The 144,179-nt window shown below is 46.1% G+C and overlaps 3 protein-coding genes across 6 annotated transcripts; 1 reads left to right on the top strand and 2 right to left on the bottom strand.

The window, feature by feature from the left end:
• The first annotated feature begins 68 nt into the window (after positions 1 to 68).
• MRPS16 (mitochondrial ribosomal protein S16) lies at positions 69 to 9,846 on the top strand. Its single transcript, XM_038740027.1, has 3 exons — positions 69 to 271; positions 5,496 to 5,756; positions 9,600 to 9,846. Exons 1-3 carry the CDS (start codon positions 259 to 261, stop codon positions 9,737 to 9,739), a joined length of 414 nt encoding a protein of 137 aa, XP_038595955.1. The 5' UTR covers positions 69 to 258; the 3' UTR covers positions 9,740 to 9,846.
• Positions 9,847 to 28,085: 18,239 nt separating this feature from the next.
• KLF11 (Kruppel like factor 11) lies at positions 28,086 to 48,653 on the bottom strand. Of its 3 annotated transcripts, none has more exons than XM_038772480.1 (4): positions 48,615 to 48,653; positions 40,602 to 40,865; positions 38,025 to 38,940; positions 28,086 to 31,094 (listed from the first exon to the last, which is right to left on the bottom strand). In XM_038772480.1, the coding sequence occupies exons 1-4, from the start codon at positions 48,648 to 48,650 to the stop codon at positions 30,793 to 30,795; spliced, it is 1,518 nt and encodes a 505-aa protein (XP_038628408.1). In that variant the 5' UTR covers positions 48,651 to 48,653; the 3' UTR covers positions 28,086 to 30,792. The 3 variants fall into 3 exon arrangements, with proteins under 3 accessions (XP_038628408.1, XP_038628409.1, XP_038628410.1); XM_038772481.1 differs by lacking the exon at positions 48,615 to 48,653 and adding an exon at positions 46,783 to 46,810; XM_038772482.1 differs by lacking the exons at positions 40,602 to 40,865; positions 48,615 to 48,653 and adding an exon at positions 39,018 to 39,227.
• A 27,228-nt stretch (positions 48,654 to 75,881) lies between these two features.
• Positions 75,882 to 142,666, bottom strand: GRHL1 (grainyhead like transcription factor 1). Of its 2 annotated transcripts, none has more exons than XM_038740520.1 (16): positions 142,603 to 142,666; positions 133,649 to 133,835; positions 131,382 to 131,452; positions 128,946 to 129,336; positions 127,303 to 127,379; positions 126,043 to 126,199; positions 125,715 to 125,826; positions 123,048 to 123,142; positions 96,051 to 96,209; positions 88,233 to 88,320; positions 86,265 to 86,404; positions 84,293 to 84,330; positions 82,985 to 83,076; positions 80,484 to 80,569; positions 77,442 to 77,506; positions 75,882 to 76,580 (listed from the first exon to the last, which is right to left on the bottom strand). In XM_038740520.1, exons 1-16 carry the CDS (start codon positions 142,620 to 142,622, stop codon positions 76,466 to 76,468), a joined length of 1,893 nt encoding a protein of 630 aa, XP_038596448.1. In that variant the 5' UTR covers positions 142,623 to 142,666; the 3' UTR covers positions 75,882 to 76,465. The 2 variants fall into 2 exon arrangements, with proteins under 2 accessions (XP_038596448.1, XP_038596449.1); XM_038740521.1 differs by having other exon boundaries at positions 88,269 to 88,320.
• Positions 142,667 to 144,179: the final 1,513 nt, after the last annotated feature.

Here is a 144,179-nt window from a genome sequence, read left to right as displayed (position 1 = left end):
GGGCGGCCGGGGGGGATTGCTACGTATTTCCGGTTCCGGCGGGGGCGGTGGCGGCTCCCCGTTTTCTCGGGGCGGACGTTGTGCGGTGGCCTGTGAGGAGCGAGGCCCGACCCCCCCATCGCCGTCCTCCGGGGGGCGCCATCCTCGTGTCCGTCCTTCGCCCCCCCCCCCCGGGACCAGCCCCTCTTGGTTCGGTCCGGTTCGGTTCTTCCCAGCGCCCCCTGCAGGCCGCGGGGCGCGCTGACCTCTGACCCCAACATGGTCCGGCCCGGTGAGTGCGCCCGCCCCCCCCTTCATTCATTCATTCAATCGTATTTATTCATTCATTCAATCAATCAATCAATCAATCAATCGATCGTATTTATTGAGCGCTTACTATGTGCAGAGCACTGTACTAAGCGCTTGGGAAGTACAAATTGGCAACACATAGAGGCAGTCCCTACCCAACAGTGGGCTCACAGTCTAAAAGGGGGAGACAGAGAACAGAACCAAACATACCAACAAAATAAAATAAATAGGATAGAAATGTACAAGCAAAATAAATAAATAAATAAAGAGTAATAAATATGTACAACCATATATACATATATACAGGGGCCGTATTTAGTGAGCGCTTACTATGTGCAGAGCACTGGACTAAGCGCTTGGGAAGGACAATTAGAGAAGCAGCGTGGCTCAGTGGGAAAAAGCCCGGGCTTTGGAGTCAGAGGTCATGGGTTCAAATCCCGGCTCCGCCAACTGCCAGCTGTGTGACTTTGGGCAAGTCACTTCTCTGGGCCTCAGTTCCCTCATCTGTAAAATGGGGTTGAAGACTGTGAGCCTCCCGTGGGACAACCTGATCACCTTGTAACCTCCCCAGCGCTTAGAACAGTGCTTTGCACGTAGTAAGCGCTTAATAAATGCCATCATCATTATTATTAGTATTATTACAATTCAGCGACAGATAGAGACAATCCCTACCCAACAAGGGGCTCAATCAATCAATCGTATTTATTGAGCGCTTACTGTGTGCAGAGCACTGGACTAAGCGCTTGGGGAGTACAATTCAGCAACAGATAGAGACAATCCCTACCCGACAACGGGCTCAATCAATCAATCAGTCGTATTTATTGAGCGCTTACTGTGTGCAGAGCACTGGACTAAGCGCTTGGGAAGGACAAGTTGGCAACATATCATCATCATCATTAGTCGTATTTATTGAGCGCTTACTGTGTGCAGAGCACTGGACTAAGCGCTTGGGAAGGACAAGTTGGCAACATAGAGAGACGGTCCCTACCCAACAGTGGGCTCTCAGTCTAGAAGGGGGAGACAGACGACAAAACCAAACATACTAACAAAATAAAATAAATAGAATAGATATGTACAAGTAAAATGAATCAATCAATAAATAGAGTAATAAATATGTACAACCATATATACATATATACAGGTGCTTTGGGGAAGGGAAGGAGGTAAGATGGGGGGGATGGAGAGGGGGAGAGGAAGGAAGGGGCTCAGTCCGGGAAGGCCTCCTGGAGGAGGTGAGCTCTCAGTAGGGCCTTGAAGGGATCACGTTGGGATTTGTTAAGCAGCAGCGTGGCTCAGCACCAAGAGCCCGGGCCCGGGAGGTCATGGCTTCTAATCCCGGCTCCCGCACATAATATTAATAATAATAATAATACTTGTAATAATGATGGCATCTGCTAAGCGCTTACTATGTGCCAAGCACCGTTCTAAGCGCTGGGATATTCATTCACTCATTCAATCGTATCACATAATAATAGTAATAATACTTATAATAATGATGGCACCTGCTAAGCGCTTACTATGCGCCAAGCAGTGTTCTAATTGGTGGGGTATTCATTCATTCATTCAGTCGTATCACATAATAATAGTAATAATACTTATAATAATGATGGCACCTGTTAAGCGCTTACTCTGCGCCAAGCAGTGTTCTAAGTGCTGGGGTATTCATTCATTCAATCGTATCACATAATGTTAATAACAATTATAATAGTTATAGTAATGATGGCATCTGCTAAGTGCTTACTATGCGCCAAGCACCGTTCTAAGCGCTGGGGTATTCATTCATTCAATCGTATCACATAATAATAGTAATAATACTTATAGTAATGATGGCACCTGCTAAGCGCTTACTCTGCGCCAAGCACCGTTCTAAGCGATGGGGTATTCTTTCATTCAATCGTAGCACATAATGTTAATAACAATTATAATAAAACTTATAGTAATGATGGCATCTGCTAAGCGCTTACTATGCGCCAAACACCGTTCTAAGCGCTGGGGTATTCATTCATTCAATCGTATCACATAGTAATAGTAATAATACTTATAATAATGATGACACCTGCTAAGCGCTTACTATGCACCAAGCAGTGTTCTAAGCGCTGGGGTATTCATTCATTCAATTGTAGCACATAATGACAATTATAATAATACGTATAGTAATGATGGCATCTGCTAAGCGCTTACTATGCGCCAAGCACCGTTCTAAGTGCTGGGGTATTCATTCATTCATTCAATCATATCACATAATAATAGTAATAATACTTATAATAACAATGGCACCTGCTAAGCGCTTACTCTGCGCCAAGCACCGTTCTAAGCGATGGGGTATTCTTTCATTCAATCGTAGCACATAATGTTAATAACAATTATAATAAAACTTATAGTAATGATGGCATCTGCTAAGCGCTTACCATGCGCCAAACACCGTTCTAAGCGCTGGGGTATTCATTCATTCAATCGTATCACATAGTAATAGTAATAATACTTATAATAATGATGACACCTGCTAAGCGCTTACTATGCACCAAGCAGTGTTCTAAGCGCTGGGGTATTCATTCATTCAATTGTAGCACATAATGACAATTATAATAATACGTATAGTAATGATGGCATCTGCTAAGCGCTTACTATGCGCCAAGCACCGTTCTAAGTGCTGGGGTACTCATTCATTCATTCAATCATATCACATAATAATAGTAATAATACTTATAATAACGATGGCACCTGCTAAGCGCTTACTCTGCACCAAGCAGTGTTCTAAGCACTGGGGTATTCGTTCATTCAATCGTATCACATAATGTTAATAACAATTATAATAATCCTTATAATAATGATGGCATCTGCTAAGCCCTTACTATGCGCCAAGCGCTGTTCTAAGCGCTGGGGTACTCATGCATTCATTCATTCAATTGTATCACATAATATTAATAATAATAATACTTATAGTAATGATGGCATCTGCTAAGCGCTTACTATGCGCCAAGCACTGTTCTAAGCGCTGGGGTATTCACTCATTCATTCGATCGCATCACATAATATTAATAATGGTAATAATACTTACAATAATGATGGCATGTGCTAAGCGCTTACTATGCACCAAGCACTGTTCTAAGCGCTGGGTATTCACTCATTCATTCAGTCAATCGTATCACATAATATTAATAACAATTATAATAATGCTTATAATAATGATGGCCTCTGCTAAGCCCTTACTATGCGCCAAGCACTGTTCTAAGCGCTGGGGTACCCATGCATTCATTCATTCAATCGTATCACATAATATTAATAATAATAATACTTATAATAATGATGGCAGTCCCGGGCTCTATTCACTACCCCGTGCTGCTTCTCATGGATGATGGAGCTGTGTGGCCTTGTGGAGAGAGCCCGAGCTTGGGAGGCAGAAGGTCATGGGTTCAAATCCCGGCTCCGCCAATTGTCAGCTGTGTGACTTTGGGCAAGTCACTTCACTTCTCTGGGCCTCAGTTCCCTCATCTGTAAAATGGGGATGATGACTGTGAGCCCCCCGTGGGACCACCTGATCCCCTTGTAACCTCCCCAGTGCTTAGAGCACATAGTAAGCGCTTAATACATGCCATCATTATTATTATTATCATCATAAGTGGATGGGTGGAGGGGAAGGTTGAAGGAGGGCTGGGTAGGTTCATTCATTCAATCGTATTTATTGAGCGCTTACTGTGTGCACAGCACTGGACTAAGCACTTGGGAAGTACAAGTGGGGAACATAGATGGTCCCTACCCAACAGTGGGTTCACAGTCTAGAAGGGGGAGGAAGAGAACAAAACAAAAAGTATTAACAAAATAAAATAAATAGAATAAATATGTACAAATAAAATAGAGTAATAAATCTGTATATACATATATACAAGTGCTGAGGGGAGAGGAAGGAGGTAAGGTGGCGGGGATGGGGAGGGGGAGAGGAAAAAGGGGGCTGGTTGATTGATAGACAGAGTGCCAATGCAAGGTGGGTGGAGGATTGGGGAGAGGGGCCGGGAGAGGGACCGACCCACCCTCGGGCCACTGGCAGTAATAATGATGATATTTGTTAGCGCTTACTATGTGCAGAGCACTGTACTAAGCGCTTGGGAAGTGCAAGTTGGGAACATCTAGAGACGGTCCCTACCCCACAGTGGGCTCACAGTCTAGAAGGGGGAGACAGAGAACAAAACAAAAAGTATTAACAAAATAAAATAAATAGAATAAATATGTACAAATAAAATAGAGTAATAAATCTGTATATACATATATACAAGTGCTGAGGGGAGGGGAAGGAGGTAAGGCGGCGGGGATGGGGAGGAGGAGAGGGAAAAGGGGGCTGGTTGACTGACTGATAGACAGAGTGCCAATGCACGGTGGGTGGAGGATTGGGGAGAGGGGCCGGGAGAGGGACCGGGCCACTGGTAGTAATAATGATGATATTTGTTAGCGCTTACTATGTGCAGAGCACTGTACTAAGCGCTTGGGAGGTACAGTTGGGAACATCTAGAGATGGTCCCTACCCCACAGTGGGCTCACAGTCTAGAAGGGGGAGGCAGAGAACAAAACAAAACATATTAACAAAATAAAATAAATAGAATAAATATGATGTACAAATAAAATAGAGCAATAAATCTGTATAAACATATATCCATATATCCAGGTGCTGTGGGGAGGGGGAGAGGAAAAAGGGGGCTGGTTGACTGACTGATAGACAGAGTGCCAATGCACGGTGGGTGGAGGATTGGGGAGAGGGGCCGGGAGAGGGACCGACCCACCCTGGGGCCACTGGTAGTAATAATGATGATATTTGTTAGCGCTTACTATGTGCCGAGCACTGTTCTAAGTGCTGGGGTAGATAGAAGATAAGATCATCATCATCAATCATATTTATTGAGCGCTTACTGTGTGCAGAGCACCGTACTAAGCGCTTGGGAAGTCCAAGCTGGCAACATCTAGAGACGGTTCCCTACCCAACAGTGTAAAAGGGGGAGACAGAGCACAAAACGAAACCTACTAACAAAATGAAATAGATATGTAGAAGCAAAATAAATAGAGTACCAAATATTTACAAACGTAGAGTGGGGAAGGGAAGGAGGTAAGAGGGTGGCGGATCCGTGGGGGCCCACGGCTCGTCCGAGCGGGGTCCGGCCCCAGGCCGGGGCCGCCGGGGAGGGCGCGGGGGCCACCGACGGGTTTTCTCGCCCCCTCAGCTCGGCCGCTCCTGAAGGCCTACGTGGGGGGCCACGTCTCCATCCGCCTGGCCCTGGGCGGCTGCACCAACCGGCCCTTCTACCGCATCGTGGCCGCCCACAGCAAGCGGGCCCGGGACGGCAAGTACCTGGAGCAGCTGGGCTCCTACGACCCCCTGCCCAACGGCAACGGCGAGAAGCTGGTGGGCCTCAACCTGGACAGGATCCGCCACTGGATCGGCAGCGGGGCGCACCTCACCAAACCCGTGGAGAAACTCCTCGGTAACGTGGCCAGATCGCCGGATCAGAGGGAGCGGATCGCTGGGTCCGAATCCCCGGTCGATCCAGTCGTACTTATTGAGCGTCATCCCCCGGGCCTGGAATGCCCCCAGTCCCTCTGCCCATCCGCCAAGCTAGCTCTCTTCCTCCCTTCAAGGCCCTGCTGAGAGCTCACCTCCTCCGGGAGGCCTTCCCAGACTGAGCCCCTTCCCTCCTCTCCCCCTCGTCCCCCTCTCCATCCCCCCGTCTTACCTCCTTCCCTTCCCCACAGCACCTGTATATATGTATATATGGTTGTACATATTTATTACTCTATTTATTTATTTATTTATTTATTTTACTTGTACATTTCTATCCTATTTATTTTATTTTGTTGGTATGTTTGGTTCTGTTCTCTGTCTCCCCCTTTTAGACTGTGAGCCCACTGTTGGGTAGGGACTGTAGCTATGTGTTGCCAATTTGTACTTCCCAAGCGCTTAGTACAGTGCTCTGCACATAGTAAGCGCTCAATAAATATGATTGATTGATTGATTTAAATACGATTGATGATGATGATGATGATGGACTAAGCGCTTGGGAGGTACAAGCTGGCGATGAGGTAACTGAGGCACGGGGAAGTTAAGTGGATTGAACCCATGACCTTCCAGACTGAGCCCACTGTTGGGTAGGGACTGTCTCTATGTGTTGCCAAGTTGTACTTCCCAAGCGCTTAGTACGGTGCTCTGCACACAGTAAGCGCTCAATAAATATGATTGATGATGATGATGATGATGGACTAAGCGCTTGGGAGGTACAGGCTGGCGATGAGGTAACTGAGGCACGGGGAAGTTAAGTGGATTGAACCCTTGACCTTCTAGACTGAGCCCACTGTTGGGTAGGGACTGTCTCTATGTGTTGCCGACTTGTACTTCCCAAGGGCTTAGTACGGTGCTCTGCACACAGTAAGCGCTCAATAAATACGATTGATTGATTGATTGATTGACGCGTAGAGACGGTCCCTACCCGACAACGGGCTCACAGTCAGCGGACGACAAAACGAAGCATGGCAAAACAGAACATGTAGACAGGTGACAAAACACGTAGACAGGTGACAAACAAGCTAATTAGACAATCTAAGTGTACCTTAAGGGGAAAAAGAATGGAAATCTTAGAAAGTACGCGGCCTCGGACAGGGAAGATTTAAGGGTGTTAAAAGCCAGGTGACGAAACTGTGGAGAAAAATATCCCGTACAAGTGAACTGATCTTAAAAATGTTGAGGTCTGCAGAAGAGCCCAAATTCACAGTGAACTTTTCCTGCCCGTCCTTTTAATAGTGATTAGGGCCAGAGAATGAAAAAAGGGATTGTGTGATTAATATTACCTTTATTCTCCATCGTGACCAACATTTAAAGTATAGTATATTATAGTATATTCCTAGAATGAAAAAAGGGATTGCGTGATTTAGATTACCTTTATTCTCCATCCTGACCAACATTTAAAGTATAGTATATTATAGTATATTCCTAGAATGAAAAAAAGGATTGCGTGATTTATATTACCTTTATTCTCCACCCTGACCAACATTTAAAGTATATTTATAGTATATTATAGTATATTCCTAGAATGAAAAAAGGGATTGCGTGATTTATATTACCTTTATTCTCCATCCTGACCAACATTTAAAGTATAGTGTATTATAGCATATTCCTAGAATGAAACAAGGGATTGCGTGATTTATATTACCTTTATTCTCCATCCTGACCAACATTTAAAGTATAGTATATTTATAGTATATTTTAGTATATTCCTAGAATGAAAAAAGGGATTGCGTGATTTATATTTCCTTTATTCTCCATCCTGACCAACATTTAAAGTATAGTATATTATAGTATATTCCTAGAATGAAACAAGGGATTGCGTGATTTATATTACCTTTATTCTCCGTCCTGACCAACATTTAAAGTATAGTATATTATAGTATATTCCTAGAATGAAAAAGGGATTGCGTGATTTATATTACCTTTATTCTCCATCCTGACCAACATTTAAAGTATAGTATATTATAATATATTCCTAGAATGAAAAAAAGGATTGCGTGATTTATATTACCTTTATTCTCCATCCTGACCAACATTTAAAGCATCGTATATTTATAGTATATTATAGTATATTCCTAGAATGAAAAAAGGGATTGCGTGATTTATATTACCTTTATTCTCCATCCTGACCAACATTTAAAGTATATTTATAGTATATTATAGTATATTCCTAGAATGAAAAAAAGGATTGCGTGATTTATATTACCTTTATTCTCCATCCTGACCAACATTTAAAGTATAGTATATTTATAGTATATTATAGTATATTCCTAGAATGAAAAAAGGGATTGTGTGATTTATATTACCTTTATTCTCCATCCTGACCAACACTTAGGAATATACTAACCTTCGCCTTCCAGCTCCAAAGATATACTCTTAACTATCAGAGCTTCTGGCCTGGAATGCGCTCCCTCCTCATATCCAACAGTGAATCGGTGGGATTTATTGAGCGCTTCCTTTGCGTGCAGAGCGCCGCACTGAGTGCCTCATCAAAGTCGGACTCATCTCTGAGCCCCAGTTACCTCATCTGTAAAATGGGGATTAAGACTGTGAGCCCCACGTGGGACAACCTGATCACTTTGTATCCCCCCCCCAAGCGCTTAGAACAGTGCTTTGCACATAGTAAGCGCTTAACAAATGCCAACATTATTATTATTATTATCTCAGGCTCCCAGGCGTGGACTGCGGGTTGGTTGGCCGCTGTCCCCCAGGGGGGCAAAAAAATCAATTACTGGCAAAGTCCTAATAACAAAGGGAGTTTGGACTGAAATCTCCAGAGCATTCCCCAGGGACCATCGGGATGTCTTGGGGGTATGATGGAGAAATTCATTCAATCATATTTACTGAGCGCTTACGGTGTGCAGAGCACTGTACTAAGCGCTTGGGAAGCACAAATCGGCAACATATATGAGAATATCGACAGTTTTCCGGGAGCCTTTGCCCTTTCATTCAACTGAGCAAATTTTCTGAGGGAAGTTGGTGGAGGAGCCAGTTGACTTCGCACTTCAGCTGAGTTTCCTGCAACAGTTAAAGCAGATCTTCTTGAAAAGCTAAGCGAGGTTTAAAATAAGGGGTGGGAGCTGTGTAAATGGGGAAAGAACTGTATAGCTGGGGTCCCCCCGAACGGTTCTTCTGGCTGTAGATCTGACTGTTGAGCTCATCCTCATTTCAATCAATCAATCAATCAATCAATCGTTTTTATTGAGCGCTTACTGGGTGCAGAGTACTGTACTAAGCTATTGGGAAGTACAAGATGGCAACATAGAGAGACAGTCCCTACCCAACAGTGTGCTCACAGTCTAAAAGGGGGAGACAGAGGACAAAACCGTACTAACAAAATAAAATAAATAGTATAGATATCATCATCATCATCAATCGTATTTATTGAGCGCTTACTGTGTGCAGAGCACTGGACTAAGCGCTTGGGAAGTACAAGATGGCAACATCTAGAGACAGTCCCTACCCAACAGTGGGCTCACAGTCTAAAAGGGGGAGACAGAGAACAAAACCAAACACACTAACAAAATAAAATAAATAGAATAGATATGTACAAGTAAAATAGAGTAATAAATATGTACAGACATATATACATATATACAGGTGCTGTGGGGAAGGGAAGGAGGTAAGATGGGGGGTATTTCCCCCCGTACCTACTTGCCACTCTCCCAAGACTGCAGACCTGACGGGGGAGGACAGTTCTATCAAGCGCTTAGTACAGTGCTCTGCACATAGTAAGCGCTCAATAAATACGATTGATGATCCCTTCTAGGTCTCTCCGGATTTTTCCCGCTGCATCCCATGACCATCACAAATGCCGAAAGGTTACGCCGGGCAAGAGCGCTAGAAGCCGTTTCAGCATCTGAGAAGACAAGTCCGGAAGCGAAAGAGCAGGAGGCGACCGAAAGCTAACTTGTGGAAGCGTGAACTGGGTAATGGAAGTAGTGTGTGATTCTTCCTGGGCTGAGAATTCACCCTGTTATTTCCCAAACTGTGAATAAAGGACTTTTTCGATGTCACGTGTGTTTTCCTGGCACCGAGAAAGGGAGGGCACCGTGGCCCAGTGGGTAGAGCACGAGCCTGTGAGTCAGAGGACCTGGGCTGTAGTCTTAATTCAATCGTATTTATTGAGCGCTTACTGTGTGCAGAGCACTGGACTAAGCGCTTGGGAAGCACAAGTCGGCAACATATAGAGACGGTCCCTACCCAACAGTGGGGTATTTATTGAGCGCTTACTGTGTGCAGAGCACTGTACTAAGCGCTTGGGAAGCACAAGTCGGCAGCATATAGAGACGGTCCCTATTCAACAGCGGGCTCACAGTCTAGAAGGGGGAGACAGACAACAAAACAAACATATTAACAGAATAAAATGAATATGTACAAGTAAAATAGAGTAATAAATCTGTACAAACATCTATACAGGTGCTGTGGGGAGGGGAAGGAGGTAAGGTGGTGGGGTGGAGAGGGAGGGTCTTCTAGGCTCATCTCCTCCAGGAGGCCTTCCCAGACTGAGCCCCTTCCTTCCTCTCCCCCTCACCCCCCTCTCCATCCCCCCATCTTACCTCCTTCCCTTCCCCACAGCACCTGTATATATGTAGATATGTTTGTACATATTTGTTACTCTATTTTATTTGTACATATGTATTCTATTTATTTTATTTCGTTAGTATGGTTTTGTTCTCTGTCTCCCCCTTTTCGACTGTGAGCCCACTGCTGGGTAGGGACTGTCTCTATATGTTGCCAATTTGTTCTTCCCAAGCGCTTAGTACAGTGCTCTGCACATAGTAAGCGCTCAATAAATACGATTGATGATGATGATGATGATGACCGTCTCTCTCCGTTGCCAACTTGTACTTACCAAGCGCTTAGTACAGTGCTCTGCACACAGTAAGTGCTCAATAAATATGATTGATTGATTGATTGAGAGGAAGGAGGGGGCTCAGTCTGGGAGGGCCTCCTTCCCAGTCCTGAGAAGTCTTGAGCAAGTCATTTCACTTCACTGGGCCTGTTTACCTCATCTGTAAAATGGGGATTAAGACCGTGAGCCCTTTGTGGGGCCGGAACTGTGTCTAACCTGATTATCCTGTAGACTGTGAGCCCACTATTGGGTAGGGACTGTCTCTATATGTTGCCAAATTGTACTTCCCAAGCGCTTAGTACAGTGCTCTGCACACGGTAAGCGCTCAATAAATACGATTGATTGATTGATTGATTGATTAACTTCTCTGGGCCTCGGTAACCTCGTCAGTAAAATGGGGATGAAGGCTGTGAGCCCCACGTGGGACAATCTGATCCCCTTGTATCCTCCCCAGCGCTCAGAACAGTGCTTTGCACATAGTAAGTGCTTAACAAATGCCATCATTATTATTATTATTAAGGAAGCACTTAGCCCACTGTTGGGTAGGGACTGTCTCTATATTTTGCCAACTTGGACTTCCCAAGCGCTTAGTACAGTGCTCTGCACACAGTAAGTGCTCAATAAATACGATTGATTAACTTCTCTGGGCCTCAGTAACCTCATCTGTAAAATGGGGATGAAGGCTGTGAACCCCACGTGGGACAATCTGATCCCCTTGGATCCTCCCCAGCACTCAGAACAGTGCATCACTGATGATGATGTTGATGATCCTGTATGTACCTCAGTGGCTTAGTACAGTGCCTGACACATAAAGGGCCTAACAAATACCATTTTTTAAAAGAAGAAAGACCGTTGACTTACCCACTGGGTAGCCGAGGGCAGCAGGTTTGTGAGTTCCATTAGATTGTGAGCTCCTTGAGGGCAGGGAACCGCTGTCTGGCTTTTGTTGTTCTCTCCCAGAGGGCTTAATACAGTGTTTTGCCCCGAGTAGGCAATCCACTGATGGATTCTGGCCTCGAAGGAGCCCAGAGTGAGACCTAGGGTCCTTTCAGCAGTCATCATCATCATCATCAATCGTATTTATTGAGCGCTTACTATGTGCAGAGCACTGTACTAAGCGCTTGGGAAGTACAAATTGGCAACATATAGAGACAGTCCCTACCCAACAGTGGGCTCACAGTCTAAAAGTCATCAGGCAGCCACGGTCACAGACAGACGAGCTACTGGGTGCGGAACTCTAACTCAGGGCCTGTAAGTACAACACTGAATTCACAAAAAACAAAAAGATGAAAACTGATGGAAATAATAATAATAATAATGGCATTTATTAAGCGCTCACTACGTGCAAAGCACTGCCCTAAGGGCTGGGGAGGTTACAAGGTGATCAGGTTGTCCCACGGGGGGCTCACAGTCTTCATCCCCATTTGACAGATGAGGGGACTGAGGCACAGAGAAGTGAAGTGACTTGCCCCAAGTCCAGCAGCTGACAAGTGGCGGAGCCGGGATTTGAACCCATGACCTCTGACTCCAAAGCCCGGGCTCTTTCCCACTGAGCCATGCTGCTTCTCAAATGAGCTATGGGAACATAAATGAAGCTCGTAAATATTTGATCCGGTGTGTGCAAATTACTGTGAGTTCCTGGATCATCATCAATCATATTTATTGAGCGCTTACTGTGTGCAGAGCACTGTACTAAGCGCTTGGGAAGTACAAATTGGCAACATATAGAGACAGTCCCTACCCAACAGTGGGCTCACAGTCTAAAACGGGGAGACAAAACCAAACATACTACAAAATAAAATAGAATAGATACGTACAAGCAAAATAAATAGAGTAATAACCATATATATAGGTGCTGTGGGGAAGGGAAGGAGGCAAGATGGATGATTTTTAGGGCTGGACTCTGGTGTAAAGGTAACCCAGGAAGACTTCCTGGGGCCAGTGTGAATTTTTAGTAATGGGTGAGTGGAAGGAAAGAAGGTGATTTCACAGAGGCGAGGGCGGTGGGCATTCTAGGTCTAGGAATAAATATTACGGTGTAAAGATTTGTTAGGAATGCCCTGGGGCGGTAAGCAAAAGATTGGGGAGTTGGAGGAGTGAGAGGTGGGAGCTAAACCTTTAAAACCTGTAATTCACCAATCAATAGTATTTACTGAGCATTTTTTATACTGAGCACTGGGAAGACTATGATAGAATTAGAAGGGATGATTCCAGTCCAACTGATAGATAAAATTGCAGATACAAGAGGAGAAAAGCAGCCTGGCTCAGTGGAGTCAGGGTCCTGGGTTCAAATCCCGGCTCCGCCAACTGTCAGCTGGGTGACTTTGGGCAAGTCACTTCCCTGTGCCTCAGTTCCCTCATCTGTAAAATGGGGATTAAGACTCTGAGCCCCCCAGTGGGACAACCTGATCACCTTGTAACCTCCCCAGCGCTTAGAACGGTGCTTTGCATATAGTAAGCGCTTAATAAATGCCATCATCATTATTATTATTATTAAAAGGGAAATGGAAATGTAGATCAGTAGGGGCTTAAATAGGGTAAGTCAATATGTACCAAAGTGCATAATCACAGGGGCAAATGGTAGCCCCTATAAGCTTTTGAGGGGTGGGCTAGCAGGTGATAAATAAGGAAGATTCCTCTAGACTAAGCTCATTATCATCATCATCATCAATCGTATTTATTGAGCGCTTACTATGTGCAGAGCACTGTACTAAGCGCTTGTATGGGCAGGGAACATGTCTGCTAATTCTGCCGTAGTGTGCTCTCCCGAGCGCTCAGCGGAAGGAGCCCGGGCTTGGGAGCCAGAGGTCATGGGTTCTAATCCCGGCTCCGCCACCTGTCTGCTGTGTGACCTTGGGCAAGTCACTTCATTTCTCCGAGCCTTAGTGACCTCATCTGTAAAATGGGGATGAAGACTGTGAGCCCCACCGAGACAACCTGATCACCTTGTATCCGCCCCCACAGCGCTTAGAACAGTGCTTGGCACATACTAAGCACTTAACAAATGCCATCATTATTATTATTATTATAGTGCTCTACACCTAATGAGGACTCGATACATACCATCGATTGATGGAGATTCTAATTCCATCCTTTCCGTCTCACAAGCCGGTCACCTTGGCAGTATCCTTAATTGCCCTTAAACTCGCCTATTTGCTGAATCCCGTCGATTCTCTATGTTGCCAACTTGTACTTCCCAAGCGCTTAGTACAGTGCTCTGCACACAGTAAGCGCTCAATAAATACGATTGATTGATTGATTGATTCTATCACCGTGATCGCTCCCGAATCCCTCCCTCCCTTCCTTTCCATCCGAAATGCCGCCACACTGGTTCAGCTACTTGTCCTTATCCTGCCTCAATTACTGCTTCTCGGCTGATGTCCCCGTTTGTTCATTCATTCAATCGTATTTATTGAGCGCTTACTGTGTGCAGAGCACTGTACTAAGCGCTTGGGAAGGACAAGTCGGCAACATCTAGAGACGGTCCCTACTCAACAGCGGGCTCACAGTCTTGTTGTCTTGACAAGACAGAACATATTAACCAAATAAAATAAATAGAATAAATACGTACAAATAAAATAGAGTAATAAATACGTACAAACATATATCCAGGTGCTGTGGGGAGGGGAAGGAGGTAAAGCAGGGGGGATGGGGAGAGGAAGGAGGGGGCTCAGTCTGGGAAGGCCTCCTGGAGGAGGTGAGCTCAAGATGACTTGACCCGTCTCCAGCCTCTTTCCTCTCTAGTTCATTCACTCATTCAATCGTATTTATTGAGCGCTTACTGTGTGCAGAGCACTGGACTAAGCGCTCGGGAAGAACAAATCAGCAACAGATAGATACGGCCCCTACCCAACAAGGGGCTTCCAGTCTAGAAGGGGGAGACAGACAACAAAACAAAACACGTGGAAAGGTGTCAAAATCGTCAAATTAAAGCTCGATGCACATCATTAACAAAATAAATGGAATAGTCTAGTCTAGTCCATTCTCCCTGCTGCTGCTGCCGGGTTCCTTTTTCTGAAAAAAAAACTGCTTTTCACACATCTCCCCACCCCAACGACTTGCAGCGGTGGCCCTTTCTAGGTTGTCAGTTCATTACGGGCAGGGAATGTGTAGAGAAGCAGCGGGGCTCAGTGGAAAGAGCCCGGGCTTGGGAGTCAGAGGTCATGGGTTCGAATCCCGGCTCTGCCGTGTGTCAGCCCTGTGGCCTTGGGCAAGTCACTTCACTTCTCTGGGCCTCAGTGACCTCCTCTGCAAAATGGGGATGAAGACTGGGAGCCCTACCTGGGACAAACTGATCACCTTGTATCTACCCCAGCGCTTAGAACAGTGCCTGGCACCTAGTAAGCGCTTAACTAATACCAACATTCATTAATTAATTACCAGCGTACTCCCCCAAGCACTTAGTACAATACTCTGCACGCAAGAAGGGCTCAATGAATTGATTAATTACCCATCCACTTCCACTCCAAGCAGAAGCTCCTCACCATTAGCTTCAAGCCATTCAATCTTGAATTCAATCAAACACTTGTGTGTATATATATATATATATATATATATATATATATACACACACATACATATATATATATATATATACACATATATATATACCTGTAATTAATTTATTTATTTCAATGTCTGCCTCCCCACCCCCAGTGTAAGCTCCTTGTGAGCAGGGAGCTTAGAACAGTGCTTTGCACATAGTAAGCACTTAATAAATGCCATTATTATTATTATTATTATTATTATTATTACTAAATCCCAAGCGTTCAGTGTGGTGCTCGGCACACAGTAAGCTCTCAATAAATGCCATTATTATTATTATTATTATTATTATTACTAAATCCCAAGCGTTCAGTGCGGTGCTCGGCACACAGTAAGCTCTCAATAAATGCCATTATTATTATTATTATTATTATTACTAAATCCCAAGCGTTCAGTGTGGTGCTCGGCACACAGTAAGCTCTCAATAAATGCCATTATTATTATTATTATTATTATTACTAAATCCCAAGCGTTCAGTGCGGTGCTCGGCACACAGTAAGCTCTCAATAAATGCCATCATTATTATTATTATTATTACTAAATCCCAAGCGTTCAGTGCGGTGCTCGGCACACAGTAAGCTCTCAATAAATGCCATTATTATTATTATTATTATTACTAAATCCCAAGCGTTCAGTGTGGTGCTCGGCACACAGTAAGCTCTCAGTAAATGCCATTATTATTATTATTATTATTATTACTAAATCCCAAGCGTTCAGTGCGGTGCTTGGCACACAGTAATCTCTCAATAAATGCCATTATTATTATTATTATTATTACTAAATCCCAAACGTTCAGTGTGGTGCTCGGCTCACAGTAAGCTCTCAATAAATGCCATTATTATTATTATTATTATTACTAAGTCCCAAGCTTCAGTGTGGTGCTCGGCACACAGTAAGCTCTCAATAAATGCCATTATTATTATTATTATTACTAAATCTCAAGCTTCAGTGCGGTGCTCGGCACACAGTAAGCTCTCAATAAATGCCATTATTATTATTATTATTATTACTAAATCCCAAGCGTTCAGTGTGGTGCTCGGCACACAGTAAGCTCTCAGTAAATGCCATTATTATTATTATTATTATTACTAAATCCCAAGCGTTCAGTGCGGTGCTTGGCACACAGTAATCTCTCAATAAATGCCATTATTATTATTATTATTATTACTAAATCCCAAACGTTCAGTGTGGTGCTCGGCTCACAGTAAGCTCTCAATAAATGCCATTATTATTATTATTATTATTACTAAGTCCCAAGCTTCAGTGTGGTGCTCGGCACACAGTAAGCTCTCAATAAATGCCATTATTATTATTATTATTACTAAATCTCAAGCTTCAGTGCGGTGCTCGGCACACAGTAAGCTCTCAATAAATGCCATTATTATTATTATTATTATTATTATTATTATTACTAAATCCCAAGCGTTCAGTGCGGTGCTCGGCACACAGTAAGCTCTCAATAAATGCCATTATTATTATTATTATTATTACTAAATCCCAAGCGTTCAGTGCGGTGCTCGGCACCCAGTAAGCTCTCAATAAATGCCATTATTATTATTATTATTATTACTAAATCCCAAGCGTTCAGTGCGGTGCTCGGCACACAGTAAGCTCTCAATAAATACCTTTGATTGCTTGGATTGGTTCAATCAGCTCTCCCTGCTGCTGGGAAGCAGCGTGGCTCAGTGGAAAGAGCCCGGGCTTTGGAGTCAGAGGTCATGGGTTCAAATCCCGGCTCGGCCATTTGTCAGCTGGGTGACTTTGGGCAAGTCACTTCACTTCTCTGGGCCTCAGTTCCCTCATCTGGAAAATGGGGATTAAGACTGTGAGCCCCCCGTGGGACAACCTGATCACCTTGTAACCTCCCCAGTGCTTAGAACAGTGCTTTGCACATAGTAAGCGCTTAACAAATACCATTATTATTATTATTATTATTATTATTATTATCCTCATTCTTCTCCCAGTACAACCTAGCTTACGTACTTCATCGCATGTCAATCTACTTTTTCTTGTTCTTGCTTCGCCTTCCTTCGTGCATTGAACTCCTTCCCCCTACGTATCTGTTGGGCCAGGACTCTCCCCTAATCACAGCTCCTCCAATCAATCAATCAATCAATCTTATTTATTGAGCACTTACTGTGTGCAGAGCACTGTACTAAGCGCTTGGGAAGTCCAAGTTGGCAACATCTAGAGACGGTCCCTACCCAACAGTGGGCTCACAGTCTAGAAGGGGGAGACAGAGAACAAAACAAAACATATTAACCAAATCATCATCATCATCATCATCATCAATCGTATTTATTGAGCGCTTACTATGTGCAGAGCACTGTACTAAGCGCTTGGGAAGGACAAATTGGCAACACATAGAGACAGTCCCTACCCAACAGTGGGCTCACAGTCTAAAAGGGGGAGACAGAGAACAAAACCAAACATACCAACAAAATAAAATAAATAGGATAGATATGTACAAGTAAAATAGAGTAATAAATATGTACAACCATAATAAAATAAATAGAATAGATATGTTCAAGTAAAATAAATAGAGTAATAAATACGTACAAACATAACCTATTTCCCCTCTCAACTAGCTCACCTATGCCCTTAGTTCCACCCACTAAGCACCGAAAGTCTCATATACCTGTATATATGTATATATGTTTGTACATATTTATTACTCCATTTATTTATTTATCTTACTTGTACCTATTCTATTTATTTTATTTTGTTAGTACGTTTGGTTTTGTTCTTTGTCTCCCCCTTCTAGACTGTGAGCCCACTGTGGGGTAGGGACCGTCTCTAGATGTTGCCAACTTGGACTTCCCAAGCGCTTAGTCCAGTGCTCTGCACACAGTGAGCGCTCAATAAATACGATTGATTGATTGATTGATTGATCCCAACCCTGCTCTAACAGCACTTGAACGTACTTATTCTTAGCTTGGTTACTTCCCCTTCCCCGTAACATTTTTTACTGTGTGTTTCCCCCTCTGGACTAAGCTTCTTGAGGACAGGCATCTAATCTACCACCCAAACTGTACTCACCCAAGCGCTCAGTGCAGTGCCCTTCTGGGAGATCGCACGGTAGCAGCAGTGAAAATCCCGGCTCCACCACTTGTCTGCTGTGTGACCTTGGGCAAGCCGCTTCTCCGGGCCTCAGTTACCCCCTCTGTAAAATGGGGCTTAAAAATGAGTCATCATCATCATCATCAGTCGTATTTATTGAGCGCTTACTGTGTGCAGAGCACTGTGCTAAGCGCTTGGGAAGTACAAGTTGGTAACATATAGAGACGGTCCCTACCCAGCAGTGGGCTCACAGTCTAAAAGGGGGAGACGGAGAACAAAACCAAACATACTAACAAAATAAATAGAATAGATATGTACAAGTAAAATAAATAGATTAATAAATCTGTACAAACATATACATATATAGGTGCTGTGGGGAAGGGAAGGAGGTAAGATGGGGGGGATGGAGAGGGGGACGAGGGGGAGAGGAAGGAAGGGGCTCAGTCTGGGAAGGCCTCCTGGAGGAGGTGAGCTCTCAGTAGGGCCTTGAGTCCCACATGGGACATGGACTATATGTCCAACCTGATAACCTTCTATCTACCCCAGCGCTTAGAACGGCGCTTGGCATATTGTAAGCGCTCAGCAAATACCGTTATTATTAATAACATTTATTGAGCATTTACAATGTGGAAAGCACGTTAGCGTGGGGGAGGTGCATTCATTCAATCGTATTGATTGAGCGCTTACTGCGTGCAAAGCACTGTAGTGGAAAGAGCACCGGCTTGGGAGTCAGAGGTCATGGGTTCTAATCCCGGCTCCCCCACTTGTCAGCTGGGTGACTTTGGGCAAATCACTTCGCTTCTCTGGGCCTCAGTTCCCTCATCTGTCAAATGGGGATGAAGCCTGTGAGCCCCACGTGGGACAACCTGATCACCTTGTATCTCCCCCAGCGCTTAGAACGGTGCTTGGCACATAGTAAGCGCTTAACAAATACCAACATTATTATTATTATTGAGTACTTGGAAGCGTCTAAAGCAACAATGGACACATTCCTTGCCTACAAATAAGGATATTGACTGGAAGATCCTCGAGGGCAGGGAATTTGACTTTTAAGTCTCTTCTTCTCCCCTTAGTGTTTAGTTCCGTGCTTTGCCCACAGTAGGCACTGGGTAATTAATATTGATAATAATAATAATAGTGATAATAATAATGATGGCATTTATTAAGCACTTACTATGTGCAAAGCACTGTTCTAAGTGCTGGGGAGGTTACAAGGTGATCAGGTTGTCCCACGGGGGGCTCACAGTCTTAATCCCCATTTTACAGATGAGGGAACTGAGGCACAGAGAAGTGAAGTGACTTGCCCAAGTCACACAGCTGACAATTGGCGGGGCTAGGATTTGAACCCATGATCTCTGACTCCAAAGCCCGTGCTCTTTCCACTGAGCCATGCTGCTTCTTATTGATTGATTGATTGCCTCAAATATGGTCCCTGGCCTCTAATAATAATATTAATAATAATAATAATAATAATAATAATAATGGTATTTGTTAAGCGCTTACTAGTGCAAAGCACTGTTCTAAGCGCTGGGGAGGTTACAAGGTGATCAAGTTGTCCCACGGGGGGCTCACAGTTTTAATCCCCATTTTACGGATGAGGGAACTGAGGCCCAGAGAAGTGAAGTGACTTGCCCAAAGTCACACAGCTGACAGTTGGCGGAGCCGGGATTTGAACCCATGACCTCGGACTCCAAAGCCCGGGCTCTTTCCACTGAGCCACGCTGCTTCTTAGTGATTGATTGATTGCCTCGAATATGGTCCCTGGCCTCTAAGGGACTCACAGGCTAAGAGGGGGCAAAGACAATAGCCCACATGCTCCTTGCTGGTCCATTCATTCATTCATTTATTCAATCGTATGTATTGAGCGCTTACTGTGTGCAGAGCACTGTACTAAGCGCTTAGGAAGTACAAATCGGCAACAGATCGAGACGGTCCCTACCCAACAACGGTGGTCCTTGGTCTGAATGTCACACACCTTTAATCAGTCAATCAATGGGATTTCTTAAGCGCTGACTGTGTGCAGAGCCCTGGACTTAAGAGTCCAATACAACAGATTGGATAGACGGACAGACCGTTGTAATCAATCAATCAATCGTATTTATTGAGCGCTTACTGTGTGCAGAGCACTGTACTAAGCGCTTGGGAAGTACAAGTTGGCAACATATAGAGACAGTCCCTGCCCAACAGTGGGCTCACAGTCTAAAAGGCGGAGACAGAGAACAAAACCAAACATACTAACAAAATAAAATAAATAGGATATGTACAAGTAAAATAAATAAATAAATAGAGTAATAAATATAGTAATATATATATATACTATACTATATATAGTATATACTATACTACTATAGTATGCTATATATATATAGCTATATATATATAGCATACTATATAATATAGTAATACATATATAATATATATATAGTAATATATATATATATATATAAATAATAGTAACAAACATATATACATATATACAGGTGCTGTGGGGAAGGGAAGGAGGTAAGATGGGGGGAATGGAGAGGGGGGTGGGGGGAGAGGAAGGAAGGGGCTCAGTGTGGGAAGGCCTCCTGGAGGAGGTGAGCTCTCAGTAGGGCCTTGAAGGGAGGAAGAGAGCTAGCTTGGCGGAGGGGCAGAGATTGGGTCAACCAAGTCGATGATACCCTCCCAAGCGCTTAATACGGTGCTCTGCACACAAGAAGACTCAATTGAGAAGCAGCGTGGCTCAGTGGCAAGAGCAGAGGCTTTGGAGTCAGAGGTCGTGGGCTCAAATCCCGGCTCTGCCACTTGTCAGCTGGGGGACTTTGGGCAAGTCACTTCACTTCTCTGGGCCTCAGTTCCCTCATCTGGAAAATGGGGATGAAGACTGGGAGCCCCACATGGGACAACCTGATGACCTTGTACCCCTCCCCCCTCAGCGCTTAGAACAGTGCTTGGCACATAGTAAGAGCTTAACAAATGCCATTATTATTATTATTATTATTATACATACCATTGATTGATTGATAATTGTTTATGGTTTTAAGACAACTCTGGAAAAATTTTTTCCTGGACAACAATTGTGTGCAATTTAGGATTTGACCACTAGGGGACGGTAAAGAGCGAGTTGGGGAATGAATGCGAAATCCCAGGTTGAAAAATTTATGAATGGTAGTCATTCATTCATTCATTCATTCATTCATTCATTCATGCATTCATTCGTATTTCTTGAGTTCATTCAATCAATCAATCAATCGTATTTATTGAGCGCTTACTGTGTGCAGAGCACTGTACTAAGCGCTTGAGTTCTTAATATGTGCAGAGCACTGTACTAAGCGCTTGGGAGAGGACAATATAAGAAACACATTGAGTTCTTACTGTGTGCAGAGCACTGTACTAAGCACTTGGGAGAGGACAATATAAGAAACACATTGAGTTCTTAATGTATGCAGAGCACTGTACTACGAAGCGCTTGGGAGAAAACAATATAAGAAACACATTGAGTTCTTACTGTGTGCAGAGCACTGTACTAAGCACTTGGGAGAGGACAATATAAGAAACACATTGAGTTACTGTGTGCAGAGCATTGTACTAAGCGCTTGGGAGAGGACAATATAAGAAACACATTGAGTTCTTAGTGTGCAGAGCACTGTACTAAGCGCTTGGGAGAAAACAATATAAGAAACACATTGAGTTCTTACTGTGTGCAGAGCACTGTACTAAGAAGCACTTGGGAGAAAACAATATAAGAAACACATTGAGTTCTTAATCTGTGCAGAGCACTGTACTAAGTACTTGGGAGAGTGCAATGTAAGAAACACATTGAGTTTTTACTGCGTGCAGAGCACTGTACTAAGCACTTGGGAGAGTGCAATATAAGAAACACATTGAGTTCTTACTGCGTGCAGAGCACTTGTACTAAGTACTTGGGAGAGTGCAATATAAGAAACATGTTGAGTTCTTCATGTGGGCAGAGCACTGTACTAGGCGCTTGGGAGAGGACAATATAAGAAACACATCGTGTTCTTACTGTGTGCAGAGCACTGTACAAAGAAGCGCTTGGGAGAATACAATATAAGAAACACATTGAACTTTTACTGTGTGCAGAGCATAGTACTAAGCACTTGGGAGAGGACAATATAAGAAACACATTGAGTTCTTAATATATGCAGAGCACTGTTCTAAGAAGTGCTTGGGAAAAAATATAAGAAACACATTGGGTTCTTACTGCGTGCAGATCACTGTACTAAGCGCTTGGGAGAGAACAATATAAGAAACACATTGAGTTCTTACTGTGTGCAGAGCACTGTACTAAGAAGCGCTTGGGAGAAAACAATATAAGAAACGCATTGGGTTCTTACTGTGTGCAGAGCACTGTACTAAGAAGCGCTTGGGAGAAAACAATATAAGAAACGCATTGGGTTCTTACTGTGTGCAGAGCACTGTACTAAGAAGCACTTGGAAGAAAACAATATAGGAAACACATTGGGTTCTTACTGTGCGCAGAGCATTGTACTAAGCGCTTAGAAGAGGACAATATAAGAAACACATTGAGTTCTTAATGTATGCAGAGCACTGTACTAAGAAGCGTTTGGGAGAAAACAATATAAGAAACACATTGGGTTCTTACTGTGCGCAGACCATTGTACTAAGCACTTGGGAGAGAACAATATAAGAAACACCTTGAGTTCTTACTGTGTGCAGAGCACTGTACTAAGCACTTGGGAGAGGACAATATAAGAAACACATTGAGTTCTTACTGTGTGCAGAGCATTGCACTAAGCGCTTGGGAAAGGACAATATAAGAAACACCTTGAGTTCTTACTGTGTGCAGAGCACTGTACTAAGCACTTGGGAGAGGACAATATAAGAAACACATTGAGTTCTTAATGTATGCAGAGCACTGTACTAAGAAGCACTTGGGAGAAGGCAATATAAGAAACACATTGAGGTCTCACTGTGCGCAGAGCATTGTACTAAGCGCTTGGGAGAGAGCAATATAAGAAACACATTGAGTTCTTACTGTGTGCAGAGCACTGTACTAAGAAGCACTTAGAAGAAAACAATATAAGAAACACACTGGGTTCTTACTGCGTGCAGATCACTGTACTAAGCACTTGGGAGAGGACAATATAAGAAACACATTGGGTTCTTACTGTGTGCACAGCACTGTACTAAGCACTTGGGAGAGGACAATATAAGAAACACATTGAGTTCTTACTGTGTGCAGAGCACTGTACTAAGCACTTGGGAGAGGACAATATAAGAAACACATTGAGTTCTTAATGTATGCAGAGCACTGTACTAAGAAGCACTTGGGAGAAAACAATATAAGAAACACTGAGTTCTTACTGCGTGCAGAGCACCATACTAAGCACTTGGGAGAGGACAATATAAGAAACACCTTGAGTTCTTACTGTGTGCAGAGCACTGTACTAAGCGCTTGGGAGAGGACAATATAAGAAACACATTGAGTTCTTAATGTATGCAGAGCACTGTACTAAGAAGCGCTTGGGAGAAAACAATATAAGAAACACATTCAGTTCTTACTGTGTGCAGAGCACTGTACTAAGCGCTTGGGAGAGGACAATATAAGAAACACTGAGTTCTTACTGTGTGCAGAGCACTGTACTAAGCACTTGGGAGAGGACAATATAAGAAACGCACTGAGTTCTTAACGTATGCAGAGCACTGTACAAAGAAGCACTTGGGAGAAAGCAATATAAGAAACACATTGGGTTCTTACTGTGTGCAGAGCACTGTACTAAGCGCTTGGGAGAGAACAATATAAGAAACACATTGAGTTCTTACTGTGTGCAGAGCATCATCATCATCAATCGTATTTATTGAGCGCTTACTGTGTGCAGAGCACTGTACTAAGCGCTTGGGAGAAAGCAATATAAGAAACACATTGGGTTCTTACTGTGTGCAGAGCATTATACTAAGCGCTTGGGAGAGGACAATATAAGAAACACATTGAGTTCTTACTGCGTGCAGAGCACTGTACTAAGTACTTGGGAGAGTGCAATATAAGAAACACATTGAGTTCTTACCGCATGCAGAGCACTGTACTAAGTACTTGGGAGAAAACAATATAAGAAACACATTGAGTTCTTACTGTGCGCAGAGCACTGTACTAAGCAGTTGGGAGAGGACAATATAAGAAACACATTGAGTTCTTAATGTATGCAGAGCACTGTACTAAGAAGCGCTTGGGGGAAAACAATATAAGAAACACAGTGGGTTCTTACTGTGTGCAGAGCACTGTACTAAGAAGTGCTTGGGAGAAAATATAAGAAACACATTGAGTTCTTACTGTGTGCAAAGCATTGCACTAAGCGCTTGGGAGAGGACAATATAAGAAACATCTTGAGTTCTTACTGTGTGCAGAGCACTGTACTAAGCACTTGGGAGAGGACAATATAAGAAACACATTGAGTTCTTACTGTGTGCAGAGCACTGTACTAAGCACTTGGGAGAGGACAATATAAGAAACACATTGAGTTCTTAATGTATGCAGGGCACTGTACTAAGAAGCGCTTGGGAGAAAACAATATAAGAAACACATTGGGTTCTTACTGTGTGCAGAGCACTGCACTAAGCACTTGGGAGAGGACAATATAAGAAACACATTGGGTTCTTACTGTGTGCAGAGCACTGTACTAAGCAGTTGGGAGAGGACAATATAAGAAACACATTGAGTTCTTAATGTATGCAGAGCACTGTACTAAGAAGCACTTCGGAGAAAGCAATATAAGAAACATTGGGTTCTTACTGTGTGCAGAGCACTGTACTAAGTGCTTGGGAGAGAACAATACAAGAAACACATTGAGTTCTTACTATGTGCAGAGCACTGTACTAAGCGCTTGGGAGAGGACAATATAAGAAACACATTGAGTTCTTACTGTGTGCAGAGCACTGTACTAAGAAGAGCTTGGGAGAAAGCAATATAAGAAACACATTGGGTTTTTACTGTGCGCAGAGCACTGTACTAAGCGCTTGGGAGAGAACAATATAAGAAACACCTTGAGTTCTTACTGTGTGCAGAGCACTGTACTAAGCACTTGGGAGAGGACAATATAAGAAACACATTGAGTTCTTAATGTATGCAGAGCACTGTACTAAGAAGTGCTTGGGAGAAAGCAATATAAGAAACACATTGAGTTCTTACTGTGTGCAGAGCACTGCACTAAGCGCTTGGGAGAGGACAATATAAGAAACACATTGAGTTCTTACCGCATGCAGAGCACTGCACTAAGCGCTTGGGAGAGTGCAATATAAGAAACACATTGAGTTCTTACCGCATGCAGAGCACTGTACTAAGTACTTGGGAGAGGACAATATAAGAAACACATTGAGTTCTTACTGTGTGCAGAGCACTGTACTAAGCAGTTGGGAGAGGACAATATAAGAAACACATTGAGTTCTTAATGTATGCAGAGCACTGTACTAAGAAGCGCTTGGGAGAGGACAATATAAGAAACACATTGGGTTCTTACTGTGTGCAGAGCACTGTACTAAGCGCTCACCAAAGCCTGCCGGCCTCACCTCCACAACATGGCCAAGATCCGCCCTTTCCTCTCCATCCAGACCGCTACCTTGCTGGTTCAATCTCTCCTCCTCTCCCGACTGGATGACTGCGTCGGCCTCCTCTCTGAGCTCCCATCCTCCTGTCTCTCCCCGTTTTAGTTCATACTTCACCGTGCTGCCCAGATTATCTTTGTACAGAAACACTCCGGGCATGTCACTCCCCTCCTCAAAAATCTCCAGTGGCTGCCCGTCAACCTCCAAATCAAGCAAAAACTCCTCACCCTGGGCTTCCAGGCTGTCCATCCCCTTGCCCCCTCCTCCCTCACCTCCCTTTTCTCCTTCTCCAGCCCAGCCTGCACCCTCCGCTCCTCTGCCACTACCCTCCTCACCGTTAGGCCTCATTCTCACCCGTCCCGCCATCGACCCCCGGCCCACATCTTCCCCCTGGCCCGGAATGCCCTCCTTCCCTCCACACATCCGCCAAACTCGCTCTCTTCCTCCCTTCAAAGCCCTACTGAGCGCTCACCTCCTCCAGGAGGCCTGCCCAGACTGAGCTCCCCCTTCCTCTCCTCCTCCCCATCACCCCCCCCTTCCCCACAGCCCTTGTATACATTTGTACATCTTTATTCCTCTATTTTATTAATGATGTGTATAAAGCTCTAATTCTATTTACTCTGATGGTATTGACGCCTGTCTACTTGTTTTGTTCTGCTGTCTGCCTCCCCTTTCTAGACTGCGAGCCTGTTGTTGGGTAGGGACCGTCGCTGTTGACGATTTGTACTTCCCAAGCGCTTAGTACAGTGCTCTGCCCACAGTAAGCGCTCACTAAATACAATTGAATGAAGCGCTCAATAAATATGATTGAATGAAGTAAGCGCTCAATAAATATGATTGAATGAAGTAAGCGTTCAATAAATATGATTGAATGAATGAATGAAATGGGGATTAAGATTGTGAGCCCCACATGGAACAACCTGATTACCTTATATCTACCCCAGTGTTTAGAATAGTGCTTGGCACATAGTAAGCACTGGAAGCAGCGTGTCTCCGTGGAAATCAATCAATCAATCGTATTTATTGAGCGCTTACTGTGTGCAGAGCACTGTACTAAGCGCTTGGGAAGTACAGCTTGGCAACGTATAGAGACAGTCCCTACCCAACAGTGGGCTCACAGTCTAAAATGGGGAGAGAGCCTGGGCTTTGGAGTCAGAAGTCATGGGTTCAAATCCCAGCTCCGCCACTTGTCAGCTGTGTGACCTTGGGCAAGTCACTTCACTTCTCTGGGCCTCAGTTCCCTCATCTGGAAAATGGGGATGAAGATTCTGAGCCCCTCGTGGGCCAACCTGATTACCTTGTATCCACCCCAGCGCTTAGAACAGTGCTTTGCACATAATAAGCGCTTAACAAATACCAACATTGTTATTATTATAAGCACTTAAATTCCATCATTGTCATTTGTGAGCTTCCTGTGCGCAGAGCACTGTACTAAGTGCTCGGGAGAGTACAATAAGAGAGTAAGCGCTTAGTACAGTGCTCTGCACATAGTAAGCGCTCAATAAATACGATTGATGATAGGTAGATGCCTTCCTTGCCCGCAGTGAGTTTAGAGTCTAGAGAAGCTTACGGTCTAAAGGGCAATTACGGTCTAGACCAATTGTGAGTATGGAGTTTCCAGTTTTCTCGTTGACTTGTTCATTCAATCGTATTTATTGAGCGCTTACTGTGTGCAGAGCACTGTACTAAGCGCTTGGGAAGTACAAATATATATAGGAATATATATATATAGGGACGGTCCCTACCCAACAACGGGGGAAAGTTCGCATTATACCCTACTATACTCTGTAGGGTGCTCTGCACGGTTAGCGCTCAATATATGCCACCGATTGACTGATTGATACTGTATGGGCGAGAAAGGGTCCTACCTGCTGAATTCCCCGACCCCCATTTAAATCATTTCAATATTTACCGTGAGAAAATAAGCTTGTATCTACCTCAGTGCTTAGCACACAGTAACAGATACTATAAATTTTTTTTAAAAAACAGTTTCTCTCCCCACAGCCTGACCTTTTCAATCAAACCCTACTCGACAAACCCGATGACTGCGGAGGATCGGTGTTTTCAAGTCTCCTTTCCTCACGGTCTCTTTCGTCCACTCTGAAGAGTGCTTTATAACCAGCGTCGAAACACGGGAAACACCCAAGGAACCAAAGGGGCAAAGTGGGATCTGAAAGACAGAAGGACCAGAACGCAAACCTCCGTGCCTCGTGAACCAAAAACGATTTACGATTCAAAGGAGGATTACGGTTTTTATTAAATATTACATTGAAAAATTCGTTACAAAAAACGGAATTATGAAACATCCAAAAAATTTCTTCTTGGAACTACTTAGAGTAAAAAGATCAAGCACGACTGCTCAGGCGATAAAGTGCACTGGGGAAGTTTGCCTTATACGCTTAAACCAGGACACCGAGAGACTTCAGAGGGAGTCAGACATGAAAAGTGAAAGTGCTCTGGCTCTTCCTTTAGGCAACCTTTCTCTTTCCCCAATCTGAAAAAAGAAAGCCTTACCTTTAAAAGCGAAGAATCTCTAGAGAGAAATCTATGCCTTAATAGAAACAATTATCCGCACAATTTTTTTTTTTCCTGGAACTGCCAGTTTCATTCGAAACTGTCAGGGATCGGGGGCAATATGTGAAAATGTTATGTATACAAAAGATCTTTTCTCACCTGGAAGTCATAGCGTGACAACACAACCATGAATACATTTTTGTATGTAAAGCAACTGAGATCCCTAGATTTGGGGTCTGCACATTTGGGGTCTGCAATGGAAACAATTATCAGCACAATTTTTCTTTTTTTCCTGGAACTGCCATTCATTTTTTTTTTTCTCCTGGAACTGCCAGTTTCATTCGAAACTGTCAGGGATCGGGGGCAATATGTGAAAACGTTATGTGTCCAAAAGATCTCTGCTCACCTGGAAGTCATAGTGTGACTAACACAACCATGAATACATTTTTGTATGTTAAAGCAACTGAGATCCCTAGATTTGGGGTCTGCATATTTCACGCAGTCATAAGAAGGTTTGTTGTTGATGGAGTAGAAGGTGAGGGAAAAGGGGGATAAAAGCACCCCACCCCGCCACGTCCTAATTCTGGGCCAACGGTCTGATACCATCTGGGTGTCGATACGGCACTGGGGAAGCGTACCTTTTAGCAAAATAGGAGCTTCCAAGAACTCCCTTCTAAATACATGACCACTTACACGTAGACTACATAGCAAATGACACGGTGACAGGGCAGGGGAGTTCCATAAGTATCAAATGAAAGAATAAAAAACGTGGATACGATATGCTAGCCACAAACACTCAGTACATCAAGTTCAACATTTCAATTTATCGGAATTTTTTTTATAAAGGTAAACTGCCAATACCTATATTCAAGACATAAAAATCTAGATATATATATATATATATATATACTGCACAAGAAAACAAGGAGTCATACAGAAAAGTAGTGCAACATACAGTGCATTCCCTATTATGCATTCTGTATTCCGGAGCTGTTGAGCAGTGCTCAACACAACCCAAAATTCAATGGTAATTAAGGAACGGAATCCTTTGGCAACAGGGCGGGTATTTTCACGGACTGGAAAGAAAGAAAACAATACCTTTTCCCTCCCCCTTGAAATAGTTTTCTCTGCTTGTTAGAAGAATAACCCCTGAAAACCAAAATGATTACCAAGATAGTGGTTTCTGGGTTTTTCTTCCAACTCAAACAGCGAAGGGGTGGCGGGAAAAAAAAAATCTGTTAGTTTGCACACTTTCCGTGTTTCACTTTAGATGCACTATACTTTGGTGAAAGAAAAGTTCATTCAGCTAGTTGGACACTTCCATTTACTGGAGGAGATAAGTCTACATACAACGTACTATATAGTATAAGGCCACAACGAAAGACTTTCGAGAGGAGTGGTGTTTTTTGAACATGTCCTAACTTCACATTTTTTGGTGTTCTGGTGAATGGAAACCTACTGTTCACTACTGGACACTGAGTAATAAAAGCAGTAAAAAAGATCATTTTCAATCCAGAAGATAAAAACCCATGTCCTTAAACAACACTAACTTCTGCATGTCAAGCAACACGCAACAGTTTCCTGGTCACCGGCCAGATCTTTCTGTTGTCGTTGTTAAGTTTTCGGCTAATTTTCCCCTTTGGATGAGAACGAAAACACGTTATGCAACATTTTTCACAAGTCACTCTGGGTTTGTGCATATGCTTTCCAGGGCCTGGTTCTCCAAAATTTCAGCCTTCGACACCCTAGCCTCGAATACACCGGAGCTGAGGAGATTTGTATTAAACGACACGATTTGACTTTTGGAACTTTATGAAAATGTTCACCGCACTTTTTCCCCCTCCTTTCAAAGGCCCTTGTTCAACTGCTACGAGTTTAAAAAATGACTGGGCTTAAAAAGTTTGATGAGGAACATTTATTTTTGCTGGCGGATGTTTCAAGTTGGCTAATCACTTATAAAATGCTTTCCACTGGCTTCAAATTCACTATCTAGAAACTGCGAAGGCCCCCTGCGATAAAAACCTTTTTGTAGAAAACATCACTAGGAAAACTAGTCACCCTGTTGAATTTTCTGTAACACGAATGCAAAGTCTGAGTCGCTTCTTGTAAACCTTATTGCCTGAATTATACTTCTCCTACAGTTTCGATTGGTTTCATGCTGGTGATGCAGATTGACCCTTTTTTTGTGTTTCTTTTGTCCTTAAAAATTTTTTTTTTAAAAAGCCTCAAATGAGGACTGTCATTGAACAGGGCCGCCCCCACTAAAGGTGGGGGGGGAAAAAGCGTGAACATGCTTTCAATACAACAGATAAACAAAACTAAACCAAAAGACCGGGGAGGGAAATTCTGTATTTAGTCATTACAAAAGTATCGCTTGCTGGAGAGGGCTTTTTCCCCAGCTCAGGATTGTCTCCTAAATGGCCTTTTAAACGGAAGCCGGCCCAGGTGATCCCGGAGATCCCAACGTCTCCCTAACGTTGCCGGCTTTCTCCGATGACGTGATTCGGTTCATTTTGCAGAGCTCCGCTTGCCAGCTGGGGATTTTCTTCGTGGTCATGTGACGCCGGGTGTGCTTCGTCAAGTGATCGCTGCGCATGAAGCGGCGGCCGCACACCGGGCACACAAATTTCTTCTCTCCTGTGTGAGTTCTGCGGTGGCGAGAGAGTTCGTCGGAGCGGGCGAATTTTTTCTCACAGCCATCCCAGCTGCAGTTGAAGGGTTTTTCTCCTGGGGGAGGGGAAGAGAAGAAACAAAAAAAAAGACATTTGAGAACTCGAGTTCCGTCTGACGCGTCGTCATTTCTGAGCACGAGTGACGCCATCGCTGCGTTGGTCCGACGGACCATCCCGGTCGGTGTCCTGTCTCCACCGGTAGCAACGGGCAGGATACTTGGACAGACTCCGCGGGGTGGTTACGGCCGCCAGGACAACCATCCTCGGTTTAAGAAAGGACCATCTCACTCATTCATCCACTCGCATTCATTTATTGAGCACGTGAACTAATCAATCAATCGCATTTATTGAGCGCTTACTGTGTGCAGAGCACTGCACTACCATTTATTGAGCACGTGAACTAAGCACTTGGGAAAGTACTTAGCTTCCCTAACATCTGCCCTCTCCAGCTCGGACTTTTCCTCAACAGTCCCACTTTGAACCTTTCTTAATATTAATAATAATACTAATACTAATAATGATGTCATTTATTAAGCACTTACTATGTGCAAATAATAATAATAATAATGATGGCATTTATTAAGCGCTTACTATGTGCAAAGCACTGTTCTAAGCGCTGGGGAGGTTACAAGGTGATCAGGTGGCCCACGTGGGGCTCACAGTCTTAATCCCCATTTTACAGATGAGGTAACTGAGGCACAGAGAAGTGACTTGCCCGAAGTCACACAGCTGACAATTGGTGGAGCTGGGGTATGAACCCACGACCTCTGACGCCAAAGCCCGGGCTCTTTTCCACTGAGCCGCGCTGCTTCTCTGTTCTAGGCGCTGGGGAGGTACAAAGTGATCAGATTGCCCCACGGGGGGCTCACAGTCTTGATCCCCTTTACAGATGAGGTAACTGAGGCCCAGAGAAGTGAAGTGACTAGCCCAAAGTCACACAGCTGACAACTGGTGGAGCCGGGATTTGAACCCCAAAGTCCGTGCTTTTCTGCTTTTCTTCCCGGAGAGGGCCCAACCCCTCATAAACTAGCTGATGCTTTCAGCCCACCGCAGGGCAACGAATTCTACACGTTGAGCACGGGGTGTGTGAAGAGATTCCTTTGGCTTCGCCTTGGCCCTGCTTCACTGGGTTTCCCGTCACCCCGTTGCTGCCATATTCCATGAACAACAATTCTCAGTTTGTCCCTTCCACCCCCTCCGCAATCGTCCCCTGCTCAGCCCTTGACTGTCCAGCTGAAGGATCGTGAACGTTTTGCTTTGTTCCCCACCTTGGTCAGTTCTCCTTCCCACCCTCTCGCTCTAACCAAGCTCCCTCCCTACCTCAGAACAGTGCTTGGCATATTGTAAGCACTCAAGTACCACAATAATAATTATTGTGTTATCAATCAATCAACTGTATTTATTGAGTGCTTACTGTGTGCAGAGCACTGTACTAAGCGCTTGGGAAGTACAAGTTGGCAACACATAGAGACGGTCCCTACCCAACAGTGGGCTCACGGTCTAGAAGGGGAGAAACAGAGAGAAGGAGGAGGAGGAGAAGAAGAGAAGAAGGAGGCAGAGGAGAAGAGAGGAGGAGGAGGAGAAGTAGGAGGAGAAAGGAGGAGGAGGAGGAGAAGAAGTGGAAGGAGGAGGAAGAGAAACAAGGAGGAGGATGAGAAGTAAGAGGAGGAGAAATAGGAGGAGAAAGAAGGAGGAGGAGGAGAAGAACTGGAAGGAGGAGGAAGAGAAACAAGGTGGAGGATGAGAAGTAAGAGGAAGGAGGAAAAGAGGAGAGGAGGAAGAGAAGGAGATGAAGATAAGGAAGGAGGAGGAAGAGGAGGAAAGGAGAGGAAAAAGGAGGAGGAGGGGAAGAAGAGAAGGAGGAGGAGGATGAGAAAGGAGGACAAGAGGGAGGAGGAGGAGAAGGTGGATTATCACTATCATCACTGTGGGCAGGGAACGTGCCTACCAAATCTGTTCTATCGTACTCTCCCAAGATTTTTAGTACAGTCCCCTGCACACAGAAAGCACTCAATAGATACCAGGGATGGATTGGTTGACCTTTCACCTCCCGCCCCCAAATTGAAAGACCAGTCGATGATGACCCCCTGGTTCTCCTTCCTCCACTGTGACCGAGAGAACTTCAACCCCGCCATCAGGGAGCTGACGTTTGGATGGTTTCTGCCTTGCTCTTGCATCCCCTGAAGCTCGGCTGCCTTTTAGGGTGGGGGGCTCTCGCTCAACCTGACGACATCTTCCTGCAGTTTGTTCCCACCCGGGTTCAGCACTGGCTTTGTATTTGGTACCGAATAAACTGAGACTCCGAGGGCAAGGTTTCTAACTCCAGGAGTCAGAGTTTTAAGGGATATTACTCAGCTCCTTTAGGATTTTTGGTAAGTGATGGCACAGAGGCCCTCTCCTACACCCTCTAGACTGTAAGCTCATTGTGGGCAGAGAACGGTTCCACGCTCTCACAAAGTAGGCGCTCAATAAACACCGTTGATTGATCTTAGAGAAGCAGCGTGATCTAATGGAAGGCGCTCGGGCCTGAGAGTACTGGGTTCCAACCCCAGGTCACACCACTCACTTGTTTGCTGTGTGACCCAGGGCAAGTCACTTAATTTCTCTGTGCCTGTTTCCTCATCTCCAAAATGGGGATTAAATCCTACACCCTCCTACTTCGCTGTGTGAGGAGGGCTGTGTCCAACCTGATTATTTTTTATCTACCCCGGCGCTTATTACAGTGGTTGGCACGTAGTAAGCAGTTAACAAGTACCACAGCCAGGCTGGAGATTTTAGAATAGCTGTCCCCTTAAATATACATATCTTTTCCATCAATTTTTACATCCACCAGTACAATCACAGGCCATCTTGGCTAAAGAACAGGAGTGCACAGTCTCTCCAAGGCAAGATTTTTAGGGAAGATAATATTTTCACATCCGCCCTTGGTCCTTTTACAAAAAGGAGCTGTTTTTAATGAGCTACTTTACGCAGGTTAAACCAATGCCCGATAGTTTAGAATTCTTCCAGAAGTCAACCCTATTTTTTCAAAATGGCATTAAAGCACTTACCATGTGCCAAGCCCTGTACTAAGCGCTGGGGTAGATGCACGATAATCAGGTTGGATACAGTCCGTGTCCCACATGGGGCTCACGGTCTTAATCCTCATTTTCCAGACGAGGGAACTGAGGCACCGAGAGATAAAGTGATTTGCCCAAGGTCGCGCAGCAGGGATTGAACGGAGGTCCTTCCGACTCCCAAGCCGGGGTTCTATCTACTAGACCACACTGTTCTCCTCACCCCACATCCCTCCCTCTGGCCTGAACGCCTACACCTCTGCCGCAAAATCACCCGGGACAGCAGGGTGATGAGAAGATCGTGCCTGGGTCAAAGAGTGTTAAATGCCACCTGTCAATCGGAACAGAATAAAATCAAGGGTCCCGCTCCGGGATCAAAAGCGGCGTGCTTGCTCGGGTCAACTTGGAACTTAACATCCGCCTCAAAATTGGCGGCAGTTTCCTCTGGAAAATACACCGGCCAACAGCTATTATTTACAATAATATATTATTATTATTTACACATATTTATTACTCTATTTATTTATTTATTTTGCTTGTACATTTCTATCCTATTTATTTTATTTTGTTGGTATGTTTGGTTCTGTTCTCTGTCTCCCCCTTTTAGACTGTGAGCCCACTGTTGGGTAGGGACTGTCTCTATGTGTTGCCAATTTGTACTTCCCAAGCGCTTAGTACAGTGCCCTGCACATAGTAAGCGCTCAATAAATACGATTGATTGATTGATTGATTGATTGATTTACAAGCGATAGGAATCTGCACTAGTAATAATTGTGGTATTTGTCATTCATTCATTCATTCGTATTTATTGAGTGCTTACTGTGTGCAAAGCACTGTACTAAGCGGGCTCCCAGTCTAGCACTGCATTAGGCACTGAGGTAGATATGACATAATCAGGTCCCACGGGGGGCTCCCAGTCGAGGTAGGAGGGAGAAGAGGCATCGAATCCCCCCGGTCCAGAGGAGGGGACTGAAGCCCAGAGGAGTGAAGCGACTCGCTCGAGGTCACACGGCAGACCGGTGGTGGGGACGGAATTAGAACCCAGATCCTCCCGGCTCCCAAGCCCGGGCTCTTTCTTCCGCTGTGACCCCAGCGTCCCCAGCTCTCGTATAACGCTCCCCTCCTGCACGCTACCCCGGACGGAAGAGGCTCTTCGGGAGGCGGCGGCAAAGCAGGTGCTTGGATCTCCTGGGTCCCAGCCGCTCTGTGAGCCCGCTGTTGGGTGGGGACCGTCTCTCTATGTTGCCAGCTTGTCCTTCGCAAGCGCTTAGTCCAGTGCTCTGCACGCAGTAAGCGCTCAATAAATCATCATCATCATCAATCGTATTTATTGAGCGCTTACTATGTGCAGAGCACTGGACTAAGCGCTTGGGAAGTACAAATTGGCAACATATAGAGACAGTCCCTACCCAACAGTGGGCTCACAGTCTAAAAGGGGGAGACAGAGAACAAAACCAAACATACTAACAAAATAAAATAAATAGAATAGATATGTACAAACAAAATAAATAAATAGAGTAATAAATATGTACAAACATATATCCATATATACAGGTGCTGTGGGGAAGGGAAGGAGGTAAGATGGGGGGGATGGAGAGGGGGACGAGGGGGAGAGGAAGGAAGGGGCTCAGTGTGGGAAGGCCTCCTGGAGGAGGTGAGCTCTCAGCAGGGCCTTGAAGGGAGGAAGAGAGCTAGCTTGGCGGAGGGGCAGAGGGAGGGCATTCCAGGCCCGGGGGATGACGTGGGCCGGGGGTCGATGGCGGGACAGGCGAGAGCGAGGTACGGTGAAGAGATCAGCGGCGGAGGAGCGGAGGGTGCGGGCTGGGCTGGAGAAGGAGAGAAGGGAGGTGAGGTAGGAGGGGGCGAGGGGATGGACAGCCTGGAAGCCCAGGGTGAGGAGTTTAAATAAATACGATTGATTGATTGGCACTGCCACCACTGATGGCGCCGGGCCAGCGGTCCGCTCTCTCCCGCCTTGCCCCCTCCAACCAAGGCTCCAGCCTCCCAGTGGTGCTGCTGCTGCTGCTGCTGCTGGAGGAAGAGGGCAAAGGAGTGGAGGGATGGCTGTGCGGCAACCACGGGCCAGAGGGTAGGTGAGGCACTCTGGAGCCAACGAGGACCCCCGGGGTCACGTTGGCGAGAGGAGGAGCGACGGGTCAACCCCGCCATCCTCTCTCAGGACCCGCCCCCAGGGTCAAAACATCCCGGGCCCTGGATAGTCTTAGCCAAACTCCAATCTGCCATCGCCTCCGACGGCTCTCGTGTGGCTCAGTGGAAAGAGCCCGGGCTTGGGAGTCGGAGGCCGTGGGTTCCCATCCCGGCTCCGCCAGTTGTCAGCTGTGTGACTCTGGGTAAGTCACTTAACTTCTCTGGGCCTCAGTTACCTCATCTGTAAAATGGGGAGGAAGGCTGTGAGCCCCCCGTGGGACAATCTGATCCCCTTGGATCCTCCCCAGCGCTCAGAACAGTGCTTTGCACACAGTAAGTGCTTAACAAATGCCATCATTATTATTAAGGAAGCACTTAGCCCACTGTTGGGTAGGGACTGTCTCTATATGTTGCCAACTTGTACTTCCCAAGCGCTTAGTACAGAGCTCTGCACACAGTCAGCGCTCAATAAATACGATTGATTGATTGATTGATTAACTTCTCTGGGCCTCAGTTACCTCGTCTGTAAAATGGGGATGAAGGCTGTGAGCCCCACGTGGGACAATCTGATCCCCTTGGATCCTCCCCAGCGCTCAGAACACTGCTTTGCACATAGTAAGTGCTTAACAAATGCCATCATTATTATTATTATTAAGGAAGCACTTAGCCCACTGTTGGGTAGGGACTGTCTCTATATGTTGCCAACTTGTACTTCCCAAGCGCTTAGTACAGTGCTCTGCACACAGTAAGCGCTCAATAAATACGATTGATTGATTGATGGATTGATTAACTTCTCTGGGCCTCAGTAACCTCGTCAGTAAAATGGGGATGAAGGCTGTGAGCCCCACGTGGGACAATCTGATCCCCTTGGATCCTCCCCAGTGCTCAGAACAGTGCTTTGCACATAGTAAGTGCTTAACAAATGCCATCATTATTATTATTATTAAGGAAGCAACTGCTGTTAGTTTGGAAATGCCCCGTATAGAGTAGAACAGTAGCACACGCAGGCAGCCCTCCTAGCTACAGGTGTCGTGTCCCCGCAATGCCCCTTGTTACTACAAAATTGGGAAATTGGGGGGACAAAATGGGAAATGGAGGGGACAAAATTGGGAATGGGGGGCTCGGGGAAGATGGGTCGATAGTTGGAGAAGCAGCATGGCCTAGTGTACGGAGCCCAGGCCTCGGAGTCACGGAATTATATTACAGAGTTATAGCTTCAAAGGGTTCAGAAAAGGTCCAAGAGGTCATCAATGAATCTAGTCCCCTGCTACGACAGGTGACTACTCTCCTAGACAAAGGGAAACCTCGTCATTTCATCGTGTTGCAATGGTTTCAGTTCATCTTTCTTCCTGTTATCAGATCTAAATGTCAAGGATCTTTTTCTAAAGGTTGCTCTACTTTAGCAATGAACCAAAATGGGCTTTCCTTTATTCCCCTTCCTGTTTGCTACTGCCGATGAAGGCTTCTTTAAGGTATTTCAACGAAGGCTATTTCACTGCAAGCGAACTTCTGATCGTAGACCTTGTCAAAATATCTTTTTGGAATCTAAAACTGATTAAGCTCGGTGCCGAGAAACGTGGAGAAAGTGAAGTTTGTGCGTTACCTTGTGGTGGCAACAGATTGCGTGACACCGGCTAAGTTGATACCGCTCTTGCTTGAATCAAGGGGCAAAATTCCTCCACTTCCCAACTATTCCCTCCCACTCTTCCTCTCCCCTCCCCGCCCCAAACCCCAAACCTCCAGATCTGGCGACGTCCCACTTCGCCCCTTCCCACGCTCACCAGTGTGTGTGCGAAGATGGGCCTTGAGGTGAGAACTCTTGAAGTACGTTTTCCTGCAGCCCGGAAAGTTGCACACGTAGTTCCTCCTCCTGGAGAAGTCCATCTGAGGGGCAGAGTTCGGGCCGGAGGTAATGAACACCGGAGCAGGGGCAAGAGGCAGTAGTTTGGTGCTCCCGACGGTCACGACGCCGGGCTGGCAGGCCGGGGGCGGCTGCGCGACGGCAGCCTGGGGAAGGACTAGCATCACGGTTCCCTGAGGCATCGGGGCCCCGACGAGGAGGGGCTGCGACACTGGAGTAGCCTGGGGTAAAATGGGCTTCACGGCCACCGGGCCCGCCTGGGGCGGGGGCTTCAGGAAAGCCGAAATCACCCCGCCTTGTCCGTTCACGGGGAACATCTGGCACAGCACGGGGGGGCTGGGGACGGAAACGCGAGGGGCGGCTTTCCGGGGCAAGTCGCCATCGCGATCCTTCGGCGGGGAAGCCTGCGGGGCCGCGGCGGGCCAGGACGCCCGCCGCCCTTTGTCGGGGGGCTCGGAGGCGTGCAAGCGGGGCCGGCGGGCCGCGGGGGGCTCCCCGGTTAAATCGTCCGCGGGCGGCGCGGCCCGCGGCTCCCCGGGCCGCCCCGAGCCCCGGCCTCCCGTCTCCCCGGCCCGCGGGAGTCCCCCCGAAGGGCTCCCGGTCCGGCGCCGGGCCGAGCCGGCTCCCGTGTGGCGGATGACGCTGGTCGCCATGGCCCGGCGGGGCTTCTCCGTCCCCGCGCCCGGGGACCGGGGGACCTGGGCCGGGGCGGGGTCCCCGGCCGAGGCGGCCGGCCGGGCCGGGGCCGTCCTCATTCTGGAATAAGTCACTTGGTGGGACGGGAGCGGGGCGGCCGACGGCTCCACGAAATCTGGGCTGTGAGGAGGAGTCATGCACTGAGAAGGAGGAAGAAAAAAAGAAATCAACGGAGGGCGAGTGGCGAGCTCCGAAGCCCCACCGGCATCGGACTTACACGTGCCCTGGGGTTGTACAGAACGGTGCCAAAGAGAAACCAGGCTTCTCCTTCTAGGATTATCCTCTCGATGCTTTCTGGTTCTCGGACGGGCTCCGGTGAGATGACAACACGCGGGCTATTTGTTATCCATCGCTGCCCTGCACTGAGCACGACCAGAGGGGCTTTCAGTTGCTTATTCTGCCTTGGCGCCCTCCATTATTTCCACTGGATCTCTGGCGGTTGCGGGGGGATTGTGAGGTCACCAGGTTCCGGAAGGGCCGAGGAAGAGGAATCCAGTTTCTGCCTCCTTCCCTCCTCCGGCCGGTTAGGGTTATTTTTAGCCTCTCTGAGCCGATAAGGGGATGCTAGCCACGGCGGGCCTTTGCACACAGTAAGTGCTCAATAAATACGATTGGTGATGACCTACGGCTAAAGCAGGCCCGCATCCCAGAGATGGATCGACCCCAATATTTCCACGACCCTCAGAGCGATGAGACGTTCGACTGCCCAGTGGCATTTCCCTTCTCCCTTTGACGCCGCCACGGTGGCTTCGTCTAGACTTCCTACCCGCCGCAGCAGTCCAAATCAACTACCCTAGTTCAGATCTCCCTTTTGGGCACAAGCCCGAGTTTGGAGCCGAGCAGCAGCGTGGCCCAGTGGGTAGCGCACAGGCCCGGAAGACAGAAGGTCCTGGGTTCTAATCCCGGCCCTGCTACTTGTCTGCTCTGCGACCTTCAACACGTCACGACTTTCCTTTGGCTCGGTTTCCTCATTTGTAAAAAGGGGACTGAGGACTGGAGGGCGTGGACTGTGTCCAACCCAAGTAACTCGTATCTACCCCAGCGCTTGGTACAGTGCCTAGCACAAAATAAGCACCGAACAGATGCCGTAAAAAACACAAACAAAAAAACCATACCAACAACACCTCCAAGGCTCACTTATCCTCGCTTGAAAAACTATTAAGAACAACACCCTCCCTCCCCTAACATCAACACCGTAAGACTGCTGCAAAGGAAAGGCGCACAGGGGTGGATGTTCAGAGTACAGGGACGGCTTTGCATTTCAACCCCCTGCTTCATTTTCACGGGGTGCCTTCCACCTGAAGCCGACTAAGCCCCCTTTAAGGGGAAGCTCTCCATTTCCTGGGCTCCTCAGGAGACCCCCTGTGACATACCAGAAAGCTCGCCACCCGGGCCAGGAGTCATTTCTAGACTGTGAGCCCGCTGTTGGGTAAGGACCGTCTCTATATGTTGCCAACTTGTACTTCCCAAGCGCTTAGTACGGTGCTCTGCACACAGTAAGCACTCAATAAATACGACTGAATGAATGAATGAATGAATTTCTGCCCTGCCCAGATTCACGCCCAAGCTTCTGATGCTCTAAACACGTGGAGGCCAATTTTCCACATAAAATGGAAGATAGTTTGGAGATCTGAAAGCCAAGCCCGCCTCGGGACAAAACCCCACTTTTCCCAGTCAGACACTGGGTGAGCAAAAAGGAAGTGACGACACTCCCGGATGGACTTGATGCAGAGACAGAAATATATCCGGTGGGGGGTCAACAGGGCAATTTTAAGCATTCGTTTTCCGCCTTCCTCCTTACCAGGGTTGACAGAGAATGGAAGTCCTTTGGGAACTCAGGAGCAGCTGCGTCACCGTGCATCGTCAAGTCCCCAGAATCCGAGACGGGTGTAAGGGGCCTGATCTTTAACGGGTCACCTTTCTGGGATCTCCGACCCCAAGAGCTCATGCAGACGAGGGCCTCGACGGCTTCGATGTCATTCTGCTCCAAGACGCTGCATGTCGACCTTTCGCTGTCATGCCGTTTCCGTTCCAGGATGGACTCACATATGTCCATGATGTCAGCCTAAAGACAATCAGAGATTATGATCCCCTCGCCCCCGTCAGCCTGTGACAAAACCAAGAGGCGCTCGGACTGCGCAGACCCACCCGCTCACCCGCTACACGCAAACCCCAGACCAATTCGGGGAATACTTCGCTTTTGCAGTATGTGTCATCTTTCCAAACGGGGAGTCTGTTTTGTATTTTTAACTTGGGTTCCGGAAAGGGAGTAAACACGAAGATCTCGATGGAAAGGAATTGCCACATGATTCCTACGAGAGGGTTTGATGATTAGGCTTTCCCGGGGAAATGATTAATCCCCAACTGCAGAGAAGACAACGTGACATCACTCCGGCGGCCACATCGCTAAAACTGGTGGGGATCTGGGACTTTTGGGGAAACGGCCAAGAGAGGATAGCGGCACTCAGATCTGCCAGAATGCACGCTTCCACGAGGTGTTTCTAGCTAGGACGGAGGGATCCAGGAGTGTGTTTCGAGCAACTAATTAGAATAATAACCATATTAATTAGAACTGGACGGACACAAGGCGGCGTGGCCTAATAATTAGAATAATAATGGTACCTGTTAAGCGCTTACTGTGTGCCAAGCACTATTCTAAGCACTGGGGTGGATACACGCTAATCAGGTGGGACACACTCCCTGTCCCACACGGGGCTCGCCCTTTTAATCTCCATTTTACAGACGAAGCAACTGAGGCCCAGAGAAGTGAAGTGACTCAACCCAAGGTCACACAGCAGACATGTGGCGGAGCCGGGATTAGAATCCAGGTCCTTCGGACTTCCAGGCCTGAGCTCTATCCATTAGGCCACGCTGCTTCTGTACTTAATAATCATAATAATTTTGGTATTTGTTAAGCGCTTACTATGTGTCAAGCACTGTTCTAAGCGCTGGGGGAGATACAAGGTAATCAGGTTGTCCCACATGGGGCTCACAGTCTTAATCCCCGATGACGTAACTGAGGCACAGACTTGCCCAAAGTCACACAGCTGACAAGTGGCAGATACTTCTCACTTTTATCTTCTTACTCACTGTACATTTTCAGTTTGGGTGGGTCTCCCCCAGCTTTAAAACACTCAATTAGCCTCCCCCTTCCTCTCTTACTTTCCTGATGTCCTACAACTCAACCCACACAATGTTCCTTTAACGCCATCCTGCTCCCTGCACCTCAGTCTCATCTATTTCGCTGTCAACCCTTTGCCCACATCCTCCCTCTGGCTTGGAAGTCCCTCTCTCCCGTCATATATGACCAACCACCACTCTCCTTCACGGCATTTTTAAAATCTCATTTCCTCCAAGAGGCCTCCCCTAATTAAGCCATCTTTTCTCCTACTCCCTCTCCCTATTGCACTGCCTATGCACTTGGATCTGCACGTTTTAATTAGTTAATATTCACCTACTCTCAGTCCCACAGCACTTACGTCCGTATCCATAATTTATACATTTCAATGTCCGTCTCCCTCTTCTAGACCGTGAGCTCTTTGTGGGCCGGGAATGTGTTTACAAACTCTATTTTATTGTACTATCCCAGGCTCTCAATACGGTGCTCTGAACACAGTAAGCACTCAGTATTATTAATGGATTGTACATATCCTTATATCCTGTCATTTCCCCACCTATTAATCAGTCACACTTACTGAATGCTCAGTGTGCAGAGCACTGTACTAAGCACCTGGGAGACTGCAATACAACTGTCTGTCTCCCTCTCGTGAGCAGGGATTACATCTACCAATGCTATTGTATTATATGCTTCCAAGTGCTTAGTACAGTACTCTGTAAGTGCTCGGTAAAAGCCATTTATTGACTGATTGATCAACACTGGAAATGTAAACCGAGTGCCAAGCACCTTACGCGACAATAGCTGCGCTGAGTGCCATACTACTTCCTCTTTTTTTCTGCCAGGCTCAGTTGCACATTTTTGTATTAAGCCCCCACCCAAACAATCACATTCATCACCCAAATAATCACATTCACACCATCCCGTGTGAATGTGTCTTCCCTCCCAAACCCTGCCCTCTCCCTGACTTTCCCATCTCTGTTGACGGCACTACCATCCTTCCCGTCTCACAAGCCCGCAACCTTGGTGTCATCCTCGACTCCGCTCTCTCATTCACCCCTCACATCCAAGCCGTCACCAACACCTGCAGGTCTCAGCTCCACAACATTGCCAAGATCCGCCCTTTCCTCTCCATTCAAACCGCTACCCTGCTCGTTCAAGCTCTCATCCTATCCCGTCTGGACTACCGCATCAGCCTTCTCTCTGATCTCCCATCCTCGTGTCTCTCCCCACTTCAATCCGTACTTCATGCTGCTGCCCGGATTGTCTTTGTCCAGAAACGCTCTGGGCATGTTACTCCCCTCCTCAAAAATCTCCAGTGGCTACCAGTCAATCTGCGCATCAGGCAGAAACTCCCCACCCTGGCTTCAAGGCTGTCCCTCACCTCGCCCCTCCTACCTCATCTCCCTTCTCTCCTTCTCCAGCCCAGTCCGCACCCTCCGCTCCTCCACCGCTGATCTCCTCACCGTACCTCGTTCTCGCCTGTCCCGCCATCGACCCCCGGCCCACGTCATCCCCCGGGCCTGGAATGCCCTCCCTCTGCCCATCCGCCAAGCTAGCTCTCTTCCTCCCTTCAAGGCCCTGCTGAGAGCTCACCTCCTCCAGGAGGCCTTCCCAGACTGAGCCTCCTCCTTCCTCCCCCTCCTCCCCCCTCCATTCCCACTGCCTTACCTCGTTCCCTTACCCACAGCACCTGTATATATGTATATGTTTGTACATATTTATTACTCTATTTATTTCACTTATACATTTTTATTCTATTTATTTTATTTTGTTAGTATGTTTTGTTTTGTTGCCTGTCTCCCCCTTCTAGACTGTGAGCCCACTGTTGGGTAGGGACCGTCTCTGTATATTCCCAACTTGTACTTCCCAAGCGCTTAGTACAGTGCTCTGCACACAGTAAGTGCTCAATAAATACGATTGATTGATGATTGATTGATTGATTGACTGACAGACAAGAAAACAAACACCCGGGTGCGGGGTTCCGTCCAATCAGCGTCGCCGGATGCAAGCCACGCCCCCTCCCGCGCCCCTCCCCCCGCCTCCCGGGTGCGGAGTCCCGTCCAATCAACGTCGTCGGACGTAAGCCACGCCCCTCCCGCGCTCCTCATTCATTTAATGGTATTTATTGAGCACTTACTGTATGTACAGCACTGTATTAAGCGCTTGGGAAGTACAAGTCGGCAACATATAGAGATGGTCCCTCCCCAATAACAGGCTTGCAGTCTAGAAAGCAGCGTGGCTCAATGGAAAGAGCACAGGCTTTGGAGTCAGAGGTCATGGATTCAAATCCCGGCTCTGCCAATTGTCAGCTGTGTGACTTTGGGCAAGTCACTTCACTTCCCTGGGCCTCACTTCCCTCATCTGTAAAATGGGGATTAAGACTGTAAGCCCCCCGTGGGACAACCTGATCACCTTGTAACCTCCCCAGCGCTTAGAACAGTGCTTTCCAAATAGTAAGCGCTTAATAAATACCATTATTATTAGTGGAAGGGGGAGACAGACGACAAAACAAAAATTCGGGTGCAGGGTTCCGTCCAATCAGCGTCGCCGGACACAAGCCCCGCCCCCTCCCGGGGGAGGTCCCGTCCAATCAGCGTCGCCGGACGTAAGCCACGGCCCTCACGCGCTCTTCATTCATTTAATCGTACTTATTGAGCGCTTACTACACGTAGAGCACTGTACTAGGCGCTTGGGAAGTACACGTCGGCAACATATAGAGACGGCCCCTCCCCAATAACGGGCTTGCGGTCTAGAAGGGGGAGACAGACGACAAAACAGAAACCCGGGTGCGGGGTCCCGTCCAATCGGCGTCGTCGGACGCAAGCCCCGCCCCCTCCCCGGGGGTCCCGTCCAATCAGCATCACCGGACGTAGACGCCCCTCCCACGCCCCTCATTCATTTAATCGTACTTATTGAGCGCTTACTGTGTGTAGAGCACTGTACTAAGCGCTTGGGAAGTACAAGTCGGTAACCTATAGAGACGGCCCCTCCCCAATAACGGGCTCGCAGTCTAGAAGGGGGAGACAGACCACAAAACAGAAACCCGGGTGCAATGTTACGTCCAATCAGCGTCGCCGGACGTAAGCCACGCCCCTCCCGCGCTCTTCATTCATTTAATCGTATTTCTTGAGCGCTTACTGTGTGTAGAGTACTGTACTAAGCGCTTGGGAAGTACAAGTGGGTAACCTACAGAGACGGTCCCTACCCAGTAACGGGCTCACAGTCTAGAAGGGGGTGACAGACGACAAAACAAAAACCGGGTGCGGGGTCCCGTCCAATCAGCGTCGTCGGACGCAAGCCCCCCCCCCACCCCTTCCCGGGGAGTCCCGTCCAATCAGCGTCGCCGGACTCAAGCCACGCTCCTCCCCCCGCCTCCCTGGTGCGGAGTCCCGTCCAATCAGCGTCGCCGGACGCAAGCCACGCCCCTCCCGCGCTCCTCATTCATTTAATCGTATTTATTGAGCGCTTACTGTGTGTAGAGCACTGTACTAAGCGCTTGGGGAAGCACAAGCCGGCAACATATAGAGACGGTCCCTCCCCAATAACGGGCTCGCAGTCTAGAAGCAGCGTGGCTCAGTGGAAAGAGCCCGGGCTTTGGAGTCAGAGGTCATGGGTTCGAATCCCGACTCCACCGCATGTCTGCTGTGTGACCTGGGGCCAGTCACTTCACTTCTCTGAGCCTCAGTTCCCTCATCTGCAAAATGGGGATTAAGACTGTGAGCCCCAAGTGGGACAACCCGATCACCTTGTATCCCCCCCCAGCCCTTAGAACAGTGCTTTGCACATAGTAAGCGCTTAACCAATGCCATCATTATTATTATTAGAAGGGGGAGGCAGACGACAAAACAAGACCCCGCGTCCAATCGGCGTCGTCGGACGCAAGCCCCGCCCCCTCCCGGGGGGAGGTCCCGTCCAATCAGCGTCGCCGGGCGTAAACCACGCCCCTCACGCGCTCTTCATTCATTTAATCGTATTTATTGAGCGCTTACTACATGTAGAGCACTGTACTAGGCGCTTGGGAAGTACACGTCGGTAACCTATAGAGACGGTCCCTCCCCAATAACGGGCTTGCGGTCTAGAAGGGGGAGACAGACGACAAAACAGAAACCCGGGTGCGGGATCCCGTCCAATCAGCATCGTCGGACGCAAGCCCCGCCCCCTCCCCGGGGGTCCCGTCCAATCAGCATCACCGGACGTAAGACGCCCGTCCCACGCCCCTCATTCATTTAATCGCACTTATTGAGCGCTTACTGGGTGTAGAGCACTGTACTAAGCGCTTGGGAAGTACAAGTCGGTAACATATAGAGACGGCCCCTCCCCAATAAGGGGCTCACAGTCTAGAAGGGGGAGATAGACGACAAAACAAAATCCCGGGTGCGGGGTTCCGTCCAATCAGCGTCGTCGGACGCAAGTCACGCCCCTCCCGCGCTCCTCCCCCCGCCTCCCGGTGCGGAGTCCCGTCCAATCAGCGTTGCCGGACGTAAGCCACGCCCCTTCCGCGCTCCTCATTCATTTAAGCGTATTTAATAAGCGCTTACTGCGTGTAGAGCACTGTACTAAGCGCTTGGGAAGTACAAGTGGGTAACCTACGGAGACGGTCCCTCCCCAATAACGGGCTCACAGTCTAGAAGGGGGTGACAGACGACAAAACAAAAACCCGGGTGCGGGGTCCCGTCCAATCAGCGTCGTCGGACGCAGGCCCCGCCCCTCCCGGAGGGTCCCGTCCAATCAGCGTCGCCGGACGCAAGCCACGCTCCTCCCCCCGCCTCCCTGGTGCGGAGTCCCGTCCAATCAGCGTCGCCGGACGCAAGCCACGCCCCTCCCGCGCTCCTCATTCATTTAATCGTATTTATTGAACGCTTACTGTGTGTCGAGCACTGTACTAAGCGCTTGGGAAGCGCAAGCCGGCAACATATAGAGACGGTCCCTCCCCAATAACGGGCTCGCAGTCTAGAATCAGCGTGGTTCAGTGGAAAGAGCCCGGGCTTTGGAGTCAGAGGTCATGGGTTCGAATCCCGACTCCACCACGTCCGCTGTGTGACCTTGGGCCTGTCACTTCACTTCTCTGAGCCTCAGTTCCCTCATCTGCAAAATGGGGATTAAGACTGTGAGCCCCACGTGGGACAACCCGATCACCTTGCATCCCCCCAGCGCTTAGAACAGTGCTTTGCTCATAGTAAGCGCTTAACAAATGCCATCATTATTATTATTATTAGAAGGGGGGGACAGACGACAAAACAAAAACCCGGGTGCGGGGTCCTGTCCAATCGGCGTCGTCGGACGCAAGCCCCGCCCCCTCCCGGGGGGAGGTCCCGTCCAATCAGCGTCGCCGGGCGTAAGCCACGCCCCTCACGCGCTCTTCATTCATTTAATCGTATTTCTTGAGCGCTTACTACACGTAGAGCACTGTACTAGGCGCTTGGGAAGTACACGTCGGTAACCTATAGAGACGGTCCCTCCCCAATAACGGGCTCGCGGTCTAGAAGGGGGAGACAGACGACAAAACAGAAACCCGGGTGCGGGATCCCGTCCAATCAGCGTCGTCGGACGCAAGCCCCGCCCCTCCCGGGGGGTCCCGTCCAATCAGCGTCGCCGGACGAAAGCCGCGCCCCCTCCCCCCGCCTCCCGGGTGCGGAGTCCCGTCCAATCAGCGTCGCCGGGCGTAAGCCACGCCCCTCATTCATTTAATCGTAGTTATTGAGCGCTTACACTGTACCAAGCGCTTGGGAAGTACAAGTCGGTAACCTATAGAGACGGCCCCTCCCCAATAACGGGCTCGCAGTCTAGAAGCAGCGTGGCTCAGTGGAAAGATCCCCGGCTTTGGAGTCAGAGGTCATGGGTTCGAATCCCGACTCCACCGCATGTCTGCTGTGTGACCTGGGGCCAGTCACTTCACTTCTCTGAGCCTCAGTGACCTCATCTGCAAAATGGGGATGAAGACTGTGAGCCCCACGTGGGACAACCCTTGTATCCCCCCGGCGCTTAGAACAGTGCTTTGCACATAGTAAGCGATTAACAAATGCCGCCATTCTTCTTATTATCATTAGAAGGGGGGGACAGACGACAAAACAAAAACCCGGGCGCGGGGTCCCGTCCAATCGGCGTCGTCGGACGCAAGCCCCGCCCCTCCCGGGGGGGTCCCGTCCAATCAGCGTCGCCGGACGTAAGCCACGCCCCTCATTCATTTAATCGTATTTATTGAGCGCTTACTGTGTGTAGAGCACTGTACTAAGCGCTTGGGAAGTACAAGTCGGTAATCTATAGAGACGGTCCCTCCCCAATAACGGGCTCGCAGTCTAGAAGGGGGAGACAGACGACAAAACAAAAACCCGGGCGCGGGGTCCCGTCCAATCGGCGTCGTCGGACGCAAGCCCCGCCCCTCCCGGGGGGTCCCGTCCAATCAGCGTCGCCGGACGCAAGCCACGCCCCTCCCGGGTGCGGGGCGCCGTCCAATCAGCGTCGTCGGACGTAAGCCCCGCCCCCTCCGGCCGCGAGCGCCCCTCCGCCGCGCCCCCACCTGCCGCCCCGCTCCCAATAGGGGTCGGGGGTCCCGGGGCCGCGCGCCAAAGTAAAGCTGCGCGCGCATCCACACCCCCCGGGGGCGCGGCACGAGGGGCTTTGGGGCCCGACCCGGTTCCACCCCCAGCCCCGCGACCCCCCAAAGCGACGCCCCCCCGGCCGAGGCGGCCGACTCACGGCGGACGCGTCCCCCAGGCCGGCGGAGGCGTGCATGGCGGCGGCGGCGGCACATGGGTCCCGGCCCTCGCACACCGGCGCTGCGGCTCCCGCGGCCGGCGCGCGCACGTGCCCGCGCGCCTCTGCCCGGCCGCGAGGCCCCGCCCAGCCCGGCGCCAGGGGGGGCGGGGCCCCTCCGAGGGGCTCCGCCAATCGCCGGCGAGCCCCTCGCGGCGCTCAGCCAATGGGAGCGAGGGGCCCGCCGCGTGATCGGGGCCTGGCGGCCGCGTGCTCGCCCGCGGGGCGGGGGGGCGGGGCCTGGGGGCCAACCGCCTCGCTGGAAAGTAGGGGAAAGGTCACGGCGGCGGCGGCGGCGCGCGCACGCGCGTTGGGGGGCGGGGCCGCGGGGGATTCCCCGAGCCCGGCGCGGGGACGCGCTTAAAGGGGCAGGCTCCCTTCGGGGCCCGGGGGGAAGGCCTTGGTCATTCATTCATTCATTCATTCATTCATTCATTCAATCGTATTGATTGAGCGCTTATTGTGTGCAGAGCAATGGACTAAGCGCTGGGGAAGTACAATTCATTCATTCATTCATATTTATTGAGCACCTAAGGTGTGCAGAGTACCGGACTGAGCGCTTGGGAAGTACAATTCATTCATTCATATTTATTGAGCACTTACGGTGTGCAGAGCACAGGACTGAGCGCTTGGGAAGTACAATTCATTCATTCATTCGTATTTACTGAGCGCTTACGGTGTGCAGAGCACCGGACTAAGCGCTGGGGAAGTACAATTCATTCATTCATTCATATTTATTGAGCGCCTAACGTGTGCAGAGCACCGGACTGAGCGCTTGGGAAGTACAACTCATTCATTCATTCAATCGTATTTATTGAGCGCTTACAGTGTGCAGAGCACCGGACTAAGCGCTGGGGAAGTACAATTCATTCATTCATTCATATTTATTGAGCGCCTAACGTGTGCAGAGCACCGGACTGAGCGCTTGGGAAGTACAATTCATTCATTCATTCGTATTTATTGAGCGCTTATGGTGTGCAGAGCGCTGGACTGAGCGCTGGGGAAGTACAATTCATTCATTCATTCATATTTATTGAGCGCTTACTGTGTGCAGAGCACCGGACTGAGCGCTGGGGAAGTACAATTCATTCATTCATTCATGTTTATTGAGCGCCTAAGGTGTGCAGAGCACCGGACTGAGCGCTTGGGAAGTACAATTCATTCATTCATTCATATTTATTGAGCGCTTACGGTGTGCAGAGCGCCGGACTGAGCGCTTGGGAAGTACAATTCATTCATTCATTCATATTTATTGAGCGCCTAAGGTGTGCAGAGCACCGGACTGAGCGCTTGGGAAATAAAATTCATTCATTCATATTTATTGAGCGCTTACGGTGTGCAGAGCACCGGACTAAGCGCTTGGGAAGTACAATCCATTCATTCATTATCGTATTTACTGAGCGCTTACCGTGTGCAGAGCACCGGACTAAGCGCTGGGGAAGTACAATTCATTCATTCATTCATTCAATCGTATTTATTGAGCGCTTACGGTGTGCAGAGCACCGGACTGAGCGCTTGGGAAGTACAATTCATTCATTCATTCAATCGTATTTATTGAGCGCTTACGGTGTGCAGGGCACCGGACTAAGCGCTTGGGAAGTACAATTCATTCATTCATTCAATCGTATTTATTGAGCGCTTACGGTGTTCAGGGCACCGGACTAAGCGCTTGGGAAGTACAATTCATTCATTCATTCATTCAATCGTATTTATTGAGCGCTTATGGTGTGCAGAGCACTTGGGAAGTACCAGTTGGCAACACATAGAGACGGTCCCTACCCAACGGCGGGCTCGCAAGCACTTAATAGGTGCCAAGCACTGTTCTAAGCACTGGGGTAGATAATAATGATAATAATAATAATAATAATAATAATCGTATTTGTTAAGCGCTTACTATGTGTGAAACACTGTTCTAAGCACTGGGGAGGTTACAAGGTGTCCCATGGGGGGCTCACAGTCATCATCCCCATTTTCCAGATGAGGTCACTGAGGCCCAGAGAAGTGAAGTGACTTGCCCAAAGTCACACAGCTGACAAGTGGTGGAGCCGGGATTTGAACCCATGACCTCTGACTCCAAAGCCCGGGCTCTTTCCACCGAGCCATCCCGCATGGGTCTCACAGTCTCCATAATAATAATAATAATACTGGTATTTGCTAAGCGCTTACTATGTGCCAAGCACTGTTCCAAGCGCTGGGGTAGATAATAATAATAATGGTATTTGTTAAGCGCTTACTATGTGCAAAGCACTGTTCTAAGCGCTGGGGGGGTTACAAGGGGATCAGGTTGTCCCACGGGGGGTGCTCACAGTCGTCATCCCCATTTTACAGATGAGGGAACTGAGGCCCAGAGAAGTGACTTGCCCAAAGTCACACAGCTGACGGTTGGAGGAGCCGGGATTTGAACCCATGACCTCTGACTCCAAAGCCCGGGCTCTTTCCACACTGCTACAAGGTGATCAGGCTGTCCCACGTGAGGCTCCCAGTCTTCGTAATAATAGTAATGATAATAATAGTGGTACTTGTTAAGCACTTACTCTGCGCCAAGCACTGTTCTAAGTGCTAGGAAGATACTACTACTAATAATAATAATAACAATGATGATGCTATTTGTTAAGCGCTATGTGCGAAGCACTGTTCTAAACGCTGGGGTAGATACAAGGCCAGCAGATTATCCCACGTGGGGCTCCCAGTCTTCATAATAATAATAATAATAATAATAATAATAATGGTATTTGTTAGAGAAGCAGCGTGGCTCAGTGGAAAGAGCCCAGGCTTTGGAGTCAGAGGTCATGGGTTCAAATCCCGGCTCCGCCAAGTGTCAGCTGTGTGACTTTGGGCAAGTCACTTCACTTCTCTGGGCCTCAGTTACCTCATCTGTCAAATGGGGATTAAGACTGTGAACCCCCCATGGGGCAACCTGTTCACCTTGTAACCTCCCCAGCGCTTAGAACAGTGCTTTGCACATAGTAAGCGCTTAATAAATGCCATTATTATTATTATTATCATTAATAAAATGGGGATTAAGACTGTGAGCCCCCCATGGGGCAAGCTGATCCCCTTGTAACCTCCCCAGTGCTTAGAACAGTGCTTTGCACATAGTAAGTGCTTAATAAATGCCATTATTATTATTACTATCATTAATAAAATGGGGATTAAGACTGTGAGCCCCCCATGGGGCAAGCTGATCACCTTGTAACCTCCCCAGCGCTTAGAACAGTGCTTTGCACATAGTAAGCGCTTAATAAATGCCATTATTATTATTATTATTATTATTATTATTAAAATGGGGATTAAGACTGTGAGCCTCCCATGGGGCAAGCTGATCACCTTGTAACCTCCCCAGCGCTTAGAACAGTGCTTTGCACATAGTAAGCGCTTAATAAATGCCATTATTATTATTATTATCATTAATAAAATGGGGATTAAGACTGTGAGCCCCCCATGGGGCAAGCGGATCATCTTGTAACCTCCCCAGCGCTTAGAACAGTGCTTTGCACATAGTAAGCGCTTAATAAATGCCATTATTATTATTATTATTATTATTATTATTATTATTATTAAAATGGGGATTAAGACTGTGAGCCCCCCATGGGGCAAGCTGATCACCTTGTAACCTCCCCAGCGCTTAGAACAGTGCTTTGCACATAGTAAGCGCTTAATAAATGCCATTATTATTATTATTATCATTAATAAAATGGGGATTAAGACTGTGAGCCCCCCATGGGGCAAGCTGATCACCTTGTAACCTCCCCAGCGCTTAGAACAGTGCTTTGCACATAATAAGCGCTTAATAAATGCCATTAAAAAAAAGCCCTGGACCATTTTAGGGCAGAAAGATTTGGGAAGTAGTCATGAAGGCCTCGGAGTCAGAAGACCTGAGTTCTAATCCCGGCTTAGCCACTTGTCTGCTGTGTCACCTTGGGCAAGTCACTTCACTTCTCTGTGCCTCCGTTCCTTCATCTGTAAAATGGGGATGAAGACTTTGAGCCCCATGGGGGGGGGCAAGATCTGTGTCCAACCTGATTAGCTTGTATTTACCGCAGCCCTTAGTACGACACGTACTAAGCGCTTAACAAATACCGTGGGAAAAAAAAAAGTGACACCGTATTGAGGTCCTGAGGCTGGGATCCCCCCGGAGGGGCAAGATTCCCTCCAGAGATGGGGCGGAGATGGGTGGGTAGCAGTTCTCTGGGCCTCAGTTACCTCATCTGTAAAATGGGGGTGAAGGCTGGGAGCCCCATGTGGGGCAACCTGATCACCTTGTCACCTCCCCAGCGCTTAGAACAGTGCTTTGCACATAGTAAGCGCTTAATAGATGTCATTATTATTATTATTATCATTATTCTGTCCCTTCTCCTTAAAGGGCAGGCCCCCTGGTTGACCCAGACCCCCACCCACCTTAGATTTTATTTGGGAACGTGCCAGTGCTTGGTACAGTGCTCTGCACACAGTAAGCGCTCAATAAATACGATTGATTGATTGGTTGAGCTTTAATTCTATCTGTTCTGACGACTTGACACCTGTCCGTTTGTTTCGTTGTCTGTCTCCCCTTTCTAGACTGTGAGCCCACTGTTTGGTAGGGACCGTCTCTATATATTGCCAACCTGTACTTCCCAAGCGCTTAGTACAGTGCTCTGCACACAGTAAGCACTCAATCAATACGATTGAATGAATGAATGAATTCCCCCAGCCCTACCTCCTTCCCCTCCCCACAGCGCCTGTATATGTTTGTCCAGATTTATTACTCTATTTATTTTACCTGTACGTATTTACTATTCCATTTATTTTGTTAACGATGTGCGTTTCGCTTTAATTCTATCTGTTCTGACGACTTGACACTTGTCCGTTTGTACCGTTTGGCAACAGAGACAGATGATAGATAGATAGATTCATTCACTCATTCAATCGTATTTATTGAGCGCTTACTGTGTGCAGAGCATTGGACTAAGCGCTTGGAAAGTACCGTTCGGCAACAGAGACAGATAGATAGATAGATAGATAGATATAGATAGATAGATAGATAGATATAGATAGATAGATAGATTCATTCATTCATTCAATCGTATTTATTGAGCGCTTACTGTGTGCAGAGCACTGGACTAAGCGCTTGGAAAGTACCGTTCGGCAACAGAGACAGATAGATAGATATAGATAGATAGATAGATTTATTCATTCATTCAATCGTATTTATTGAGCGCTTACTGTGTGCAGAGCACTGGACTAAGCGCTTGGAAAGTACCGTTCGGCAACAGAGACAGATAGATAGATAGATAGATTCATTCATTCATTCAATCGTCTTTATTACATATTTATTACTCTATTCATTTATTTATTTATTTATTTTACTTGTACATTTCTATCCTACTTATTTTATTTTGTTGGTATGTTTGGTTCTGTTCTCTGTCTCCCCCTTTTAGACTGTGAGCCCACTGTTGGGTAGGGACTGTCTCTATGTGATGCCAATTTGTACTTCCCAAGCGCTTAGTACAGTGCTCTGCACATAGTAAGCGCTCAATAAATACGATTGATTGATTGATTGATTGATTGAGTGCTTACTGTGTGCAGAGCATTGGACTAAGTGCTTGGAAAGTACCGTTCGGCAACAGAGACAGATAGATAGATAGATAGATAGATAGATAGATAGATAGATAGAGAGATAGATTCATTCATTCTCATTCATTCATTCATTCAATTGTCTTTATTGAGCGCTTACTGTGTGCAGAGCACTGGACTAAGCGCTTGGAAAGTACCGTTTGGCAACAGAGATAGATAGATAGATAGATAGATAGATAGATAGATAGATAGATAGATAGATAGATTCATTCATTCATTCAATCGTATTTATTGAGCACTTACTGTGTGCAGAGCATTGGACTACTATCCTGCTGGGCTGGAATCCCCTCAGGAAGCGAGCCTCCAGAGAGGGGAAAGTGGCAGCCCATACATCTTAATCAATTGTGATGTGTGACTTGAGACTGTGGTCTTTTAGACTGCGAGCCCACTGTTGGGTAGGGACCGCCTCGATATGTTGCCAACTTGGACTTCCCAAGCGCTTAGTACAGCGCTCTGCACACCGTAAGCGCTCAATAAATTCGATTGATGATGAGAAAAACCCTGCTTTTCCTGCTTTTCCTAATACCGTCCCTCCCTGGCTTCACTTCGTTTCCTGCCAGGGTTATATAATGCCTTGGTTACGGAGATGGACGGGCTTGAGAAAGTCGCAAGGAGAATGAATTTCGAGGCCAGCGCGTCATTGGGAAAGACCGCGGCGGTACTGTACGGTCGGAGGCCTTGCCAGCGGTTCGGATGACAAACAAGTCCGCAGCGTGGCTCGCTGGAAAGAGCCCGGGCTTTGGAGTCAGGGGTCATGGGTTCAAACCCCGGCTCCGCCACTTGTCAGCTGGGTGACTTTGGGCAAGTCACTTAAGTTCTCTGGGCCTCTGTTCCCTCATCTGGAAAATGGGGATGAAGACTGTAAGCGCCCCGTGGGACAACCTGATCACCTTGTAATCTCCCCAGTGCTTAGAACGGTGCTTTGTACAGTGCTCTGCACATAGTAAGCGCTCAATAAATACGATTGATGATGATGATGCTTTGCAGATAGTAAGCGCTTAATAAGTGCCATTTCCCTTTTAGACTGTGAGCCCACTGTTGGGTAGGGACCGTCTCTACATGTTGCCAATTTGTACTTCCCAAGCGCTTAGTACAGTGCTCTGCACATAGTAAGCGCTCAATAAATACGATTGATGGTGATGATGATGATGATCGGATGCCAGCCCGGGCACCAGCTCCAACCCCATGAGGTGACCGGGCACTGATTCCGCCGCTGATCCCCATCTTACCTCCTTCCCTTCCCCACAGCACCTGTATATATGTTTGTACATATTTGTTACTCTATTTATTTATTTTACTTGTACATATCGATTCTATTTATTTTATTTTGTTAGTATGTTTGGTTCTGTTCTCTGTCTCCCCCTTTTAGACTGTGAGCCCACTGTTGGGTAGGGACCGTCTCTATATGTTGCCAATTTGTACTTCCCAAGCGCTTAGTACAGTGCTCTGCACATAGTAAGCGCTCAATAAATACGATTGATGATGATGATGATGATGATCGGATGGGCGCCCGCCGCCAGCAGCCCGGGCACCAGCTCCAACCCCATGAGGTGAGCAGGCACTGATTCCGCCGCTGACCCCCATCTTACCTCCTTCCCTTCCCCACAGCACCTGTATATATGTTTGTACATATGTTTGTACATATTGTACACTATTTATTTTACTTGTACATATCTATTTATTTTATTTTGTTAGTATGCTTGGTTTTGTTCTCTGTCTCCCCCTTTTAGACTGTGAGCCCGCTGTTGGGTAGGGACCGTCTCTATACGTTGCCAACTTGTACTTCCCAAGCGCTTAGTACAGTGCTCTGCACCCATTAAGCGCTCAATAAATACGATTGATGATGATGATGACCCGGACCGGGCCTGGCGGACGCCACCCCGACGCCGGGAGCCTGAAGCAGCCGTCGCCACCGGCACGGCCAGTCTGGTCAATCGGTCGAGCGGTCAGGGGTATTTATTGAGCGCTTACCGGGTGCAGAGCGTTGTGCTAAACCCTATGACAGAGATGTTAAACATATTGCCGTGACGAGTTTACAGAACGGAAGACAAGATTCACAGCAAAAGCGCCTCAAGATCCCAGGCTGCTGCTGAACGGTGAACTGAAGTGGGGCGATCGAAGCAAGGAGAAGAGGAAAATAATAGTAATGATGGCATTTATTAAGCGCTTACTATATGCAAAGCACTGTTCTAAGCGCTGGGCAGGATAATAATAATAATGATGGCATTTATTAAGTGCTTACTATGTGCAAAGCCCTGTTCTAAGCACTGGGGAGGATACAAGGTGATCAGGTGAGAAGCAGCGTGGCTCAGTGGAAAGAGCCCGGGCTTTGGAGTCAGGGGTCATGGGTTTGAATCCCGGCTCTGCCAATTGCCAGCTGTGTGACTTTGGGTAAGTCACTTAACTTCTCTGTGCCTCAGTTACCTCAACTGTCAGCCCCCCATGGGACAACCTGATTTCCTTGTAATCTCCCCAGCGCTTAGAACAGTGCTTTGCACATAGTAAGCGCTTAATAAATGCTATCATTATTATTATCAGGTTGTCCCACGGGGGGCTCACAGTCATCCCCATTTTGCAGGTGAGGGAACTGAGGCCCAGAGACACGAAGTGACTTGCTCAAAGTCACACAGCTGACAAGCGGCGGAGCCGGGATTTGAACCCATGACCTCTGCCCTCCAAAGCCCGGGCTCTTTCCACTGAGCCACACTGCTTCGGGAGTTTTAACTTTGCTGTGGCTGTCGGAGGAGCATGTTGGCAGTGTAGCTTAGTGGAAAGAGACTGGGCCTAGACTGTAAGCCCGCTGTTGGGTAGGGACCGTCTCTATATGTTGCCAACTTGTACTTCCCAAGCGCTTAGTACAGTGCTCTGCACACAGTAAGCGCTCAATAAATACAATTGAATGAATGAATGAATGGACCTAGGAGTTAGAAGGATTTGTTGTCTGCTGTGTGACCTTGGACAGGTCACTTCACTTCTCTGAGCCTCAGTTCCCTCATCTGGAAAATGGGGATTAAGACTGTGAGCCCCATGTGGGATGGGGACTGTGTCCAACCTGATTAGCTTATATCTACTCCAGTGCTCAGTACAGTGCCCGGCACATAATAAACAATTAACAGACACCATAAAAATAAAAAAAAGAGGAAGCAGGGTGGCCTAGTGGGAAGAGGGGACTGGGAGTCCGAGGATTTGGGTTCTAATTCCAGCTTCACCACGTATTCATTCATTCATTCTATCGTATTTATTGAGCGCTGACTGTGTGCAGAGCACTCTACTAAGCGCTTCGAAGGTACAGTTCGGCAACAGATAGAGACAATCCCCGCCCACAGTGGGCTCACAGTCTAGAAGTGGGGAGACAGACATCAAAAAAGCAAACAGGCATCAGTAGCATCATCAGGAATGAACAGAATTATAGATATATACATATCATTAATAAAAATAAATAGAATTATAATTATAAATATGTACATATACACACACACTTATCTGCTGCATGATCTTGGACAAGCCACTTAATTTCTTTGGGCCTCAGTTACCTCACCTGGAAAACAGAGATTAAGACTGTGTATATATATATATATATATATACATACATATATATATATATATTTTGTACATATTATATGTATATATTTTTGTACATATTTATTACTCTATTTATTTATCTTACTTGTACATATCTATTCTATTTATTCTATTTATTTTATTTTGTTAGTATGTTTGGTTTTGTTCTCTGTCTCCCCCTTCTAGACTGTGAGCCCGCTGTTGGGTAGGGACTGTCTCTATGTGTTGCCGACTTGTACTTCCCAAGCGCTTAGTACAGTGCTCTGCACACGGTAAGCGCTCAATAAATAAGATTGATTGATTGATTGATTGACTGTGAGCACTTTGTGGGACTTGGACTGTGTCCAATCGGATTAATTTGTATCAGTTAATCAATTGGTTCTAATCCCGGCTCCGCCCCATCTCTGCTTTGTGACCTTGGGCAAATCACTTAACTTCTCCGAGCCTCAGTTACCTCATCTGTAAAATGGGGAGTAAGAGTGTGAACCCCGTGGGGGACAGGGACTGTGTCCAACCTGAATGACTCGTTTATACCCCCCCGGTGCTTAGAACATCTGCTCAGCACATAGTAAGCCCTTAAAAAGTATCGTCATTATCATTTATTGAGCTCTTACTGTGCGCAGAGCATTGTGCTAAGTGCTTGGGAGAGTATATATATATATCTACTCTAGTTTACAGTCTAGAAGGGCAGGAAATTATACTCTCCCAAGTACATATATACTTGTGCTTGGGAGAGTATAATTCCCCCCCCTCCCTTCTAGACTGTGAGCCCACTGTTGGGTAGGGACCATCTCTATATGTTGCCAACTTGTACTTCCCAAGCGCTTAGTACAGTGCTCTGCACACAGTAAGCGATCAATAAATACGATTGAATGAATGAATATAATACATATAGAGAAGCAGTGTGGCTCAGTGGAAAGAGCCCGGGCTTTGGAGTCAGAGGTCATGGGTTCAAATCCCAGCTCCGCCAATTGTCAGCTGTGTGACTTTGGACAAGTCACTTCATTTCTCTGAGCCTCAGTTCCCTCATCTGTAAAATGGGGATTAAGACTGTGAGCCCCCCCAAGGGACAACCTGATCACCTTGTAACCTCCCCAGTGCTTAGAACAGTGCTTTGCACATAGTAAGCATTTAATAAATGCCATTATTATTATTATATAAAGTCGGAAGACTTGTTCCCTGCCCACAACAAGTTGTGCTTAGTACAGTGCCTGGCACATAGGGTAAGTGCTTAAATATCATTTTGAAAAAATAGAGGAGCAACACCAAGCCCTGCAAATAGCAAGGTTTTTTTTTTAGTTTTTTTTTCAATCGTATTTATTGAGCGCTTACTGTGTGCAGAGCACTTGACTAAGCGCTTGGGAAGTACAAGTTGGCAACATATAGAGATGGTCCCTACCCAACAGTGGGCTCCCCACAGCGAAGGGTGTCTGCACTGTGGACGAGCCAACCAGAGGCAGATTAAAGGCTGCCTTTCTGGAAAGATACCAGGTTTCCCTGGAATTGTTTCCCTTTTTAACATCCACTACTCAAGAGATTTAACTCAGGAAGATAAAGCCCTGACGGTGACTTGGGAGGTAGTTCAGAGGCTGACTCCTGATCATCTCTAACAGAGAGGGGCTTCCAGAGAGGAGCAAGACTCATGTCCAAGACTGAACTCCTAGTCTTCCCTCCCAAACCCTGCCCTCTCCCTGACTTTCCCATCTCTGTTGACGGCACTACCATCCTTCCCGTCTCACAAGCCCGCAACCTTGGTGTCATCCTCGACTCTGCTCTCTTGTTCACCCCTCACATCCAATCCGTCACCAAAACCTGCCGGTCTCACCTCCGCAACGTCGCCAAGATCCGCCCTTTCCTCTCCATCCAAACCGCTACCCTGCTCGTTCAAGCTCTCATCCTATCCCGTCTGGACTACTGCATCAGCCTTCTCTCTGATCTCCCATCCTCGTGTCTCTCCCCACTTCAATCCATACTTCATGCTGCTGCCCGGATTGTCTTTGTCCAGAAATGCTCTGAGCCTGTTACTCCCCTCCTCAAAAATCTCCAGTGGCTACCAATCAATCTGCGCATCAGGCAGAAACTCCTCACCCTGGGCTTCAAGGCTGTCCATCACCTCGCCCCCTCCTACCTCACCTCCCTTCTCTCCTTCTACTGCCCAGCCCGCACCCTCTGCTCCTCCACCGCTAATCTCCTCACTGTACCTCGTTCTTGCCTGTCCCGCCATCGACCCCCGGGCCACGTCATCCCCCGGGCCTGGAATGCCCCCAGTCCCTCTGCCCATCTGCCAAGCTGGCTCTCTTCCTCCCTTCAAGGCCCTGCTGAGAGCTCACCTTCTCCAGGAGGCCTTCCCAGACTGGAGAGCTCACCTCCTCCAGGAGGCCTTCCCAGACTGAGCCCCTTCCTTCCTCTCCCCCTCGTCCCCCTCCCCATCCCCCCCATCTTACCTCCTTCCCTTCCCCACAGCACCTGCATATATGTATATATGTTTGTACATATTTATTACTCTATTTATTTATTTTACTTGTACATATCTATTCTATTCATTTTATTTTGTTAGTATGTTTGGGTTTTTTTTTTTTTCTCTGTCTCCCCCTTTTAGACTGTGAGCCCAATGTTGGGTAGGGACTGTCTCTATATGTTGCCAATTTGTACTTCCCAAGCGCTTAGTACAGTGCTCTGCACATAGTAAGCGCTCAATAAATATGATTGATTGATTGATTGATTCTCTGGGCTGCAGTTACCTCATCTTTAAAATTGGGATTAATAATAATAATGATGCCTCCTCGAGAAGGCCTTCCCAGACTGAGCCCACTCCTTCCTCTCCCCCTCCACATCCCCCCCCGCTTTACCTCCTTCCCCTCCCCACAGCACCTGTATATATGTATATATGTTTGTACGCATTTATTACTCTATTTATTTTATTTGGTTAATATGTTTGGTTTTGTTCCCTGTCTCCCCCTTCTAGACTGTCAGCCCACTGTTGGGTAGGGACCATCTCTATATGTTGCCAACTTGTACTTCCCAAGCGCTTAGTACAGTGCTCTGCACACAGTAAGCGCTCAATAAATACGATTGAATGAATGAATGAAGGAATAAATAACATAGAAATAGGTGCTGGCCTTTAAAAGCTCCATCTTATGTACCACAAATCCTGGACAGCTTCTCTTATCAATCGTTCTCGTCTCTGTTCTGGGCCGCTCCTCTTCCTAGAGCCTAAGAGGCAGTGGCACGGGCAGAGAATTATCAAGTACACGCTCAATACATACATAGTATTACATAGTAAGCGCTCAATAAATACGATTGATGATCAAGAAATCAACCAATCAATCGTATTTATTGAGCGCTTACTGTGTGCAGAGCACCGTACTAAGCGCCTGGGAAGCACAAGTTGGCAACATACAGAGACAGTCCCTAACCAACAGAGGGTTCACAGTCTAGAAGGGGGAGACAGGGAACAAAACCAACCGTATTAACAAAATAAAATAAATAGAATAGATATGTACAAGTAAAATAAATAGAGTAATAAATATGAACAAACATATATCATCATCATCAATCGTATTTATTGAGCGCTTACTGTGTGCAGAGCACTGTACTAAGCGCTTGGGAAGTACAAGTTGGCAACATATAGAGACAGTCCCTACCCAACAGAGGGCTCACAGTCTAAATATATACATATATACAGGTGCTGTGGGGAGGGGAAGGAGGTAAGACATCCAGATGGAGATGTAATGAAGGCAGGAGGAGATGCGAGCCTGGAAAGAGGGGGAGAGAGCAGGGGCGGAGATGGAGATCTGCGTGTCATCAGCGTAGAAATGGTAGTTGAAGCCGTGGGAGCGAATGAGGTCACCAAGGGAGTGCGTGTAGGCGAAAGGTCGTTGCATGGGCCATGGGGCTCTGCAGCCAACTAAGGGAATTCAGAGAGGGTCACTGGGGAAAAGGTGATGGTCAACAGGTGGACAACACCAGCTTCAGTGCCAGAACCCGAGAACGGAGCCTCTCTTAGGCCAAAGGAGGTGCCTCGGAACTAGATGGGCCAGGAGGAAAGCCGACTTCAAAGCCCCAGCTGTGAAACCCAAGCTCTGAGCCCAAACTCAAGCTCTTCTAGACTGTGAGCCCACTGTTGGGTAGGGACCGTCTCTATATGTTGCCAACTTGTACTTCCCAAGCACTTAGTCCAGTGCTCTGCACACAGTTAGCGCTCAATAAATACGACTGAATGAACGAATAAATAACATAGAAATAGGTGCTGGCCTTTAAAAGCTCCATCTTATATGCCACAAATCCTGGACAGCTTCTCTTATCAATAGTTCTCGTCTCTGTTCTGGGCCGTTCCTCTTCCTAGAGCCTAAGAGGCAGTGGCACGGGCAGAGAATTATCAAGAAAAGAGGCAAAAGGTCATTGCATGGGCCGTGTGGCTCTGCAGCCAACTAAGGGAATTCAGGGAAGGTCACTGGGGAAAAGCAGGTGAACAACACCAGCTTCAGTGCCAGAAACCGAGAACGGAGCCTCTCTTAGACCAGAGGAGGTGCCTCGGAACTAGATGGGCCAGGAGGAAAGCCAACTTCAAATCCCTAGCTGTGAAACCCAAGCTCTGAGCCCAGACCCAAGCTCTTCTAGACTATGAGCCCACTGCTGGGTAGGGATCGTCTCTATATGTTGCCAACTTGCACTTCCCAAGCGCTCTGCACACAGTGCTCTGCACACAGTAAGCGCTCGATAAATACGACTGAATGAACGAATAAATAACATAGAAATAGGTGCTGGCCTTTAAAAGCTCCATCTTATATGCCACAAATCCTGGACAGCTTCTCTTATCAATCGTTCTCGTCTCTGTTCTGGGCCGTTCCTCTTCCTAGAGCCTAAGAGGCAGTGGCACGGGCAGAGAATTATCAAGAAAAGAGGCAAAAGGTCATTGCATGGGCCGTGTGGCTCTGCAGCCAACTAAGGGAATTCAGGGAAGGTCACTGGGGAAAAGCAGGTGAACAACACCAGCTTCAGTGCCAGAAACCGAGAACGGAGCCTCTCTTAGGCCAAAGGAGGTGCCTCGGAACTAGATGGGACAGGAGGAAAGCCAACTTCAAAGCCCCAGCTGTGAAACCCAAGCTCTGAGCCCAGACCCAAGCTCTTCTAGACTATGAGCCCACTGCTGGGTAGGGACCGTCTCTATATGTTGCCAACTTGTACTTCCCAGGCGTTTAGTCCAGTGCTCTGCACACAGTAAGCGCTCGATAAATACGACTGAATGAACGAATAAATAACATAGAAATAGGTGCTGGCCTTTAAAAGCTCCATCTTATATGCCACAAATCCTGGACAGCTTCTCTTATCAATCGTTCTCGTCTCTGTTCTGGGCCGTTCCTCTTCCTAGAGCCTAAGAGGCAGTGGCACGGGCAGAGAATTATCAAGAAAAGAGGCGAAAGGTCATTGCAAGGGCCATGTGGCTCTGCAGCCAACTAAGGGAATTCAGGGAAGGTCACTGGGGAAAAGCAGGTGGACAACACCAGCTTCAGTGCCAGAACCCGAGAACGGAGCCTCTCTTAGGCCAAAGGAGGTGCCTCGGAACTAGATGGGCCAGGAGGAAAGCCAACTTCAAAGCCCCAGCTGTGAAACCCAAGCTCTGAGCCCAGACCCAAGCTCTTCTAGACTATGAGCCCACTGCTGGGTAGGGACCGTCTCTATATGTTGCCAATTTGTACTTCCCAAGCGCTTAGTCCAGTGCTCTGCACACAGTAAGCGCTCAATAAATACAATTGAATGAATGAATGAATGAACCTTCCAGAGGAAATCGTGGCTCAGTGGAAAGAGCCCGGGCTTGGGAGTCAGAGGTCATGGGTTCTAATCAGTCAATCAATCAATCAATCAATCGTATTTATTGAGCACTTACTGTGTGCAGAGCACTATACTAAGTACTTGGGAAGTACAAGTTGGCAACATCTAGAGACAGTCCCTACCCAGCAGTGGGCTCGCAGTCTAAACAGGGGAGACAGAGAACAAAACCAAACATACTAACAAAATAAAATAAATAGAATAGATATGTACAAGTAAAATAAATAAATAAATAAGTACAAACATATATACAGGTGCTGTGGGGAAGGGAAGGAGGTAAGATGGGGGGATGGAGAGGGGGACGAGGGGGAGAGGCTCTGCCACTTGTCGGCTGGATGACGTTCTCTGAGCCTCAGTTACCTCATCTGTAAAATGGGGATGAAGACTGTGAGCCCCACCGTGGGACAACCTGATAGCCAGCGCTTAGAACAGTGCTTTGCATATAGTAAGTGCTTAACAGCTTGAGCAGCAGCGTGGCTCAGTGGAAAGAGCCCGGGCTTTGGAGTCAGAGGTCATGGGTTCGAATCCCTGCTCCGCCACTTGTCAGCTGTGTGACTTTGGGCAAGTCACTTCACTTCTCTGGGCCTCAGTTACCTCATCTGGAAAATGGGGATTAAGTCTGTGAGCCCCACGTGGGACAACTTGATTACCCTGTACCTACTCCTGCGCTCAGAACAGTGCTTTGCACATAGTAAGCGCTTAATAAATGCCATTATTATTATTATTATTATTATTAACAAATACTATTATTATTATAATGGGCTGGGTCCATGCTGACAGAATTTGGGTGGCCTTAAATCAGGTTTTGGGCAGTGATCACAGCAGCTGCTGCTGCCACTGCCCATCCCGCCATAGCCAAGTCCCCCGGCTCAAAGAGGGACCCCTCACGAGGAAGTTCTTCGGGGGCAGCATTCAAATGTGTCTACTAACTCTTTTGTTGCAGTGTGGCTCAGTGGAAAGAGCCCGGGCTTTGGAGTCAGAGGTCACGGGTTCAAGTCCCGGCTCCACCAATTGTCAGCTGTGTGACTTTGGGCAAGTCACTTCACTTCTCTGGGCCTCAGTTCCCTCATCTGTAAAATGGCGAGCCCCCTGTGGGACAACCTGATCACCTTGTAACCTCCCCAGCGCTTAGAACAGTGCTTTGCACATAGTAAGCGCTTAATAAATGCCAACATTATTATTATTATTTTGTTCTCTCCCAAGTGCTTAGTGTAGTGATCTGCCCAGAGTAAGCGCTGAAGGAAGCAGTGTGGCCTAATGGGTAAAGAATGGGCCTGAAAATAAAGAGGAACTATGTTCTAAACCCAGCTCTTCTCTGTGACCTTGGGCAAGTCACTTCAACTCCTCTGTGCCTCAAGTTACCTTATCTGTAAAATGGGGACTAAGACTGGGAGCCCAGGGTGGGACAGGGGCTTTGTCCAACCTGATTAGTGTGCAACTGCCCCAATACTTGAAGCAGCGTGGCTCAATGGAAAGAGCACAGGCTTGGGAGTCAGAGGTCATGGGTTCTAACCCCGGCTTCGCCGATTGTCAGCTGTGTGACCTTGGGCAAGTCACTTAACTTCTCTGGGCCTCGGGGGATGGAGACTGTGAGCCCCATGTGGGACAACCTGATCACCTTGTATCCTCTCCAGTGCTTAGAACAGTGCTTTGCACATAGTAAGTGCTTAACAAATGCCATCATTATTATTATTATTTATTATTATTATCATTACTTAGTACAGTGCCTGGGACAAAGTAAGCACTTGACAAATACCATAAAAAACCCCATTAATTGAGTCCCACCCTAATCTGGTCAGGACATCGACCGAACCCCCAGGTCAGAACAATTCTACCTAAAATGGGAGCCCTGATTCCTTTATCAATCAATCAATCAATCGTATTTATTGAGCGCTTACTATGTGCAGAGCACTGTACTAAGCGCTTGGGAAGTACAAATTGGCATCACATAGAGACAGTCCCTACCCAACAGTGGGCTCACAGTCTAAAAGTCTTTATGCCGTGTCTTTGCTCACATGGCCCTCGTGGAAAGAGCAGGGAGTCAGAGAACCTGGGTTCTAATTCTGGCTCTGGTGGGTGTCCGCTGTGTGACCTTGGGCAAGTCCCTTAACTTCACTGTGCCTCAATTACCTCATCTGTAAAAGGGGGATTCAATCTTACTTCCTCCTACTTAGCCCCTGTCCCACATGAGACTAAGTCTGTGTCCAAGTGCTTTGCACATAGTAAGCGCTTAATACATGCCATCATTATTATTATTAGCTTGTATCCACCTCAGCACTTAGAACCATCTTGGCACATAGCAATAATAATAATAATAATAAAAGTCATTTATTAAGCACTTACTATGTGCAAAGCACTGTTCTAAGCACTTACCAAGTACCATAAAGCTTAATAGTGCTTGGCACATAGTAAGCACTTAACAAATACAATCATTATTATTATAATATTATTATTTGGGACATGGATGGGATGGTTTCCGCCCTGGTGGAAGTGGAAATTGGGGAGGCAGCAGGGTTCACTGCCACCCTGATTCCCCTTGGGTTGAAGGCATCAGGTAATAAAGGGTCAGGCTGGAGCCTGTATATATGTTTGTACAGATTTATTACTCTATTCTACTTGCACATATTTACTATTCTATTTATTTTGTCAATGATGTGCATCTAGCTTTATTTGTATTTATTCTGATGACTTGACACCTGACCACATGTTTTGTTTTGTTGTCTGTCTCCCCCTTCTAGACTGTGAGCCCGTTGTTGGGTAAGGACCGTTCTCTATATGCTGCCGACGTGTACTTCCCAAGCGTTTAGTACAGTGCTCTGCACACAGTAAGCGCTCAATAAATAGATTGAGTGAATGAATGAATGAATAAGTTGGGCCAGGCCGACCCGTCCCTGGCCGCCACATACCTTTTTTAGGTCAAGACCAGCTGGAGCCCTCAGTGGGGGACTTAGCGGGGCTGGGTCTCCAGAGATGAGGCTGGCTGTGCCTGAGGGAAGGATGAGATAGAGAAAGAGAGAAAGGCAAAGGGGGTAAGAAGAAGACAGAAAGAGGGAGGACAGAAAAGAGCAGAGAGGCAGGAGAAGAGAGGGGAGTCAGAGGTGATAGAGACAAAAACACATAGACACAAAAACAGTCATGCTCATACACAGACATATACAGACACATAGCTGTATATATTTATAGGGTCTCCAGAGATGAGGCTGGCTGTGCCTGAGGGAAGGATGAGATAGAGAAAGAGAGAAAGGCAAAGAGAGCAAGAAGAAGACAGAAAGAGGGAGGGTGGAAAGGGGCAGAGAGGCAGGAGAAGAGAGGGGAGTCAGAGGTGATAGAGACAAAAACACATAGACACAGAAACAGTCACGCCCATACACAGACATATACAGACACATAGCTGTATATATTTATAGGGTCTCCAGAGATGAGGCTGGCTGTGCCTGAGGGAAGGATGAGATAGAGAAAGAGAGAAAGGCAAAGGGAGTAAGAAGAAGACAGAAAGAGGGAGGACAGAAAGGAGCAGAGAGGAAGGAAAGAGATAGAGACAAAAACACACAGACACAGAAACAGTCACGCTCATACACAGGCATATACAGACACATAGCTGTATATATTTATAGGGTCTCCAGAGATGAGGCTGGCTGTGCCTGAGGGAAGGATGAGATAAAGAGAGAAAGGCAAAGGGAGTAAGAAGAAGACAGAAAGAGGGAGGACAGAAAGGAGCAGAGAGACAGGAAAAGAGAGGGGAGTCAGAGGTGATAGAGACAAAAACACGTAGACACAGACACAGTCACGCCCATACACAGACATATACAGACACATAGCTGTATATATTTATAGGGTCTCCAGAGATGAGGCTGGCTGTGCCTGAGGGAAGGATGAGATAGAGAAAGAGAGAAAGGCAAAGGGAGTAAGAAGAAGACAGAAAGAGGGAGGACAGAAAGGAGCAGAGAGGCAGGAAAGAGATAGAGACAAAAATACATAGACACAGAAACAGTCACGCTCATACACAGACACATAGCTGTATATATTTATAGGGTCTCCAGAGATGAGGCTGGCTGTGCCTGAGGGAAGGATGAGATAAAGAGAGAAAGGCAAAGGGAGTAAGAAGAAGACAGAAAGAGGGAGGACAGAAAAGAGCAGAGAGACAGGAAAAGAGAGGGGAGTCAGAGGTGATAGAGACAAAAACACATAGACACAGACACAGTCACGCCCATACACAGACATATACAGACACATAGCTGTATATATTTATAGGGTCTCCAGAGATGAGGCTGGCTGTGCCTGAGGGAAGGATGAGATAGAGAAAGAGAGAAAGGCAAAGGGAGTAAGAAGAAGACAGAAAGAGGGAGGACAGAAAGGAGCAGAGCGGCAGGAAACAGAGACAAAAACAAATAGACACAGAAACAGTCACGCTCATACACAGACATATACAGACACATAGCTGTATATATTTATAGGATCTCCAGAGATGAGGCTGGCTGTGCCTGAGGGAAGGATGAGATAGAGAAAGAGAGAAAGGCAAAGGGGGTAAGAAGAAGACAGAAAGAGGGAGGACAGAAAGGAGCAGAGAGGCAGGAAACAGAGACAAAAACACATAGACACAGAAACAGTCACGCTCATACACAGACATATACAGACACATAGCTGTATATATTTATAGGATCTCCAGAGATGAGGCTGACTGTGCCTGAGGGAAGGATGAGATAGAGAAAGAGAGAAAGGCAAAGGGGGTAAGAAGAAGACAGAAAGAGGGAGGACAGAAAGGAGCAGAGAGGCAGGAAACAGAGACAAAAACACATAGACACAGAAACAGTCACGCTCATACACAGACATATACAGACACATACCTGTATATATTTATAGGGTCTCCAGAGATGAGGCCGACTGTGCCTGAGGGAAGGATGAGATAGAGAAAGAGAGAAAGGCAAAGGGGGTAAGAAGAAGACAGAAAGAGGGAGGACAGAAAGGAGCAGAGAGGCAGGAAAAGAGCAGGGAGTCAGAGGTTATAGAGACAAAAACACATAGACACAGAAACAGTCATGCCCATACACAAACATATACAGACACATAGCTGTATATAGTTATAGGTCCACGCAGGCATATATGGAATCATAAGCACACCCACATGTATACACACACACAGGCATACCCGCACACGCTTCAGCCCAGTCCACTGCAATAGGAAATCTGTTGTCCTTGGGTGCAGAACACTGTCCTAAGTGCTTGGGAGAGTAATAAATGATAATAATAATTGCATTTGTTGAGCGCTTACTATGTGCAAAGCATTCATTCATTCATTCAATCGTATTTATTGAGCGCTTACTGTGTGCAGGGTGCTGGACTAAGCGCTCGGGAAGTACAAGTCGGCAACATATAGAGCTGGTCCCTACCCAACAACGGGCTCACAGTCTAGAAGGGGGAGACAGACAGCAAAATAAAACATGTGGACAGGTGTCAAGGGATTAGAATAAATAGAGATAAAGCTAGATGCACATCATTAACAAAATAAACCCCCACTGAGATCCAGATCAGAAAATAAGTACACACCCTCACTCCCAATGAAATATCTCAGATACACTCAGGGCAGCAATAAATGTCCATTATACCGCTATGGAAAGCCGACAAATAATAATAATAATAATGATGATGATGGCATTTGTTAAGCGCTTACTATGTGCAAAGCACTGTTCTAAGCGCTGGGGAGGTTACAAGGTGATCCCACGGGGGGCTTGCAGTCTTCATCCCCATTTTACGGATGAGGAAACTGAGGCATAGAGAAGTTAAGTGACTCGCCCAAAGTGACACAGCTGACAATTGGCGGAGCTGGAATTTGAACCCATGACCTCTGACCCCAAAGCCCGGGCTCTTTCCACTGAGCCACGCTGCTTAGTAATGATAGAGTAATATCATTACTAATAATTACAACGCTCTGCTCTCTAGGCAGCTCAGTGTTCTGACTCTTAGAGCCCGGCGTTGAGGAAGGCCCGGTTCATTGTGCTGGGGGAGACAGGACCATCGTCTGTCTGTCCAGGCCCACAGTTGGGTGAGAAAGCAAGGTAGGGTGAACATCTTCCCCCCTTCAAGGCCCTACTGAGAGCTCACCTCCTCCAGGAGGCCTTCCCAGACTGAGCCCCTTCCTTCCTCTCCCCCTCGTCCCCCTCTCCATCCCCCCCATCTTACCTCCTTCCCTTCCCCACAGCACCTGTATATATGTTTGTACATATTTATTACTCGATTTATTTTACTTGTACCTATCTATTCTATTTATTTTATTTTGTTAGTATGTTTGGTTTTGTTCTCCGTCTCCCCCTTCTAGACTGTGAGCCCACTGTTGGGTAGGGACTGTATATGTCGCCAGCTTGGACTTCCCAAGTGCTTAGTCCAGTGCTCTGCACACAGTAAGCTCTCAATAAATACGATTGATTGATTGATTGATCTTGAAAGCCAGGCTTTGGCTTGGAAACACCTCTCAGTAGCGCAGCAACGCGGTGCAAGAAGAGAGTCAGGACCGGTTTCCCGGAGACAACTCCGCTTTCTGCAGCCATCTGCCCTGCCTTGGGCAAGCTTACTGGGCATCTGTTTATTCGCGATCAAAGGGCTTGTTTGCTCCTGTGTGGACCAACCCATTAAGAGACTCCAACCTGACTGAGAAACAAACCAAAAGGTGGTAGAGCTGTCCTTTCTCAGTCCCTTTCCCCATCCCTTCTTTCCACCGCCACCAAAGATGCCATATGTCCCCACATTACGTGACTTTATAGATGGCCAGCCGAGCTAGGGATCGCCGAGGATTCCCGGAACAGCACTCTGGGGTGGGGATGGGGGTGGCGGGGAGGATGGGACAGCGTGCTGTTTCCTTGGCATTAACTAAACACAGCAGGCAAACACCAATGCAGCACCTCCGCCGCCCCTCCTGGAACGGAGGGAGCCGGAGGAGGAGAGAAAGAAGGAGTGAGCGGAGAGTGAAATCCTACAAATGTCGCTCCCACCGACCAAAATTAATCTGGGCCTGAGTCGCGGTCGCCGGCACGGTGATGACGGTGCGGTGGGGGAAAGGGGGTGGCTCAGTGGAAAGAGTCCGGGCTTCGGAGTCAGAGGAAGTGGGTTCCAATCCTGGCACCTTGGGCATGTCACTTAACTTCTCTGTGCCTCAGTTACCTCTTCTGTAAAATGGGGATTAAGACTGTGAGCCCCACGTGGGACAACCTGATTGCCTTGTAACTACCTCAGCACTTGGCACATAGTAAGCGCTTAACAAATACCGTAATTATTATTATTGTATCTACCCCAGCGCTCGGTACAGTGCCTGGCACAAAGTGCTTCACAAATACCACAGTAATTATTATTGTTATCATTAGTATCCTGCCCATTTATCTCTGCCTTCCCAGGCCACCCTGAGGGAGAGGATGGAAGGGGATCTTCCTCACCACGAGGAGGCCAGAGCCAAGCCCTGGATTGCCAGCTGAGGGCCCAGAAATGGGCCCGCTGGGCTTGTCCAGTAACTCCAGGGTAAAGTCAAGCAGCCACACAAGTCAACAATACTACTAATAATAACTGTGATATTTGCTAAGTGCTTACTATGTGCCAGGCACTGGACTAAGCACTGGGGTGGAGACAAGTAAATCGGGTTGGACACAGTCCCTGTCCCATGGGGGCTTACAATCTCAATCCCCATTTTCCGGGTGAGGGAACTGAGGCATAGACAAGTGAAGTGACTTGCTTGGGAGAGGACAGTGCTGGGATCTCACAGGTCTGATACTTGCTGCCTTGGCAGGAGACGGAGACATGTCGGGCCTTGACTGCCATCTTGCCCCATCCCTGCTTTCTGGGCCCTGGGCTGGCATTGCCTCAGTTCTGCCAGCCTGAACCTAGCAGCGGTGAATAGGGGCATCGGGTAACTTTATGCCCAAATTTGTGATACCCAAACATCACAGAGTAACCCACAGTCTTTACCTCTACCCCAGCACTTAGAACAGTGCTTGGCACCTAGTAAGCGCTTAACAAATACTATAATACTATACTATAATACTATATTCTGTATAATAATAGACTGTGAACCCACTGTTGGGTAGGGACCTTCTCTATGTGTTGCCGACTTGTGCTTCCCAGGCGCTCTGTGCAGTGCTCTGCACCCAGTGGGCGCTCAGTAAATACGACTGAATGAATGAATGAATGATAATTATTGATTAATACTTGGCGTTGAAGCACGCTCACTGTGTGCCCAGCAGTGGGGTGGATTGAGGCCAGAGAGATGGGATCCGGTCCCCGGCTCTACAGGGGAAGCAGCGTGGCTCAGTGGAAAGAACCCGGGCTTTGGAGTCAGAGGTCATGGGTTCAAATCCCCAATTGTCAGCTGTGTGACTTTGGGCAAGTCACTTCACTTCTCTGGGCCTCAGTCCCCTCATCTGGAAAATGGGGATGAAGACTGTGAGCCCCCCGGGGGACAACCTGATCACCTTGTAACCTCCCCAGCGCTTAGAACAGTGCTTTGCACATAGTAAGCGCTTAACAAATGCTATCATCAGTCAATCAAAAACAATTCTGGGTCCACCCGGCGACCCAGGCCAAGACCCAATTTCTTGGCTCTCTTTTTAGTCCAGTGGGCTACGTGAGGATTGCTGGCAGAACTACTGTCTGCAATTACCAGTCTCTTGAGCCTGTGCCAGGGGCCGGTTACAAATATTAATTTTTTTTTTATTTTGTGAGCTGAAATAGCAGCTCTACCAGTACCTATCTGTGAGTGCTTGCCCAAGGGGAAAGAGTGTTTGCTTTCCTTCCATATCCTCCAAGTGCAAGTTAGAGTCTCCAGCATTAAAGGATGGATTTGGGGAGGAACCGGGGTCGCTTGATTTTTAAAAGGAAAAATATTGTCAATATGAAAAGATCCCAAAATGGTCTCTCCCCAGCCCTGGGGAGAGCACAGTACAACAGAATTAGCAGATTCGTCCCCTGCCGATAATGAGCTTACGGTCTAGAAGGAGAGACGTTAAAATGGACATTAATAGGACCCAGCAGGCAGATGCCAACAACGTCATCTCAGTAGCCACCGCGTCTCCACCGCCCTCATTAGGCAGCTGTTTCCGGGCTTGCTGCCGAGCCTGCCCAAGGAAGATACCTTAGGAAGTCTTCGAGACCTATTACTGTATTTATTTATTTTATTACTCTATTTATTTATGTATTTTACTTGTACATATTTATTCTATTTATTTTATTCTGTTCATATGTTTGGTTTTGTTCTCTGTCTCCCCCCTTCTAGACTGTGAGCCCACTGTTGGGTAGGGACCGTCTCTATATGTTGCCGACTTGTACATCCCAAGCGCTTAGTGGAGTGCTCTGCACACAGTAAGCGCTCAATAAATACGCTTGAATGAATGAGAAGCAGCGTAGCTTAGTGGGAAGAGCCCAGGCTTGGGAATCAGAGGTCATGTATATGTATATATGTTTGGACATATTTATTACTCTATTCATGTATTTATTTTACTTGTACATATCTATTCTATTTGTTTTATTTTGTTAATATGTTTGGTTTTGTTCTCTGTCTCCCCCTTCTAGACTGTGAGCCCACTGTTGGGTTGGGACCGTCTCTATATGCTGCCAATTTGTACATCCCAAGCGCTTAGTACAGTGCTCTGCACACAGTAAGCGCTCAATAAATACGATTGAATGAATGAATGAATGATGGCCGAACTGCTTCAACTCACTTTTCACATCTAAGAATGGTCATGTCCATTAATGGAAGTCAGGGTCTGCATTTAGGCAAGTAAACCTCAGAGGCTTCAGTTTGAATTCAGACAAATTAAATAATATCACTCAAGTGATTGACAAGTTCAAGACTTACAATTCCTCATCCCCCCCCAAAAATACCCAAAACACAACAAAAAGAAAAAGAAACCAGAGAAAAACCCTTTTGCCAACTGTGTGATCAGTTCAGCGAAGAATCTGAACTTACCAAAGGAACTGGAAAGCAGTGTGCTCTGTGGAAAAAGTAAGGACCTGGTTTCCAATCCTAGCTCTGTCACTTGCTTGCTCTGTGACCTTGGGCAAGTCAAAACTGCTCGGTGCCTCTGTTTCCCCGTTGTTCAATAGCTGTTCTCCTTTCCCCCGTACACTGTGAGGACCATCTCATAAAGGGACTGTATCCAACCTGATTATCTCTACCCAACCATTAAGTTCAGCACTTGGCACATAGTAAGCGCTTAAATATCACAATATTATTGTGATAATAGTTTGTTTAAAAATAGTCTGTTTACCCTGCCGGATCAAGATTAGCTGCATCTGGCCAAAAGTCTGTATATACAGACATGAACTCCTCTGGACTTTCAGATTCTATTTCCTCCAAAGAGCAGCAGAACAAAGTCTGAAGCTAAAATTGTAGAATTCACGAAGAACAACGAGCTCTTTTAAAATTACCCTCCAGGAAAGGCAATACAAATGCCGAAAGAAATCCTTCATAATTTGATTTAGCGAAGCAGGATGAAGTTAATTGGAACCGCTGTAGGGGTTGCAGGTAAAGAGAACAAAATTGGCATTTCTTGATCGTTTAGGGGTTTGACCCTTGCATGAAAACTCACCCACCTGACCCCCATCCTCCTCTTGAGGGTCATTTTTACAGCTTTTCCTCAGCATGTTGTAACTGAGGAAATAGCTCCACCTCATCAGCAGCCAAAAAGCAACGTCAATAGAGAACTGCCAGGAATCATGAAATTCAGTGTTCCATTCAGGGCACTTTGTCAACGAGGCTCCAAATGAACAGAATCACGTCTGCAATGATGCTCAATTGTACATAAGAGAGCAGATACGCTAACAAATGAAAGGGATTGGCCAAATTTGACTTTTGCCTCTCACAGAACCTCTTTGCCAGAATCCTCACTTTTCTCTACTTCAAAGCTGATCAGAGAAGTGGAGAAAGAAAAAAAAAAAAGAGATCAAAAACCCCTTCGTGTCCTGAATGAGCCATTCCTCATTTTTTTGGCGATTTAGCCACTGGGATAAATTCTGGAGTAATGAGGGACAGGGATTTTTTTCCCCATTTTTTCTGCCTCCCTCCCGTCGACTTGGTCCCACAGTGATGGAAAGACGGCTGCACATTTCCGAATCACAGAAGTCACAGAAAAGGAAACCATCTTAAGAAACAGACATATAAAATTTAATCCCTTTGGCTTAAAATACATCTTCAGTGATACAATTAAAAACAGCCGGTAGGTCACAAATCAGTGAGACGCATATAAAATAGTGTTATCAACCGTGTCCAATTGTATCTTGGTTGGAAAACAAAATCAGAGAGTCAGTTCACATACTTCATTAGAAGACATTTTCAACAGTTAAAAAGAAGGATACAATCTATCAACTCTACTTGTACAAAGGACCCCTTCTATTTCCCTGAAACTAAAAGATACCCGTGATTGTAGTTCCGCCATAAAACTTCCATTTCAGAAGATGCATATATGTCGATAGAAAGTTCCCTTGCCATAGTGACCTTCTCAAAAGCATGAAGGCTTCCCCGAACTGTAACCTGTCAGCTAACCACAGCCTAGAGGCTTCTTCTAAACAATGTACAGACTAGTGGATAAGGAGGAACTCCCCTTTTGAGTTGCATTTCATCACTAGGTGCACATTACAGCATATTAGTGTTTATTCACTTCAACAGCTACACCTGACTAGTATACACCTGTATCTGAATGCAAGAGTTCTTGGACTTCATTTATGTAGTGCAGAAACCAGACCGCTTCACCTTCCGGTAAGCACGATCTTTTCCCTTGAGACGATTTTGCTATGCAATGGTATTATTGCTTGTGTTTGGGAAAACACAGTTCACTCAAAAGCATTTCAGTAGTTTCCCCTGAACAGAGAGTATACATCGAACAGATCAAATACTATCAGAAATTTGCCTTTTTTAAATGGCATTCCTTTAAGGTCGCTTTCATCGCAAATACTCATTGTATATACACATACCCCATATTTATATATTATATATTTATATACGACACATATGTACACATTTACAGACACAGACCTTCAAAAATATATTGCACTTATATACAATACAGCTTTATCTTAACTGGTTTCATACTAAGTCCGTTTATGTTCTTCATAAGGCAGGCAGTTTATCTTACCAAGAAAATTACCCCGGAGGACTTCACTGACACGCTTTGCGAGTAGACGCTCAGTGGGGAGGGGCAGAGGGTAGGAGGCAAAAAGGAGGGGAAGGGAAAAGGGGAAATCTTATAAGGAAATCTTATTATTATTATTTTTTTTGGTCTTTAGAGGCAACTTCCATAACCATAAGGCAGCCAGGTGAAGGCAGAGAAGCCCTAACCCATCTCCTCTTGGTTAATGAACCCCGCGGGCCCTATTCACATTTAGTAAGCAGATGGTGACAATTGATTCATTGACCAAAACTTGGGAGCAATTTGGCTTATTTAAGCCTCTAGATTGTAAGCTGGCTGCGAATAGAGAATACATCTCCCAACTGTTATATGGTACTCTCCTGAGCGCTTAGTACAGTGCTCTGCACACAGTAAACACTCAATAAATATCGATTGCTTTAAATCCTACCCACTTTAGTCATTAATTTAATCCACAATGATGCTACGGGTGCCTTGTCACATCGTGGAGAAAAGACGATGTTTCCGGCTCCAAAATGTAGCCGTGAATCTCTTCGAGAACTCAGATGAAACCTCCTCTCCCTCTGCCCTCCCAGGAAGGTGGTTCGTATTTTACCCTCAGTTCTGACAGACAAAAACGTCCTTTCGGCACCTTCGTTGAAAGCCTTCGTGAGGTTTGGAGTTTGCTTGCCTTTAGATCTCTGTCAGGGTAAGCTTGTATGATCCCCCTGCTTCTTCAATCTGTAGCTGGAAGGTGTCCTCATTGGAATAGTGCTTCACTATGTTATCGTCCATGTTCACCAGGATTCTGAGACAAGACAAAGTCACATTCACAGAGTTTCCAATGACCCACCGATATTAAAATACCAAAAATGAAAGCGAGCCCTGCTCATCTATCAATATTTCGATTGATAGAAATGGATGACGACTAAGCGCACATAACCGAAAATTGCTTCGGCAGTCTCCAAGGGAGAGTAGGAGGAAACTGGCCAGTTTAGCTGTGACGTGTTATCACTGGGTTCTCGTTTTAAGAGAATATGCAACATTTCAAAGGAGCCGCTTTGGAAATGATTGGGATTGGTTTCCTAAAACTCAGCTGGAGTTTTCAATGGTTAGCCAAGGAGGCAAGCAAGGAGGCTCAAGTCCTGAAAAACAATGGCCCAAGCGCTTAGTATAGTGCTCTGCACACAGTAAGCGCTCAATAAATACGATTGAATGAATGAATGAATGGCATTACTGCTTGTCTTTGGAAAGACATATTTCACTCAAAAGCGGTTTTCACTGGATAAAGAGGGCCAAGCAGATAACCATATCCAGTGAAGGTTTGATCCTAAACTGGTACTTTCCTACTCTGGGCTACTGAAGCTCATTGTCATCAGAAACATATTGCTAGGATCCTAGAAGTGAGGGAATGCTTGGAAAAAACCCCAACAACAACAAAACCCCCGCAAAACCCAAATGGCTTCTTAAATTCCCTATGAGGGCTGTCACGTGTTGGGGCTGGGGAGAGGATAATTTTTAGACATGCCTTTGGAAAGAAAAAATATAGTTCTGCTGTTTATGTTTCAATGACTGTCTAGGATTCCTGAACAAGTGCTTTAATGTAGGTATACGAAATTAAACATACTATTACTTCACGTTACTACTGAAGAGATTAAATAGTACTCACCCTTTTTTACATTTCTTGAAGATTTTCCCAATTTTATCAAGAGGAACATCATATTTATCTGATATCTAAAAATAGACACAATAAACTATCAGTCATGGAGTCCTGGTATTCTGACACCATTTTCTGATGTTTGCATACACTCAACATCCTCTTATTGGCTTTAGAGAAAACTCAGTCACGGACACTTCTTCCCCAAAGAACAAAAGACAAGGAAGACACGCTCATCCAGGACAGTTGAAGAGGGATGACAGTCAATCTTCATCGGGCTCAACACTTTGGCACTAATGAGGTGTTCAAGGGAAAGGTCACACTCTCCTCCTACATACCAAAAGGGATTTTTCCTGTCCTTGCCTACCCCATTCCAAAGGTCTATTTTCAGTAGCAACCATGACAGAAACAAAACACAATCCCCACCTGTAAACAGAAACCTCAAGTCAGCACTCATCCCAACCATGAGGAAAATAGATGTCTGATAATTAGCTTTGACCTTTCAAAAGCTCAGGTATGCAGTGCTGCTACTTGGTAATCCCACTTTCCCCTGTCCCCTCATCCCCATCTTCACCCCTTCCCTATCTGAAGCAAATTCCCCCTTTCTGGAATGTCTTTCCTCTCCCCGAAACGACACCTTCCTACTCCTTGCAAACTGTATTCACGATTTTTGTCAATTTCCAAAATTCCCAAATAAATGTCACCCAGCTCAAAAACAAAAGTTGTGGTATTCCTTAAGCGCTCACAATGTGCCAGGCACTGTACTAAGCACTGGGGTAGAGACAAGATAATTAGGTCCCACCTGGGGCTCAGAGTCTATGTAGGATATTGAATCTCCACTGTGCAGATGAGGGAACTGAGGCACAGGGAAGTGAAGTGACTTGGCCAAAATCACACAGACAAGTGGCAGAGGTGGGATTGGAACTCAGATCCTCTTGAGTCATAGGCCCAAGCTCTTTCCACTAGGCCATGCTGTTTCCCATCCTTTATTCATACCACTTCCCCACATTATTAGTACACACCAATAGTAGAAATATTGCAATACGTAGCTATTTGTGCTTGCTCTGCTTCCTTCCCTACTCTCAAATTATGGGGACCAGAGGGTCTCCTTACTTCCTAATCCTTCCAAAACCCCACCCGAGTATTCTCATCCACAAATCTGTCCAGAGGCTTCTTGAACCTATTGACATTTTTGGCCTACACAAGTTGCCATGGAAATAGTTTATACATTTCTGTCACATTGTGTGGCGGTTGTTTGATTATTAATGGGGCTATCTTCCAAATGTCTCAAACCAGATTATTTGCACCAATTCATTCATTCATTCATTCATTTGTATTTATTGAGCGCTTACTGTGTGCAGAGCACTGGACTAAGCGCTTGGGAAGTACAAGTTGGCAACATATAGAGACGGTCCCTACCCAACAGCGGGCTCACAGTCTAGAAGGGGGAGACAGAGAACAAAACGAAACATATTAACAACAAAAAAAATAAATAGAATAAATACGTACAAATAAAATAAATAAATAAATAGAATAATAAATACGTACAAAGATATATACATATATACAGGTCCTGTGGGGAGGGGAAGGAAGTAAGGTGGGGGGATAGGGAGGGGGAATTTCATCAATTATTATTACTATTATGGCATTTGTTAAATGCTTACTATGTGTCAAGTACTGTTCTAAACACCAGAGTACACACAAGTCTTTCAGGTTGGAGTAGACACAAGTCTTTCAGGTTGGACGCGGTCTCTGTCTCACATGATTATTTACCAGATGCTTTTCAATAAATGACTGAGAAATTTTAGGCCTGAAGAACGAAGGCAGCACTGGTCATCTAAAACCTTCAGTCAACTGATCGCATTTATTGAGCACTGACTCTGTGCAGGGCACTGAACTAAGTGCTCGGGAGAGGACAATACAACAATAAACAGATACATTCCCTGCCCACAACAAGCTTACAGTCTAGAGGGGATAAAGTCTACAGTCATAAAGCAAGGGCCCGTGGAGCAAGGGTTGGACAGTCTTCTCCCAAGCGGTTCCATTTATAGCCATTTCATTCATTCATTCAATCGTATTTATTGAGCGCTTACTGTGTGCAGAGCACTGTACTAAGCACTTGGGAAGTACAAGTCGGCAACATATAGAGACGGTCCCTACCCAACAACGGACTCACAGTCTAGAAGGGGGAGACAGACAACAAAACATGTGGACGGGGGTCAAGTCATCAGAACAAATAGAATTAAAGCTAAATGCACATCATTAACAAAATAAACAGAATAGTAAATATGTACAAGTGAAATAAGTAGGATACAAACATATATACAGGTGCTGTGGGGAGGGGAAGGAGGTAGGGAGGAGGGGATGGGGAGGAGGAGAGGAAAAAGGGGGTTCAGTGTGGGAAGGCCTCCTGGAGGAGGTGAGCTCTCAGTAGGGTTTTGAAGGGAGGAAGAGAGCTAGTTTTACGGATGTGTGGAAGGAGGGCATTCCGGGCCAGGGGGAGGACGTGGGCCGGGGGTCGACGGTGGGACAGGTGAGAACGAGGCAAAGTGAGGAGGTGAGCGGCAGAGGAGCGGAGGGTGCGGGCTGGGTTGGAGAAGGAGAGAAGGGAGGTGAGGGAGGAGGGGGAGAGGTGATGGACAGCCTTGAAGCCCAGGGTGAGGAGTTTCTGCCTGATGCTCAGATTGATTGGTAGCCACTGGAGATTTTTGAGGAGGGGACGAACATGCCCAGAGCTTTTCTGCACAGAGATGATCCGGGCAGCAGCGTGAAGTATAGACTGAAGTGGGGAGAGACAGGAGGATGGGAGGACCATTTACTGGCCCAAAATCCAAGGTGAGGTAGGGACCCTTAATATGGCCTTAGAAGAGGGCCATTAGCTGTGCCCACATGCAGTCCCCTTGCAGAAGGGACAAGTCTTCCCATGGTTTAAGCTGAAGACTCGTTACACAGAAGCCAGTGTGACCATCTGGGCTGATTTTTAGCAATTCCCTGACCCATGGCTGTCACGTTCATGTTTATTCCAATCCTGAGTCTCTTATAAAGGCTACTTACAGCTTCCATCAGGCCTTTCAGAGACGGCGTCTTCAGCATCAGCGCATCAAAGACTTCTTCGGATTCCTTTCGAACATAGAGCAACACTGAATGCAAGTCGATGGAGGTGGCGAGAGGATGGAGGGAGAAAAGAAACGGGCAGTTTAGTTTAATTCATGTCCCCCATGGGAAATTCATAGGGCACAGCAGTTCTGGTCAATACCAAAACAGAAACTTCACACCCAACACCGTATTTGTTTTCAGCTTTGTTTTCGTCCCCTCGCTTTGAATTATTACAAGGTAATGCAAGAGAATTTCTTGACAGTGATGGCTGTTGAACCCACCGGACTGAAGTACTGCAAAAACATCTTCTTTCCAATCTTTAGAAGTCTGGGATGAGTTAAATATGGTCCTGAGTAAAACAAGCTGAACTACATATCCCCTTCAAAATCTCTCTCGGCCCTACGTTTTTCCATTTTCCCTGAGTCACTGCCTCTTCTGGGACTTTTTTTTCTTTTAAACGGTATTTGTTAAGCGCTTACTAGGTGTCAAGCACTGTTCTAAGCACTGGGGTAGATACAATTTTTTCAGAATGGACAGAGTCCCTGTTGCACATGGGGCTCACAGTCTAAGTTGGAGGGAGGAGGATTTAATCCCCATGTTACAGATGAGATAACTGAGGCACTGAGAAGTTAAGGGACTTGCCCAGAGTCACCCAGCAGGCAGGTGGCAGAGTCAGGATTAGAACCCGGGTCCCCTGACTCGCAGGCTTACGCTTTTTCCACTAGACTATGCTGCTGCTGCTCCTGCTATACTAAGCTCTGGGATAAATATAAACTAGTCAAGTTGGACACAGTCCCTTTCCCACATGGGGCCCCTTGGCAGCTGAGGTAACTGAGGCACAGAGAAGTTAAGTGACTTGTCTAAGGTCACCCAGCAAGCAAATGGCAGAACAGGAATTAGAACCCAGGTCCTCTGACTCTCAGGCGCCCACTCTCTCCATCCACTAGGCCAGGGTGCTTTTTTCAGTTTTCTCTCATTGTCCCCTTGCTCTGGGTGCTCCTCAACGGCAAAAAAATTCACGACGCGTTCACTTTTGACAGTACAAATCCAGATGATCTGGCTTAGTTGAGAGAGCGCGAGTCTGGGTGGATACAAACTCATATCTGTCAAATATGTATAAATATATAAATGGCATTTGTTAAGCGCTTACTATGTGCAAAGCACTGTTCTAAGCACTCGGGGGATACAAGGTGATCAGGTTGTCCCACGTGGGGCTCACAGTCTTCATCCCCATTTTACAGATGAGGTCACTGAGGCTCAGGGAAGTTAAGTGACTTGCCCCAGGTCACACAGCAGACGTGTGGTGGAGGCGGGATTCGAACCCATGACGTCTGACTCCAAAGCCCGTGCTCTTTCCACTGAGCCACGCTGCTTCTCGAATAGAGATGAGGTCCTGACTCTCATCCCCCACTCAGACTGTGGGCCCTGTGTGGGCTAGGAACGGTTTCTGATCTGACTATAGGGAATCTACCCCAGCACTTAATGCAGTGCTTAGCCAACAGCAAGCACTTTATAAAAACCACGATTCATTATTCTGATTACAACAGTTGGGAAAGCAACGACTCAAACCCTGATTCTCTCTAAGATCAAAATGTGTTTTTTATGGTATTTGTTAAGCGTTTACTATGTGCCAAGCACTGGAGTAGATACAAGGCAATCAGGTTGGACCCATCCCAGTCCCCCCTGAGGCTCATAGTCTTGATCCCCATTCTGCAGTTGAGGGAATTGAGGCCTAGAGAAGTGAAGTGACTTGCCCAAGGTCACACAGCAGACAAGTGCCGGAGGCAGGATTAGAACCCCATGCCCTCTGACTCCCAAGCCTGTGCTCTTTCCACTAAACCACTTATTTTGTTAGTATGTTTGGTTTTGTTCTCTGTCTCCCCCTTCTAGACTGTGAGCCCGCTGTTGGGTAGGGACTGTCTCTATGTGTTGTCGACTTTATTTCCCAAGCGCTTAGTACAGTGCTCTGCACACAGTAAGCGCTCAATACGATTGATTGACTGCTTCTCCCACATGGTAGACATGTGGGAGACTCGTTGTTAAACACCCCCAAGTGTACCCAGTTGACTTGGAACCAAAACGGCAATTAGCGTCATTCAGAAAACGGGGTCTCCACTGGGGCCGGGTAATGGCTCCCATTTATGGAGAAGGACTCAAAGCTCAAGAACAAGTCGAGAAGCAGAGCTCAGAGATGAGGAATGTCCCATTGCTGTTGAGCTCTAATACAACAAACTGTGGAAGGGGTATCTTGTGGAGGAAGGGTAGGGTTGGCTGATGGACAGAATGGAAAGAGAGAGAAATCTGAGGAGCTTCGAAGTGGGCTGCCGAAGATGAGAAATATTAGATCGGAAGATGACGGTAGAAGCACCGTTTGCCAGCCAATTTAAAGCCCAAATGACAGTTGGTTTGCCTTCTTTCTAACCTAATGAAATTGACAGTGGCATCCAGATGCAACTCACCTCTTTTTGGTTCCTCTATTCTGGTCAGTTTAGCAGGAGGTGGAGCAGCAAAGTCATCCTCAGCTCCATACGGCCCCCTTTTCATGTTAGACCTGCAATGGGTCCAAATGCGCTGTTAGTGGCACCATCACGACGTCACTCCAATTGGAAAATGACTTCTCTTACAGAACAGGGGAGACGCCAACGGAAAAAGTAGAGAGGACATCTAACACTCCTGCCCATCAATTACTCAATGGTAACAATAATAACAATAATGATGGTATTTATTAAGCGCTTACTATGTACAAAACACTGTTCAAAGCGCTGGGGAGGTTACAAGGTGATCAGGTTGTCCCACAGGGGGCTCACAGTCTTCATCCCCATTTTACAGATGAGGTCACTGAGGCACAGAGAAGTGAAGTGACTTGCCCAAAGTCACACAGCTGACAATTGGCAGAGCCGGGATTCAAACCATGGTATCTCTTGAGTGTTTACTATGTGCAGAGCACTGCATTAAGCATTTAGGAGAGTACCTCCGCTTTATTAATGTTATTCTTCATTCAGTCATACTTATTGAGTGATTTCTGTAAGCAGAGTACTATATTAAGTGCTTGGAAGCACAATATAACAAACTGGCATTCCCTGCCCATAACGAGCTTACATTCTAAGGGCTTTGTGGTAATAAGGCCTCAATAAATTTGCTTGTCCCAAGTTATTGTGAAAGTTCATTAAAACAACCTAATTTTTTGGGGCACCTGAATCACCCAGCGGCTGTGCACCATGACTGGCACTGCAATTGTGCACTTGTCTACAAAGTCCGGCTGTTATTCTTCACACCTGACAAAACCGAAAATAGTATCTCTGAGCCTGAGCTAGTCTAAATCCCCTGCCAACAGAGAGATCTAGTCAGAAACCTCATCGCCGGTAGTCAGAAGGAGCATCGGCCTGGGCACCTGTACTGCTCTGAGTTATTAACAATAATAATAATAATAATTGTGGTGGTTGTTAAGCACTTACTATGTGCCAGGCACTGTACTAAGCGCTGGGGGATACAAGCAAATCGGGTTGGACACAGTCCCTGTCCCACGTGGGCTCACAGTTTCAATTCCCATTTTACAGGTGAGGTGACAGGCACACAGAAGCCAGTGTCTTGCCCAAGGTGACAAAGCAGACAGGTTGCAGAGCCGGGATTAGAACCCACAGCTTTCTGACTTCCAAGCCCGCGCTCTATCCACTAGGCCACGTGGTTTCTCATAGTTGTAAAGGAAGGCTGAACTCACCAGAAGGAAAAAAAAAACAAAAGAGAAGAATGCAAACCAAAATGCTTACCCTTCTCCCTCCAGTTCTTCCGATGCAATAGGAAGAACCTTTAAAAAAAAAAATGGATATTTTCAAAATATACTAAAATGTAAATTAGACTTCAGATCCTAAATTTGTACATGAGGATTGATACATGGGGATTAGGGTGTTGGCGGGTTCACCACCAACCCAGCCTCTTTCCAACTAGCCCGTTCATCCCTCCCCCAGTTTTCAGAGCCCCCTCATCTTTCCTTCTCAAAATCCACAAGACTTTCTTTCCAGTCACCTCGCCCAAAGTCCCCAGCGCAGTTGAACGCCCCCGCTTCTCCACCAGCGGAAGGACCGGAGAATGAGCGCAGAGTCCCAAGAGGTCTAAGTGATCAGTCCGAACTCGAAATAGAAAGCCCAGAGTGACTCTCTGACTTCTGAGATTGATCTTCGGGCATTTGGCTAGAGGGCCAGAAATGCACAGGCCTGCGGTGAGCCTGAAAGGTTCCTCTGCCGTGATCACCCACGGCCTCGACGCCAACCGCCCGGCACATTTGGGTGCCGCAAAACACGGCTGATGTCTCTGTCTCTGGCCCTGCTGAGAGCTCACCTCCTCCAGGAGGCCTTCCCAGACTGAGCCCCTTCCCTCCTCTCCCCCTCGTCCCCCTCTCCATCCCCCCATCTTACCTCCTTCCCTTCCCCACAGCACCTGTATATATGTATATATGGTTGTACATATTTTTTACTCTATTTATTTATTTTACTTGTACATTTCTATCCTATTTATTTTATTTTGTTGGTATGTTTGGTTCTGTTCTCTGTCTCCCCCTTTTAGACTGTGAGCCCACTGTTGGGTAGGGACCGTCTCTATATGTTGCCAACTTGTACTTCCCAAGCGCTTAGTACAGTGCTCTGCACATAGTAAGCGCTCAATAAATACGATTGATTGATTGATTCATTGAATCCCAGGGGCTGACTGAGCTCACTGCACCCCATCACTGCCCATTCACCTGGTGACGCAGGCTTGGAGACCTATGGCATCTGGGAAATCAGTTAATACACACTGCATGGAACTACGGTTCTCATCCAAGAGCGAACCAGAAACAAAACTGGAATTCCACATGGCCCTTGAGAGAGTCAAGCTGATGGAAAGTAAGTCCTGGGCTACATCTCAAAACCTACTCGGTTCTCACACGCGGGCTAGGACCACGGAAGGGTCGTGTTTTAGACCGTTTCCTAGATGCTACCTTTACAAATGAGGCCCAAGCTTTTTCACTTCTACACATCGCAACTCTTTCCTGTCGAATCAGACCTGTGGCATAATAATAACAGCGGCATTTGTTAAGCGCTTACTATGTTCCATTCATTCATTCAATCGTATTCATTGAGCGCTTACTGTGTGCAGAGCACTGTACTAAGCGCTTGGGAAGTACAAGTTGGCAACATATAAAGACGGTCCTGACCCAACAGCGGGCTCACAGTTGTAGAAGACTTCTAGAAGTCAATCAATCAATCAATCAATCGTATTTATTGAGCGCTTACTGTGTGCAGAGCACTGCACTAAGCGCTTGGGAAGTACAAGTTGGCAACATATAGAGACAGTCCCTACCCGACAGTGGGCTCACAGTCTAGAAGGGGGAGACAAGTCTAGAAGACAGTCCAGGTACTCTACTAAGCGCTGGGGTGGATACGATTGATGATGATGATGATGATGATGATGATATAAGCAAATTGGGTTGGAAACAGTCCCTGTCCCAAATGGAGCTCACAGCCTTAATCTCCATTGTACAGAAGGGGGAACTGAGGCACAGAAAACTGAAGTGACTCGCCCAGTGTCACACAGCAAACAAGTGGCGGAGCCAGGATTAGAACCCAGGTCCTTCCGATTCCTAGGCCCGGGCTCTATCCACTAGGCCACTCTGCTTCTCACGCGTCATGTGAGCCTGCATGTGCCTTTCTTGCATGTCAACAAGAAGAATGCCCGCCACCCCTCCCAGGTTCCAAATACACCTACGTGAGCTCCCCGCTGGAGGTTGGCAAAGTGCACATCAGGGATAAAGAGGACCGGTTGGGTATCCAGATCGATGAAGGGCTTAAAAATGGTGATGTCCATTCGCTTGTGAGAAGGAAGCATAGGTACTTTGACATCAGAAACTGAAAGATAAAAAGGTGAGGAAAAATACTGATATACATTCAGCCGGACCGGCTGCTTTCACATTTCAGAAATGAGATCAGTACTGCACAAAGCTCCGTTTGCCGCTTTCGAGACAGAGGGAGAAATCAGTTGGTAGACATGGGAACCAGCCCCCATAAAGGGGCGTGAAATGCGTTACTCCATAAATTATCGGCACGGAAGCCAGCCCTAGAGTTTCAGCCCCAAAGTGATCACAGCTAGAAATTGTAATAAACATCTGAAAATGGCTTCGAAGCCATGGTGTGCCGACATCCCACAGTCTGATTTTCACCCTCGTGTTGCCCCGAGGAGTCGAATACACACGATAAGAGGACTGAGCAGCTGCTTTCTGCCTCCCTTTTTACATGAAATTACAGACTCCATCTTCTCCTGTCATCTGGCCTTGAAGTTCTTAATGATGAAGTTCTCCAGCTGCATTACTGTCCTTTGAAGTAGCATGGGGACTCTGCATTTTAGGATGCGGAGAGGAAAGAAAAAACCCTGACTCGTGCGCTGAAGGGCCAATGTCCACTGAGCCAGCCAGTTAGCCTGTCTGCTCCGAGAGCAGATGCTCGGAAGCACATGTACTGCAGCTGGGACTCTGCACGCAGAAAAGAGCCACATTCGCCCCTCGTTTCCTCGACATCATGCTCAAGTCAAAACTAAACAAGGGGCAGGTTCGGGAGATGCCCAAACACAAGACCTGTGAATACTGCAGATGTTAGTACCTATGCCCTGTTGGAAACTCCAGTTTTTCTGAATTAAAGCAGATGGCTGATTTGAGAAAAACCCCAACTTCACGTTCGACTGTCTGGAGGAGTGGGCGACTAATCTGAGTTACAACGGGGAACCAGGAACTCTTTGATTTTAATAGTAATTCAGCCATAATGCTCTTTTTACCATTTCTTGGCAGGCTATTTAGCCTTTCAGTGCCTCTGTTTCTTTATGTAGAAAAGTCATTAATAATAATAAGGATGGCATTTGTTAAGTGCTTACTATGTGCCAAGCACTGTTCTAAGCGCTGGGGTAGATACAAGGTAATCAGGTTGTCCCCCGTGGGGCTCACAGTCTTAACCCCCATTTTGCAGATGAAGTAACTGAGACACAGAGAAGTTATGTGACTTGCCTAAAGTCACAGAGCTGACGAGTGGCAGAGCCGGGATTCGAACACACTTCCAGGCCCATGCTCTTTCCACTAAGCCATGCTGCTTTTCCTAGAAGGAGGTGCTTCTATTCATTCCATCGTATTTACTGAGCGCTTACTGTGTGCAGAGCACTGTACTAAGCGCTTGGGAAGTACAAGTTGGCAACATATAGAGACGGTCCCTACCCAACAGTGGGCTCACAGTCTAGTCTAGTCTTCTACCATCTCCCCCTTCCTGGACAGCAAAAACCACCCATAATTGCAATTCCAGTACTATTCATTCATTCAATCGTATTTATTGAGCGTTTATTGTCTGTGGAGCACTGTACTAAGTGCTTGGGAGAGTATAATAAAACAGTAAACAGACATATTCCCAGCCCACAGTGAGCTTACAGTCTAGAGTCTATAGTCTTCTAGACTGTGAACCCCGTTGTTGGGTAGGGACCGTCTCTATATGTTGCCGACTTGTATTTCCCAAGCGCTTAGTACAGTGCTCTGCACACAGTAAGCGCTCAATAAATACGATTGAATGAATGAATGGAGGAAGACAGACATTAATACAAATAAATTACAGATCTGTACATAAATGTTGTGGAGCTGGCATGAACCACATTCCGCACTGTAAATGAAGATTTTAAAAACTTGGTGGAAACATTTCTACTTACAGGCATTCAACTGGGAGCTGGGGTCAGTACACTTGCCTTTTCTTTTGCTTTGCTTTCTTTCTTCATCCCTGATCTTCCGTTCAGCTCCCTAACAGTCAAGAGATTTAAAAAAAAAAAAAAGATAATTGTTTGGGTGACCATAACTCATTTCTTCAAAGAGGTCTTGGCCAACGAAAAACCCGGGTCCCCTCTTTAGAAACAAGTTCCAATACACGAACTACTCATAGTCGATGAAGACCGTTTCCCTTGGAGAGTTTGGCAATACTGGTCCTGAGCTGAGCCAAAAAGAGAAGGTAGTCTACTGATTTGCCATTTTTGAAGAGCTGATCAAAAAAAAAAAAAAGAAAAAACCCACATCTTTGCTGGGCAATGGATTAAATCACGTCACGTAGTGAACTATATGTGACAGAGGACAGCACTCGTTTGATATTATTTTCTCTAGCCCTCCCACTCCAGATAACAAGAGCAGGAGGGTGAAGGGAATAGGCAGAATTAACTGTCAAGATGATTAGAAAAGAGCTCTCATTGGGAAATGCTTAGTACAGTGCTCTGCACACAGTGAGCGCTCAATAAATACGATTGAATGAATGAATGAAAAATTGTGATAATGAACGCAATGTTTCTGCTCCCCTTGCCAAAACATGACCCCCCCTTCCTCCTCCTCCTCTTCTCCAGGGGTTAGGCTGTTCTTCCTTCCACAGGACACGGAGCCTAAGAACACTTTCAATCTAATGATTCCAAATCCTGAACTCTTCCAAAGGTTCAAAGTCCCTAGGCCTATTTCTCCCTCAAAAACAGCCATTATCTACGGAGAGTAAAAAGGTCTGGGCCCTGGGGCGAGTGAAGAACTACTAAAGGAGAAGAAATGGCTGCATCACTGCCGATATGCTTGGAAGGGGGAGGCTGCAAGGACGCAGTGAATCAATCAATCAATCAATCATATTTATTGAGCGCTTACTGTGTGCAGAGCACTGTACTAAGCGCTTGGGAAGTACAAGTTGGCAACATATAGAGACAGTCCCTACCCAACAGTGGGCTCACAGTCTACAAAGGGGAGATAGGGAGGTGTGCGAGGAACTGCGATCCTTAAAGGAGCAAAAGAGAAACTCCATCTAGCTTCCCAAACATCTATTTATTAACAGAGGCCAAATGCACAGCTCGGGAAACCAGGCCCAAATCTTTCCCGGAAATACCACCGCCTACGAGGTTAGTGACTTCTTTCTTCAATAGCAACTGGATTCCAGGGAGATTCGTTGTTGGCAAATGAAATTCGCTAAATCTTCTCTCCATTAAAGGAGAGAGAAAGAGAGAGGGAGAGAGGGAGAAAATGCAGATGGAAAAAACAAAAAGAAATTGCCATTCTGTTTACACTAGTTGGATGTCAGTCTGCTGCTTTTGTTTTTCCAAGGTCAGTGAGCTGCATCTTACTAGGAAGAAAGACATGTAGCATTGAAGAGCCAAAGTGTCTTTCAGTCAAGAGGTGGATTGCCAAGGTGGTGGATTTAGAGGGCTTCCATGCATGACAAAAAGCTTCCCAGTGACCCAACTTCTAACAGGCGGGGAGGTGGCTTGGCCTAGTGGAAAAAGCGCGGGAATAGGAGACGGGAGACGGTTGCTTTCGTGTCAGCTCTACCACTTGCTGGCTGTGTGACCGTGGGTAAGTCATTTCACTTCTCTGTGCCTCAGTTGCCTCAACTGTAAAATGGAGGTAAAACACTTTCTTCCCGCTTAGACTATGATCCCCATGTAAGGCAGGGACTCTGACTGATCTAATGATCTTGTATCTACGCCAGAGTTCAGCACAGTGATAGGTACATAGTAACCACTTCATAAATACCATGAAAACATGCCCGGGCTATTTTTTTCCTAGCACGCCAACAACAAAAATCATGGAAATTGCATTACAGAGCAAAATGGAACTATATCATTGCTGGAGAATAGCTGATATATACCTCATTAAATCGTATCGCATCGTGAAAGGAGGCCAGAAGTGCCAATTGTGAAAAAGTATAAAGAGCCAGCATGAGGAGGTGGGTTACCATTCTTTGGGCAAGTCGCTTCACTTCTCTGGGCCTCAGTTACCTCAACTGTAAAATGGGGATTAAGACTGTGAGCCCCCCCCCCATGGGACAACCTGATCACCTTGTAACCTCCCCAGCGCTTAGTACAGTGCTTTGCACATGGTAAGCGCTTACTAAATGCCATCATTATTATTATTATTCATTCAATCGTATTTATTGCAGAGCACTGTCCTAAACGCTCGTGGCAACATATAGAGACGGTCCCTACCCAACAATGGACTCACAGTCTAGAAGGGGGAGACAGACAACAAAGCAAAACATATTAACAAAATAAAATAAATAGAATAGTAAATATGTACAAGTAAAATAGAGTAATAAATCTGTACAAACATATATACAGGGGCTGTGGGGAGGGGAAGGAGGTAGGGCGGAGCTGCATTTTTACCAGGCAATGCAGCAGGGAAGCGGTGAATTTGGAATCAAATCTCAGGAAAGGATAGAGTCAAGGAGGCGGAAGAAATAGTCCACGGAAGTGAGGAGGCTCAGCCTAGAAAGAAGAAAGCAATCAAAAGCGTCAATTAATGTTTGAGTGCTTTGAGGATTTGTCGAGTGATATACTAACGGCTCCAAAAAAGATCCGAAGGGAACAGGAAAGGAGGGGTGGGTATTGGAGAGGAACAGGGAGTAAAGGGGGACAAAAAAAAAAGATCTGAAGAAGTTTCAACAAATGGGGAAGTTCTGAAAGGTAGAAGCAGGGCACTCATGGAATTGTTCACCAAATCCCCCTAGACCACCATGAGGTGGATACTCTTTGAAGCTCGTGGAGAAGCAGCGTGGTTCAGTGGAAAGAGCAATGGCTTGGAAGTCAGAGGTTGTGGGTTCTAATCCCACCTCCTCCATTGTCACACATTGTCACACATTGTCAGCTGTGTGACTGCGGGCAAGTCGCTTCACCTCTCCGGGCCTCAGTTACCTCCTCTGTAAAATGGGGATTGAGACTGTGAGCCCCCCGTGGGACAACCTGATTACCTTGTATTTCCCCCCAGTGCTTGGCACACAGTAAGCGCTTAATGAATACCATCATTATTATTATTATTAAGGGGGCAGCGTCAAAAACGAAAAAAAAAAAGCCAATCGGTAACACTTTACGCAATGGGTCTCGGAGACAGAGCGCCGGGGAGAGCCGAGTGTCTCTATATTGCCAACTTGTACTTCCCAAGCGCTTAGTACAGTGCTCTGCACACAGTAAGCGCTCAATAAATATGATTGAATGAATGAATGAGTGTGCTCCCTATAAATTCAGGTGCCCTGGGGGACCCCAGCCCAATGTGGATTTCCCCTGGAGAGCTTTAGGAGGCTAGTAGAGTCCTTGGTTCACTCCAGACGTTGAGGCCCTCCATGGTTATCCCTAAACTGGGAAGGAGCCATTGTCCGGAGAAACTGCACCTTCTTATTTTGATTGTTCTCGCTCAAATTCCCAGGGCTGGTCAATGTTCAAGAATTTTTGACTGAGCCCCCTGGGACACCTCCGGCCTGGGGAAGACCCCCGGAGCGTGGCAGTTGGCCAAGTGCCTACCTATCTATCCCTGGAAATTTGGGTAATTTGGGGGGATGGATGGGATGGGTACAGTGCTCAGTGCTTAGTACAGTGCTCTGCACATAGTAAGCGCTCAATAAATACGATTGATTGATTGATTGATTGATGGGTAGATGTGGCGCCGCTCGGCTCCTTTCAATCTCCTGCCAGTCTGGACTCCGGGGACTGCTTGGATTTGGGACGAGGAAATAATCTGCCAATCAAGGGACACGTTGAGGCAGGACAAGCAGTAATAGCATTTATTAAGCATTTAGAGAAGCAGCGTGGCTCAGTGGAAAGAGCCCGGGCTTGGGAGTCAGAGGTCATGGGTTCAAATCCCGGCTCCGCCAATTGTCAGTTGTGTGACTTTGGGCAAGTCACTTCACTTCTCTGGGCCTCAGTTACCTCATCTGTAAAATGGGGATTAAGACTGCGAGCCCCCCGTGGGACAACCTGATCACCTTGTAACCTCCCCAGCACTTAGAATAGTGCTTTGCACACAGTAAGCACTTAATAAATGCCATTATTATTATTATTATTATTATTACTGCTTTCAGAGCACTGTACTAAGCACTGGGAGAGAATACAAAAGGGTGAGTACGTTAAGCTCCTTCTGAGCAGGGACTATACCAATTGGATTATATTATACTCTCGCAAGTGCTTAGTGCTGTGCTCTGCACACAGTAAGCGCTCAGTAAATATCTGTCTGCTATGTAATCTTGGGCAAGTCACTTCACTCTCTGTGCCTCAGTTACCTCATTTGTAAAATGGGGATTATGTCTGTGAGCCCCATGTGGGACATGGACTGTGTCCAACCTGCACTTAGCACAGTGCACATGGTAAGTGCTCAATAAATATGGCTGAATGAATGAATGAATGAACCTGATTAGCTTGTATAATCTTCTAGACTGTGAGCCCACTGTTGGGTAGGGACCGTCTCTATATGTTGCCAACTTGTACTTCCCAAGTGCTTTGTACAGTGCTCTGCACACAGTAAGCACTCAATAAATATGATTGAATGAATGAATGAATAATAATGATGGTATTTGTTAACTGCTTATCATGTGCCAAGCACTGTTCTAGGCGCTGGGGTACATACAAGGCAATTAAGTGGTCCCAGGTGGGGCTCACAGTCTTAATCCCTATTTTACACATAAGGGAACTGAGGTACAGAGAAGTAAAGTGACTTGTCCAAGGTCACACAACAGAGAGTGGTGGAGCCGGGATTAGAACCCACGTCCTCCGACTCCCAAGCAACGCTGCGGCTCCTGTATCTTCTCCAGAGCTTAGAACAGTGCCTGGCACATAGGAGCCACTTAAATACCATTAAAAAAATATGATTAACTGATTGAGTAGTGGGTGATTTCACCAGCCTGCTACTTTCCCTGCATAACGGGAAAGTAAAAAAAAAAAAAAAAAATCACCTCCTCCAGGAGGCCTTCCCAGACTGAGCCCCTTCCTTCCTCTCCCCCTCGTCCCCCTCTCCATCCCCCCCATCTTACCTCCTTCCCTTCCCCACAGCACCTGTATATATGTATATATGTTTGTACATATTTATTACTCTATTTATTTTACTTGTACATATCTATTCTATTTATTTTATTTTGTTAGTATGTTTGGTTTTGTTCTCTGTCTCCCCCTTTTAGACTGTGAGCCCAATGTTGGGTAGGGACTGTCTCTATCTGTTGCCAACTTGTACTTCCCAAGCGCTTAGTACAGTGCTCTGCACACAGTAAGCGCTCAATAAATACGATTGATGATGATGATAACGGGGCACACCATGATTGAGTTTCTCCCCCACTACACAGCAACTGACGCAGTGGATTTCTGGCAAAAGAGGGCTTCCCCCCCCCGGTCCAAAAAATCCACCCAGATGCCGGCCAACTGGACTACTGACTTGAGGGGCGCAACTTAGGTAACCTGGTCTCCTTTCTGAGCGCCGAGACAGTACCGTGTACCACTAGATGTCAGCCAAAGTCTACGAAGCCTAAAACACCCCGGCCTCCGGGATTGGATTCGGTGCCAGGTTGCAGTGGGAAAGGGAAAGGAGGGAAAGGCGACTGGGATTAATATTTGCCACCAAAGACGTCGGACTGAAATTCTTTGGAGCGGAATATGCGGAGTGAAAAAGTCAGAGCTAATAAACACCCGACTTAGAGAAGCAGCGGGGCTCAGTGGAAAGAGCCCGGGCTTGGGATCTGATCCCGGCTCCGCCACTTGTCAGCTGCGCGACTCTGGGCAAGTCACTTCTTTTTATCTCAGTTCCCTCATCTGTAAAATGGGGATTAAGACTGTGAACCCCAAGTGGGACAACCTGATTACCTTCTAGGTACCCCAGCGCTTAGAAGCGCCTTCTCCCCTCAGTTCTTCGAAAAACGCAGGAATTGTTTTATTTGTTCTGACGCTTTCGACACCGATCAACGTGTTTTGTTTCGTTGTCTGTCTCCTCCTTCTAGACTGGGAGCCCGTTGTTGGGTAGGGACCGGCTCTAGATGTTGCCAACTTGTACTTCCCAAGTGCTTAGTACAGTGCTCTGCACACAGTAAGCGCTCAATAAATACGACAATGAATGAATGAACAGTGCTTGGCACTTGGTAAGCACTTAAATGCCATTTTTATTATTATTATTATATACGACAATGAATGAATGAACAGTGCTTGGCACATAGTAAGCGCTTAACAAATGCCATTATTATTATTATTATTATATACGACTGAATGAATGAATAAACAGTGCTTGGCACATAGTAAGCGCTTAATAAATGCCATTATTATTATTATTACTATTATTATTATTAACTCATTTGTTTTACCCAAGGAGTACATACTTTTTTTTTCTTTTTTTTTTGGTAAACAAATCTCAACTTTTGTTGGAGGAAAATTTTAGACACCAAAGCTCCCTGGACCTTCCTTGTTGGTCTGAAGTCCGGTTGTTCTCTCACTCATAGATGGCTTCCTCTCTGACCGTCCTGTAGCAGAACTTAGCTGGTGGACGGTTGACTCTCTGCCTTCTCAAGGTTGACGCAGCTCTGGCCAGACTCTTGGGTTTCACCCAGGCCTGATTCCTTCATTCAATCATATCTATTGAGCGCTTACTGTGTGCAGAGCACTGTACTAAGCGCTAGGGAAGTACAAGTTGGCAACAAATAGAGACGGTCCCTACCCAACAGCGGGCTCACAATCTAGATGCAGGTCATTAACAAAATAAATAGAATAGCCTGCTGTGTGACCCTGGGCATGCCACTTTTCATTCATTCATCCTCCTGATACCAGGGTCTTCCTACACCAAAAGCCTCAAGTCACATTTGGAGTTTCCCCCTCTCTCTCTCCCGCAGCCCCCAACTCCTTTAGGGATTTGCATCACAATTTGGCAGGCCAGTAGGTCCTCTTCTAACCAGGATCCTCCGGAAAAGTCCCAGTTTTGTCAAACAGCAATCCAACCTATAGGGAGGCCTTCGAACTGATCCAGTTTCCCAAGGGGTTTGGGGGATTTGGGAGACAACTCTGGGAGCTCAACTACACCACGCCCCAGAAAACCTCCAAGTGAGCCACTCACTTACCAGGCCTGCTCTGCTATTTCTCAAGACCTACTCGAGAGTCGTAATTTTCACACAGCCCTAAAAACCACTAGGGCTCGCGAGACGTAAGCGCAAAATGAACAAGACGCAGTAATCGAACGTGTGATCGTTTCAACAGCATCCTGATATATTCCAGGGCCTCATCTTCGTGCCAAGTGAAAATAATGATGATAATAATGGCATTTTTTAAGAGCTTATTATGTGCCAGGCACTGTACTAAGTGCTGGGGTTGATACAAGGTAACTGGGTTGGACACAGTCCCTATCCCACGTAGGACTCACAGTCTTAATCCCCATTTTACAGATGGGGTAACTGAGGCTCAGAGAGGTTAAGTGACTTGTCCAGCAGACAAGTGGCAGAGCCGGGACTAGAAGCCAAGTCCTCTAGACTCCCAGGCCTGCGGGTACTTCCCAAGCGCTTAGTACAGTGCTCTGCACCCAGTAAGCGCTCAATAAATACGATTGATTGATTCTCAGGCTGTTCTCGGTCTGAGAATTGCTGTTCCCAGACCCCTTTCCACCAAACAAGTCACCACTTTTCTTCGAAATACAAGTCAGTAGGGGAATAAGACCGGAACCAATATGCAGAACAAAAAGAACAAAAAGGGATAAAGTGTCAATGCTCCTCTCACATCTGACTTTACCTTATCACAGAACACTTTAATTTGGCAATAGGCTCGATTCACCGGTTTGTTGCTTCGGTTGTTGTAGCTGTAGGTGTCGATTTGAATGTTTAGGGGAAGCCCCTTTACACCCTTCTGGGAGGAGAAGTCCGTGCTTAGGCAGTTCACAGAAATGAACACCTGCAAAGGGAAAGAAAGAAAGCATCCGTCAAGAGCAAAGCCACACAATCACGCGAGGTCACCGAAGGTGCAGATTTGTGGCTAGCTCAACATAGGCCAAGTCACAATCATATTAAGCGTTTCTCTGAAGTTGAATTTTGGTCAAAGAAATGGCAGAGAGGGAGAGGCGGGGCAGACACAAACAGGCTCCATACCCCTTCACAGGGCCACCGATTCAAGGGAGAGTTTTCTAGAGTTAAGCTCAATCGGACATATTTATCAATCAAATCAATCATATTTATTGAGCGCTCACTGTGTGCAGAGCACTGTACTAAGCGCCTGAGAGAGTACAGTTAACAGAGTCGGTGGACGTGTTCCCTGCCCACAGCGAGCTTCAGTCCGAAGATGACCGTTTCCTGGAAGGTCAAAGATGCTGAACAAAGTATTTGTTGAGAATCAGAAAAGCACTTTCAGTTGCATAAAGCCTTGCCCACAAGGCTGGGACTTGAATTCAGACCCTCCGGAGAGGTTCGAAATAGCTTGTGTGTTTTCATTCTGGCCCGCCCGCAGGCCACTTAGGCATAGAGAAGCAGCGTGGCTCAGTGGACACAGCCCAGGCTTTGGAGTCAGAGGATCATGGGTTCAAATCCCGGCTCCACCATTTGTCAGCTGTGTGACTTTGGGCAAGTCACGTCACTTCTCTGTGCCTCAGTTACCTCATCTGGAAAATTGGGATTAAGACTGTGAGCCCCCCGTGGGACAACCTGATCACCTTGTAACCTCCCCAGAGCTTAGAACAGTGCTTTGCACATAGTAAGACCTTAATAAATGCCATTATTATTATTATTATTATTATGTCTTACTTTCCCTTTACGAAAATGGTAGCAACACCATTTCCATCCTGCCTTCCAGCTAATAAAAACTACCCTGGTACTGTACCTCTGTCATGCTGCTTGAGAAGTGCAATCTTTACCATTCGATGGCAACATCCCCACGCTCAGGGAATCAGGCTAAAAGCCAGATCCAGTACCTTGCTTTTTTCTTTTTAAATGGTACTTGTTAAGCGCTTACTATGTGTCTTTTCCCTTACCTTTTTTTTAGGGTGTTTGTTAAACATTTATTATGTGTCAAGCACTGTTCTAAGTGTTGGGGTGGATACAAGCTTATCAGGTTGGACACAGTACCTGTCCCCCATGGGGCTCACCGTCTTAATTGGAGGGAGGAGGATTTAATCTATTTGACGGATGAGGGAACTGAGGCACAGAGAAGTGAAGTGACTTGACCAAGATCACACAGCCAGCCACTGGCAGAGCTGGGATTAGAACTCAGGACCTGTGATTCCCAGGCCTGTGGTCTTTCCACCAGGCCATGCTGCATCTCTTCTTACTTGACCAACAGCACATATATGAGTTGTTACACAAGTGACAGACTTGCTGGCCTAGAAAGAAAACAATAATTGGAGACAGCCCCAATAGACATAATCAATCAATGGTATTTACTGAGCACTTACTGGGTGCAGAGCACTGTACTAAGTGCTCAGTTGGCAGAAACCAATATAGCATTGTTGGTAGATAATAATAATGGTACTTGTTAAGCGCTTACTATAATAATAATAATAATAATGATGGTATTTAAGCGCTTACTACATGCCAAGCACTGTTCTAAGCGCTGGGGGAGATACAAAGTAATTAGGTTGTCCCACGTGGGGCTCACAGTCTTAATCACCATTTTACAGATGCGGTAACTGAGGCCCAGAGAAGTTAAGTGACCTACCCAAGGTCACACAGCTGACAATAGTAATAATAATAATGATGGCATTTATTAAGCGCTTACTATGTGCAAAGCCCTGTTCTAAGCGCTGGGGAGGGTACAAGGGGATCAGGTTGTCCCACAGGGGGCTCACAGTCTTAATCCCCATTTTACAGAGGAGGGAACTGAGGCCCAGAGAAATGGAGTGACTTGCCCAAAGTCACACAGCTGACAGTTGGCAGAGCCGGGATTTGAACCCAGGACCTCTGACTCCAAAGCCCGGGCTCTTACCACTGAACCACACTGCTTCTCTTAGTACTGTTTAAGTACAAGTCAATCAGGTTGGACATAGTCCCTTGTCCCATATGGGGCTCACAATCTTATTCCCCATTCAATCAATCAATCAATCAATCGTATTTATTGAGCGCTTACTGTGTGCACAGCACTGTACTAAGCGCTTGGGAAGTACAAGTTGGCAACATATAGAGACGGTCCCTACCCAACAGTGGGCTCACAGTCTAAAAGGGGGAGACAGAGAACAAAACCAAACATAGTAACAAAATAAAATAAATAGAATAGATATGTACAAGCAAAATAGAGTAATAAATATGTACAAACGTATATACATATATACAGGTGCTGTGGGGAAGGGAAGGAGGTAAGATGGGGGGGATGGAGAGGGGGGCGAGGGGGAGAGGAACAGACAAGGTAACTGAGGCCCGGAGGAGTTGACCGATTAGCCCAAGGTCTCACGGCATGCTCTGCACATAGTAAGCGCTCAATAAATACGATTGATGATGATATGTGGCAGAACCAGGATTCGAGGCCTTCTGAGCCCCCAGGCCCTTGCTCTACCCAACAAGCCACAGTCCCCGCCCAAGAAGCTGATGATAAATGATAGATATATACTCAAGTGCTACGGGGTTGAGGGTGTGGTGAATATTAAGTGCTGAAAGAGCACAAATTCAAGTGCATAGACACTGGAAAAAGGAGAGTGAATAAGGGAAAAGAGGGCTGAGTCGAGAAGGCTTCTTGGAGGAGAGGTGAGGCTTTGAAGGCGGGGAGTGGTGGTCTGTTAAGTGTGATTGGAGAGAGAGCTCCAGGACACGCGGTTGGCAGTGAGATAGATAATAAATACGATTGAACAAATGACTTGCCTAAGGTCACACAACAGACAGGCGGTGGAGCCGGGATTGGCCCTACTGAGAGCTCACCTCCTCCAGGAGGCCTTCCCAGACTGAGCCCCTTCCTTCCTCTCCCCCTCGTCCCTCTCTCCATCCCCCCCATCTTGCCTCCTTCCCTTCCCCACAGCACCTGTATATATGGATATATGTTTGTACATATTTATTACTCTATTTATTTATTTATTTATTTATTTTACTTGTACATATCTATTCTATTTATTTTATTTTGTTAGTATGTTTGGTTCTGTTCTCTGTCTCCCCCTTTTAGACTGTGAGCCCACTGTTGGGTAGGGACTGTCTCTACATGTTGCCAATTTGTACTTCCCAAGCGCTTAGTACAGTGCTCTGCACATAGTAAGCGCTCAATAAATACGATAGATGATGATGATGATGATAATAACAATAATGGCATTTATTAAGCGCTTACTATGTGCAAAGCACTGTTCTAAGCGCCGGGGAGGTTACAAGGTGATCAGGTTGTCCCTCGTGGGGCTCACATTTTCCAGATGAGGTAACTGAGGCCCAGAGAAGTTAAGTGGCTTGCCCAAAGTCACACGGCTGACAATTGGTGGAGATCGAGGTACAGTGAACTCTGGAACAATAATAGAGCTCATAGGAAGACTGACGCTAGGAGGAAGGTGTGCCGAGTCACTTCTAGTTCACAGTAAAAAAAAGGAAAAAAAAATCTCAAAGGCTGCCTTTCATCAGTTGAGATGAACTACTCCAGTTATACTTGTCGTCAGACTCAGAGAGGGACCAAGTTGCTGCTGGATTGTAGTCTAGGGAAAGGATCAGAGCCACCAGTTAGAATATGCCCCTTCCTTTCAAAGCAGTAAATGTGATTTCCCATCTCCTCGCTTGACCTTTTCCCGACTCACACACTCCGGGAGTATTCCAGTGAGTCCAAAGACAAAAAAGACATTTTAGAAAGCATTAAACCCAACTGTCTGCTCCCCATCATTCTAAAGTTCACTGAACCATAACAGCACTATTCACCGTCAACTCCCGTCAAAGTCAGTACAGAACCAACTGTTGGGACAGGGCCCCTTGATGTTGGCATTGCAGCTTTCAAAGTACTACTTAATAATAATAATTATTATAATATAATAATATATTGTATTATTATAATATATTATTATATGATAATATAATAATAATTATTATTATTGTATTTATTAAGCACTTACCATGTGCCAGGCACTGCACTAAGCGCTGGGGTGGATAGTAGCAAATCGGGTTGGACACAGTCCCTGCCCTGCACGGGGCTCACAGTCTTAATCCCCATTTTACAGATGAGGCAACCGAGGTCCAGAGAAGCCACTGGGTGCTCAATAAATATGACTGAATGAACTGAATGAACGAGTCAGGATTATTAGAGAAGCAGTGTGACTCAGTGGAATAGAGCCCAGGCTTTGGAGTCAGAGGTCACGAGTTCAAATCCCGGCTCCGCCAATTGTCAGCTGTGTGACTTTGGGCACTTCACTTCTCTGGGCCTCATTTCCCTCATCTGTAAAATGGGAATTAATGCGAGCCCCCCGTGGGACAACCTGATCACCTTGTAACCTCCCCAGTGCTTAAAACAGTGCTTAGCACATAGTAAGTGCTTAATAAATGCCATCATCATCATTATTATTATTATTATTATCATCTCAGGAGGAGGCACAACCCATCGGAAATATCAGTGGCCCCGGACCTCAAAATAGCACCGAGGCAAGTCCCCAGCCCTTAAAGTCCCCCTCCCCAGACAGATGGCTGTTTCAGTTCAAAAGTGTCCCTATAGGGACTGTCTCTATATGTTGCCAACTTGTACTTCCCAAGCGCTTAGTCCAGTGCTCTGCACACAGTAAGCGCTCAATAAATACGATTGATGATGATGATGAAAAGTGTCGGAAGCCTTAGTACAGTATTCTGCACATAGCAAACGCTCAATAAACACGACTGAAAGAGTCAGGATTATTAGAAAGGACTGGCTTGTAAAGAAGTACATAAGGAGCTTTTATAGTCTAAAAACCAACCTCTCTGCTAGTAGGTTGAGAAGGCTGGGAACTGTGTTTAATTTGCTCATTCCAATCTGATGGACAGTGATTTTCTTGATCTGGTAGTTTAAAACAAGCACCCAGGGGGACGTACAAGAGGCTCGAGACCATTTCAGATACCTGGGACCCAGTCCACTTTTTGATTTCCAATAAAGGAAATGAGACTGTGGTTTGTGCAAACTACTCACACAGTACAGCCACCACAGCAGATGGGCCCAATCCAGATTTTCTAACCAAAAATAAACGAACCAATCCCCTCAGAAAAGGCTTTGGCTCCATTCCCCAAACACACACAACAGGTTGTCCTGGGGAAATTATTCAGTCCCACTGAGCCCAGAAAGTCTCTAAACAAGAGTCTTATATCAGTGCTACCTCTCTGCATGGAGGTTTCATGACGATCCAATGTAAACCACACCCTTATCCTGACCTGCTGGAATTTTCTGATTAGGACCCCAGGATCTGAGCGAGCACGATCAATTCAGAAAGTTTTAACACCCAGCATCCGTTTTCCATGATGGCGTGTGTTTTAACTTTTGTCCTCCTGTTTCCAAAATTAGAATGCTTCTAATTGCATTATTAGCCACGGCATTCCTGCCCAGGCATCAAATAATAGCTTTAGTTTATCAATCATATTTATTTATTTTTAATTATATTTAAGTACTTACTATGTGCTAGGCACTGTAGTAAGCACTTGGTTAAATTCGAGTTAATCAGGTTGGACACAGTCCCTATCCCACATAGGGTTCACAGTCTTAATCCCCATTTTACAGATGAGGCAAATGAGGTACAGAGAACTTTAAGTGACTTGTCGAACTCACACAGCAGACAAGTGGCAGGGCTGGGATTACAAACCAGGTCCTTCTGACCCTCAGGCCCACGCTCAATCCATTAGGCCACTCACTGAGTGCTTACTAAGTGCACAGCACTGTAATAATAATAATAATAATAATAATAATAATAATAATAATAATAATGACATTTATTAAACATTTACCACGTGCAAAGCACTAAGCGCTGGGGAGGCTACAAGGTGATCACGTTGTCCCACGCGGGGGCTCACAGTCTTAATCCCCATTTTACAGATGAGGTAACTGAGGCTCAGAGAAGTTAAGTGACTTGCCCAAAGTCACACAGTTTTTTTTTTAATGGCATTTATTAGGCACTTACTATGTGCAAAGCACTGTTCTAAGCGCTGGAGAGGTTACAAGGTGATCACGTTGTCCCACGGGGGGCTCACAGTCTTCATCCCCATTTTACAGATGAGGTAACTGAGGCTCAGAGAAGTTAAGTGACTTGCCCAAAGTCACACAGTTTTGTTTTGTTTTTTTAATGGCATTTATTAAGCGCTTACTATGTGCAAAGCACTGTTCTAATAATAATAATAATAATAATAATAATGATAGCATTTATTAAGCACTTACTACGTGCAAAGCACTGTTCTAAGCGCTGGGGAGGTTACAAGGCAATCAGGTTGTCCCACGTGGGGCTCACAGTCTTAATCCCCATTTTACAGATGAGGGAACTGAGGCCCAGAGAAGTGAAGTGACTTGCCCAAAGTCACACAGCTGACAAGTGGCGGAGCGCTGGGGAGGTTACAAGGTGATCAAGCTGTCCCACAGGGGGCTCACAGTCTTAATCCCCACTTTACAGATGAGGGAACTGAGGCAGAGAGAAGTTAAGTGACTTGCCCAAAGTCACACAGCTGACAGTTGGCGGAGCCGGCATTTGAACCCATGACCTCTGACTCCAAAGCCCGGGCTCTTTCCACTGAGCCACGTTGGGAGAGTACACTATAACAGAGTTGCCAGGCACATTCCCACTTATTTTATTATACAGTTCTCTCACATTTACATAGTGCCTTTCCCTCGAAGAGCGCAAAATATTTCCACATGCACTTTCATACGACCTAGCCTAATTTTAGATTGAAATTTAAATTGACCTGAATATGTTACCCAATGCATCTCACCCAAGGTTACACAGCAAATGAGCACAATCCTGCACATCAGAAGGTGCCAAGGACCAAGAGAAAGTTGGAAATTTTGATTAAAGAAAAAAAAATCTGCCTCTCCCTGCATGGTATAGTGGATATGGCATAGGCTTGGGAGTCAGATCATGCTTTCTAATCCCAGCTCTGCCACTTGTTTGTTGTGTGACCTTGGCCAAGTCACTTCACTTCTTTGGGCCTCAGTTGCCTCATCTGTAAAATGGGGATTAAGACTGCGAACCCTATGCAGGGCAGGGACGGTGTCCAACCCGATTTGCTTGTATCCACCCCAGCGCTTAGTACAGTGCCCGGCTCATAGCAAGTGCTTAACAAATACCATAATAATAATTATACTATTATTCATAAATCCTTGTGATAGCAAGGGTTTTGGAGGACATGATCTTTCCTCCTATTGAAACAACTTTGGTACAAAAGAGCTGAGGAGGCCCGGCGATATTAATGCTTTACACAGACCAGCTCTCAAAGAATTTTCTTTTTTAAAATGGTATTTGTTAAGCGCTATGTGCCGGACACTATATTACATGCTGGTGTAGATAGAAGCTAGTCAGGTTGGGACGCACAGTCTTAATCCCCATTTTACAGATGAGGTGACTGAGGCGTGAAGTGACCTGCCCAAGGACACGACAACTGACAAGTGGCCTTCTTACAGGAGTGGAGCTGGGAAGAGAATGTAGGTCTTCTATTTCTTAATTCATTCAATCGTATTTATTGAGCGCTTACTGTGTGCAGGGCACTGTACTAAGCGCTTGGAGATGGCAACCTATAGAGACGGTCCCTACCCATCCAACCGCTGCTGTCTCCTCTCTGCTCATGAGCGTGGCTCAGCGGAAAGAGCCCGGGCTTTGGAGTCAGAAGTCGTGGGTTCAAATCCCGGCTCCACCACTTGTCAGCTGTGTGACTTCGGGCAAGTCACTTGACTTCTCTGGGCCTCAATGACCTCATCTGTAAAATGGGGGTGAAGACTGTGAGCCCTCTGTGGGACAACCTGATCACCCTGTAACCTCCCCAGCGCTTAGAACAGCGCTTTGCACATAGTAAGCGCTTTACAAATACCAATATTATTATTATTACGTGAGCTAGATACCCTAATCCATGAAAGGAGAGAGGGAAAGAAAGGGACAGAGGGAGAGAGAGGGAGAATATGAATCCATCTTCCCAGCAACCAGGGATTTTTTGTTCTCAAGTGTAAAAGTACTAAATCAGTGCTGCTAGCTGTTATTTCTTCTTCCCCCATCACCCTAGATTTACTGTCCAGTGACCAGCTCCAAAAGGAGAAGCACTTAAGAAATTTTATTTTCCTGCTGAAGTCTTTGAGAAGCATCAGGAATACGTTTTCCCTGCTCCTAAGAGAAACATTTTACTAACATTCACACATTCATTCGATTCATTCAATCATATTTACTGAGTGCTTACTGTGTGCAGAACACTGTACTAAACGCTCAGGATAGTACAACAACAGACGCATTCCCTGCCAACATGCTCTGTCCTATCTCTAAATTGCAGATTAAAATCTGTGAACCGTCCTATCCAGAATCCTATTGACTCTGAAACAGACATCAAAATTGAAGTCAACTTTGGGAAATATAAAAACAGAAGGAAAAAAGAGAGTGTTTGTGTGTATGTGTGTGTGTGTTTGTGTGTGTTGCATGCATGACGTGTGTGGGAGAGAGAGAAATTGAACACAAGCCCACTCACTGTTTGATCTCGGACAACATCAGGCACTGGAGGCAGTGGTACATAGCTCTCAATTATTAGTAAATGATAATAAAGTATCTGTTAAGCACGTTGTGCCAAATACTGTACTAAGCACCGGGGTATATCCAAGATAATCGGGCCAGACACAGTCCCTGTCCTATACAGAGTCAAAGAGTTGGAGAACAAGTACTTCATCCCCATTTTACAAATGAGGAAAACTGAGGCACAGAGAAGTTTAGAGATTTGGCCAATCGATCAATGATATTAACTGAACACTGACTGTGTGCAAAGCGTCAGTACAGTGCTCTGCACACAGTAAGCGCTCAATAAATACGATTAATTGATTGATTGATTAAACTCAGCCCTTGGGAGAGTACAGCAGAGTAAGTAGACATGATCCCTGTCCTCAAAGAGTTTACAATCCAGCATGGGAGACAGATATTAAAATAAATTGCAGGTACAGTAGGCAACTGAGAATAATAATAATAATACTAGTAATTATTATTGTGGTTTTTGTTAAGCACTTACTATGTGCCAGGCAGGGTACTAAGCACTGGGATAGATAGACGATAACTGGGTCATTCATTCATTCATTCAATCGTATTTATTGAGCGCTTACTGTGTGCAGAGCACTGTACTAAGCGCAGACACACAGGGCCCACAGTCTTAATCCCCATTTTACAGGTGAGGTAACCGAGGCACAGAAAAGTGAAGTGACTTGTCTAAGGTCACACAGCAGGCAAGTGGTGGAGCTGGATTAGAACCTAGGTCTTCTGACTCTTAAACCTGTGCTCTTTCCACTAGGCCAAGTATATAAGTGCTGTGAAAGTTGGGGGGAGTTACCAACTCGTTGTAGGCAGGGATTGTCTCTCTTTATTGCTTGGAATTTATTGATTGGAACTGTACTTTCCAAGCGCTTAGTACAGTGCTCTGCACACACTAAGTGCTCAATAAATACGACTGAGTGAATGAATGAACGAATAAAATCTTAGGGGAGATGTATTCAAGTACATAAAGTACAAAATCGCCAAAAAGCTTTCACATAAGCATGAACAAAATTCTTAAAACGATGGCAGTTGTTTCAGGGTAAAACTGAAACACTTTCTGTTTGTTTTGTTTAAGGGAAGACTTGAATCAAACCACAAAGGACTAAGACTGAAATGACAAAAGATGAGCAACTTACCGACTTTGTCCTCACTCCAAAATTGCTAGAAGAAAAAAAAATAACCCTCCAACCCTCCCCCCCCTGCACCACACACATACAAAAGCTGCTCAACAGGATAAAGATGCTCTGCAAGATTCCTCTTCAAATGTCCAACCCATTTTTCTAGGTACAGTTCCTCATTCTTGGCTACAAATTCACGTACTCCCTGCTTTTTCAAAAGATGTGATTTTACTTCCCAAGTCTGTTGGAGAAAGAGGGAACTTAAAAACCATAAATGTGGTTTACTTTATTGAGGGATTAACTTTTATAAGAGTTACGACAGAGTGCTCACCGCCTCCTGAAACCAACAAGAAATCAGATCTTGAACTAATTTATAATGGCCATTCCAGGAAGTGGCACTGCAGCCCTATAATAGCTCTTGCAATTTGTTCCTTTTCTCCACTATTACTGCTTACAGAGGCAAGGAGGAGTAGGGAAAAGGGAAAGGAACTTCATATACCTGAAGCACACCCCGAATTACAGGAAGGATAGTTATTTTAAACAGGGCTTGTAAAGCCAATAAAATCCTCTCCTCGGTGACACAAACCACTGCAGTAGTATACTGAGAATTTAATCCCAGGAAAAGAAGTCAAGTTCAGGTGTGCGACCTGGAGAAAGCTAGTAACTCAGCCCTCGGTTTACCTACAGGTAAATAAATGGGAAGACTAGTGTCTCTTTCTCCCCATCCCCTAATTCAAAGACAAACCATTTACAGACAATTTGAATTCTTCAGAAAGACAGGTGCTGCTTAAACTACCATTATCCATGATTGGAGGAGTCATCTGAAGTTTGGAAGCTTCCTGACCCAGGTACATTTTGATCAGTTCCTGAAAATATTACATATGCTTTTCATTCAGTTTGACGAGTAATCCAATCTTGTTTTGTTCTATCCACATTAATTGGAAAAATGAACTTGACACGTCCCTCTTTCAAACTGGGCCATGCTAAATTTCTTTCCATTTAAAGTTTCAGTCAGGCTTCCATTCTTTCACACTTTTCCCACAGGTTTTGTAAAAAAAAACAGTTACCTTTTAACCCATTTACAAACACAATGCTCAAGTCATTCGCATTAAAACATCTTTGAAAATTTGAGGCTTTTCTCTTCCATCGAGAGGATGATGACATAGATTTTAAAACAAACAAACCGGGTTTTGTTGCTGATTTTAAACTCAAGCTGCTTGCAAGTAGCATACTAGATTTCCTTTTCCTCTTGGAAGACAGGTAAGGGGAAAGAAAGGGAGGTGAAACAAACATAAAACAGAAATGGGAAAGGTCCTGGACAAGCCATTGATTCCCGGACAATTAAAATAATAGCACACTCTTAGCTGGCATGGGAGGAGAGATATCTGGGAGATTTCAGGAATACAAATCCTAAATCCAAACCAGAAGTCTTGGAGATGGAGAGGAGAAGAGGGGAAAAGATGGGGGAGGGAGCCAGATCAGGTAAAAGAATCTTAGACTAATAATTTACATAGTCTCTTGAATGGTTTGGCTGCAGGTGGACTATGGCTGTTTCACTTATTCCAAGATCACCTTGGAAAATCAAACTCTTTACCACACGAATTCCTCAACCCGTTCTGCCACACAGTAGCAGCGGAGTCGTTTTTCTGCCACATAGTAGCAGCGGAGTCAGAGAACGACTGTGCGGAGAATTTCCTGGAAGGATGCTACAAAAACTGGTTTTCAGTTAACCAACAAATTTACGAAGAGAAAAGTCCATGAGAGCACAAGATGCTTTTTTCTGTCAGGCAGCCAGCTACATACAAACTGATTTGCAAATGCCGGAGCATTCCACTTAGCAGCTCTCCCCAGGCACTAAGAATGGTGAAGTGCATGCAACGGGCGCTCGGTAAATGTCTTTACAACCAAAAAGCTTATTTTGAGATGGGAGGTCAGGACCACTGATTTTGCCCAAATCTGGAGAATGCTTAGGGAGGAAATACTGTGGCTCTTATGATTTATGGAGACTTTCCTATGGGAAGAAGGAAAAAGGAGCATTTGAAATGTTTGAAAAATGAAAAATTCCTGGGAGTCAGGGGACCCCTGCAATCCAGTCTCAAGACAGAGCTCCCTGACAAACCACAAATGTTAAGTGAGCTACAAAGATCTAGAAGCTGGATACTTGGCCTCAGGCAAAGACCAAACAGGTAACTTTAAAAACAAGTCGATTCTCTACCTAAACTATAACCGAGTGCCCTAGGTCCATTTTACTGCTCTTTCTCCTCCTTCCTTTCTCCACAATGTTTACACAGAACTTATTTAGGACTTAATCCACCTCCCATATTCTGGGCTTGCCACCATTAGACTGTAGGTGATCTGGAGATGACCTGATTCTTAAACACTATTACCCAAACTACTACTCCCACTCCTTAAGAAGGGTAATTAAAAGTTGACAGTATGTATCATTTCTACATCAACATTTCTACATCAATACACAATCGAGAAAGAGCTAATGGAAAAGTACTGCCCAATGGATGGGAAAATTTATGAAAGAAGTGACCTGCATTGAGACGCTCATTTAAATTGAGAACAGAAAGTTCATTTTCCATCATATGCCAATAATTCTTTCCATATAACTAAATGCCCTGTATCTTTTTTAACAGCATTTGTACTGTAAAAGCCACTATACTAAGCGCTGGGGTAGATACAAGATGGTCAGGTTGGACACTGTCCCGTCCCACATAGGATTTACAGTCTTAATCCCCATTTTACAGATGAGGTCACTGAGGCACAGAGAAATGAAGTGTGTTGCCCAAGGTCACACAGCAGAAATGTGGCGATGCCGGGATTAGAACTGAGGTCCTTTTGACTTCCAGCCTGTGCGCTTTCCACTAACCCACACTGCTTCATCACCCCTTGGCCCCTTTCCCATTTCTCTTTTATCTTTGTGTCACCTCCCTTTTTTTCTTTCCTTAACTCACGCTAGTTTTGAGATTCATCCTAGTGAGACACCCGTACAAGTTTCTACAGTGTGGCTGATCAGTTTCAAAAGAAAAGAAGTTCTAGAAGGGTGAGTCATTATCGATATAATAGGTCTCCACACACCTCTACTCTGTGAAGTCCTGACTGGCTGGCTGCTGTTTCAGATGAGAAACACGGGATTGCAGAAAGCAGAAGAGAAGGATTTAAGAAGAGGGTAACTGACAACTTGGCACAGGGGAAAGACTCTGGGGTGAGGACAAAAAGAAAAAAATAACAACAACGGGATGATTTAACATAAAACCCAAAAATCCACACGTACAACTGATAAAGACACAGAGAATCGGCTGGAGCCAGTTGATGGGTTGGGTTGGGGAGGGGAAGCATTTGGACGTTTGCTTTAGAGACACAAAATTAGGACTTAATGCACAGCTAAAACAATGATAGGATCCGGAATTAGACTATTTGATGAAACAGGAACTTGGCATTTTTAACAAAATCAACTTAAATGAGGCACTCGGGGGCTGGGTTTTGCACTGGGCCGTTCTTTACCCTCCTATATTTTATGAATCGGTTTCCAGTACTAATTGTTCTGGTCATCCGCACACTTCATCTGTATTTGCTTTACAAGCCGGTGGCTCAAACACAAGAAAACACCTTTAGAAATTCAAAGAATTAAGATAGTTGGTCCAAAAAACAACAGCAGTCATCCCGTTCAGCCGCTTTCCCTAAATGTGCCTCGGTTTCCCTCTTCAGGCTTCAGTTTCCATAATACGCAGGTAATTATATTCATCCCCGCAGTTAGAGTGAGGGCTAATTAAGGATTACATCGTGCCTAGGAAGAGCTATTTTTTCAGGCTCTCAGTGGTAATTTGCCACGCGGAGTAAGAGGTTGGGAGAAAGGAAAGCTCTGGCTTGAAACTTTTTTCTCCTATGAATGGGCGTTTCCCTCAAGAAGAAACAAGGAGCTAGTCATCACCCTGGATGTTACCACAGAGCTCTCTTCCCACACCTCCCACACATCCTCTGAAGTTTCTGCATCAGAGTGAACAGAGCCAGGGGAAAAGTCACAGAGATTGAGAGGAGAGGGAATAAAAAAAAAAAAGACTGAGCAACAAAAGCGTGCATATTGTGTGGGTCCTTATATCGTATCCTGAGAACAGAAACTGACCTGTAAAATTTAGGATAACTTGGCAGGAATACCACCCTGGCACCTGTCTGCCCAACTAGGTGGAATTTGTTTATTCTGAAATCGGCAGAACTGGATGCAGGTGTAACCTAAGGCAAACACAGACCACATTCCACCCCAAGTATGGAATAAGGAAAGGTAAGCAGGTGTGTTGCAAAGAGAATGAACTTGACCCACATGCTAACAGCCAACCAGAGCTCCACCTCTAGGGTTTTTCCCTTCATCCCCCAATCTTCTCAAATGTATCTCTGAAATGCAAAGTTACTTGACATTAAACAGCCTGTGGCTACCGCGACTGTGGATCGAGAGATTCAAGTGTCATCACACCACAGTTCTTGCTGATTTGGTTACCAGGTACAAGACGTGAACTCCAAAGCTTCTCCGTGGATTCTCTCCCCTGAGAAAAATGCCGCAAAAAGACCCATTCGGGTTACCAAAGACGCACGGTCAGCCGACTCTCTGATTCAGTTTTAGAGCTGCAGAATTGGATCAAGTGCCAGAATAGAAAAACCACCTCGGACAGAATTTCTTAGAAGGACCCGAGGGGAAGAAGGTTAAGGTAATAAGCTTGCAGAGAGGAGCACTCCATTGAGCTTTTTGTTGTTTGAGTGTTGCGGGGAGGAGGCAAAACCAATTGGCGAGTAGAAACCTAAACGGTGACTGTGCTGCCATGACGGCTACTGACCTGTTCGGCATGACGCAAGTTTCTTTAGCAAACGGAGGCCTTGCCACTTGCCAAGTTTCTCCCTTGGCCAATCAAAAGGCTCCAAACACAAGGAGTGTAATAAATGCAAGCTATTGTTAACCAGGAGCTCCTCAAGTGCCGCCACCATTGCCAGCTGGGCCACTTGGGCTCAGTGTCATCGAAATCCGGGCAGCGACTGTTGCTCGGACTCCCCACGCGCAGCTCGGCCCCCGAAATACCGGCGGGTCACTGCCCGATAAAATCTGGCTCCAAATCCGGGGTAAGCTTGCAGGAGAATCCCCACATCTGCACATCCACACCAATTCCTACAGAACAACTTTCGCCACCCCCCACCCCCCAGGGGAAAAAGCGTGGCCTACTGGACAGAGTCACAGAGACCTGGGTTCAAATCCCCAATCTGCAACCGGTCTGCTGTGTGGCCTTGGGCAAATCGCTTTATTTCTCTGTGCCTCAATTACCTCAGCTGCAAAATGGGGATTAAGACTGTGAGCCCCTTGTGGAGACGGGGACTGTGTCCACCCCGATTTGTCTGCATCCATCCCAGCGCTTAGTTCAGTGCCTGACAGATAGTAAGCGCTTACACCATGCCACAGTTATTACTATTATCATCACCACTATTATAACGCTGGTTCCCCGCAAGTGAACACATGAAGAGGACACTTTCTGCAAAAAAAAAATCCCTTGCTGCTCCCGATTCTAATCATACCCCAGCTCCAAATACTGTTCTACCTTTGTATTTGTCTGTACCATTTTTCTTTCTCCTTAAACCAGATCCTGGAAAAAAACCCCACCTTTTAAATTGCCCCCACTTCAACCAGCGTCTTCTAAGTAATAGGGAAAGGAAAGACACTTCCCTGGCTGACCGTCTGCAGGTGCAATGCAACTCAACCTGGCTCATTTGGTTGGGGCATATTGTGTAGACACCCAAATATGCCATCTCCCAAGCACTTGAAAAGTAACACTCTCTTCCTAGACAAAGAACTGCACTTAGGCTTGGACGCGCTAATTCTCTGGGATTCGGCAGCCTTACTCGCATGTCTTCGGTCTATCGCAAATGCAAAAAGATGTTTGCCTCGCCTCCCACCCATTCACACTGGAAATTACTCGCAAGTCTTCGGTCTATCGCAAATGCGAAAAGATGTTTGCCTCGCCTCCCACCCATTCACACTGGAAATTTTAGTTGTGAAACAAACCAAACCTGTCCCTGCTTAATGCAACCAAACGTGGCAACACCTCATTTTAATGGAGTGTTTAACTGATGCTTCACTAGAATGGAATCCCTGTAAATGCGAGCAATATGTTCCGACCAAACCAGTTAAAAATGGCTCTCGCAATGAATTCCAAACAAACAGTATGCTTAGACACAACAACCGACCGCCATTAAAATCATAAGCCTGCATCACACGAGCACCCTTCCCCCCCAACAAAGTCGGAAGTTCAAGCGACCCAAACGGTTCCGCCCCTTCTCTGGAGAATGGGCTCAGCCGGCCCCGGTAATCCCTCACCGAGAACTCTGTATACTTTTGCCGAGACAAGGAGACAAAGGGGAAGGATACCCCAACTCCATCCAAATGTCGGAATCCCTCCCAATAAAGCTCCCTGGTACTCAAGTCTGGCTCCAAACCCCACTTTAATCCCTTCTCTTTTGTAACACGAGCCTGGCCACGACACACAAAACGTTTGGCTCAGCGGAACGGCCTTTCACAGAGAGCCTAGGAGTTCCTTCTCCTACCCGGTGGATTAGGTTTAAAAGCACAACACCAGGCATTCTTTTTTGACAGCAGTTCCCCCCCACTCCCCTCCACCCCCGAGGGGACAAGATGCTCTGATCTTCTCCTTCCCTCCCCTCCACCTCACTTTCCCTCATCTCCACAGATCTGACCATACAGTCACGTGCCGGAGGAGGAAAGGGGAAAAGGTATGCAAGGGTACTGAACCGTGAAGAGAAAAGGAGTTTGTTGAAATTGGCTCCCTCATCTTCAGAGATAAGATCGCACCATCAGGAAAGAGACGCGGTTCTATCTGTCTGTGAGTAATCTGATCGCGAATCCCAGTGGCGCAGTCTCACGAAGGTTTGGGAACAGGCTACCACCTTTCCAACCGAGCCATGCGTCGAGCCACTCTAAATCTTACCACTCGGGCCGAGAAACCAGACCTCGGACTAAGCTGACCAACCTTTCCTCGGCCCCGCTTCTGCAAACTACTCGCCCGGTTTATAGTTTAACACGCCTCAAGTGTCCGTATTTGCTCTGTCAACTGCAGAGATGGGAATGTGGATGGAAGAGTGCCCCGAAGTCACGACCGAGGGTGAAAGAGGCTGAGAGAGCCTACTGGGAAAAGAGTTTTTGTCCTCTCCCGTCCCTTCAAACATAAGGTTGTTGATTCAGTTTTAGGAGGAGATCCGTGGAAGTCCCAGTAAAAAGTTATATGGGCTTTCCTTCAGATGACACTTGCTTCGCTAAGGAGACATTCTACCACACATTTAAACAAGCAGAAGCGAATCAGGAGAGTTTTCCAGTCACGGCGTTGCTTGGGCTGCTAGTCAGGGTGGTCTACTAGACATTTGCTTCTCTAAGGAGATATTCTACCACACATTTAAACATGCAGAAGCGAATCAGGAGAGTTTTCCAGTCATGGTGTTGCTTGGGCTGCTAGTCAGGGTGGTCTACTAGACATTTGCTTCGCTAAGGAGATATTCTACCACACATTTAAACATGCAGAAGCGAATCAGGAGAGTTTTCCAGTCATGGTGTTGCTTGGGCTGCTAGTCAGGGTGGTCTACTAGACATTTGCTTCGCTAAGGAGATATTCTACCACACATTTAAACAAGCAGAAGCGAATCAGGAGAGTTTTCCAGTCACGGCGTTGCTTGGGCTGCTAGTCAGGGTGGTCTACTAGACACTTGCTTCGCTAAGGAGACATTCTACCACACATTTAAACAAGCAGAAGCGAATCAGGAGAGTTTTCCAGTCATGGCGTTGCTTGGGTTGCTAGTCAGGGTGGTCTACTAGACACTTGTTTCGCTAAGGAGACATTCTACCACACATTTAAACAAGCAGAAGCGAATCAGGAGAATTTTACAGTCATGGCGTTGCTTGGGCTGCTAGTCAGGGTGGTCTACTAGAAACAGAACCCAACTGGGTGTTGGGCAACTGAGGTTCTAGTCCCAGATCCGCCACCGGCCCACTGCGTGACCCTGGTGTGTCACGGCACTTCTCTGTGCTTCAGTTTCATCTTCTGTAAAAGTGGGATAAGATAGCCATCCTCCCTCCCTGCTAGATTGGGAGTCCCTTGCGAGACCGGGGCTGTGGATCAGGGATTGTGCCCAATCTGATTATCTTTTATCTACCCCAGTACTTGGCGCACACTAAGCGCCTAATAAGTATCATCATTATTCTTCTTCCAATTTGGCTGGTCTGAAATCTCAGTCGGTCTGTCTTCAGGTTTAACACAGTTTATCTCCAGCCAAAATGTAGCATTAAAAAATAAACCGGAGGGGGTTTACGCTGCTGGTTTGTTGGTGGGCTTTATGGCTCAGGCTGACACAAGAACATTTCCTCAGCTACACGGTTGAGACAGGGCTGGCTTCCAAAACGATCAAATGAACAGAGTCTCCCATCAGGCGCAGTGAGTTGCGGGAAGGTTTTAATGAGCATCAGCTTGTATTTCCCCAAGTTCCCGGTATGAAACTCACTACGCAAAAATCGAAACGAAAAACGTGACGCTGATCCTTCCATTCTCAGAGCTGACCCTTTCAGATTGCTTTTCTCCTGAGCACTCGTAATAATAATAATAATAATGGTGGTATTTGTTAAGTGTGCCAGGCACTGTACTAAGCTCTGGGTGGATACAGGCATAGCGGGTTGGGCACAGTCCCTGTCTCATGTGGGGCTCACAATCTTATTCCTCATTTTACAGATGAGGTCACTGAGGCACAGAGAAGTGAAGCGACTTGCCCAAGGTCACACAGCAGACAAGCGGCAGGTCTTTCGGACTCTCAGGCCCATGCTCTATCCTCTAGGGCAAGCTCCAGCTGAGTCCTTTCATTCCCCTTTGATTGGAAACTAAATCCAGATTGGTAACCAAGAATTTCTCCTCACACTTAAACCTTGGTCTCAGGCAAGTAGCTTCTCACGTCTTTCAAGGGCTCAGGGACTGTGTCCGTTTATCACTGTATTGTACTCTCCCAAGCGCTTAGTGGTGCTCTGCAAATGTAAGCGCTCAATAAATATGACAATGAAAAAATGAATCATCTGTGCAGTAAGATTAAGGCTCCTATACTACTAGGTAGATTGTGTAAATCCATTTATAGTATTTATTGAGGCCTGTTGTGAGCTGAGCAATCAGTGGCACTTATTGAGTGCTTACTGTGTGCAGAGCACTGTACTAAGAGCCTGGAAGAGCACATTACATCAGAGTTGGCAGACACGTTCTCTGCCCACAATGACAGAGTCTAGAGGCACTGAAATAAGCACTAAAGAGAGGCCAATAAAATCAGTAAATACTATCGCTACCCTCAAGGAGCTTACAGTCTAGCAAGGGAGGCTGATGTTAAAATTAAGTATATATAGGAAGAAATGGTAGAGTATGCAATATACATATGTAAGTGCAATATATATATAATGGGCAGTTTGAAAGATATAAATTGGGGGTGATTAGCTAGTAATCAGGGAAGGCCTCCTGGAAGGGATGTGAAGTCAGAAGGATTTTGAAGATGGAGAGGCCTGCGGCCTGTTGGACCTGAAGGGGAAGGAGGGAATTCCGGGCAGGAGGAAGGGCTAAGCAGGAGTTGGTGGTGGGAAGAGACAAAAATGAGGCATAAGGGGCAGGTTAGCTTGAGGGGAATTAACAGTGAGAGTTGTGGTACAGTAGGAGAAGAGAATGGATAAATGGGCCTTCTAAGAGTTTCTGCTAGGTGCAGAGAGGAACGGGCAACCATTTTGAGGTTTGTGACAAATAAGACATGCAGAACAAGGTGCAAGAAAAGTGATCCAGGCAGCAGAGTGACAGATGGACTGGAAAGGGCAGAAACTGGTGGTTAAAGGAGCAACTGAGTCTAGACCAGCATGTGGGAGCTGGATGGAGACCAGGAGAAGGTGAGATCTGGGAAATGTTAGGGAGATGAAGTCGCCCCTACTTCGAGCGTTCAGACAAGGTCACGGTAAAGATACTCTCCCTCTGCCCATCTTTGGTAGCTGAAGAAATGCAATGTTTAAAGTTTTGAAAAAAAGAATCAGTCCTCCAGGCTTCTACAGAGGGGCTATTGCTCCACTAGATTCATCATTATATAGTTTAAAGTTTAATGAGAACTCTACCTCCTGGGGATTGGTAAAGTGGATTCCATCATCTCTGAGCAGTGGGGAAGTTGCGGGGCAAACCCACCTTCACACGGAAAGGCTGGTGGGAGCTGACATTCTCAGTCTTTTTTGCGGGCTCCTCCTCCCTCTCCCATCCCCTTACTGTAGGGGCTCCTCAAGGGTCAATTCTTGGTCCCCTTTTGTTCTCTTTCTACACTCACTCCCTTGGTGAACTCATTCGCTCCCACGGCTTCAACTATCATCTCTACGCCGATGACACCCAAATCTACATCTCTGCCCCTGCTCTCTCTCCCTCCCTCCAGGCTCGTATCTCCTCCTGCCTTCAGAACATCTCCATCTGGATGCCTGCCTGCCATCTAAAACTCAACATGTCCAAGACTGAACTCCTTATCTTCCCTCACAAACCCTGCCCTCTCCCTGACTTTCCCATCGCTGTTGGCGGCACTACCATCCTTCCCGTCTCACAAGCCCGCAACCTTGGTGTCATCCTCGACTCTGCTCTCTTGTTCACCCCTCACATCCAATCCGTCACCAAAACCTGCCGGTCTCACCTCCGCAACGTCGCCAAGATCCGCCCTTTCCTCTCCATCCAAACCGCTACCCTGCTGGTTCAACCTCTCATCCTATCCCGACTGGATTACTGCATCAGCCTCCTCTCTGATCTCCCATCCTCCTGTCTCTCCCCACTTCAAGCTATACTTCACGCTGCTGCCCGGATCGTCTTTGTGCAGAAACGCTCTGGGCATGTTACTCCCCTCCTCAAAAATCTCCAGTGGCTACCAATCAACCTATGCATCAGGCAGAAACTCCTCACTCTCGGCTTCAAGGCTGTCCATCACCTCGCCCCCTCCTACCTCACCTTCCTTCTCTCCTTCTACAGGCCAGCCCACACCCTTCGCTCCTCTGCTGCCGCTAACCTCCTCACTGAGCCTCGTTCTCGCCCGTCCCGCTGTCAATCCCCGGCCCACATCCTCCCCCTGGCCTGGAATGCCCTCCCTCCGCACATCTGCCAAGCTAGCTCTCTTCCTCCCTTCAAAGCCCTACTGAGAGCTCATCTCCTCCAGGAAGCCTTCCCACACTGAGCCCCTTCCTTCCTCTCCCCCTCCTCCCCCTCCCCATCCCCCCGCCTTACCTCCTTCCCCTCCCCATCCCCCCACCTTACCTCCTTCCCCTCCCCACAGCACCTGTATATATGTTTGTAGTATTTATTACTCTATTTATTTATTTATTTTACTTGTACATATTTATTCTAGTTATTTTATTTTGTTAATATGTTTTGTTTTGTTGTCTGTCTCCCCCTTCTAGACTGTGAGCCCGCTGTTGGGTAGGGATAGTCTCTAATGTTGCCAACTTGTACTTCCCAAGAGCTTAGTCCAGTGGTCTGCACACAGTAAGCGCTTAATTAATACGATTGAATGAATGAATGAATGGAAAGAGTACGGGCCTGGGTTCTAACCCTGGCTCTGCCACTTGTCTACTGTATGATCTTGGGCAAGTCACTGAACTTGTCTGTGCCTCAGTGGCCTCACCTGTAAAACGGGGATTAAGACTGTGAGCCCCACATGAGATACGGACTGTGTCCAGCCTGAACAGTTTGCATCTACCCCAGTGCTTAGTCCAGTGCCTGGCACATAGTAAATGCTTAACAAGTAACTAAAGAAAAAAAAAGAGGAAGATATCATCAAATTGTTATTTCTTCATGTTCTCTTTTATCGATGTTCTTGCTCTCCCTGACAGACTAGGAGTCCCTTGAGGCCAGGGACTGGGTGTTAATTGATTATCTTGTATTTAGCCCAGAGCTTAATGTGACAGTTTGCAGATAGTAGATGCTTAATAAATGCTGGCAATAATAATGTTACTGAAAGTTTTACTGCTGCACAATGATCCAACCTATTCCTTGGCTTATGACAATCGAAAAGCTCACTCCTTGATAAGACTGCTGGAGATCCGATGGAAAAAGGTAAGGAAATGGGGGAAAATCATGGGCACTGGACCGACATGTGCGAAGGTCAATGGGAGAATACTTAAGGAGTTGCTTAATGGTGAACTGAAAGGGGGAACAAAGAAATTGAGCAGGGTAGAACATAGTGAAGTGTAGCCTCACTCCGTGAGAAACAGCAGTGGATTTGAGGAGACTATTATAGTAAACAGATCAGCTCAGAGGGGAGTTGTTCTTCTCGAGTAAGGGCGTCACCAAGTTGGGATACCAAGAAGCGAGCTAGAAAACAAAGGCAGGCCCTGAGAGGGCAAACTCACTAGGGCAAGAAGGATCTCTCCTTAAGTGCCAATAATTTGGAAGGGTGTATCACCTACCTTGAAAAGACTATTTGCTTGATTCCTATATACTATCAGGCTAATGCCTGAAGACTGTGAGCCCGTTGTTGGGTAGGGACCGTCTCTATATGTTGCCGATTTATATTTCCCAAGTGCTTAGTACAGTGCTCGGCACACAGTAAGCACTCAATAAATACGATTGAATGAATGAATGAATCAGCTTCAAATGATGGCAGCTTAGTTATGGAGCAGCACACTTAAAAATCAAACCCTTAAAATGGATGCAGCGTGGCTCAGTGGAAAGAGCCCAGGCTTTGGAGTCAGAGGTCATGGGTTCAAATCCTGGCTCCGCTGCTTGTCAGCTGTGTGACTTTGGGCAAGTCACTTCACTTCTCTGGGCCCCAGTTACCTCATCCGTAAAATGGGGATTAAGATTGTGAGCCCCACATGGGACAACCTGATCACCTTGTATCCTCCCAAGCGCTTAGAACAGCGCTTTGCTCATAGTAAGCGCTTAACAAATACCAAAATTATTATTATTAATAATAAAATAATAAAAGCCTGACCAGAAGTAGAATCACCTTTGAAAACAAAAGGACAGTGCTCGCTCTCTCTCTCTCTCTCTCTCTGTCTCTCGCTCTCTCTCATTATAAACATATACAGAAGAAAAAATTACACTTAAGACCTTGCATGTAGGATTTGTGATCTCCACTTGCCCTGAAAGCATTAATTACTTTGAGAGTATAAACAGAAAACATCAGCTTGGCTAGAGAAAGGTAAAAGATTACATGCTTGATTCAACTCACTGTCAAGCTGATGCCTGATATCAGCTTCAAAAGATGGCAGCTCAGTTATGTGACAACACCCTTTAGGAAGGTAAGAGGCCTAAAACAAGTCACTGCTAAGGAGGAGTCTAGGAACAAGGCACAAAACACATTTTTTCCATAATATTAACTATGCTCTTGGAACCATTTTGACCCCCCCCCAGCTCCCCAATAGCCTTCCCTTACTTTTTAGCATAAGTGCGCTGTACATCTTCTGAATGAAACCCGAGTGATTATCCCTGTCCGTCATCTTGACTTTCATTACCCCCCACCCTAAACAGTGACACATCAAACAAACAAAGCCGTCTTCCCACAGTCCCTTTCCGCCAATGACCTCCAAGCATCTTGACAAATGCCTATTAATTCAGACAACTCCCCACTGAAACAAGTAGGCGGCTAAAACAACCTATTTTTTAATCAAGGGGAGTGGACAGTAGCCGATCGACTAAACCGAGAGACTCTCTCAAGTGTATAACACAAGTCAGGAGCAGAGCCAGGGAAGAAAACTCAGAACTTCCCACTCGGCACCTGGAACCCCAAAGCCAAACCCCCTCTCTAGCCTTTAATGATAAATAAGAAGCGTGACTCCATTTTACATTAAAAACAGAAGCCCCCGGGCCGGACTTTGACCGAGATTGTGTTTAATGGCTCAGATCAGACTGAATTCACCTTATCATCCTTGTGGATAGGAGGAGAGGAACATAGGGAATTGAGATCATGGAGTTGCAGCGTGGACTAGAAGAAAGACCAAGGGCCTGGGAAACAGAAGACCTGGGTTCTAATTCTGGCTCTGCCAATTGCTAGCCGTGTGGCCTTGGGCAAGTCACATAATACATATCTATTCTATTTATTTTATTTTGTTAGTATGTTTGGTTTTGTTCTCTGTCTCCCCCTTTTAGACTGTGAGCCCACTGTTGGGTAGGGACTGTCTCTATATGTTGCCAATTTGTACTTCCCAAGCGCTTAGTACAGTGCTCTGCACATAGTAAGCGCTCAATAAATACGATTGATGATGATAATATCTCTGTGCCTCGGTTTCCTCAACTGCAAAATGAACATTCAATAACCGATCTCCTTCTTACTTAGACTGTGAGCCCCAAATGCAACAGGGGCCGTGTTCAACGTGATAACCTTGTATCTACAGTGCTCGACACACAGTAAGCACTTAACACATACTATCAAAAATACTATTTAAAAAAATAATAGCGATAATCATTTCCCACGATGGAAAGCCTTTTTCTCCCTCACACCCCTTCCATCCAGCTCTGAGTGCCTGATAATAAATTAGTCACCTCATCAGAGTTTAAAGTTAAAAAGCACAGAGTATCCCCTGAGGGGAAGGAGGTTAAGTTGCTTCTCCTCAGCTGTGCTCTCTGGTGACCCATATGTAGACAGTGGAGGAAATTCATTCATTCAATCATATTTTTTGGGCGCTTACTGCGTGCAGAGCACTGTGCTAACCTCTTGGGAAGTACAAGTTGGCGACAAATAGAGACGGTCCCTACCCAACAACGGGCTCCCGGTCTAGAAGGGGGAGACGGACAACAAAACATGTGGACAGGTGTCAAGGCGTCAGAACAAATAGAAATAAAGCTAGATGCACATCATTAATAGAAATAAAGCTAGATGCACATTGAGAAGCAGCGTGGCTCAATGGGAAAGAGCCCGGGCTTTGGAGTCAGAGGTCACGGGTTCAAATCCTGGCTCCACCAAGTGTCAGCTGTGTGACTTTGGGCAAGTCACTTCACTTCTCTGGGCCTCGGTTACCTCATCTGTAAAATGGGGATGAAGACTGTGAGCCCCCTGTGGGACAACCTGATCATCTTGTAACCTCCCCAGCGCTTAGAACAGTGCTTTGCACGTAGTAAGCGCTTAATAAATGCCATTATTATTATTATTATTAACAAAATAAATAGAATAGTAAATATGTACCAGTAAAATAGAATAATAAATCTGTACAAACATATATACAGGTGCTGTGGGGAGGGGAAGGAGGAAGGGCGAGGGGGATGGGGAGGAGGAGAGGAAAAAGGGGGCTCAGTCTGGGAAGGCCTCTTGGAGGAGGTGAAATCCAGGCGCCTTGCTGTTCACGTGCTTGGGGCGACCACCCGAGGAAGAAGAAACTTTTGAGGGAGCAAGGTGGTCACGCCACCCGCGACACCAGAGTAAAACTCGAGGAGTTCTCCGAAACAGGAGCCGCCCTCACCCGTCCAACCGGGAGCCAAGTTGGAGGCTGCGTGTCATCATACACAAAGCTCCCCTAAGCTGGGTAGCCCAACATGCCAGATCCTGCAACCTTCGAGCCGCACCCCGTATTAAACATGGCTGTCACACTAAGGAAGAGAGCTACACGGGCCTCTTTAGGCTACCTACAGACTTCAGCCTCAAGACTGTGAGCCCTATGTGGGACAGGGACTGTGTCCGACCTGATTAACTTGTATCCACCCCAGCGCTTAGAACAGTGCCTGCCACATGGCAAGTGCAGAACTAATACCACAATTATCATTGTTATTACCACAAAAAACTGAAGTGGGACAGAATTCCTGTTAACCGGGTCAGTGGAAGGTGGAGAGCCCAAGTTTGCTTCTGAAACCAAAACGGTTTTTCAAGCTCAAAAGTATATACCCTTTATCATTTTAAAAATGAAATTCTTGAATTTGCTCTTGGGATAATTCCCAACAAGGAATACTGTACAAGGGATTCGATTCAAAAACAAAGTAAGCAGCACAAAGTATATACAAGCTGAGGTTTGGGTGGGGGAGGTGGGAAATTGTTCCGAGGAGAGGAACCACCTTGTGGGCTGCAAGAAGTTTGTTCAGAATTAGTCAAATGACAGTGGATTGGGGCTAGCCCTTCGGGAATTATAAAAGATCAAGAGAAAAGATTGCTTGGGATGACTGTAGTACTGACACTTCTGTTTTGCTTTCTCCAAAGAACCCAAGAGCTTAACAGACATAGTCTCATTAATCCTCCAAACTGTCCTAGGAAGGAGGGAGAGGGCAGGTATTATTATCTCCAATTTGAAGATGAGGAAATGGAGGCAGAGTTAGGTTGAGTCAGACCGCACTGGGTCAGGCAGTGATTTGGTGGTTGGGGCGGGGTGGGGGCAGAGACAGTGACAATGGCAGAGGAAAAAGTCATACATTTACGAGTTAATTTTAATGTCAGAGACACAATAACCAGCTATATCGAGGTATGGAGGAGGAATGATCCCTTTCGGGAAAGAGATAGTGGAGTGCCGAATGATTTCTTAAGATCCAGGAGGCGGCATCTATTTGAGAAATTTAGATTTGGTGGTTGGGGCGGGGTGGGGGCAGAGACGGTGACAGTGGCAGAGGAAAAAGTCATACATTTCCGAATTAATTTTAATGTCAGAGGCACAATAACCAGCTATATCAAGGTATGAAGGAGGAACGATCCTTTTCGGGAAAGAGATAATGGAGTGCCGAATGATTTCTTAAGATCCAGGAGGCGGCATCTATTTGGGAAATTTCGAAGGTTTTCTTAAAAAATAGCTAGAAAACATAACGAAGAGAACAATGCTGCTCTTTCCCCTTAATCCACCACCCTTTTCTTCAACCTTTCCTGACTCACAAATACAAATCACCTTCTTGGCCAACACGATTCTATTTCTTAACCGGGGAATGAAACACTTAAGAAAATGTCAGCAGTCGGATCACAAGACTCTCCTTCCCCTCCCCCGTTTGCCCCCGACTCTTCTTTGAGCTAAAGGGCAGGAGGACCTGCAGGCTTTACCTTTGCCTCTTCATTGATATCCCAAGTGAAGGAAATGGCATTGTAGGCAATCTCCTCAATGTTACTGATGGTATTGAAGCTCTCCTTATAGTCGGCTACCAGGGAAAAGAAATGAGAATTCCAGGTCAGCTGATGAGACGCCACCCTAGTCAGTCTAAAGAAGATACAGTTGGGCTAAGCCCTGAAGGGTTTGAAAGCGTCAGATGCATATCTATATGCTGAGTTGAGCGGACTCACGGGAGGGAAAAAAAGTCTAAGAAGAGAGAACTGTGGAGTGAAACATGAAAATCTTTAAAAAAAAAAAAGTTAGGTCGAGTGACAGCTACTTGGGCTACGCACTCTGTGACTTTGGGCAAGTCACTTAACTTCTCTGGGCCTCAGATACCTCATCTGTAAAACTGGGATTAAGACAGTGAGCCCGCCGTGGGACAACCTGATCACCTTGTAACCTCCCCAGTGCTTAGAACAGTGCTTTGCACATAGTAAGCGCTTAATAAATACCATTATTCTTATTATATGGGAAGTGTAACATACAAGAGAAGGATACGATAAACATGGCCACGCATGTGTGTCTGCTCTAAATGCCAGGTGACTAATCCCTGTTTTTATTCAGAGCCACCGAGGGCTGGGATTGCAGCTAGGGAAGACAGGAATTTGGTCACATCCCTGTCTCGTCAGCAGGCAGATGCCGATCGACGGCATTTTTGCCGGCTTTTACCCTAATCCACACTGAAGCAGAGGTTTGCTTTGGAGACTCCTCCCCGTCTCCATCCCCACCGCCTTGCCTCCTTCCCCTCCCCACAGCCCCTGTATATATGCTTGTACGTATTTACTACTCTATTTGTTTATTTTATTTGTACATATTTATTCTATTTATTTTATTTTGTTAATATGTTTTGTTCTGTTGTCTGCCTCCCCCTTCTAGACTGTGAGCCCGCTGTTGGGTAGGGACCGTCTCGATATGTTGCCAACTTGTACTTCCCAAGCGCTTAGTACAGTGCTCTGCACACAGTAAGCGCTCAATAAATGCGATTGAATGAATGAATGAACTCCCTATGCCTTTTTTTCCTGAATTCAGTCTGTGTTATACTCTCCAAGCACTTAGTACAGTGCTCTGCACACAGTAAGCACTCAATAAATGTGATTGAATGAATAAATGAACTCCCTATGCCTTTTTTTCCTGAATTCAGTCTGTGTTGTACTTTCCAAGCACTTAGTACAGTGCTCTGCACACAGTAAGCGCTCAATGCGATTGAATGAATGAGCGAACTTCCTATGCCTTTGTTTCCTGAATTCAGTCTGTGTTGTACTTTCCAAGCGCTTAGTACAGTGCTCTGCACACAGTAAGCACTCAATAAATGTGATTGAATGAATGAACGAACTCCCTATGCCTTTGTTTCCTGAATTCAGTGTGTTGTACTTTCCAAGCACTTAGTACAGTGCTCTGCACACAGTAAGCGCTCAATGCGATTGAATGAATGAGCGAACTTCCTGACTTTGTTTCCTGAATTCAGTCTGTGTTGTACTTTCCAAGCGCTTAGTACAGTGCTCTGCACACAGTAAGCACTCAATAAATGCGATGGAATGAATGAATGAACTCCCTATGCCTTTTTTTCCTGAATTCAGTCTGTGTTGTACTTTCCAAGCACTTAGTACAGTGCTCTGCACACAGTAAGCGCTCAATGCGATTGAATGAATGAACGAACTCCCTATGCCTTTGTTTCCTGAATTCAGACTGTGTTGTACTTCCCAAGCGCTTAGTACAGTGCTCTGCACATAGTAAGCTCTCAATAAATGCGATTGAATGAATGAACGAACTCCCTATGCCTTTGTTTCCTGAATTCAGTCTGTGTTGTACTTTCCAAGCACTTAGTACAGTGCTCTGCACACAGTAAGTGCTCAATGCGATTGAATGAATGAGCGAACTTCCTATGCCTTTGTTTCCTGAATTCAGTCTGTGTTGTACTTTCCAAGCGCTTAGTACAGTGCTCTGCACACAGTAAGCGCTCAATAAATGCGACTGAATGAATGAACCAACTCCCTATGCCTTTTTTTCCTGAATTCAGTCTGCGTTGTACTTTCCAAGCACTTCATACAGTGCTCTGCACACAGTAAGCGCTCAATAAATGCGACAATGAATGAACGAACTTCCTATGCCTTTGTTTCCTGAATTCAGTCTGCGTTGTACTTTCCAAGCGCTTAGTACAGTGCTCTGCACAGAGCAAGTGCTCAATAAATGCGATTGAATGAATGAACGAACTCCCTATGCCTTTGTTTCCTGAATTCAGTCTGTGTTGTACTTTCCAAGCGCTTAGTACAGTGCTCTGCACACAGTAAGCGCTCAATAAATGCGATTGAATGAATGAATGAATGAATGAGACTCGGTAATAACCCCAAGCGGTCCTTGTCCTGGATGTGAAAACTGTCCCAACAACTGAGGAAGGAAAACAACCCTACGCAGGTTTACAGGCATCCTACGGACCCTGGCGGAGAAAGTCAGGGCAGGGGGAGGGCTGGCTTCGGGAGGCTAAAGATGATGTCTGTAGCGGATGAAGAGTTGGCACGCGAATGTTTTTCAACTTCAGCAGGAAGCTGAGGCCTGCCAACGAAAATCGGATTGAGAAAGTTGGTTGCTGGCAACGGGAGAAGGCTCAACAGACTCCTTACCTATGTCAATGCATCTTTGTTTAGCAGTGTGCTGCCGGGAATGCCAATACTTCCAGTGCCTTAGCTGGTCCTCCCTGGTTTTGTCCTCGGCAAACACGACCATGATCACGCTCTTAATAGGAGAAGACAAAGAGTTAAAGGAACGCAAACACGGTGGGGCAAATCTGTCTCGGAAGCCTTATTGCGCCTTAAGTTTCCGAGTCAAGCCTGAAGACTGTAATTTCAGAGCCATCTCCCGGGTGGAAACGCAAATTCTTTCCTCCGTTGCCTTTCCCGCGACTCTCTATCTATCAGTCAGGGATGAGCTGGATTCGGAGCACGCACTGACCCGGACTTTGCTGATGGGGTGATGGATCCCTTCGTTGTGGCTCACTTCTTTCAAGGTGATGGGATAAAACTGACCCTTGTTCAGATACGTCATAGTGCTGTCGCCCGGCTTTTGCCGAAGGGATTTGGAGGCTTCTAGGGTGTACTCGAAGTTGTTCCTATTGGACAAAAACAGCATTGATCACAAAAGGCACTCTCCTGGACGGCTATCAAAGTTTAATCTGGAGAGGTTCCAGGGGATCAACTTGAACACTAAACTTCTTGGAAAAATAGGACAGGCTCTGTCATCTTAAGAGCTTCGTGACAATCTTTCCGTGAGAAAAAAAAAAATGTTTTAACCCAAAGTGCTTTCCAAACCAAAAGCAACTAACTACCTGAAAGGGAAAAGGCCACTCGGATACGGAGTTCTAACCTAACCATTGAACAATCTGCTTCCCAAGCGCTTAGTACAGTGCTCTGCACACAGTAAGCGCTCAATAAATACGATTGATTGATTGATTGAAGAGTAACACGCACAATTGTATGAAGTTCTAAGTGAAAAATACTTTATGGGGGGAACCTGCAAAATACTTCTAATACTCCCAATACCCCTTCAGTCCAAGAGAAAGCTACCTTTCCTTTAAAATTCTGGAATCTTTGGTCTCTGCCAGAATTCCAAAAAAACATTTCTCTAGGAGAGTAACAATTTACAAAGCCAGCTGATTTTATTTAATTTTATTCCAGGAGGGCTGTTTAAGAAGAAATACCATCTGGTTAAGAATTGACACAAGTCCAACTACTTCAAAACGTTCTCTTCTACAGATTTCCCCTTTACCAACTCCACACCACCACCATACTCACCATGAAAAGAAACCACAGGGAAAAGAGCAGGCAAAATGCAATGACGCTAGAGTTTGGAGGAACTTGAAAAACCAGCTCCAAAGGGAGGATGTTAAGAGTAACAGATTTTCTCTTAGCGTCACCACCACCAGTACTGGTGCCAACTATGCAGGAACCCCAGACAGCGAGTATCCGATCAAGTCTTAAGCGCTTAGTACAGTGCTTTGCACACGGTAAGCGCTCAGTTAATATGACTGAATGAATGAAGTCAGTTTCCATCTTTCCAGACACCGTATCGATACAACATTGTGTATGTAATACCCAAGCAAGCCATCCTTATTCCATCGGAATAAGTTAGCAAAAAGAAGACGATGTAGAAGTTGAGGCGGTGGGGGAGGAAAGGAGTAGGTGGGAAATGTATTATATATATATGATTTATTACCCAGCAACACTGTCAAATACATAGTCCTCTGAATTCATGCCGGGCATCCGCAGGCTGAGGTCCGAGGGGAAGAAGACCTGAAACGTCAGGAGTGTGATGAGTGACAGAACTGTCTTCGACAAGCCCTGAAGCTGGCACGTCAGCTTCTTATCTTATGGTTCCAGGCTTCCAGGCAGAAGTCCTCTTTGTTCCCTTAGGCCCCTGCCACTCCTGAACCTCTGCACAAAAGGGGGTGTGTGGGGTGTGTGTGTGTGTTTCTCTCTCTTTCTCTCTCTCACAGCCCCCCCTCACAGTTCCTGCATCTCCCACAGGAGTCCTTCCTCAGGGTTAACGTGGCCATGAAACAACTGCGAATCCCGGGGCCTCAGCCTGAATCTGCCTCACCTGGATATGAGGAAGTGGCTTCCAAGACTCCTCACGTAAACCAGTTCCATAACCTAGTCCCATGGAAAAGAAAACCGTGCCGGAAACGGTCCTAGAATGCGAGTGAAAAGTTGTTTCCTGTTTTTCTACCTCTTTCATACATGCTTCAATCTATCTAGGGGGAGAGGGGGTAAATTAATTATGCCTGCAACAAAAATTCATCTACCTTAAGTATCTTCCAATAAGAGACAGACAGACTGTTTTGCCAAGTTTGAGTCACTGCATCATATCTATTCTATTTCTTTTATTTTGTTAGTATGTTTGGTTTTGTTCTCTGTCTCCCCCTTTTAGACTGTGAGCCCACTGCTGGGTAGGGACTGTCTCTATATGTTGCCAACTTGTACTTCCCAAGCACTTAGTACAGTGCTCTGCACACAGTAAGCGCTCAATAAATACGATTGATTGATTGATTGATTGATAAATTAATATAGTGACTTTGATGGATTTGGGGTTGTTTTTCATGATCCACTATTGGGTCCAAAAGCACCCCTCTTCCATCTCTCCCTAAGGGCTGCTCAACTACAGACCTCTTCGGTCTTCTCCTTATTCTATCATATTTTAGCACGTACTATGTGCACAACACTGTACTAAGCACTCTATCCCCCGACTCACACTGGCCGGTTGGGCACTTACTTTTCGGAAACACTAATAACCCATTCAAACTGTGATATGGACTTCACACCCTGGTTTGAATTTAGCCTCCAGGATCTGCTTACCTCTTCAAGAGTCATGAAAATTTACAATTTGGGATGGGTGGCAACGGAACAGCCCACCAAATCTAAGTCTCAGGAACCTAGCAGTACAAAGCCCACTAAACAGTTAAGGGCTTCAAGTTAAGAGCAGTTTCAGGTTTTGGAAGTTTGTTGGTTTTAGCCAAGGCAGCGAGCTGAACAAAACAGTTTCTGAATATTCCTGTTGTCAATGACAGATTATACGAGGGAATTGTTTTTTTCTTCCTCCTCCTCAGCGAACCATTTACCCGAAATCACGCTCTCTACCCTGCCACTGGTAATATTAGCCATGCGCTTTTGATAATGATTTCTGGTTTTATAAGCTTAGCTGAATTATACCCAAGGGCATTCTCTCTTTTTTTTTTTATTTTAAATCTTCTATTTCTAATCCACCTTGGATTGAGGTTTCAAAATTACATAACAAGGAAAAGGGAAAACCCGATACTCAGACACAGCCCAATTAGGAAGACGGGCGGTCATTTCCCGTACCTCCTGCACGCCTTCCTTGAAGGTCTCGGAGAAGGTAGAGTCCGGAGTGCGCCTCTGAGCATTTGGGGGCTGAGCAGCCGAAGCGAACTGGTCCGGGTTGAGACTGCGGTCAAACACGACGACGCGATCGGCCGGCTCAGGATGATACACGGCCGGCGGGATCCCGACAGCAAAGCCGTGGGGCTGGGTCTCCGTCTTGATGGAGTGCGTGGGCATCGTCGCTATCGAGACAGTGACTGTTGTATCGGGGGCGGTTAGATGGCCTCTCTTGTCGATGCCCAGTTGGTTCCCGTGGGGAAGGACGATGTTAAACGGCACATTTTTCAGGACCTGCACTCGGTTTTCGCCAGCCGAAATGAGGGCCTGTTCGCTCACATTCGGGATGCTGTTTCTTTAAGAAAATAAAAAAAAATACAAACAATTTGGAAGCTCATTGCTGGGAGTTTGGCTTCTTTGCCAAGTTTCCGGGAAATACTTTAACCATAAGCATCTCAGTTGACTTAATACAGTGCTCTGCACACGGTTAAGTGCTCAATAAATACCACTGATTGATCGGGTGATTCCAAATTTACTTGGAACAACATTTTTAAGGAATCCTGAAGGCTTTTCATCAGAAACCCAGAGAGGCAACCTTCAAAAAATGAAGATTCCCGAAACTGTTATACTGTATTGAACAGAAATGATCAATCTATTGCCAAATAAATAAATAAAAATCCTCCTGCGTTGTGATTTATACAAGTACTAGGTGAATATGTGTCTAATTCTGCTAAATACTTCAAGTAGCCCCCCCCCTTTCTATTATTCTGTTATTCAAATGATGAACTGTCTCAATTAAAAAAACAACAACATTCTATTAACATAGCAAGGGTGTTGTTTGGCTATCAAAGAAGCTAGTTATAGTTCCAAACTCGTCAGGAATTCAGCTCAACAATCAGCTGTCCAACTTGGAACCCCTTCAGTAGCAGGGGGCAGGTGGAAAGAGAAACCTGGCTTAGTCGCTCTGGACCGTAAACCCGTTGTGGGCAGGGAACATGTCTAACAACTCTGTTGAATTGTATTCTCCCAAGTGCTTTAATACAGTCCTCCGCACACAGTAAGTGCTCAATAAATACTACAAATTGACCGATTAGAAGAGCCAGGGAGAGAGAGTTGGCTGCAGAGATCTTTGGGGAACAGAGAAGGAAGGGGGGAGGAGAGAGGGAGAGAGACAGAGACAGAGACAGAGAAATATTTCACCAGGGGAATCCAGAGAGACATCAGCCAAGCCAGTTTCCTCTCTCGCTGGCCCTTCTTAATCATCATCATCATCATCATCATCAATCGTATTTATTGAGCGCTTACTGTGTGCAGAGCACTGTACTAAGCGCTTGGGAAGTACAAGTGGGCAACATATAGAGACGGTCCCTACCCAACAACGGGCTCACAGTCTAGAAGGGGGAGACAGACACCAAAACAAAATGTGGACAGGTGTCATCAGAATAAATAGAAATAAAGCTAGCTGCACATCAACAAAATAAATAGAATAGTAAATATGTACAAGTAAACTAAATAGAACAATAAATCTGTACAAGGATTCTCTTCTACCTCTTCTACTACCTCTTTAAAAGACACGTCTCCTTTGCTACTGTGTGACTTTAGGCAAGTCACTTAACTTCTCTGGGGCCTCAGTTACCTCATCTGTAAAATGGGGATTAAGACGGTGAGCCCCGCGTGGGACGACCTGATCACCTTGTATCCCCCCAGCACTTAGGACAGTGCTTCGCACATAGTAAGCGCTTAACAAATGCCATCATGATTATTATTATTATTACAGTTGCCAGGGATTCCCCTCTACCTCAACTGCTGAAACCATCATTTGATGGGGCCTCTGGACTAGTAACGATCAAGTCCACGGCTGCAAATAGAGCCTATTTGGGCGGATGGTATAGACCCGATCCCTACCTCTTCCCTGGCTTTCATATTGGCATTCCCATTGCCTCGCTTTCACTCTTGCCTAAGAGTGAGTTTTGAATTCTAGTGACAGGCTCATAATGGCTTTCAATTGAACAGATTCCACAATTGGTCGGCACGATATAAACAGGGACTTCTCTTTGGTTTCCTGGCGTCGACACTCAGTACACCACGAATGCGTGATGACCGCCCCCAATCCTCAAATGAAGATTGAAAGGATCAAAAGCACCTATAAAAGGTTTCAGGTCTCTATGTTGAAAAAGCAGGTACCTCCGCTTAATCATCTTCCTCTCCTGAGATATCTCTTTGAGAAAACTACAATGACATTATCCTATTTGACATACGCAATTGAGGTAAAGGTTGGAAGTTGCTTTCTCCAGGATGAGAAAATAGGTGTCAGTGTTCAGGAAAATGACAAAAAAATAGCTCTAGGACGTCAGCTTTCTTTAAAAATTCCAAATAGTGGTGCATTTACGTACAACATACCTTTTACTGTGATCTGGATCAGGGTGCTCCACATCTGGTTTTGCTGTTGATGACCTTCTTTCTCTAGGGACCTTGAGAATTATGATATGTGAGGATAATTAAATGACTCTTATTCTGACAAAATCGGTTCACTCCTCGACCTTCCCTCTTAGTCTTTCATTAAGTATCACCTACCCTGAGGAACAAAATTTATTAGACAGAGTACCTATCCTCCAATTGCCTTTTTTCCTCTTAAAATAACTTTCCTCAGTGTAAACAGTGGGAATGATGTTAATTTACAGGACCGCTGTAGCACTTTACCAAACAGAGCTCTTAACTGCCTTATAAAATGCTCTTTCTTTGCACTGTACTCTTTCTCCAAGAAGAGGAAATTAAAAATGGAAACCCAGCATTAAAATCCATCCATATTCCTCACAGGCAGACCTTCAATGACTGATTTCCTTGGGCATCTCTATGACATCTGGTCTTTAATTGGCTGATATTCCTCTTTTGATCCAGCTTCTTTTTGCAAACCAGGAAAGACAAGTGAAATAAAGTTGAATCACAGATGTAGGGTCCTTCTAAACTAATTACAGAACTTTCAAAACTCCTTCCATTTGGGTCAAGACATTTGTAGCCCGCTTGCTAAAAAAGAAAGTCCCGTATTTTACGATCCGGAATTTCTAGGTTCCTTCCTTCCCAGGAAAATACAGAGTTGTTTTATTTGGAAATCACAAGATGTTTATATTTATTTTCCCCCCAAATCATACTCTAGAATAACTCTAATAGAGTTTTGGAGATGTTACATAGCACTGATTGACATCTCTCCTTAAAAACATGGAAAATAAGTTTATTCATAAAACAAAAACCGACTCTCCATTTTCTACTGTAGATTCCTGCCAGTTTAAGCACTCCTTTAGACTCACCCTTCCCTGAAAACTCATGGATTCAAATGCTATTATAACTGCTTTCAGGTTAATTATTGGATCTTTTAAAAAAAGTAATGACATTTAACTTCCGAAGCCACAGTAATTTTTTTATTTCAATGTTAAAGCCCTTCAATTAACATCTTAATCTTGATGTTTTTCATATTGTCCAGATCAACTGGGGGAAAAAAGCCCTATCAATCAGAGAGGGATCATACTTTGACTTTAACCTCAAAAAAAATCTGGGCTAAGTTTTCTATGAAACTCTTTTAGGATCACAAATTGCAGTGAGATAGCTTCACATCAAAAGGGACAACCTAACTATAACCCCTACACCTAAGCCACAGGGAAACAGACGCATGCCTGGTGTCAGGAACAAAACAAAGCTCCCTGTCAGCTGACATAACACTGTTAAAGGTTAGGTCCGCCCAAATAAAACCCAGTTTCCTAATGCCCCAAGCAGGTACACAACCCACAATAAAAATGACACACTCCAACTCCAAAAGAACCAGAATCCCACTATCCTGCTTGTCAGCGACGGGACCAAAGAGGCCCCCAAGACGAATGACAACATTTAAACATTAAACATCTGCAACCCCCAAATTTTGGAGTTTAACTGGTTATTGATCAAACATATCAATGCATTGCAGATCTATGCTTCTTTTAATGATCCTTCCATCATCCTAACCTTTTTGATAGGGAAGTTAAGCGTGAGAGTTAGGGTCAGAAGACAAAGGTAAGGAGGGCTGAAACCAAACCCAGACCAAAGAAGTTCTGCCCCACTGCTTCTTAGTAACTCTGGCAAGCTATTGACCGTTTCCAAGTCTATATGAAGCAAATCCCACATCTTTATAGGAGAGTGGTATAATCCACCCTAAGGCACTAGAATCGAGTGGAAAAGGGGCGAAAAACCCTCAGAGAACTTAACCTACATTTCCCCTAAACGCAGACTACAGTTACATCACTCATGGGAAAGGATGGAGATCACGTCCTCCTCCCCGGGAATAAGAGTAGGTTAAAATTACATATGGTGAGCCCTAAACTTTACCCCTGCTAAACAATGAATTCAGTGATGTGCCGGGGAGGGGGAAGGGGAGGTGTCTCCCTGAAACCCTTCACAGAAGCCTGAACGTTTTTCGAGCACCTACATACTTCACATAGATTTTTTTAAAAACAATCCTTTGATTCTCTGACGGCAGATTTTCAGCTTTGAACCATGTTAACTCAAAGTGCTCATTAGACTATTTATAGCCACTACAGAGACAACCTGCATTACACTCTCCAGCAAATTACTGTTTTATACGCTGTTGAATCAAGTGCATCCCAGGCTGTTGTTAAGTGTTAACGAGTCGGGAGAGCTACCTTGTAATAGTCGTAGAGCAGGCCCAGAGCAGCTGCACTGTCCTCATCCCCGTTGATGCTCATCATCGCTTTGGTGGCTGCAGTGAGAGGGTTTTCCAGGAAGGACTTCCACGCTTCATCCTCACTGGTGTAGGGGCGTCGCTGAGGATAGAGAGCTTCATTTTGGAGAACCAACACAGGCCTTTTGCTTTAAAAAGCAAAAAAAAAAAAAAGATACCACACATCTTTGTTGAAAGCATTAATTAAAATCCACTAAAAGGAGACATTCACCCAACCCCCATTCCCCCAACACTTACGTCCACAATCCTATACCCTGCTATTTCCTCTCTCTGCACCTCAAACTGCATTCTCCCGAGTGTTTAGTACACTGCTCTGCAATCAATCAATCAATCGTATTTATTGAGCGCTTACTGTGTACAGAGCACTGTACTAAGCTCTTGGGAAGTCCAAGTTGGCAACATATACAGTCCCTACCCAACAGTGGGCTCACAGTCTAAAAGGGGGAGACAGACAACAAAACCAAACATATTAACAAAATAAAATAAATAGACTAGATATGCACAAGTAAAATAAATAGAGTAATCAATCAATCAATCGTATTTATTGAACACTTACTGTGTGCAGAGCACTGTACTAAGCGCTTGGGAAGTCCAAGTTGGCAACATATAGAGACAGTCCCTACCCAACAGTGGGCTCACAGTCTAAAAGGGGGAGACGGACAACAAAACCAAACATACTAACAAAATAAAATAAATAGAATAGGTATGTACAAGTAAAATAGAGTAATAAATATGTACAAACATATATACATATATACAGGTGCTGTGGGGAAGGGAAGGCGGTAAGATGGGGGGGATGGAGAGGAAGGAAGGGGCTCAGTCTGGGAAGGCACATACTAAGTGCTCATTAAAACCATCCAAGGATTATTTTTATGTCTGTCTCTCCCTCTGGACCATAAGCTCCTTGTGGGCAGGAACTGCGTCTACTAACTCTATTGTGTTGTTCTTTCCCAAGCGCTTATGGGGTGCTCTGCACATGGTAAATGCTCAGTCAATTCCGTTGACTGAGATCTCAGCCTGCTTTGTGGGTCATAAGCCACAGAAAGTTAAGGCCTGATGAGAAGCAAAGGGGCAGGCCACTTAAAATGCAGTCCTTTTTGAAGCCACCCAAGCTGTCTGCAATGGGTTAATAGCAGAGATAAGGTGCCACTGGGACCTAATATTAATAGTCTGGCAAAACTACTCTTCTAAAAGAAAGACCTGCCTGAATTGCAGTAATAATAGAACATGCATCCAATACTCTCCTAGGTCTTAAAATATGATAATATAGCAGGGATCTTGCTTACCAGCTCTGTTGTGCTGTACTCTCCCAAGCCCTTAGTAGAGTGCTTTGCACACAATAAGGGATCAGTAATAATAATAATAATAATAATAATAATAATAATGATGATGATGATCGTATTTATTAAGCACTTACTATGTGCCAAGCACTGTTCTAAGCCCTGGGGTAGACACAGGGTAATCGGGTTGTCCCACGTGGGGCCACAGTCTTAATCCCCACTTTACAGATGAGGTCACTGAGGCACAGGGAAGTGAAGCGACTTGCCCAAAGTCAACAGCTGACAAGTGGTGGAGCTAGGTTTAAAACCCACAACCTCTGACTCCCAAACCTGCGCTCTTTCCACTAAGCCACACTGCTTCTCTATAATACCCCTTGACTGAAGGAAGAATAATTTCCTATTTTTAATAATAATGATGGTATTTGTTAAGCGCTTACTATGTGCCAAGCACTGTTCTAAGCACTGGATGGCTTTTATAAGTGCCACGACCATCCCCCACAAGGAGTGAGGGAAATGTAGGGTAAAGCATTTGATTTCTGGGAGGTGGAGGGGTGGTATATGAGAAACTTCTAATAAATTGCTGATTACCTGCAGATTGTGCATGGAATGTGGCCAAAGGGGACTATAAATCAACAAAAGCAGTGTAATTTTCTGGCAAGAGAATCTAACTGCTTATCTTGGAGATAAACACTCAGTGTCCCACAATGATGTATTCTGATCCACCAAGTACTGAATGATTTTTGAAAAGTGAAAAGGGAGAATTGATTTTTTAGGGGCGGGGGGAGGGAAAAAATGAGGAAAAAAAGAATGGTTCTCTGTAGATCTGCAACACTAGTTTTAATAGATGGTGGGAATTTGCCAGAAAACCAACTGAAGTCATGAAGAGCTTCAGTGTAGATTTTAATTTCTCTTAACAGATTAAAGCAAACACCACTGATTCCAAAAATCTGAAATGTAAACAGCCTTAACTACTGTACAGTTGGCATTATTTAATAATGGAAACAAAGTGAGAAGATATGAGAAGTGGAACAACAAGCCGGGAGCCTATTTAAAAAAAGACAAAACACAGCACTTAAAACTGAAAATGCTCAGAAGTATGTTGAATAACCACTAATCTGGGAACCAGCAAATTTAAGAATTGCAGGTGTTTATAAAACTCCTTTCTCATTGCAACACTCAAATGAAATGTGTAAATGGCCTGAAGGTAACCTACCTACTCCAAAGAGAGAGTGTAGAAAGAATTATCTTTTAAAGCTATCAAAGTGGAGGGCTTGGCAGTCATCCAACCCTTTAAAAACAGAGCTACAGAATCATTTAAGAAACGAACATCTTTGAAGACGGGGTGAAAAAAAGTGTACTTCAGATTTAGGATTTAACCAAACTTATAAAAGCATGTTTTTTTTCTCACCAGACACTGCGAAAAGAACTGCTTTGGTGTTCTTGCTTAACGACGAAAAAAAAGGTTCCAAGCACATAGTTTGAGCAAAGTGGCAAGTTAAAAAAAAAAATCAAATGCAAGGCTGGGTATTTCCACAACGTTATTACAGAAGTGATAATAGCTACTGAACCAGGGGTTCTCTACGATGACTACCAGCCCACTAGACAGTTCAACCCTTTTATTAACAATGCACTATCTGCTTTGTGTGGGTCTTGTATTGCTAGTTTTTCAACTTCCCACTTCTCTCATCCCCTCCCCAAATTTCTTCCAACGGTAAAATGCCCACAAGATAGTTTGTGCAAGTAGTTTTAGATTCCTGTACCAGAGCAAAGGTCTTTGATGCCTTCAAATAGCAACCAACAACATTTACGATTGAATTTAAACTGTAATAATCTTGTTAAATCTAGGAGAGGCAATGAAAAACCTAAACGGGAAAATGCTCTCTCGAATTATTACCATTCTTCTTTGGAAGTCAAGTAGTTCATGTCATCCACTCCATAAGTATGTCTGAAGACACTTAAAGACCTCTCAAACACCTTCAAGACACCTTTTAAATGTAACAACTACCAACCCGCGAGAAACAACCACCCATTTTTAGAACACCTAATAGTGGATTCCAACTCTTTCATCCTCCCAAACCCAAAACATCCAACTAGAAAAATTAACTCTGGCTTCAAACTCTATCAAACACTAAGCCTCAAAAAACATCTCTCTTTCATAAACAGAGAATGTGGATTTTAAAAACTCCTTGACTCTAGGTTGGCTATTTTTTTTTTTAAATCACTCTTTGAATGGAAGTACAAAGGCATCTCCAGCAGGTTTTTAGACTAACGTCAGTTTATGCTCTTGATAATGCGAAACACTGGAAACAGGGTAATCTGAAATTACCATCGGTGATGTAAGTGGCGAAAGAAACTCCAGGGCAATTTTTCAATTTTTTTTTTAAGAAGTAAGGTGCAATTTAAACGTTTTCTGGGTGCACCTACGGTCAATAAGAGAGGCTCCCAGGACCTAACACCTGGAATTCTTTCTTCCTTGTCAGATGGGCCAAGTGACATTGCTTAGCGACATCGGATGACCTGGAGAAGTCCACCTTTAAAGCCGAAAGGTGCGTGTCAAAGAAATCCACGGGCCGTTACGGGACACAAAAAGGTTTTCCAATTTCCTATCCGTGATTTGTGCCTCGAACACCTTACGTTCCCAAGGCCCAACAAGTTCTCTTCCCAACAGCTCCACCACACTCAAGTCATTAAGGTTAAAAAAAAAAAAGATACACGAAACAAGGTGTGCCTTTGTGAAACGATGCTATCCTTCTCCCGCCCCTGCCTTTTCCTTGGATTCTCCAGACCTTGTCTTGAAATCCTCTAGTAGGAAAAAGGGATGGAAAAAAAATGGAAGTGTAGGAAGATCCTGCCTAGGAAAGCCACAGACCCACAAGCAGAACTGGGCCGGTGGGATCCCCTAGGTCAGGATGGGATGAGTTTCTGGTTGTTTTTTTTTTTTAAAAAGAAAAAATAAAGGTGCTCCTGACACTGACTGATTGTTCTCCACCTTGGGCATTTAAAGAGGGATGAAGAGGAGAGGGAGAGGAGGGAGGAGAGGAAAAGCAGGGAGGATCTCACCGCCTCCCGGGTGTCGAGTTTCCCCCAGGCCAAGAGTCTGGTTGCCAATTGTGACAATTAAAAACCCGACAAGGGAGGGAGTCCGAAAGGCGACAGGAGTCCTGCCCAGGCGCAAAGGGGCCTCCAGGCCGGCCAGTCACTCAGTCTTCATTCAGTCAGTCCTATTTATTGAGTGCTTACTGGGTGCTGAGCACTGTACTAAGCGCTTGGAAAGTACAACTGGGCAACAATTAGAGACAGACAAGGGCCCAACAATGGGTTCACAGGCTAGCGTTGGTGGGGGGGACGACAGACAACAAAACACTTAGACAGGTGTCAAAACCATCAAAATAGATAAATAGAATTAGAGATAATAATAATGATGGCATTTATTAAGCGCTTACTATGTGCCAAGCACTGTTCTGAGCGCTGGGGAGGTTACAAGATGATCAGGTTGTCCAACGGGGGGGGCTCACAGGCTTCATCCCCATTTTCCAGATGAGGGCACTGAGGCCCAGAGAAGTGACGTGACTCGCCCAAAGTCACACGGCTGACAATTGGCAGAGCCGGGATTTGAACCCATGACCTCTGACTCCCAAGCCCGGGCTCTTTTCCACTGTGCCACACTGCTTTGCTATATAGATATATACACATCATTAATCCCCTCCCCACAGCACCTGTATATATGTTTGTACATATTTATTACTCTATTTTACTTGGACATATTTATTCTATTGATTTTATTTTGTTAATATGTTTTGTTTTGTTGTCTGTCTCCCCCTTCTAGACTGTGAGCCTGCTGTTGGGTAGGGACCGTCTCTATATGTTGCCAACTTGGACTTCCCAAGCGCTTAGTACAGTGCTCTGCACACAGTAAGCGCTCAATAAAGACGATTGAATGAATAAATGAATAATCCCCTCCCCACAGCACCTGTATATATGTTTGTACCTATTTATTACTCTATTTATTTTACTTGTACATATCTACCCTATTTATTTTATTTGGTTTATATGTTTTGTTTTGTTGTCTGTCTCCCCCTTCTAGACCGTGGGCCCGCTGTTGGGTAGGGACCGTCTCTTTTTTGTTGCCAACTTGTACTTCCCAAGCGCTTAGTACAGTGCTCTGCACTCAGTAAGCGCTCAATAAATACGATTGAATGAATGAAAATAGAATATAATAAATCTTTACAAATCTACCCAAGTGCTGTGGGGAAGGGGGTAGGGCAGAGGGAGGGCGGGGGGCGATGGGGAGGGGAGGAGGGGCAGAGGAAAAGGGGGGGCTCAATCTGGGAAGGCCTCCTGGAGGAGGGGAGCTCTCAGTAGGGCTTTGAAGGAAGAGAGGGGTCTCTCAAAGTGGCTACAGCCCGGGCCTGGGAGTCGGAAGGTCCTGAGTTCTAATCCCGACTCCACCACGTGTCTGCTGCGTGACCGTGGGCAAGTCACTTCAGTTCTCTGGGCCTCAGTTCCCTCATCTGGAAAATGGGGATGAAGACTGTGAGCCCCACGTGGGACAACCTGATCACCTTGTATCTCCCCCAGCGCTTAGACCGGTGCTTGGCACATAGTAAGCGCTCAGCAGAGCACCATCGTTCTTATTCTCTGGGCCTCAGTCCCCTCATCTGTAAAACTCATTCATTCCATCGTATTTATGGAGCGCTTACTGTGTGTAGGACTAAGCTGCCAGAATAATAATAATAACAACAATAATAATAATAATTACGGTATTTGGTAAGCACTTACTAAGTAGCAGGCACTGGACTAAGCGCTTGGGAGAGGACAATCCAGCAATAAAGAGAGACAATCCCTGCCCACACCAGGTTTATGGGGATTGAGACTGCGGGACAGGGTCAGTGTTCGCGACCCGATTTGCTTGCATCCACCTCGGCGTTTAGTCCAGTGCCTGCTACATAGTAAGCGCTTACCAAATAATAATAACGATAATAATAATAATTATGGTATTTGGTAAGCACTTACTATGTAGCAGGCACTGGACTAAGCGCTTGGGAGAGGACAATCCAGCAATAAAGGGAGACAATCCCTGCCCACACCAGGTTTATGGGGACTGAGACTGTGATTTCCACCCGGGACAGGGTCAGTGTTCGCGACCCGATTTGCTTGCATCCACCTCGGCGTTTAGTCCAGTGCCTGCTACATAGTAAGCGCTTACCAAATACCACAATTATTATTATTATTATTGTTATTATTAGTAGTATTCTGGCAGCTCACCCGAGACAGGGACTGGGCCCAACCCGAACTGCTTGTATCCACCTCAGCGTTTAGTCCAGCACCTGCTACATAGTAACCACTTACCAAGTACCACAATTTATTATTATTATTATTATTGTTATTATTATTATTTTATTATTATTATTATGGCAGCCCACCCGGGACAGGGACTGTGCCCAACCCGATTTGCTTGCATCCACCTCAGCGTTTAGTCCAGTGCCTGCTACATAGTAAGTGCTTACCAAATATCACAATAAATGATTATTATTTATCTGGCAGCCCCACCCGGGGCCAGGGCCTGTATCTGACCCAATTTACCCGTATCCACCCCAGCGCTCAGTCCACTGCCTGTTACATAGTAAGCGCCAGTGCTTAATACAGTGCGTTGCACATAATAAGCGCTTACCAAATTCCATCATCATCATCATTATAATTATTATTACCAAACAGCAGGACTATTTGATGATTCCGGCAGAGAGAGGGGTGAGCGAAAGAGCCCGGCTTGGGAGTCGGAGGTCGTGGGTTCTAATCCCACCTCCGCCACATGTCAGCTGTGTGACTTTGGGCAAGTCACTTCACTTCTCTGGGCCTCAGTTCCCTCATCTGTAAAATGGGGCTGAGGACCGTGAGCCCCATGTTGGGCGACCTGATCACCTTGTATCTACCCCAGCGTTTAGAATAGTGCTTGGCACATAGTAAGAGCTTAACAAATACCATTATTATACTATTATTAAAATGGGGATTAAGATTGTGAGCCCCATCTGGGACAACCTGATTATCCCGTATCCCCCCCAGCACTTAGAACAGTGCTTGTAACGTCGTAAGCGCTTAACAAATACCATTATTATTATTATTAAAATGGGGATTAAGACTGTGAGCCCCATCTGGGGCAACCTGATTACCCTGTATCCCCCCCAGCGCTTAGAACAGTGTTTGTAACGTAGTAAGCGCTTAACAAATACCATTATTATTATTATTAAAATGGATGTGAAGACTGTGAGCCCCACGTAGGACAACCTGATGACCCTGTATCCCGCCCAGTGCTTAGAACAGTGCTTGGCACATAGTAAGCGCTTAACAAATACTATTATTATTATTAATAATAATAATAAAATGGGGAGGAAGCCTATGAGCCCCACGAGGGATAACCTGATGACCCTGTATCCCCCCCCAGCGCTTAGAACAGTGCTTGGCCCATAGCGCTTAGCAAATACTATTATTATTATTATTAAAATGGGGAGGAAGATTATGAGCCCCACGTAGGACAACCTGATAACCCTGTATCCCCCCAGCGCTTAGAACAGTGCTTGGCACCTAGTAAGCGCTTAACAAATACCATTATCATCATCATCAATCGTATTTATTGAGCGCTTACTATGTGCAGAGCACTGTACTAAGCGCTTGGGAAGTACAAACTGGCAACATATAGAGACAGTCCCTACCATTATCACTATTATTAAAATGGAGAGGAAGACTGTGAGCCGCAGGAGGGACAAGCTGATAACCCTGTAACCCCCCAGCGCTTGGCACATAGTAAGCGCTTAACAAATACTATTATTACTATTATTATTAAAATGGGGAGGAAGACTATGAGTCCCACGAGGGCCAACCTGATGACCCTGTATCCCCCGCCCCAGCGCTTAGAACAGTGCTTGGCACCTAGTAAGCGCTTCTAGACTGTGAGCCCACTGTTGGGCAGGGACCGTCTCTGTATGTTGCCAACTTGTACTTCCCAAGCGCTTAGTACAGTGCCCTGCACACAATAAGCGCCCAATAAATCCGATTGATTGATTAACAAATACTATTATTATTATAATTATTAAAGTGGGGAGGAAGACGATGAGCCCCACGAGGGCCAACCTGATGGCCCTGTATCCCTCCCCAGCGCTTAGAACAGTGCTTGGCACCTAGTAAGCGCTTCTAGACTGTGAGCCCACTGTTGGGTGGGGACTGTCTCTGTATGTTGCCAACTTGGACTTCCCAAGCGCTTAGTCCAGTGCTCAGCACACAGTAAGCGCTCAATAAATACGATTGATGATGACCGTCTCTATATGTTGCCAACTTGTACTTCCCAAGCGCTTAGTCCAGTGCTCTGCACACAGTAAGCGCTCAATAAATCCGATTGATTGATTGATTGATTAACAAATACTATTATCATTATAATTATTAAAGTGGGGAGGAAGGCTATGAGCCCCACGAGGGCCAACCTGATGGCCCTGTATCCTCCCCCCAGCGCTTAGAACAGTGCTTGGCACCTAGTAAGCGCTTAATCAATGGAATGATCCTTACTATCAATCCGATAAATCAATAAATTAAGTAAGTAAGTATAATTTGGGGTGCCGACACTCACTTGTCGTAGTCCTGTGTCATGTCGCAGGGGCCGCGGGAGCCGGACTTTGGGGTCGGGGGCAGGAGGAGGGAGGAGGAGGAGGAGGAGGGAGGTGGTGGGAGGAGGAGGAGGAGGAGGAGGAGGAGGAAGGCGGCGGGAGGGGGCGGTTGTGGTCGCCGGGCGGCGCGCACTGCGGAGCCCCGGCCCGGGCTCGCCCGCCGATTGGCCGGAGGCGCGGCCGCAGGGGGCGGGGCCTCCCCCTGGCGGGGCTCCTGATTGGTCGAGACTCGGGGGGGGCGGGGGTGGAGGCGGGGGACTCACCGGAAGGGGTCTCTGATTGGTCGAGACGCGGGGGGGGCGGGGGGTGGAGGCGGGGCCTCCCAGGACGGGGATTATGATTGGGCGAGACGCGGGGGGCGTGGCCTCCCCGGGCGGGGCTCCTGATTGGGCGAGACGCGGGGGTCCGGGGCCGGCGGGCACTACCGACCGTTCCCCTGCCTCCTCCACACACACAGAGCTAGCGCGCGCGCGCTCTCTCCCTCCCCCTCCCCCTCCCCCTCCCCCTCCCCCTCCCCCTCCCCCTCCCCCTCCCCCTCCCCCTCCCCCTCCCCCTCCCCCTCCCCCTCCCCCTCCCTCCCTCTCTCTCTCTCTCTCTCTCTCTCTCTCTCTCTCTCTCTCTCTCTCTCTCTCTCTCTCTCTCTCTCTCTCCCTCTCCCTCTCCCTCTCCCTCTCCCTCTCCCTCTCCCTCTCCCTCTCCCTCTCCCTCTCCCTCTCTCTCCTCATTCATTCATTCATGCACTCCTTCACTCATTCATTCATCCGCTCACTGATTCATTCACTCCTTCACTCAGTCACTCACTCACTCACATTCATTCATTCACTCACTCCTTCACTCAGTCAGTCAGTCATTCACATTCATTCACTCCACTCATTAATTCATTCAATCATTCACTCACTGCTTCACTCATTCATTCAGTCACTCACTCATTCACTCATTCATTCAGTCACTCCTTCACTCCGACTGTGAGCCCACTGTTGGGTAGGGATCACCTCTATATGTTGCCGACTTGTACTTCTCAAGCGCTTAGTACAGTGCTCTGCACATAGTAAGCACTCAAAAAATACAATTGAATGAATGAATTCAGTCACTCACTCATTCATTCACTCCTTCACTCATTCATTCAGTCACTCATTCATTCACTCACTCACTCCTTTACTCCTCCACTCATTCATTCATTCACTCACTCCTTCACTCATTCATGAGCCCACTGTTGGGTAGGGACCGTCTCTATATGTTGCCAATTTGGACTTCCCAAGCGCTTAGTACAGTGCTCTGCACACAGTAAGCGCTCAATAAATACGATTGATGATGATGATGATTCACTCACTCACTCCTCCACTAATTCATTCATTCACTCACTCACTCATTCATTCACTCACTCCTCCACTAATTCATTCATTCACTCACTCCATTCCTCCACTCATTCATTCACTCACTCATTCATTCACTCCCTTCTTTCTTCCTGCCTTCCTCTTCCTTCCTTCCTATTTATTGAGCACTGACGGAGTGCAGAGCACTGGGCTAAGCTCTTGGGCCA

Source organism: Tachyglossus aculeatus, chromosome X1 (genome assembly GCF_015852505.1).
Source record: "Tachyglossus aculeatus isolate mTacAcu1 chromosome X1, mTacAcu1.pri, whole genome shotgun sequence".
NCBI lineage: Eukaryota > Metazoa > Chordata > Mammalia > Monotremata > Tachyglossidae > Tachyglossus > Tachyglossus aculeatus.
This window is presented reverse-complemented; position numbering and strand designations above follow the sequence as displayed.

What these genes read in the sequence shown, in the direction of transcription:
- MRPS16 (XM_038740027.1), top strand. An exon ending in ACCCGTGGAGAAACTCCTCG is followed by an intron (nt 5,757 to 9,599) that starts GTAACGTGGCCA and finishes GATCCCTTCTAG; the next exon opens with GTCTCTCCGGATTTTTCCCG.
- KLF11 (XM_038772480.1), bottom strand. Translation starts at nt 48,650, where the DNA reads ATGCACGCCTCCGCCGGCCTGGGGGACGCGTCCGCC. An exon ending in GCCTGGGGGACGCGTCCGCC is followed by an intron (nt 40,866 to 48,614) that starts GTGAGTCGGCCG and finishes GATTGTCTTTAG; the next exon opens with GCTGACATCATGGACATATG. An exon ending in CCATCTTCGCACACACACTG is followed by an intron (nt 31,095 to 38,024) that starts GTGAGCGTGGGA and finishes CCCCTCCCCCAG; the next exon opens with GAGAAAAACCCTTCAACTGC.
- GRHL1 (XM_038740520.1), bottom strand. Translation starts at nt 142,622, where the DNA reads ATGACACAGGACTACGACAA. An exon ending in GTATTTGACAGTGTTGCTGG is followed by an intron (nt 126,200 to 127,302) that starts GTAATAAATCAT and finishes TTTGTCCAATAG; the next exon opens with GAACAACTTCGAGTACACCC. An exon ending in AATAGAGGAACCAAAAAGAG is followed by an intron (nt 80,570 to 82,984) that starts GTGAGTTGCATC and finishes ACTTGCATTCAG; the next exon opens with TGTTGCTCTATGTTCGAAAG.